This window comes from Palaemon carinicauda, chromosome 27, assembly GCF_036898095.1.
Source record: "Palaemon carinicauda isolate YSFRI2023 chromosome 27, ASM3689809v2, whole genome shotgun sequence".
NCBI classification, from domain to species: domain Eukaryota; kingdom Metazoa; phylum Arthropoda; class Malacostraca; order Decapoda; family Palaemonidae; genus Palaemon; species Palaemon carinicauda.
The window spans coordinates 46,167,965-46,312,143 of NC_090751.1; the positions used below are offsets into that span (position 1 = coordinate 46,167,965).

Genomic DNA, 144,179 nt, shown 5'->3' on the forward strand with positions numbered 1-144,179 from the left:
GCTTCCTCCTGTTGGGGCAAGACCCTGTTTCCACAGGAGGAAGTAGACAAAGTCTTACAGGATGCTGCAAGGGCCAACCAGAACTTAAGAGTGAGATGGGGTCTTTCGACCAAAAGGAGGGTAGATTCAGGGAAGCAGTCTTTCTTCAAAAAGAAACAACGCTTCACCCCATACAAGACCAGCCGTGGTCAGTTCCATCAAGGCCCTCACTCGTCAACTCCTTCTACCTCTAAGACGGCTTCTCCGCATACAGCTCCTCCACCGCAGGTGGTTTACCTTCCTGCTCCCTAAGGTACCCATCCTACCCCCATGGCTCCTTGGATGCCCTCCCCGGCCTTCAATCCAGCTTACGAAACCTCTAGTACCCTTCAAGGATACTCTAGAGGCGGCAACAGGGGTAGAGGTTAGTTTCGCCACTGCGGCGGGCCAAGAGCCAGGGGTCCTCGTGGAGGACAGGGATCTAAATTCACCCCCTCTCAATTAAGGGAATCAGGTAGGAGGGAGACTACTGTATACCACTTCCGGGACCAATGGACCTTCAGTCCTTGGGCCCACAGCATAGTATCAAAAGGCCTAGGTTGGAAATGGTCACAAGGATCTCCACCTCCAGCAGTGACCTTCTTCCAGAAACCGACTCCAATCTTAGAGGAATACACCAAAGAATTACTCAAGAAGGCGGCCATAAAGAGAGTACGGTCACTGAAATTTCAAGGGCTCCTGTTCACAGTCCCTAATAAGAATTCGTCGGCGCTGAGAGTAGTCCTGGACTTGTCAAAACTGAATTCTTACATTCTTTGCGACAAGTTCCGTATGCTGACTGTCTCGCAGGTGCAGACCTTACTTCCCCGTGGGGCCGTCACCTCTATCGATCTTACAGACGCCTATTATCACGTCCCAGTAGCACGAAACTTCTCCCCCTACCTCGGATTCCGCCTAGGCAAGAAGGCCTTCGCATTCAAGGTCATGCCCTTCGGCCTCAGCATAGCCCCCAGGATATTTACAAAACTGGGCGAGACAGTACTCGAACAACTCGGGAACCAAGGGATCAAAGTAGTTGCCTATCTGGACGATTGGCTAATCTGGGCACAGTCGATCCCTGAATGCAACAAAGCTACAGCCAAAGTGATTCAATTCCTCAGCAAGTTGGGTTTCAAGGTCAACTTACAAAACTCTCGCCTGCAACCGGCAAGCCACTTCGAATGGTTAGGCATCCAATGGGATCTCACAAGTCACAAGCTCTCTCTTCCTTCCAAGAAGGTCAGGAAGATAGCATCTAAGACAAAGAACTTTCTCAAACACAAACAGGTGTCCAGAAGAGCCTTAGAAAGAATCCTCGGCTTACTTCAATTTGCGTCAGTGACAGACCTCTTATTGAAAGCCCAACTCGACATCAACCGAGTTTGGAGAAAGAGAGCTACAATACATTTACGAGACAAGATTTTGTCGATCCCCTCAGTCCTGAAAAAGAGACTCCGGCCATGGTCCAAACCAGAGAACCTTTCCAAATCGGTTCCTCTGCAATTCCCTCCTCATCAAGTGACGATTCATACAGACGCGTCTCTGAGTGGTTGGGGGGGGATATTACAACCAACAGATGTTTCAGGGCTCCTGGTCCCCCGCCATGAGACACTTCCACATCAATGTACTAGAAGCCATGGCAGTATTCTTGACCCTGAAGCGGCTATCCCCTCCACGGTCCACTCATATCAGGATAGTCTCAGACAGCACAGCAGTGGTGCACTGCATAAACAGAAGCTGATCGAAATCTCCCAACCTCAGCCAAGTCCTGGTCACGATTTTTGCCTTGGCAGTAGAAAAGAACTGGTTCCTGTCGGCAACTCACCTGGCAGGTGTCCAGAACGTGATAGCGGACTCGCTATCCAGGACGAAACCACTGGAGTCAGAATGGTCTCTGGACATGAATTCTTTCCGGTGGATTTCCAGGCTGGTTCCCGGTCTCCAGGTGGTTCTATTTGCGACATAACTGAACCACAAACTTCCTTATGTGACCCCAAACCTGGACCCTCAGGCATATGCTATGGACGCTCTAACCCTGGATTGGAACCATTGGAAGAAGATTTACCTATTCCCTCCGGTGAATCTTCTGATGAAAGTCTTACACAAACTACGCTCCTTCCAAGGGGCAGTAGCTTTAGTAGCACCGCACTGGCCAAAGAGCAGTTGGTTTCCTCCTCCTCGAGTTGAAACTCCGCCCCTTCCGGATCCCATTCCCCAAGCTGACCCAATTAGTCCAAACTCACTGTGTCAGATTACTCAAGGATAGCCAAAACCCTAACTTTGTGGATTTCATGAAGTTTGCAGCCCGCAGAGATGCAAACATTGACCCGGAAAATGTCCTCTTCATAGAATTAGCAGATTTCCTAAAGAATTCAGAACATTCTCGCATGACCTCTAATTTGGCCATCTCATTCTTTAAGTCCCTATTTGACAAGGGCCTAGCAGCTAGCACTATAACCACGATTAAGTCGGCTCTGAAGATGATCTTCCTCGTGGGTTTCAATATTGACCTGGCAGATTCCTATTTTTCATCTATTCCGAAGGCATGCGCTAGGCTCAGACCTTCGGTGCGCCCACAAAAGGTCTCTTGGTCTCTGAACTATGTACTAAAGCTAGCTTCAGACACGGATAACGAATCCTGCTCCTACATCACTCTTCTTAGGAAGACCTTATTCCTAACGGCTTTGGCCTCAGGTGCTAGAATCTCAGAATTAGCAGCTCTCTCACGTAATCCTGAAAATATGGATTTCCTCCCGTCAGGCGAAGTTCTACTTTCTCCAGACAGAGCTTTCCTAGCTAAAAACGAGGACCCGCAAAGTGGTGGTCCCCTTGGAAGATTATCCCTCTTCTCCAAGATACTTCTCTGTGTCCAGTCACTACACTCAAGGCATTTTTTAGCTAGAACCGCCACCCGCTCGTCTGGCCCCTTGTTTCTCAGAGAACAAGGAGGCACTATTTCCATTCAAGGCATCAGGCAACAAATCCTTTACTTTATTAAGGAAGCTGACCCGGAATCATTTCCCCATGCTCATGATATCCGGTCGGTAGCAACCTCCATCAATTACTTTCAGAACATGGATTTTGATGACCTTAAGAAGTATACGGGTTGGAAATCTCCTATGGTTTTCTAACGCCACTATTTGAAGAACCTACAGGCCCTTAAATTCCCCACGGTTGCAGCTGGGAGTCTTATCTCCCCCAATAATCTCTTTGCTCTTCCTTTTCATCCATCTCTCTCCTTCTTCCTCCTACCTGCCACTCTCGCCATGTCGCCGCTCTCGTTGGTGGTTCGTTTAGCCCTAGAATTGTTACCATTACTTCATTACCCTGGTTATTACCTGTTAGTATGTTTAACCTTACCTTATGTTATTTCATGTTACCATTCTTTAGCCATGTAAGGATTGAGTTCGTGTTGTTTTGATTCTCGGGATGATTCCCTGCATTTCATCTTATTGTTACTCCATATTTTGGATTCCTGTTTGGCTAATGTGTAGTTTTTTATAGTTTGCCTACCTTAATATAGTATTTTGTTTTTGGTACATGGTGTTTGATTTTATCCTTATTATTTGATAGTGTTTATTGGGCTTGGAAGGCATTCTCTGGTACATTTTCACCGGGCGTGACAGGTCGACCCAGAAAAGGGATTTTGACAAAGGAAAAATCTATTTCTGGGGAGATACCTGTGACGCCCGGTGAAACCCTTCCCTTACGTTGCCCCACCCTTTCCTTTCCAAGCCATAGTTCTTGCAGAAGGATGTAGTACAGATGTCGTTAGCGTCGGGCGTCGGTAGAGTGGCTTAGGAAAAGTAGCTAGGGCCTCTGTTATGGCCCTTCCCTTTGATGAAGGAATTATCTTAATGGAAGACAGCCTGTGAATAGTGGTTTTCACACGCCCCTGCTTTATACACGACGCCCACTGGGTGCTCGCGCGAGGGTAGTAACCTCTGCATTCCATACTTTAACTTTCTCTGGTATATTTGGAAGTATTTATATCGGAAAAATGTAAGGAAGGACCCTTTTCCACCGGGCGTCACAGGTATCTCCCCAGAAATAGATTTTTCCTTTGTCAAAATCCCTTTAAGGAGGCACATGAGGAATGTTAGTGTCGCCACCATCTCGTTAATTTACATCGACAATCAATGGGGTACAGTGGTGCTCCATCTTTGTAAATTAACAAAACATGCACATCTGGGCAGCATTTCTCGTAGAGCTGTCAGCCGGTTATATCCCGTGTAAGTGGTTGCCGAGTTGCTTATAAGGCCCCATAGCCAGGCTATGTATCCCAGATTCATTAATAAAATTCTCCTGGGCAAGATACTAGCATATACTCAATCACGGGGGTAGGTTGTAGTATCAGAGCCCTTACATCTTTGTATAGTGGAAAGGCATCTTGCCATATGGTGTTCACCTGGAATATGTCTTTCATATACCAGAACGGATAACTCCGGGTCATGTTCCCCCACTTTCAGACACTTGGGCATTGTTTGAAAATGAATCTCCTGGATGCGTAATCCTTTCTTCCATTCAGCCTGTTTCACGGGCTGATAATTGATGGTGATCACGATGTCTCAGGATGACCTTGCTGGCTTCTAGGTAGCCACAAGCAAGTGTATCCCAATTTGTTAGCTTTGTCATGATCGAGAAAACTACTCCCATGAACCACAATTCTGTCAGCCACACCATAAGAAGTACCACCATTCTGTGTAGTAGTATGCACTTCACGGTTGGAAACTATCCTGCTTATCCTTAGAGCAAAAGTTTTTTTGTTATTTTCTTTTGCAAAGGACTGGACAGGAGATATCTGGGTACTACAGCTATGTACCAGGAAAATTGGATAATTTTGTGATTCATCGTAGAAGTGGTACTTCTTAATTTGTATTGTATATTGCTGAATGGCCTTTAATGCCCTAGTGCTTGGCTTGAGGACTAAATTTTGTAATCCTAATCCTAGTCCCATGGGAACATCTCTAGTACAGATTGATGACTTTGTAACCTAAGTTCTACTCAAAGAAGTGAATTATGGTCAGACTTTTGACTGAAGGGCATAGTCCTCTTCATTGGAGATGTCTTTGCTTGCAAAAAGGCTTTTAAGTAGTCTTACTCCCCCAGGACCTCAGGCCTCCAGAGTTGGATGTGATCTGTATTCTCGGGTATTAAGCATATAGTGCTTGTACGAGTCTTTGTGAAGGCTTCCCTTGTCTGGATTAGTGCATTGTGATGTTCTTATTCAGCATCTTCTCCGCCGCATGATGCCAACTGTCTTGGTCTTGGTGCTCCTGCAATTATGTAAACAGCTCAGTGATTTACTTGCTTTGCCTAATGAGCCTATCCCTCCCACAGACATTTGACAGAGGTCCTAGAGGGTCCAGTTGTGCTACATTGCAGGCTAAGTTCCTCCAAGTGTTTCAGCCCTCCTCAGGTTATTCTTTGCTTTGAGTTTTCTGATGACAGAGGTGTTGATATTAAGTGCTGGCCTCTGCCATCTGAAGGAGAAAGTTGAGTAACGCTTTAATTCTAGCACAGTCGGTATACACTGGGATCATCTGTCTGTTCTTTTGAGCTGAAGATGAGTTTCAGACCATCTTTTGTTACTGTACTTTAGGATGGTGTTCATAGAACCCTGGCTAGGTTGAGTGGGGAGTAGTATTTGTGGGTGGGCATGACCATTTTTGGAGATTTGTGGCTTTCACGGAAGTGTTGCCTAGCGCTCGCAAAATGCCTAAGTTTATTCTCCAACAACTTGAGACTACTGGGGAAAAAGCATTTTTAATGATGAAACCTGGAGAACCAGGTCTTTACTTTTCAAGTAGCTTAACACTGTTTCCTCCACTTCCCTGCCATTCCCTACCCTCACCTACTAAGCTGTATCACTTGGAAAACATTGAGGTAAATGTGTACTGTAATTCATTCCTTCAGTACCTATGTAGATATTGTACCAGTATTCCATGCAAGCACTGATCACACAACAGTGCCTATTGAATTGATAGAGAAGGATGTAATTATTATTAAGTGTAGGGAAGGAGACTTCATTTAAGGTCAGCATTGTATACATACCCTAAATTCTCAAACATAAGCAACTGTAGTCAACATAGAAATCTTGATTGAAATCAACTTGAAATTAAGCTGTAAACAGTGGCCTGTTCTCAATGATGTTTGTCTGAAATGTGGTTTTCAAGCGTATTTTCTTGTATTCTGTTTATATAAATGGATATTAAAATGCTTGAAAATAATCTGCAAAATCCTTATTTCACCACTATCATATCATGTAAGGATATTTTACAGTAAAAATTCATTGGTTTTAAGCTTTTAGAATGAACTCTCATGTGTGTATAGTTAGTCACAAAGGTTATGAAAACTGGTAGTTTGTTTCTTTTGGGCCAGGAACTTATTTTGCAGGCAATGCTCAGACACTGGTTAATTTTCCTAAGTCAATTCCCTGGTATTATTGCTGTTTGCTTCTCGAGCTTAAATAATTTGGAATTTTTTTTTATACATTCTGTGGCTTTTAAGAGTTAGCAGATTGTGTGGTCCAATACAAACTGTTGCCTCTGTGCTAAATTGTTTCAACTCCTATCCTAAAGAATCTGATATAGAATGTAGGATTCATTAATTCGCAACCCATTTCAGAAATGTTTTGAAAGTGTCTCACCAGATCCAGAATTAATTACTTTCCTTCTTCCGACTATAATGTATTTGCAAAGTATTGTATGAAAAAAGTTCTGTGTATTGGGAACTTGGAAATAAACTTTGGATTGCGATCACCTTAAATTTCTGTAACCTTACCTTTAAAATGAGTAGGTTTTTGTTTAATCCTAAATCCCTTTTTATTTAATATACTGTACTGTAAGTGCACCAATTGTTTAGGTTTCTGTATTTGAGTTTGTAGAAAACTTTAATCTTTATTGTGAATCATTGAAAATGCAGTGCTGGCATTTAAAGTTTTTTTTTTTTTTTTCCAAGTGACGTTCGAGTTCATCGTATTAGAATAATCCAAAGGCTCTATGCAGCGCTGATGATAAAGGATAAATGAAGTGATCGTTCTGATGTCTGAGGTTATCTTTATGTATTGTGTTCATACTTAGGACAGGCATTATATGCAGTTACTGTGCCTTTGGGATTAATTCCACCACCTGAGCTGTCTAAGGAGAAATATAGGTAAGGTTTGTATGGTAGATGTATTTCAATAAGTTTAAGATTGTGAATGCTAAAGAGTATAGTAGATGTTTTTGTATTAGCCTAAGTTGAATGAGTCCAGTAACATACAGTACAAGACTACAGAATGTCTTTTAGAAAATAAATGTAATGTATATTTGAAAGTCTTTGCAGTTGTCTGAGAACTGGCTTGTACCAGTACTGTATCTAAAATTTCGAGAAAAAAGCCTCAATTGGTGTAATGGTATTTTATTACAAAGGCCTACCTGTAACGGGCTGGCCATCGACAAGAGCTTCTGGCAGCCTTTTTGTTGAGGGTTGGTGTACATAATTTTCAGTGTTGAATCCTTGTGAGGGGTAAGAGTGCTTTTAGAAAGCGGTATTTGTTCCGTAACCGAAATACAAACCACGGTATTTACATATGGTCTTACTTTCGGTGTAGGTGAAAGGACGAGCCATTGGAATTTAACGAGGGTGTATTACCTCGCGCTAGTTAGCAGGGGGGGTAGGAGAGTGGTAGCTAGCTACCCCTCCCCCCTCACACACCGGTGAACTGCTTCACTTCACTTTTGGCTCGGACAATGAACAGACGTCTGTTCCGTCCTCGCATGGCAGCCATTAATGCTTTGTCTTACTAATTACTTACTTTTCTTATACTTAATATATATGTAAACATTCTTATGTTTATGTATATATTTGAGTAAAGAAATACGGAGTTTCCTTTTCATTGTTTGTGCTGTGTGTGTGTAGGAAGTCCACTCATTGTACGACTCTTCTCAGTGTGGTCTCAGGCCACTACGGTGACTTTTCATGGGTCGCGATCTCTCCCTTGGTCCTTCGGTCTCCCTTCGGCGGGCGCCGTGGGGAATCGTCATCGCTGGACTTTACTTACTAATATGTTTCTCCGCTGTTCCTCCTTCCCTAATGGGAAATTGGGAGTTTTGTTTGACTACGGTCTCTCTCTCTCTCCTTGAGTTCGTTAACCCTTTTATTACAACTACGTATTACGGTAGCTTCCATCCCGTTGCGGGTTGAATTGCTTCCGTTTATTTTGTCTCAATTGTTTTTATTTAAATCTAATTGTATTTGTTAACTTTTCAGCCTCTGTGTAGAACGCTTCCATTCGGGTTTCATTCGTTCTTACTATTAGTAACATTCTTGGTTGAATTACATATTTATAATTGTTATAATTCTGTTTTGTTACAGTTCTCCGCCTTCCCCCCCCCCTTCCCGTGAGTGTCAGTGGGGGAGGAGGGCGCATTCCTGTGTGTAATTCTTATATTATTTTCCCGCAGGGATTCCTCTTCAGAGTTCCCCCGGGGGAATTAATGTTAACTAATTGTTTTATTTTCACAGTTAACTATCTAGTTTTTCGTTTGCCTAATGTGCCTACGAAGCAGAGCTGTCCTGTTGGGGCCTGGGGAGTCTGTCGTTGCCGCCGCCTCTACGACTTAGTCATGGGCGTGTTCCTTCTCCTAGAAGTTCTCCCGTGACAACTGTCAGCTCCTTAGTTCATATAGAACTCTCAGGAGGTTCGCCTCCTTAGGTGGGTTCTTCCCTTCTGAGGGAGGTTCCCTTCCCAGGTATGAGTTTTTTCCCCTTCAGGGGGGTTTTTTCTCCTACCTTAATTTTTTTCTGGTCTTCGGGCGGTTATGCTCTTGGTGCTGAGCTACCGCTTTTGAAACCATGCTCAAGGGGCTGAGCGGTTGCAAGGCCGGACCATGGTGTTCGTGCGATTATGCTCTTGGTGCTGAGCAGTCGCACTTGCAGCTACGCTCAAGGGGCTGAGCAACTGCAGGAGCTCCTCTTCAGATGGTTGCTCTTTATGGTCAGCTTGCTGATCCAACAGCCCTAAGGGGTGCCTTCATCAGTTCTTCCTGTCTCTTCTACGCATCCCTCTCATTCGCGAGAGAGGACACTCAGAGAGACTCCTCTTCGGAGGACTCCCCTGCTGTTGTTGCTGAAGGCTCAGTTCCCCTCTCCGAACATCTTCGAGGGGGCAGCTGAGTCCAACGGTCTCTCCTGCGAGTGTCTCCCCCCCTCGGGGGAGTTCACTAACAGAGACTCCTCTTCGGAGGACTGATGATGGTGCTCCTGTCCGTGGTCGTCCTCATCTTCAGCCGCAGAGGATCCTCCTTGACGAGAACAGACAGTTGCTGCTGCTTCTCTAGACCTGTCAGCAGTTCATTCGCGATCTTCGACACCTGCCAGATCTTCTTGTCTTCCTTCTCCGTTCCTGGACACAGTAGCGCTGTGGGCGCCTCCACCCCGTTTTCCAAACGGGCACCGGTCCCTTCGGGGCTAAGGGCTTATCTCGCATGTGAGTAAGCCCTTTGGTGCCAGGTTTTTTTACCTGTGTAACGCGAGCGCGCAGTAGCTCACAAATGTCCCTGATATGCGTAATGCGCGCCAACGTTCGCCCTCGCGCCCACGATCTCCGGATCTGGGCGCAAGTCTCCTGCTGCATCAACTCCTGATCGCCAACTCTTCTGAGACCTTCTGTGCGGCTACGCGCCATGCGCCTCTACGAACTCCTGAACGCCCACGGTCGCCTGGTCGCCAGCGCACATCTGATTACCCTTTCCTGATGTGCGTAATGCGCGCCAACGTTCGCCCTCGCGCCCACGATCTCCAGATCTGGGCGCAAGCAGGGAGGTTGTTCTTCACTGAACTCCTTGTGCACCTGCTTGCCAGCGCGCATCTGCGCCCCCTTCCTGATATGCGCATACGCGCCATCGTTCGCCCTCGCGCCCATGATCTTTGGATCTGGGCGCAGGCAAGGAGTTATTCCTTCGCCTCCTCGCCGACGATCTCTCATACATCTGGCCGCGCATTTCTCCTGGCCACGCAACTACGCTCCTACGATCTCTTGGTTCCTGCCTCGTCACGCAGTTCAAGAAGTTCCTTCGCTAGTGCACAGGCGCTCACAGGTTCTTCTGTACTCGCAGCGCCTCCACTTCACCGCGCCGCCCAGGAGATACCTAAGTTAGCGCACAGGCGCTCACAGGCATCCCTGGGCTCTCCTCATGCGCCAGCAATCTCCTACGCGCCCGGGCGATTCGTCGCCTGCGCACAAGCATTTTCAACGCCAACGCTTCAATCGTCGTAGGTTTATTACGCGCCCACACATTAACTCACCAGATCTAGAATGAATTACTTTCCTTCTTCCTACTATAATGTATTTGCAAAGTATTGTTTGAAAAAACAGTTGTGTATTGGGAATTTAGAAATAAACTTTGGATTGCGATCACCTTAAATTTCTGTAACTTGACCTTTAAAACGAGTAGGTTTTTGCTTAATCCTAAATCACTTTTTATTTAATATCCTGTAAGTGCACCAATTGTTTAGTTTTCTGTATTTGAGTTTGTAGAAAACTTTAATCTTTGTGAATCTTTGAAAATGCAGTGCTGGCATTTAACTTTTTTTTTTTTCTTTTTTCCAGTGACGTAAGAGTTCATCATATTAAAATAATCCAAAGGCTCTATGCAGCTCTGATGATAAAGGATAAATGAAGGGATCATTCTGATGTCTGAGGTTAGCTATACGTATTGTCTTCATACTTAAGACAGGCATTATATGCAGTTACTGTCCCTTTGGGATTAATTCCACCACTTGAGCTGTCTAAGGAGAAGTATAGGTAAGGTTTGTATGGTAGATGTATTTCAATAAGTTTGATTGTGAATGCTAAAGAGTACAGTAGATGTTTTTGTATTGGCCTAATTTAAATTAATCTAGTACTATACAGTATAAGACTACAGAATATGTTTTAGAAAATAAATTTAATTTATATTATAAAATAAATTTGTGTATATTTGAAATTCTTTGCAGTTGTATGAGAACTGGCTTGTACCAGTACTGTATCTAAAATTTCGAGAAAAAAGCCTCAATTGGTGTAATGGTATTTTATTACAAAGGCCTACCTGTAACGGGCTGGCCATCGACAAGAGCTTCTGGCAGCCTTTTTGTTGAGGGTTGGTGTACATAATTTTCAGTGTTGAATCCTTGTGAGGGGTAAGAGTGCTTTTAGAAAGCGGTATTTGTTCCGTAACCGAAATACAAACCACGGTATTTACATATGGTCTTACTTTCGGTGTAGGTGAAAGGACGAGCCATTGGAATTTAACGAGGGTGTATTACCTCGCGCTAGTTAGCAGGGGGGGTAGGAGAGTGGTAGCTAGCTACCCCTCCCCCCTCACACACCGGTGAACTGCTTCACTTCACTTTTGGCTCGGACAATGAACAGACGTCTGTTCCGTCCTCGCATGGCAGCCATTAATGCTTTGTCTTACTAATTACTTACTTTTCTTATACTTAATATATATGTAAACATTCTTATGTTTATGTATATATTTGAGTATAGAAATACAGTAAGTTTCCTTTTCAGTGTTTGTGCTGTGTGTGTGTGTGTAGGAAGTCCACTCATTGTACGACTCTTCTCCGTGTGGTCTCAGGCCACTACGGTGACTTTTCATGGGTCGCGATCTCTCCCTTGGTCCTTCGGTCTCCCTTCGGCGGGCGCCGTGGGGAATCGTCATCGCTGGACTTTACTTGCTAATATGTTTCTCCGCTGTTCCTCCTTCCCTACGGGGAAATTGGGAGTTTTGTTTGACTACGGTTTCTCTCTCCTTAAGTTTGTTCACCATTTTATTACAACTACGTATTACGGTAGCTCCCTTCCCGTTGCGGGTTGAATTGCTAACATTTATATTGTCTCTATTATTTTTTTTATTTAAATCTAATTGTATTTCTTAACTTTTCAGCCTCTGTATAGAACACTTCCCTTCGGGGTTCATTCGTTCATACTATTAGTAACATTCTTTGTTGAATTACATATTTATAATTGTTATAATTCTGTTTTGTTATAGTTCTCTGCCCTCTCCCCCCTTCCCGTGAGTGTTAGTGGGGGAGGAGGGCGCATTTCTGTGTGTAATTCTTATATTATTTTCCCGTAGGGGTTCCTCTTTAGAGTTCCCCCGGGGAATTGATGTTAACTAATTGTTTTATTTTCACAGTTAACTATTTAGTTTTTTGTTTGCCTAATGTGCCTACGAAGCAGAGCTGTCATGTTGGGGCCTGGGGAGTCTGCCGTTGCCGTCGCCTCTACGACTTCGTCATGGGCGTGTCCCTTCTCCTAGAAGTTCTCCCGTGACAACTGTAAGCTCCTTAGTTCATATAGAACACTCAGGAGGTTCGCCTCCTTGGGTGGGTTCTTCCCTTCCGAGGGAGGTTCCCTTCCCAGGTATGAATTTTTCCCCTTCAGGGGGGTTTCTTCTCCTACCCTAATTTTTTTCTGGTCCTGGGGCGGTTATGCTCTTGGTGCTGAGCTACCGCTTTTGAAACCATGCTCAAGGGGCTGAGTGGTTGCAAGGCCGGACCATGGTGTTCGTGCGATTATGCTCTTGGTGCTGAGCGGTCGCACTTGCAGCTACGCTCAAGGGGCTGAGCAACTGCAGGAGCTCCTCTTCAGATGGTTGCTCTTTATGGTCAGCTTGCTGATCCAACAGCCCTAAGGGGTGCCTTCATCAGTTCTTCCTGTCTCTTCTACGCATCGCTCTCATTCGCGAGAGAGGACACTCAAAGAGACTCCTCTTCGGAGGACTCCCCTGCCGTTGTTGCTGAAGGCTCAGTTCCCCCCTCCGAACATCTTCGAGGGGGCAGCTGAGTCCAACGGTCTCTCCTGCAAGTGTGTCTCCCCCTCGGGGGAGTTCACTAACAGAGACTCCTCTTCGGAGGACTGATGATGGTGCTCTTGTCCGTGGTCGTCCTCATCTTCAGCCGCAGAGGATCCTCCTTGACGAGAACAGACAGTTGCTGCTGCTTCTCTAGACCTATCAGCAGTTCATTCGCGATCTTCGACAGATGCCAGATCTTCTTGTCTTCCTTCTCCGTTCTTGGACACAGTAGCGCTGTGGGCACCTCCACCCTGTTTTCCAAACGGGCACCGGTCCCTTAGGGGCTAAGGGCTTATCTCACATGTGAGTAAGCCCTTTGGTGCCAGGCTTTTTTTACCTGTGCAACCTCATTCTACTGCACGCTCGCGCGCTATAGCTCGCAAATGTTCCTGATGTGCGCAATGCGCGCCAACGTTCGCCCTTGCACCCACGATCTCCGAATCTGGGCGCAAGTGTCCTGCTGTGGACCAGACTTCTGAATCAACTCCTGATGGCCAAATCTTCTGAGACCTTCTGTACAGCTACGCGCCATGCGCGCCTACAAACTCCTGAACGCCCACGATCGCCTGCTCGCCAGCGCACATCTGATCACCCTTTCCTGATGTGCACATTGCGCGCCAACTTTCGCCCTCGCGCCCACGATCTCCGGATCTGGGTGCAAGCAGGGAAGTTGTTCTTCACTGAACTCCTCGTGCACCTGCGCCCCCTTCCTGATATGCGCATACGCGCCATCGTTCGCCCACGCGCCCATGATCTTCGGATCTGGGCGCAGGCAAGGAGTTATTCCTTTGCCGCCTCGCCGACGATCTCTCATACGTCTGGCCACGCTTTTTTCCTGGCCACGCAACTACGCTACTATGATCTCCTGGTTCCTGCCTCGTCACGCAGTTCAAGAAGTTCCTTCACTAGCGCACAGGCGCTCACAGGTTCCTCTGGACTCGCAGCGCCTCCACTTCACCGTGCTGCCCAGGAGATACCTAAGTTAGCACACAGGCGCCCACAGGCATCCCTGGGCTCTCCTTACGCGCCAGCGATCTCCTACGCGCCCGCGCTATTCGTCGCCTGCGCGCAAGCGTTTTAAACACCAACGCTTCAATCGTCGTAGGTTTCCTACGCGCCCACGCGTTAACTCACCAGATTTAGAATGAATTATTTTCATTCTTCCTACTATAATGTATTTGCAAAGTATTGTATGAAAAAAGTTCTTTGTATTGAGAATTTGAAATAAATTTTAGATTGCGATCACCTTAAATTTCTGTAACTGAACCTTTGAAATGAGTAGGTTTTTGCTTAATCCTAAATCATTTTTTATTTTATATCCTGTAAGTGCACCAATTGTTTAGTTTTCTGTATTTGAGTTTGTAGAAAACTTTAATCTTTATTGTGAATTATTGAAAATGCAGTGCTGCCATTTAAAGTTTTTTATTTTTTTCAGTGACGTACGAATTCATCGCATTAAAATAATCCAAAGGCTCTATGCAGCTTTGATGATAAAGGATAAATGAAGTGATCGTTCTGATTTCCGAGGTTATCTATATGTATTGTTTTCATACTTAGGACAGGCATTATATGCAGTTATTGTGCCTTTGGGATTAATTCCACCACCTGAGCTGTCTAAGGAGAAATATAGGTAAGGTTTGTATGGTAGATGTATTTCAATAAGTTTAAGATTGTGAATGCCAAAGAGTACAGTAGATGTTTTTGTATTGGCCTGATTTAAATTAATCAGTACTATACAGTACAAGACTACAGAATATCTTTTAGAAAATAAATTTAATGCATATTATAAAATAAATTTAATGTATATTTGAAAGTCTTTGCAGTTGTCTGAGCACTGGCTTGTGCCAGTACCGTATCTAAAATTTCGAGGAAAAGGCCTTACTTGGTGTAATGGTATTTTATTACAAAGGCCTACCTGTAACGGGCTGGCCATCGACAAGAGCTTCTGGCAGCCGTTTTGTTAAGGGTTGATCTACATAATTTTCAGTGTTGAAGCCTTGTGAGGGGTAAGAGTGCTTTCAGAAAGCGGTATTTGTTCCGTAACTAATACAAACCATGCTATTTAATAAGGGTATTACTTTCGGCGTAGCTGAAATGACGAGCCATTAATTTTTAACGAGGGTTTACCACCCACACCGCTAGTTAGCAAGAGTGGGGGAGGGTAGTTTGCTACTCCCCCCTCTCACACCTGTGCTTGAGCTCACTTTGCTCTCGGCTCGGATGGTGTCCGCTCTCATCCTCGCCATCATTTGGCAGCTATTTAATGCTTTTGTCTTTTTATTTTTCTAGTACTGTATGTGAAGTTGGCCTCTGCGATTATGCGCACCTGCCCTGGGTTTCCCGACCGCCCCTGTGGAACATTCATGTCGGTTGTCGAGACCGATCCTCACGCCCTCTGTCCTTCTTGTAGGGGCCAACGGCGTGATAGCAACAACAGGTGTAGGGAGTGGTCTACCTCCCAGTGGGAGAGGTTTTCACAACGACGGAAGTAGTCCAAACGGGATATTTCTCCTTTGAAGGTTTCTTTGAAAGGAGAAAAACCCAAGGCCTCTTCTTCCGTTGCCCAAACCTCCTCCGAAGCTCCCACTCGGTCGGTCTCTTTCGAGAGACCATTGAGTGGTAGCGTAGACCGATTTACGATTTACCAAACTGGGGGCTCGAGAGATGACGTTGCTTCCCCTAGCGAAGCAGCTCCACCTCTTCCCTCGGGGGGAGGATATGTCACTAACCCCCCTTTTTCAGGTTTGGTCCTCCTTGGGGCTTACTGGTTTGCCCTCCAAGGAGGTTTTGCTTAACTACATCTGATTGGGTGCCGCTGTCAAGCAATTGTCGTCACCGACAGAGATTGATCCTTTCTTTTGTTGACGTTGTGGTGTCAGAGGTATCCAATGCGGTATCACCCATCACCTCTGCCTCTTCAAACCCTACAGTAGCTGATGGCTTAATTTCTCCCGTCTCTGTTCAGCCTACAAGGGAGAAACTTAAGTCCAACGTCAGTCTTTTCTGCTAGTGTTTCTTCCCCTCGGGGGAGTTCACTTACAGAGACTCCTCTTCGGAGGACTGCAGAAGGTCTTCTCGCTGACCCTACGGCCCCCAGAGGGCGCATTCATCACAAGGCTCGCCTTCCTCTTCGCCAAAGAGGCCTTCCTTCACCTGCGTTGAGGAGGCGCCTCTTCGGTTCAACATCTTCGATGCAGTCCCCCGCAGAGGAGCCTCGACAACAATCACCAATCACTGTTCCTGCATTGGTCCTGGACCTTTCTGCAGATCGTTCGCGATCTCCTTCGGTGGAAGGTCGTCCTTTTAAAGGACACTTCGACCTTCCACCCTGCCGACCTGCCGTCACCCTTCCTGCATAAACCTAACAAGGTATCATCTGAGCACACTAAGGCGCGCCACCCAGATACGCGATATGCGCCAACAAAACCTCACGAACGTGCTCTAGTAGCTCGTCAGGCCCCATCAATAAACTCTTAGACAGGGCATCAAGGGCGTATGCGCCAACACGCACATACGTCCCAACAGGAGCACAGCTCCACTACGCGCTATGCACGCCCTCACGCACTTACGCGGCCACGCCCAGCTGCGCGCCAACTCTCACCTACTCACCAGCGGTCTCCCGCGCGCCAGCGTTCACACCCAGCAGTTAACTCTCCTGCACACCAACGATCTACTGATCTGGGCGCTACTGGGAAATCAGCTAAACTGACTTCTCCCACGCGCCAGCTAATACCATCGCGCCAGCCTTCTCATGATGTCAGGGGAGTAGTTACCTCCCTGGCCTTCAAGAAAAACTTCTCAGTGACGCAGGTTCTGCAACCAGGGGTGTGGAAGCGTCAAACAACCTTCACAGCCCACTACCAGCAAGACGTGACCCACAGGAGGCTCGACACGTTCTCTATCGGCCCTGTGGTGGCTGCACAACAGCTGGTTTAAACCTCAGGCTCCTTAATGGACAAGTAGCAGAAGGTTGAGGGCATTGTTACCCGGTTTTAGTCTGCATGAATGATAAGGTATGCCTGGCCCTTATTCGTTTCTTCATCCTCCCCTCTCTTTGGGAAAGCAGCATCCTGGGTTCTCTGCACTGCTGACCTCAAACCACTGCAGGTAAACCATGTCCCCTTGTGTTCTTAGTATTAAGTTAATACTGTCGCGTCCCCATACCCTGACGAGGTGGTATTGGTAGAGTCCTAGCCTTAAGTTTCCTTCTAAAGAACTTCAGGTCAACTTCTTAGGATGAGTCACACTTTTTTCCTTCACACACAACTTACGTAGGTCGCAGCCCTTGCATAGCAAGATGCGAGCGAGGTGCAAGGACACTTTATTGTTGAGTGCTGACACACTCAGATAACGAGTCCCCGGACAAAGCCAAAAGCCAGTATGGCTGGGACTTGTTCCACCCTTCCTAAGGGTTAAGTCGCCCACTTTAAATAGCGTGGTTTGTATTCCAGTTACGGAACAAATGACATTCGTAGATAATTTGTATTTTTCCCAACTATACAAACCTTAGCTATTTAATCAAACGGGCCTGCCAGCCCTGTCCCCCATGAAGTCCTACCAATAAGCAAAAGTGGAGCTACAACACATGTGTGTGAGGGGGGAGGGTAGCTAACTACGCTCCCTACCCCCTGCTAACTAGCGGTGGGGTAATAATCCCTCGTTAAATTTTTATGGCTCGTCCTTTCAGCTGCGCGAAAGTAATTACCCACTTTCAATAGCTAAGGTTTGTATAGTTAGGAAAAATACAAATTATCTACGAATTTGTAATTTTTTTCATCACTAAGTATTTTCATTATGAAACTATAGAAGGGCTATTTTACGATGTAATACCTAATGTATTGTCCATTTATAATTTGCCATATGAAAGTTAGGTGTGGTGTAGTCATTTTTTTTCTTGCTTATTGTATATGGAGCAAAGGAATAGCTATTAACATTTTCATAAGTACATTATACCAATATAAATTCTGCAGAGTCTGCGTTAATCTGGAGCGTTTGTCGTAGCTTTTTTAAATTTTTGTTAGGTTAAATTGATAAATCCTCATTAAATTTGATTTAAAGTACAGTGATGCCTCAGGATACGAAAGTAATCCGTTCAGGATACGGTTTCGTATCCTGAGTCGCGTTTTACATGTAAATAGCCTAATCCATTCCAAGCCTTACAAAAAGTCACCTTTTCTTTCATAAACACGCTAAACTGTTGTAATAAACATGCAATGCAGCCATTTCTATCATTCAATAATTAACCCAACCGTTAAAAACAGCCTAATCCATTCCAGAAACCACCATGAGATTATTCAATAATGTAGTTATAGCCTAGTTATCCCCTCCAAGCCCTAAGAAAATGGTCCATTTTCTTTACTACTGTATAAAAGTTATGGTACTGTATGTAAAGCATTTGGATCAGTGAAGGTGTATTGTTACCTGTATACCTAAATTAAGGGTTGATACCCTGAAAAAAAAAATACTGTACTCTCGGCGACGAGTTGGGATCTCGTAAGCTTTTCGTATCCTGAAAATATTTTCGTATACTGAGGCATAAAAATCTTCGTATCGCTTTTCGTATCCTGAATTTTTCGTAAGCAGAAACTTTCGTATCCAGAGGTATCACTGTACCTGAATATTTTATGACAGTTTTAACAAGCAGATATGAGAATTCTGTTGGTCTCTTGATTGTGCAATAACTGCCTAAGGGTAGTATTTGTTGCTACGCTTATATAAGCCTTTCGTCATTTAAAATAGGCAATGCCTTCATCGGAACTGGAATGGCAGTTGAATTACAGTAGTTGATAGATTCATCACGGATGTGAAAGTGTAAATACGAGGAAAGGTTGGATTGCTTTTCATTCTCTAGGGATCCCCCAAGCCATCCTGTTTTAGTGGGACAGGAGGTACGGGACTATCTTACTGGTCGCTGGATGAAAAAAGCCTTGCCTATTTCTGGACATGTAGCTATCCACTGATGCCTCGGAGGAGGTCCGCCATGGTGCACACTTTGGCAGTCTAGTTGTCAGGTGTATGGCTAGCAGAAAAGTATCTGCATATCAACATGCTGGAAATGCAAGCAACACATTTATTCTTTTAAGTATTCAAAGAATGTTTTAGGAGGCACATGAGGAATGTTAGTGTCGCCACCATCTCGTTAATTTACATCAATCAATGAGGTACAGTGTTGCTCCATCTTTGCAAAATAACAAAACATGCACATTTGGGCAGCATTTGTCGTAGAGCTGTCAGCCGGTTATATCCTGTGTAAGTGGTTGCAGAGATGCTTCTCAGGCCCCATAGCCAGGCTATGTATCCCAGATTCATTAATAAAATCCTCCTGGACAAGATACTAGCATATACTCAATCACAGGGGTAGGTTGTAGTATCAGAGCCCTTACATCTTTGTATAGTGGAAAGGCATCTTGCCATATGGTGTTCCCCTGGAATTTTTCGGTCATATATCAGAACGTTTAACTCCGGGTCATGTTCCCCCACTTTCAGACACTTGGGCATTGTTTGAATATGTATCTCCTGGATGCCTAATCCTTTCTTCCATTCAGCCTGTTTCACGGGCTGAAAATCGATGGTGATCTCGATATCTCAGGATGACCTTGCTGGCTCCTAGATAGCCACAAGCAAGGCTATCCCAATTTGTTAGCTTTGTCATGATTGAGAAAACTACTCCCATGAACCACAGTTCTGTCAGCTACACCATAAGAAGTACCACCATTCTGTGTAGTAGTATGCACTTCCCAGTTGGAAACTATCCTGCCTATCCTTAGAGCAAAAGTTTTTTTTTTCCCGCAAAGGATTGGACAGGAGATATCTGGGTACTGCAGCTGTGCACCAGGAAAAGTGGGTAATTTTGTGATTCATCGTAGAAATGGTACTTCTTAATTTGTATTGTATATTGCTGAATGGCCTTTAATACCCCAGTGCTTGGCTTGAGGACTAAATTATGTAATCCTAATCCTAGTCATATGGGAACATCTCTATTTCAGATTGATGACTTTTTAGCCTAAGTTCTGCTCAAAGAAGTGCAATATGGTCAGACTTTTGACTGAAGGGCATAGTCCTCTTCATTGGAGTTGTCTCTGCTTGCAAAAAAGCTTCATGTATTCTTACCTCCCCCAGGACCTCAGGCCTTCGAAGTTGGATATGATCTTTATTCTCAGGTATTAAGCATATAGTGCTTGTATGAGTCTTTGAGAAGGCTTCCCTTGTCTGGATTAGTGCGCTGTGATGTTCTTATTCAGCGTCTTCTCCGCCGTATGATGCCAACTGTCTTGGTCTTGGTGCTCCTGCAATTATGTAAACAGCTCAGTGATTTAGTTGCTTTGCTCAACGAGCCTATCCCTCCCACAGACATTTGACAGAGGTCCTAGAGGGTCCAGTTGTGCTACATTGCAGGCTAAGTTCCTCCAAGTGTTTCAGCCCTCCTTAGGTTATTCTTTGCTTTGAGTTTTCTGATGACAGAGGTGTTGATATTAAGTGCTGTCCTCTGCCATCTTAAGGAGAAAGTAGAGTAACACTTTAATTCTAGCACAGTCGGTATACACTGGGATCATCTGTCTGTGTTCTTTTGAGCTGAAGATGAGTTTCAGACCATTTTTGCCTTGGTACTGTACTTTAGGATGGTGTTCATAGATCCCTGGCTAGGTTGAGTGGGGAGTAGTCTTTCTGGGTGAGCATGACCATTTTTAGAGATTTGTGGCTTTCACGGAAGTGTTGCCTAGCCCTCGCAAAATGCCTAAGTTTATTCTCCAACAACTGGAGACTACTCTAAGAAAATGTCAGTGAGGAAAAAGCATTTTTTAATGATGAAACCTGGAGAACCAGGTCTTTACTTTTCAAGGAGCTTAACACAGTTCCCTCCCCTTCCCTGCCATTCCCTACCCTCACCTACTAAGCTGTATCACTTGGAAAACATTGAGGTAAATGTGTACTGTAATTCATACCTTCGGTACCTATGTAGATATTGTACCAGTATTCCGTGCAAGCACTGATCACGCAACAGTGCCTATTGAATTGATAGAGAAGGATGTAATTATTAAGTGTAAGGAAGGAGACATCATTTAAGGTTAGCATTGTATACATACCCTAAATTCTCAAACATATGCAACTGTAGTCAACATAGAAATCTGGATTGAAATCAACTTTCAATTAAGCTCTAAACAGTGTCCTGTTCTCAATGATGTTTTTCTGAAATGTGGTTTTTAAGTGTATTTTCTTGTATTCTGTTTATATAAATGGATATTAAAATGCTTGAAAATAATCTGCAAAATCCTCGTTTCACCATCATCATATCTATAGGGATATTTTACAGTAAAAAATTGATAGTTTTTTAAGCTTTTAGAATGAACTGTCATGTCTATATAGTTAGTTACAAAGGTCATGAAAACTGGTAAAGTTTTAGTTTCTTTGGGCCAGGAACTTATTTTGCAGGCAATACTCAGACACTGGTTAATTTTTTTAAGTCAATTCCCTGGTATTATTGCTGTTTGCTTCTCGAGCTTAAATGATTTTGAAATTTTTTATACATTCTGTGGCTTTTAAGAGTTAGCAGATGTGTGGTTCAATACAAACTGTTGCCTCTGTGCTAAATTGTTTCAACTCCTATCCTATAGAATCTGTTTTAGAATGTAGGTTTCATTGATGCATAACTGGTTCTACCTATTTCAGAAATTTTTGAAAGTCTCACCAGATCTTGAATGAATTACTTTCCTTCTTCCTACTATAATGTATTTGCTAAGTATTGTATGAAGAGACAGTTCTGTGTATTGGGAACTTAGAAACAAACTTTGGATTGCGATCACCATTAAATTTCTGTAACCTTACCTTTAAAATGGGTAGGTTTTTGCTTAATCCTAAATCACTTTTTATTTAATATCCTGTAAGTGCACCTATTGTTTAGTTTTCTGTATTTGAGTTTGTAGAAAACTTTAATCTTTATTGTGAATCATTGAAAATGCAGTGCTGGCATTTAAAGTTTTTTTTTTTTTCCAGTGACGTACGAATTCATCGTATTAAAATAATCCAAAGGCTCTATGCAGCTCTGATGATAAAGGATAAATGAAGTGATCGTTCTGATGTCCGAGGTTAGCTATATGTATTGTTTTCATACTTAGGACAGGCATTATATGCAGTTACTGTCCCTTTGGGATTAATTCCACCACCTGAGCTGTCTAAGGAGAAATATAGGTAAGGTTAGTATGGTAGATGTATTTCAATAAGTTTGATTGTGAATGCTAAAGAGTACAGTAGATGTTTTTGTATTGGCCTAATTTAAATTAATCTAGTACTATACAGTATAAGACTATAGAATATGTTTTAGAAAATAAATTTAATGTATATTATAAAATAAATTTGTGTGTATTTGAAATTCTTTCCAGTAGTATGAGAACTGGCTTGTGCCAGTACCGTATCTAAAATTTCGAGGAAAAAGCCTTAATTGGTGTAATGGTATTTTATTACAAAGGCCTACCTGTAACGGGCTGGCCATCAACAAGAGCTTCTGGCAGCCTTTTTGTTAAGGGTTGATTCACATAATTTTCAGTGTTGAATCCTTGTGAGGGGTAAGTGTGCTTTCAGAAAGCGGTATTTGTTCCGTAACCGAAATACAAACCATGCTATTTACATAGGGTTTACTTTCGGCGTAGCTGAAAGGACGAGCCATTGGAATTTAACGAGGGTGTAATACCCCCGCGCTAGTTAGCAGGGGGGTAGGGGAGTGGTAGCTAGCTACCCCTCCCCCCTCACACACCGGTGAACTGCTTCGCTTCACATTTGGGTCGCACAATGAACAGACACGTCTGTTCCGTCCTCGCATGGCAGCCATTAATGCGTTGTCTAACTAATTACTTACTTTTCTTACACTTAATATATAGTGTATGTAAACATTCTTATGTTTATGTATATATTCGAGTATAGAAATACAGTGTTTCCTTTTCAGTGTTTGTGCTGTGTGTGTGTAGGAAGTCCACTCATTCCCGACTTCTCCGTGTGGTCTCAGGCCACTACTGTGACTTTTCATGGGTCGCGATCTCTCCCATGGTCCTTCAGTCTCCCTTCGGCGGGCGCCGTGGGGAATCGTCATCGCTGGACTGTACTTAACTAATATGTTTCTCTGCTGTTCCTCCTTCCCTACGGGGAAATTGGGAGTTTTGTTTGACTACGGTCTCTCTCTCTCTCTCTCCTTGAGTTCGTTCACCCTTTTATTACAACTACGTATTACGGTAGCTTCCTTCCCGTTGCGGGTTGAATTGCTTCCGTTTATTTTGTCTCAATTATTTTTTTTATTTAAATCTAATTGTATTTGTTAAATTTTCCTCTGTGTAGAACGCTTCCTTTCAGGGTTCATTCGTTCTTACTATTAGTAAAATTCTTGGTTGAATTACATATTTATAATTGTTATATTCTGTTTTGTTACAGTTCTCCGCCTTCCCCCCCCCCCCCCCCTTCCCGTGAGTGTCAGTGGGGGAGGAGGGCGTCTTCTTGTGTGTAATTCTTGTATTATTCTCCCGCAGGGGTTCCTCTTCGGAGTTCCCCCAGTGGAATTAATGTTAACTAATTGTTTTATTTTCACAGTCAACTATCTAGTTTTTCATTTGCCTAATGTGCCTACGAATCAGAGCGGTCCTGTTGGGGCATGGGGAGTCTGCCGTTGCCGCCGCCTCTACGACTTCGTCATGGGCGCGTCCCTTCTCCTAGAAGTTCTCCCGTGACAACTGTCAGCTCCTTAGTTCATATAGAACCCTCAGGAGGTTTGCCTCCTTGGGTGGGTTCTTCCCTTCCGAGGGAGGTTCCCTTCCCAGGTATGAGTTTGTTCCCCTTCAGGGGGGTTTCTTCTCCTACCTTAATTTTTTTCTGGTCCTCGGGCAGTTATGCTCTTGGTGCTGAGCTACCACTTTTGAAACCATGCTCAAGGGGCTGAGCGGTTGCAAGGCCGGACCATGGTGTTCGTGCGATTATGCAATTGGTGCCGAGCGGTTGTACTTGCAGCTACGCTCAAGGGGCTGAGCAACTGCAGGAGCTCCTCTTCGGAGGGTTGCTCTTTATGGTCAGCTTGCTGATCCAACAGCCCTAAGGGGTGCCTTCATCAGTTCTTCCTGTCTCTTCTACGCATCCCTCTCATTCGTGAGAGAGGACACTCATAGAGACTCCTCTTCGGAGGACTCCCCTGCTGTTGTTGCTGAAGGCTCAGTTCCCCCCTCCGAACATCTTCGAGGGGGCAGCCGAGTCCAACGGTCTCTCCTGTGAGTGTCTCCCCCTCGGGGGAGTTCACTAACAGAGACTCCTCTTCGGAGGACTGATGATGGTGCTCCTGTCCGTGGTCGTCCTCATCTTCAGCCACAGAGGATCCTCCTCGACGAGAACGGACAGTTGCTGCTGCTTCTCTAGACCTGTTAGCAGTTCATTCGCGATCTTCGACACCTGCCAGATCTTCTTGTCTTCCTTCTCCGTTCTTGGACACAGTAGCGCTGTGGGCGCCTCCACCCCGTTTTCCAAACGGGCACCGGTCCCTTCGGGGCTAGGGGCTTATCTCACATGTGAGTAAGCCCTTTGGTGCCAGGTTTTTTTACCTGTGCAACCTCAATCTAGCGCGCAGTAGCTCGCAAATGTTACTGATGTGCGCAATGCGCGCCAACGTTCGCCCTCGCGCCCACGATCTCCGGATCTGGGTGCAAGTCTCCTGCTGTGGACCAGACTTCTGCTGAATCAACTCCTGATCGCTAACTCTTCTGAGACCTTCTGTGCGGCTACGCGCCATGTGCGCCTACGAACTCCTGAACGCCCACGATCGCCTGCTCGCCAGCGCACATCTGATCACCCTCTCCTGATGTGCGCATTGCGCGCCAACGTTCGCCCTCGCGCCCACGATCTCCGGATCTGGGCGCAATCAGGGAGGTTGTTCTTCACTGAACTCCTCGTGCACCTGCTCGCCAGCGCGCATCTGCGCCCCCTTCCTGATATGCGCATATGCGCCATCGTTTGCCCATGATCTTCGGATCTGGGCGCAGGCAAGGAGTTATTCCTTCGTCTCCTCACCGACGATCTCTCATACGTCTGGCCGCGCATTTCTCCTGGCCACGTAACTACGCTCCTACGATCTCCTGGTTCCTGCCTCGTTACGCAGTTCAAGAAGTTCCTTCGCTAGCGCACAGGCGCTCACAGGTTCTTGACTCGCAGCGCCTCCAATTGACCGCGCTGCCCAGGAGAAACCCAAGTTAGCGCACAGGCGCTCACAGGCATCCCTGGGCTCTCCTTACGCGCCAGCGATCTCCTACGCGCCCGCGCGATTCGTCGCCTGCGCGCAAGCGTTTTCAACGCCAACGCTTCAATCGTCGTAGGTTTCCTACGCGCCCACTCGTTAACTCACCAGATCTAGAATGAATTACTTTCCTTCTTCCTACTATAATGTATTTGCAAAGTATTGTATGAAAAAAGTTCTTTGTATTGGGAACTTGAAATAAATTTTGGATTGCGATCACCTTAAACTTCTGTAACTTAACCTTTAAAATGAGTAGGTTTTTCTTTAATCCTAAATACCTTTTTATTTAATATCCTGTAAGTGCACCAATTGTTTAGTTTTCTGTATTTGAGTTTGTAGAAAACTTTAATCTTTATTGTGAATCATTGAAAATGCAATGCTGGCATTTAAAGTTTTTCTTTTTCGAGTGACGTACGAATTCATTGCATTAAAATAATCCAAAAGCTCTATGCAGCGCTGATGATAAAGGATAAATGAAGTGATCGTTCTGATGTCCGAGGTTAGCTATACGTATTGTCTTCATACTTAGAACAGGCATTATATGCAGTTACTGTCCCTTTGGGATTAATTCTACCACCTGAGCTGTCTAAGGAGAAACATAGGTAAGATTAGTATGGTAGATGTATTTCAATAAGTTTGATTGTGAATGCTAAAGAGTACAGTAGATGTTTTTGTATTGGCCTAATTTAAATTAATCTAGTACTGTACTATACAGTATAAGACTACAGAATCTCTCTTAGAAAATAAATTTATTGTATATTAAAAAATAAATTTATTATAAAATTGAAAGTCTTTGCAGTTGTCTGAGCACTGGCTTATACCAGTACTGTATCTAAAATTTTGAGAAAAAAGCCTCAATTGGTGTAATAGTATTTTATTACAAAGGCCTACCTGTAACGGGCTGGCCATCGACGAGCTTCTGGCAGCCTTTTTGTTAAGGTTTGATCCACATAATTTTCAGTGTTGAAGCCTTGTGACGGGTAAGAGTGCTTTCAGAAAGCGGTATTTGTTCCGTAACAAAATACAAACCACGCTATTTACATAGGGTTTACTTTCGGCGTAGCTGAAAGGACGAGCCAATGGAATTTAACGAGGGTGTATTACCCCCGCGTTTGTTAGCAGGGGGGTAGGTGAGTGGTAGCTAGCTACCCCTCCCCCCTCACACACCGGTGAACTGCTTCACTTCACTTTTGGGTCGGACAATGAACAGACGTCTCTGTTCTGTCCTCGCATGGCAGCCATTAATGCTTTGTCTTACTAATTACTTATTTTCTTATACTTAATATATATGTAAACATTCTTATGATTATGTATATATTTGAGTATAGAAATACAGTAAGTTTCCTTTTCAGTGTTTGTGCTGTGTGTATGTAGGAAGTCCACTCATTGTACGCGTTACCTCACCAGATCTAGAATGAATTACTTTCATTCTTCCTACTATAATGTATTTGCAAAGTATTGTATGAAAAAAGTTCTTTGTATTGGGAACTTAAAAAAAAAATTTTGGATTGCGATCACCTTAAATTTCTGTAACAACCTTTAAAATGAGTAGGTTTTTGCTTAATCCTAAATCACTTTTTATTTAATATCCTGTAAGTGCACCAATTGTTTCGTTTTCTGTATTTGAGTGTAGAAAACTTTAATCTTTATTGTGAATCTTTGAAAATGCAGTGCTGGCATTTAATGTTTTTTTTTTCCAGTGACGTACGAATTCAACGCATTAACATAATCCAAAGGCTCTATGCGGTGGTGATGATAAAGGATAAATGAAGTGATCGTTCTGATGTCTGAGGTTAGCTATACGTATTGTTTTCATACTTAGGACAGGCATTATATGCAGTTACTGTTCCTTTGGGATTAATTCCACCCCCTGAGCTGTCTAAGGAGAAATATAGGTAAGGTTTGTATGGTCGATGTATTTCAATAAGTTGATTGTGAATGCTAAAGAGTACAGTAGATGTTTTTGTATTGGCCTAATTTAAATTAATCCAGTACTATACAGTACAAAGCTACAGAATATCTTCAAGAAAATAAAATTAATGTAATTATAAAATAAATTTAATGCATATTTGAAATTCTTTGCAGTTTTATGAGAACTGGCTTGTGCCAGTACTGTATCTAAAATTTCGAGAAAAAAGCTTAAATTGGTGTAATGGTATTTTATTACAAAGGCCTACCTGTAACGGGCTGGCCATTGACAAGAGCTTCTGGCAGCCATTTTGTTAAGGGTTGATCCACATAATTTTCAGTGTTGAAGCCTTGTGAGGGGTGAGAGTGCTTTCAGAAAGCGGTATTTGTTCCGTAACTGGAATACAAACCACGCTACTTAATAAGGGTATTATTTTCGGCGTAATTGAAATGACGAGCCATTAATTTTTAACTAGGGTTTACTACCCACACCGCTAGTTAGCAGGGGTGCGGGAGGGTAGCTTGCTACCCCCCCCCCCCTCTCTCTCTCTCTCACACCTGTGCTTGAGCTCGCTTTGCTCTCGGCTCGGATGGTAGTCGGACGTGTCCACTCTCATCCTCGCTGTCATTTGGCAGCTATTTAATGCTTTTGTCTTTTTCTTTTTCTAGTACTGTTTGTGAAGTTGGCCTCTGCGATTATGCGCACCTGCCCTGGGTTTCCCGACCGCCCCTGTGGAACATTCACGTCGGCGGTCCTTTGTCCTTCTTGTAGGGGCCAGCCGTGTGATAGCAACAACAGGTGTAGGGAGTGGTCTACCTCCCAGTGGGAGAGGTTTTTGCAACGACGAAAGAAAGTCCAAACGGGATATTTCTCCTTCGAAGGAGAAAAACCCAAGGCCTCTTTTTCCCTTGCCCAAACCTCCTCCGAAGCTCCCACTCTGTCGGTCTCTTTCGAGAGACCATCAAGTGGTAGCGTAGACCGATGTACTGTTTACCAAACTGGGGGCTCGAGAGATGACATTGCTTCCTCTAGCGAAGCAGCTCCACCTCTTCCCTCGGGGGAGGATATGTCACTAACCCCCCTTTTTCGGGTTTGATCCTCCTTGGGGCTTACGGGTTCGCCCTCCAAGGAGGTTTTGCTTAACTACATCTGATTGGGTGCTGCTGTCAAGCAATCATCGTCACCGACAGAGATTGATCCTTTGTCTTTTGTCGACGTTGTGGTGTCAGAGGTATCCAATGCGGTATCACCCGTCACCTCTGCCTCTTGAAACCCTACAGTAGCTGATGGCTTAGTTTCTCCCGTCTCTCCAGCCTACAAGGGAGGAACTAAGTCCAACGTCAGTCTCTCCTGCTAGTGTTTCTTCCCCTCAGGGGAGTTCACTTACAGAGACTCCTCTTCAGAGGACTGCAGGAGGTCGGCTCGCTGACCCTACGGCCCCCAGAGGGCGTATTCATCACAAGGCTCACCTTCCTCTTAACCAAAGAGGCCTGCCTTCATCTGCGGTGAGGAGGTGACTCTTCGGTTCAACATGTTCGATGCAGTCCCCCGCAGAGGAGCCTCGATAACAATCACCAATCACTGTTCCTGCATTGGTCCTGGACCTTTCTGCAGATCGTTCGCGATCTCCTTCGGTGGAAGGTCATCCTTTTAAAGGAGACGTCGACCTTCCACCCTGCCGACCTGCCGTCACCCTTCCTGCATAAACCTAACAAGGTTTCATCTGAGCACACTAAGGCGCGCCACCCAGATAAGTGATATGCGCCAACGAAACCTCACGAACGCGCTCTAGTAGCTCGTCAGGCCCCATCAATAAACCCTAACACAGGGCATCAAGGGCGTATGCGCCAACACGCACATACGTCCCAACAGGAGCACAGCTCCACTACGCGCTATGCATGCCCTCACGCACTTACGCGCCCACGCCCAGCTGCGCGCCAACTCTCGCCATCTCGCCAGCGCTCTCCCATGCGCCAGCGTTCACGCCCAGCAGTTAACTCTCCTGCACACCAACGATCTACTGATCTGGGCGCTACTGGAAGTCAGCTAAACTGACTTCTCCCACGCGCCAGCCTTCTCATGATGTCAGGGGAGTAGCTACCTCCCTGGCCTTCAACAAAAACTTCTCAGTGACGCAGGTTCTGCAAGCAGGGGTGTGGAAGCGTCAAACGACCTTCAAAGCCCACTACCTGCAAGACGTGACCCACAGGAGGCTCGACACGTTCTCTATCGGCCCTGTGGTGGCTGCACAACAGCTGGTTTAAACCTCAGGCTCCTTAATGGACAAGTAGCAGAAGGTTGAGGGCATTGTTACCCGGTTTTAGTCGGCATGAATGAAAAGGTATGCCTGGCCCTTATTCTTTTCTCCATCCTCCCCTCTCTTGGGGAAAGCAGCATCCTGGGTTCTCTGCACAGCTGACCTCAAACCACTGCAGGTAAACCATGTTCCCTTGTGTTCTTAGTATTAAGTTAATACTGTCACGTCCCCATACTCTGACAAGGTGGTATTGGTAGAGTCCTAGCCTTAAGTTTCCTTCTAAAGAACTTCAGGTCAACTTCCTAGGACGAGTCACACTTTTTTCCTTCACACACAACTTACGTAGATCGCAGCCCTTGCATAGGAAGGTGCGAGCGAGGTGCAGTTAAACTTTATTGTTGAGTGCTGACACACTCAGATAATGAGTCCCCGGGCAAAGCCAAAAGCCAGTATGGCTGGGACTTGTTCCACCCTTCCCTAAGGGTTAAGTCGTCCACTTTAAATAGCGTGGTTTTTATTCCAGTTACGGAACAAATGACAAAATCGTAGATAATTTGTATTTTTCCCAACTATACAAACCTTAGCTATTTAATCAAACTTGCCTGCCAGCCCTGTCCCCCATGAAGTCCTACCTCTAAGCAAAAGTGGAGCTACAACACAGGTGTGTGAGCGGGGAGGGTAGCTAACTAGCGCTGGGGTAATAATCCCTCGTTAAATTTTTATGGCTCGTCCTTTCAGCTACGCGAAAGTAATTACCCACTTTAAATAGCTAAGGTTTGTATAGTTAGGAAAAATACAAATTATCTATGAATTTCATTTTTTTTATCACTAGGTATTTTCCTTATGAAACTATAGAAGGGTTTTATTACGATGTAATACCTAATCTATTGTCCATTTATAATTTGCCATATGAAAGATAGGTGTGGTGTAGTCATTTTATTTTCTTGCTTATTGTATATGGAGCAAGGGAATAGCTACTAACTTTTTCATAAGTACATTATACCAATATAAATTCTGCAGAGTCTGTGTTAATCTGGAGTTGTTGTCATAGCTTTTTTAAATTTTTATGTTAAATGGATAAATCCTCATTAAATTTTAGTTAAAGTACCTGAATATTTTATGACAGTTTTAACAAGCAGATATGAGAATTCTGTTGGGTCTCTTGATTGTGCAATAACTGCCTAAGGGTAGTATTTGTTGCTACGCTTATATAAGCCTTTCTTCATTTGAAATAGGCAATGCCTTCATCGTAACTGGAATGGCAGTTGAATTACAGTAGTTGGTAGATTCATCACGGATGTGAAAGTGTAAATACGAGGAAAGGTTGAATCACTCTTCATTCTCTAGGGATCCTTCAAGCCATCCTTTTTTAGTGGGACAGGAGGTACGGGACTATCTTACTGGTCGCTGGATGAAAAAAGCCTTGCCTATTTCTGGACATGCAGCTATTCACTGATGTGTCAGAGGGGGTTCGCCATGGTGCACACTTTGGCAGCCTAGTTGTCAGGTGTATGGCTAGCAGAAAAGTGTCTGCATATCAACATGCTGGAAATGCAAGCAACCCATTTGTTCTTATAAGTATTCAAACACAATACTCTGGAGAGAACGCTACTAATTGGATCAGTCTATGGTACAAGAACGAGAGGAAGGCCTAAAACTTGATTGAGTGACAATATCAAGGAGATGTGCGGGCTAACGATGGTGGAGTTGGAAAGGAAGGCTCAAGACCGGAATGAATGGAGAAGTTTTGTGCAGAGGGCCACAGCCGTTCGACATCGAACACCCCGTACTTGATGATGATTCAAAGAATGTTTTAGGAGGCACATGAGGAATGTTGTGTCGCCACCATCTCGTTAATTTACGTCGACAATCAATGGGGTACAGTGTTGCTCCATCTTTGCAAATTAACAAAACATGCACATCTGGGCAGCATTTCTCGTAGAGCTGTCAGCCGGTTTATCCCATGTAAGTGGTTGCCGAGTTGCTTCTCAGGCCCCATAGCCAGGCTATGTATCCCAGATTCATTATTAAAATCCTCCTGGGCAAGATACTAGCATATACTCAATCACAGGGGTAGGTTGTAGTATCAGGGCCCTTACATCTTTGCATAGTGGAAAGGCATCTTGCCATATGGTGTTCACCTGGAATTTTTCGGTCATATATCAGAACGTTTAACTCCGGGTCATGTTCCCCCACTTTCAGACACTTGGGCATTGTTTGAAAATGTATCTCCTGGATGCCTAATCCTTTCTTCCATTCAGACTGTTTCACGGGCTGATAATCGATGGTGATCACGATGTCTCAAGATGATCTTGCTGGCTCCTAGATGGCCACAAGCAAGGGTATCCCAATTTGTTAGCTTTGTCCTGATTGAGAAAACTACTCCCATGAACCACAATTCTGTCAGCTACACCATAAGAAGTACCACCAATCTGTGTAGTAGTAGGCACTTCTCGGTTGGAAACTATCCTGCTTATCCTTAGAGCAAAAGTGTTTTTTTTTTTTTTTCGCAAAGGACTGGACAGGAGATATCTGGGTACTACAGTTGTGTACCAGGAAAAGTGGGTAATTTTGTGATTTATCGTAGAAGTGGTACTTCTTAATTTGTATTGTATATTGCTGAATGGCCTTTAATGCCCCAGTGCTTGGCTTGGACTAAATTTTGTAATCCTAATCCTAGTCTTATGGGAACATCTCTAGTACAGATTGATGACTTTATAGTCTAAGTTCTGCTCAAAGAAGTGCAATATGGTCAAACTTTTGACTGAAGGGCATAGTCCTCTTCATTGGAGTTGTCTCTGCTTGCAAAAAAGCTTCAAGAAGTATTACCTCCCCAGGACCTCAGGCCTTCGAAGTTGGATGTGATCTTTATTCTCAGGTATTAAGCATTTAGTGCTTGTATGAGTTTGAGAAGGCTTCCCTTGTCTGGATTAGTGCGCTGTGATGTTCTTATTCAGCGTCTTCTCCGCCGCATGATGCCAACTGTCTTGGTCTTGGTGCTCCTGCAATTATGTAAACAGCTCAGTGATTTAGTTGCTTTGCTCAACGAGCCTATCCCTCCCACAGACATTTGACAGAGGTCCTAGAGGGTCCAGTTGTGCTACATTGCAGGCTAAGTTCCTCCAAGTGTTTCTGCCTTCCTTAGGTTATTCTTTGCTTTGGGTTTTCTGATGACAGAGGTGTTGATATTAAGTGCTGGTGTCTGCCGTCTCAAGGAGAAAGTTAAGTAACACTTTAATTCTAGCACTGTCAGTATCCGCTGAGATCATCTGTCTGTTTTTTTGAGCTGAAGATGAGTTTCAGACCATCTTTGCCTTGGTACTGTACTTTAGGATGGTGTTCATAGATCCCTGGCTAGGTTGAGTGGGGAGTAGTCTTTCTGGGTGGGCATGACCATTTTTGGAGATTTGTGGCTTTCACGTAAGTGTTGCCTAGCCCTTGAAAATGCCTAAGTTTATTCTCCAACAACTTGAGACTACTGTAAGGCAATGTCAGTGAGGAAAAAGCATTTTTTAATGATGAAACCTGGAGAACCAGGTCTTTACTTTTCAAGTAGCTTAACACAGTTCCCTTCCCTTCCCTGCCATTCCCTACCCTCACCTACTAAGCTGTATCACTTGGAAAACATTGAGGTAAATGTGTACTGTAATTCATACCTTCAGTACCTATGTAGATATTGTACCAGTATTCCATGCAAGCACTGATCACACAACAGTGCCTATTGAATTGATAGAGAAGGATGTAATTATCAAGTGTAAGGAAGGAGACATCATTTAAGGTTAGCATTGTATACATACCCTAAATTCTCTTAACATAAGCAACTGTAGGCAACAAAGAAATCTGGATTGAAATCAACTTTCAATTAAGCTGTAAACAGTGTCCTGTTCTCTATGATGTTTGTCTGTAATATGGTTTTTAAGCGTATTTTCTTGTATTCTGTTTATATAAATGGATTTTGAAATGCTTGAGAATAATCTGCAAAATCCCCGTTTCACCATTATCATATCATGTAGAGATATTTTACAGTAAAAATTGATTGATTTTTAAGCTTTTAGAATGAACTCTCATGTCTGTATAGTTAGTCACAAAGGTTATGAAAACTGGTAAAGTTTTAGTTTCTTTTGGGCCAGGAACTTATTTTGCAGGCAATACTCACACACTGGTTAATTTTCCTAAGTCAATTCCCTGGTATTATTGCTGTTTGCTTCTCGAGCTTAAATGATTTAGAATTTTTTCATACATTCTGCGGCTTTTAAGAGTTAGCAGATGTGTGGTCCAATACAAACTGTTTGCTCTGTGCTAAATTGTTTCAACTCCTATCCTAAAGAATCTGATATAGAATGTAGGATTCATTAATTCGCAACCCATTTCAGACATTTTTTGAAAGTTTCTCACCAGATCCAGAATGAATTACTTTCCTTCTTCCTATTATAATGTATTTGCAAAGTATTGTATGAAAAAAAGAGTTCTGTGTATTGGGAACTTAGAAATAAACTTTGGATTGCGATCACCTTAAATTTCTGTAACATAACCTTTAAAATGAGTAGGTTTTTGCTTAATCCTAAATCCCTTTTTATTTAATATCCTGTAAGTGCACCAATTGTTTAGTTTTCTGTATTTGAGTGTAGAAAACTTTAATCTTTATTGTGAATCATTGAAAATGCAATGCTGGCATTTAAAGTTTTTCTTTTTCCAGTGACGTACGAATTCATCGCATTAAAATAATCCAAAGGCTCTATGCAGCGCTGATGATAAAGGATAAATGAAGTGATCGTTCTGATGTCTGAGGTTAGCTATCCGTATTGTTTTCATACTTAGGACAGGCATTATATGCAGTTACTGTGCCTTTGGGACTAATTCCACCACCTGAGCTGTCTAAGGAGAAGTATAGGTAAGGTTTGTATGGTAGATGTATTTCAATAAGTTTAAGATTGTGAATGCTAAAGAGTACAGTAGATGTTTTTATATTGGCCTAAGTTAAGTGAGTCCAGTACCATACAGTACAAGACTACAGAATATATTTTAGAAAATAAATGTAATGTATATTGAAAAATAAATTTAATGTATATTTGAAAGTCTTTGCAGTTGTCTGAGCACTGGCTTGTAACAGTACTGTATCTAAAATTTCGAGAAAAAAAGCCTCAATTGGTGTAATGGTATTTTATTACAAAGGCCTACCTGTAACGGGCTGCCCATCAACAAGAGCTTCTGGCAGCGTTTTTGTTAAGGGTTGGTCTACATAATTTTCAGTGTTGAAGCCTTGTGAGGGGTAATGGGCTTTCAGAAAGCGGTATTTGTTCCGTAACTGGAATACAAACCACGCTACTTAATAAGGGTATTACTTTCGGCGTAGCTGAAATGACGAGCCATTAAATTTTAACGAGGGTTTACTACCCACATCGCTAGTTAGCAGGGGTAGGGGAGGTTAGCTTGCTACCCCCCCCTCACACACCTGTGCTTGAGCTCACTTTGCTCTCGGCTCAGATGGTAGTCGGACGTGTCCGCTCACATCCTCGCCGTCATTTGGCAGCTATTTAATGCTTTTGTCTTTTTCTTTTTCTAGTACTGTTTGTGAAGTTGGCCTTTGCGATTATGCGCACCTGCCCTGGGTTTCCCGACCGCCCCTGTGGAACATTCATGTCGGCGGTCGAGACAGATCCTCACGCCCTTTGTCCTTCTTGTAGGGGCCAACAGTGTGATAGCAACAACAGGTGTAGGGAGTGGGCTACCTCCCAGTGGGAGAGGGTTTCGCAACGACGGAAGTAGTAGTCCAAACGGGATATTTCTCCTTCGAAGGTTTCTTTGAAAGGAGAAAAACCCAAGGCCTCTTCTTCCGTTGCCCAAACCTCCTCCGAAGCTCCCACTCGGTCGGTCTCTTTCGAGAGACCATTGAGTGGTAGCATAGACCGATGTACTGTTTACCAAACTGGGGCCTCGAGAGTTGACGTTGGTTCCCCCTAGCGAAGAGCTCCACCTCTCCCCTCGGGGGAGGATATGTCACTAACCCCCCTTTTTCAGGTTTGGTCCTCCTTGGGGCTTACGGGTTCGCCCTCCAAGGAGGTTTTGCTTAACTACATCTGATAGGGTGCCGCTGTCAAGCAATCGTCGTCACCGACAGAGATTGATCCTTTGTCTTTTGTCGACGTTGTGATGTCAGAGGTATCCAATGCGGTATCACCCATCACCTTTGCCTCTTCAAACCCTACAGTAGCTGATGGCTTAGTTTCTCCCGTCTCTGTTCAGCCTTCGAGGGAGAAACTAAGTCCAACGTCAGTCTCTCCTGCTAGTGTTTCTTCCCCTCAGGGGAGTTGATTTACAGAGACTCCTCTTCGGAGGACTGCAGCAGGTCAGCTCGCTGACCCTACGGCCCCCAGAGGGCGCATTCATCACAAGGCTCGCCTTCCTCTTCACCAAAGAGGCCTGCCTTCACCTGCGGTGAGGAGGCGACTTCGGTTCAACATCTTCGATTCAGTCCCCCGCAGATGAGCCTCGACAACAATCACTGTTCCTGCATTGGTCCTGGACCTTTCTGCAGATCGTTCGTGATCTCCTTCGGTGGAAGGTCTCCCTTTTAAAGGACATGTCGACCTTCCACCCTGCCGACCTGCCGTATCCCTTCCTGCATAAACCTAACAAGGTTTCATCCGAGCACACTAACGCGCGCCACCCAGATACGCGATATGCGCCAACAAAACCTCACGAACGCGCTCTAGTAGCTCGTCAGGCCTCATCAATAAACCCTAACACAGGGCATCAAGGGCGTATGCGCCAACACGCACATACGTCCCAACAGGAGCACAGCTCCACTACGGGCTATGCAAGCACTCACAGCTGCGCGCCAACTCTCACCTCCTCGCCAGCGCTTTCCCGCGCGCCAGTGTTCACGCCCAGCAGTTAACTCTCCTTCGCACCAATGATCTACTGATCTGGGCGCTACTGGGAAGTCAGCTAAACTGTCTTCTCCCACGCGCCAGCTAATACCATCGCGCCAGCCTTCTCATGATGTCAGGGGAGTAGCTACCTCCCTGGCCTTCAAGAAAAACTTCTCAGTGACGCAGGTTCTGCAAGCTGGTGTGTGGAAGCGTCAAACGACCTTCACAGCCCACTACCTGCAAGACGTGACCCACAGGAGGCTCGACACGTTCTCTATCGGCCCTGTGGTGGCTGCACAGCAGCTGGTTTAAACCTCAGGCTCCTTAATGGACAAGTAGCAGAAGGTTGAGGGCATTGTTACCCGGTTTTAGTCTGCATGAATGAAAAGGTATGCCTGGCCCTTATTCTTTTCTTCATCCTCCCCTCTCTTGGAGAAAGCAACATCCTGGGTTCTCTGCACAGCTGACCTCAAACCACTGCAGGTAAACCATGTTCCCTTGTGTTCTTGGTATTAAGTTAATACTGTTGCGTCCCCATACCCTGCCTGACGAGGTGGTATTGGTAGTGTCCTAGCCTTAAGTTTCGTTCTAAAGAACTTAAGGTCAACTTCCTAGGACGAGTCACACTTTTTTCCTTCACACACAACTTACGTAGGTCGCAGCCCTTGCATAGCAAGGTGCGAGGGAGGTGCAGGGACACTTTATTGTTGAGTGCTGACACACTCGGATAATGAGTCCCCGGGCAAAGCCAAAAGCCAGTATGGCTGGGACTTGTTCCACCCTTCCTAAGGGTTAAGTCGCCCACTTTAAATAGCGTGGTTTGTATTCCAGTTACGGAACAAATGACAAATTCGTAGATAATTTGTATTTTTCCCAACTAACAAACCTTAGCTATTTAATCAAACTTGCCCGCCAGCCCTGTCCCCCATGAAGTCCTACCTCTAAGCAAAAGTGGAGCTACAACACAGGTGTGTGAGGGGGGAGGGTAGCTAACTACCCTCCCTACCCCCCGCTAATTAGCGGTGGGGTAATAATCCCTCGTTAAATTTTTATGGCTCGTCCTTTCAGGTACGCGAAAGTAATTACCCACTTTAAATAGCTAAGGTTTGTATTGTTAGGAAAAATACATTTACATATTTGTCATTTTTTTTATCATAAGTATTTTCATCATGAAACTATAGAAGGGTTATGTTACGATGTAATACCTAATCTATTGTCCATTTATAATTTGCTATATGAAAGTTAGGTGTGGTGTAGTCATTTTTTTTTCTTGCTTATTGTATATGGAGCAAGGGAATAGCTATTAACATTTTCTTAAGTACATTATATCAATATAAATTCTGCTGAGTCTGCGTTAATCTGGAGTGTTTGTCATAGCTTTTTAAAATTTTTGTTAGGTTAAATTGATAAATCCTCATTAAATTTTAGTTAAAGTACCTGAATATTTTATGAGTTTTAACCAGCAGATATGAGAATTCTGTTGGTCTCTTGATTGTGAAATAACTGCCTAAGGGTAGTATTTGTTGCTACGCTTAAATAAGACTTACGTCATTTAGAATAGGCAATGCCTTCATCGTAACTGGAATGGCAGTTGAATTACAGTAGTTGATAGATTCATCACTGATGTGAAAGTGTAAATACGAGGAAAGGTTGAATCGGTCTTCATTCTCTAGGGATCCCCCAAGCCATCCTGTTTTAGTGGGACAGGAGGTACGGGACTATCTTACTGGTCGCTGGATGAAAAAAGCCTTGCGTATTTCTGGACAGGCAGCTATTCACTGATGTCTCGGAGGGGTCCGCCATGGGTGCACACTTTGGCAGTCTAGTTGTCAGGTGTATGGCTAGCAGAAAAGTATCTGCATATCAACATGCTGGAAATGCAAGCAACACATTTATTCTTATAAGTCTTTAAAGAATGTTTTAGGAGGCACATGAGGAATGTTAGTCGCCACCATCTCTTTAATTTACGTCGACAATCAATGGGGTACAGTGTTGCTCCATCTTTGCAAGTTAACAAAACATGCACATCTGGGCAGCATTTCTCGTAGAGCTGTCAGCCGGTTATATATTATTATTATTATTTGCTAAGCTGCAACCCTAGTTGGGAAAAGCAGGATGCTACAAGCCCAGGGGCTCCAACAGGGAAAACAGCCCAGTGAGAAAAGGAAACTAGGAAGTTTTTAATTGTTTTAAGAACAGCAACAATATTAAAATAAATATTTCCTATATAAACTATAACAACTTTAACAAAACAAGGAAGAGGAGAAGCAAGAGAGAACATTGTGCCAGAGTGTACCCTCAAGCAAGAGAACTCTAACCCAAGGCAGTAGAAGTCCATGGTACAGAGGTTATGGCACTACCCAAGATTAGAGAACACTGGTTTGATTTTGGAGTGTCCTTCTCCTATAAGAGCTGCTTACCATAGCTAAAGAGTCCCTTCTACCCTTACCAAGAGGAAAGTAGCCACTGACCGATTATAGTGCTGTAATTAACCCCTTGAGAGAAGAAAAATTGTTTGGTAATCTGTGTTGTCAGGTGTATGAGGACAGAGGAGAATATGTAAAGAATAGACCAGACTAGCAGGTGTATGTGTAGGCAAAGGGGAAAATGAACCGTAACCAGAGAGAAGAATCCAATGTAGTACTGTCTGGCCTGTCAAAGGACCCCATAACACACTAGTGGTAGTATCTAAATGGGTGGCGCCAGGCTATATATCCCAGATTCATTAATAAAATCCTCCTGGGCAAGATACTAGCATATACTCAATCACGGGGGTAGGTTGTAATATCAGAGGTCTTAGATCTTTGCATAGTGGAAAGGCATCTTGCCATTTGGTGTTCACTTGGAATTTGTCGGTCATATATCAGAACGGTTAACCCTGGGTTATGTTCCCCCACTTTCAGGCACTTGGGCATTGTTTGAATATGTATCTCCTGGATGCCTAATCCTTTCTTCCATTCAGCCTGTTTCACGGGCTGATAATCGATGGTGATCTCGATATCTCAGGATGACCTTGCTGGCTCCTAGATAGCCACAAGCAAGGGTATCCCAATTTGTTAGCTTTTAGTCATGATCGAGAAAACTACTCCCATGAACCACAATTCTGTCATCTACACCATATCTTAGAAGCACCACCAATCTGTGTAGTAGTATGCACTTCACGGTTGGAAACTATCCTGCTTATCCTTAGAGTAAAAGTTTTTTTCCTGCAAAGGATTGGATAGGAGATATCTGGGTACTACAGCTGTGTACCAGGAAAAGTGGGTAATTTTGTGATTCATCGTAGAAGTGGTACTTTTTAATTTGTATTGTATATTGCTGAATGGCCTTTAATGCCCCAGTGCTTGGCTTGGACTAAATTTTGTAATCCTAATCCTAGTCTTATGGGAACATCTCTAGTACAGATTGATGACTTTATAGCCTAAGTTCTGCTCAAAGAAGTGCATTATGGTCAGACTTTTGACTGAAGGGCATAGTCCTTTTCATTGGAGTTGTCTGCTTGCAAAAAAGCTTCAAGAAGTCTTACCTCCCCCAGTACCTCAGGCCTTCAGAGTTGGATGTGATCTGTATTCTCAGGTATTAAGCGTGTAGTGCTTGTACGAGTCTTTGAGAAGGTTTCCCTTGTCTGGATTAGTGTGCTGTGATGTTCTTATTCAGCGTCCTCTCCGCCGTATGATGCCAACTGTCTTGGTCTTGGTGCTCCTGCAATTATGTAAACAGCTCAGTGATTTAGTTGCTTTGCTCAACGAGCTTATCCCTCCCACAGACATTTGACAGAGGTCCTAGAGGGTCCAGTTGTGCTATAAGGCAGGCTAAGTTCCTCCAAGTGTTTCAGCCCTCCTTAGGTTACTCTTTGCTTTGGGTTTTCTGATGACAGAGGTGTTGATATTAAGTGCTGTCCTCTGCCATCTTAAGGAGAAAGTTGAGTAACGCTTTAATTCTAGCACTGTCAGTATCCGCTGGGATCATCTGTCTGTGTTCTTTTGAGCTGAAGATGAGTTTCAGACCATCTTTGCCTTAGTACAGTACTTTAGGATGGTGTTCATAGATCCCTGGCTAGGTTGAGTAGGGAGTAGTCTTTCTGGGTGGGCATGACCATTTTAAGAGATTTGTGGCTTTCACGTAAGTGTTGCCTAGCCCTCGCAAAATGCTTAAGTTTATTCTCCAACAACTTGAGACTACTCTTAAGGCAATGTCAGTGAGGAAAAAGCATTTTTTAATGATGAAACCTGGAGAACCAGGTCTTTACTTTTCAAGGAGCTTAACACTGTTCCCTCCCCTTCCCTGCCATTCCCTACCCTCACCGACTAAGCTGTATCACTTGGAAAACATTGAGGTAAATATGTACTGTAATTCATTCCTTCAGTACCTATGTAGATATTGTACCGGTATTCCATGCAAGCACTGATCACTCACAACAGTGCCTATTGAATTGATAGAGAAGGATGTATTTTAAGTGTAAGGAAGGAGACATCATTTAAGGTTAGCATTGTATACATACCCTAAATTCTCTAACATAAGCAACTGTAGTCAACATAGAAATCTGGATTGAAATCAACTTTCAATTAAGCTGTAAAGAGTGTCCTGTTCTCAATGATATTTGTCTGTAATATGGTTTTTAAGTGTGTTTTCTTGTATTCTGTTTGTATAAATGGATTTTAAAATGCTTGAGAATAATCTGCAACATCCTTATTTTATCATTATCATATCAGTAAAAATTGATAGGTTTTTAAGCTTTAAGAATGAACTCTCATGTCTGTATAGTTAGTCACAAAGGTTATGAAAACTGGTAGTTTGTTTCTTTTGGGCCAGGAACTTATTTTGCAGGCAATACTCAGACACTGGTTAATTTTCTTAAGTCAATTCCCTGGTATTATTGCTGTTTGCTTCTCGAGCTTAAATGATTTTGAAATTTTTTATACATTCTGTGGCTTTTAAGAGTTAGCAGATTGTGTGGTCCAATACAAACTGTTTGCTCTGTGCTAAATTGTTTCAACTCCTATCCTAAAGAATCTGATATAGTATGTAGGATTCATTAATTCGCAACCCATTTCAGAAATGTTTTGAAAGCGTCTCACCAGATCCAGAATGAATTACTTTCCTTCTTCCTATTATAATGTATTTGCAAAGTATTGTATGAAAAAAGAGTTCTGTGTATTGGGAACTTAGAAATAAACTTTGGATTGCGATCACCTTAAATTTCTGTAACATAACCTTTAAAATGAGTAGGTTTTTGTTTAATCCTAAATCACTTTTTATTTAATATACTGTAAGTGCACCAATTGTTCAGTTTTCTGTATTTGAGTTTGTAGAAAACTTTAATCTTTATTGTGAATCATTGAAAATACAGTGCTAGCATTTAATTTTTTTTTTCCAGTGACGTACGAATTCATCGCGTTAAAATAATCCAAAGGCTCTATGCAGCTCTGATGATAAAGGATAAATGAAGTGATCGTTCTGATGTCTGAGGTTATCTTTGTATTGTCTTCATACTTAGGACAGGCATTATATGCAGTTACTGTGCCTTTGGGATTAATTCCACCACCTGAGCTGTCTAAGGAGAAATATAGGTAAGGTTAGTATGGTAGATGTATTTCAAAAAGTTTGATTGTGAATGCTAAAGAGTACAGTAGATGTTTTTGTATAGGACTAATTAAAATTAATCTAGTACTATACAGTATAAGACTACAGAATATGTTTTAGAAAATAATTTTAATGTATAATATAAAATAAATTTGTGTATTTGAAATTCTTTGCAGTTGTATGAGAACTGGCTTGTACCAGTACTGTATCTAAAATTTCGAGAAAAAAGCCTCAATTGGTGTAATGGTATTTATTACAAAGGCCTACCTGTAACGGGCTGGCCATCGACAAGAGCTTCTGGCAGCCTTTCTGTTAAGGGTTGATCCACATAATTTTCAGTGTTGAAGCCTTGTGAGGGGTAAGTGTGCTTTCAGAAATCGGTATTTGTTCCGTAACTGGAATACAAACCACGCTACTTAATAAGGGTATTACTTTCGGCGTACCTGAAATGACGAGTCATTAATTTTTGACGAGGGTTTACTACCCACACCGCTAGTTAGCAGAGGTGGGGGAGGGTAGCTTGCTAAACCCCCCCCCCCCCCCTCACACACCTGTGCTTGAGCTCACTTTGCTCTCGGCTCGGATGGTAGTCCGACGTGTTCGCTCTCAGCCTCGCTGTCATTTGGCAGCTATTTAATGCTTTTGTCTTTTTCTTTTTCTAGTACTGTTTGTGAAGTTGGCCTCTGCGATTATGCGCACCTGCCCTGGGTTTCCCGACCGCCCCTGTAGAACGTTCATGTCGGCGGTCGAGACCGATCCTCACGCCCTTTGTCGTACTTGTAAGGGCCAATGGTGTGATAGCAACAACAGGTGTAGGGAGTGGTCTATCTCCCAGTGGGAGAGGTTTTCGCAACGACGGAAGTAGTAGTCCAAACGGGATATTTCTCCTTCGAAGGTTTCTTTGAAAGGAGAAAAACCCAAGGCCTCTTCTTCCGTTGCCCAAACCTCCTCCGAAGCTCCCACTCGGTCGGTCTCTTTCGAGAGACCATTTGAGTGGTAGCGTAGACCGATGTACTATTTACCAAACTGGGGGCTCGAGAGATGACGTTGCTTGCCCTAGCGAAGCAGCTCCACCTCTTCCCTCGGGGGAGGATATGTCACTAACCCCCCTTTTTCAGGTTTGGTCCTCCTTGGGGCTTACGGGTTTGCCCTCCAAGGAGGTTTTGCTTAACTACATCTGATTGGGTGCAGCTGTCAAGCAATCGTCGTCACCGACAGAGATTGATCCTTTGTCTTTTGTCAACGTTGTGGTGTCAGAGGTATCCAATGCGGTATCACCCATCACCTCTGCCTCTTCAAACCCTACAGTAGCTGATGGCTTAGTTTCTCCCGGCTCTGTTCAGCCTACGAGGGAGAAACTAAGTCCGTCCGTCTCTCCTGCTAGTGTTTCTTCCCCTCAGGGGAGTTCACTTACAGAGACTCCTCTTCGGAGGACTGGAGGAGGTCAGCTCGCTGACCCTACGGCCCCCAGAGGGCGCATTCATCACAAGGCTTGCCTTCCTCTTCGCCAAAGAGGCTTGCCTTCACCTGCGGTGAGGCGGCGACTCTTCGGTTCAACATCTTCGATGCAGTCCCCCGCAGAGGAGCCTCGACAACAATCACCAATCACTGTTCCTGCATTGGTCCTGGACCTTTCTGCAGATCGTTCGCGATCTCCTTCGGTGGAAGGTCATCCTTTTAAAGGACACGTCGACCTTCCACCCTGCCGACCTGCCGTCACCCTTCCTGCATAAACCTAGCAAGGTTTCGTCTGAGCACACTAAGGCGCGCCACCCAGATACGCGATATGCGCCAACGAAACCTCACGAACGCGCTCTAGTAGCTCGTCAGGCCCCATCAATAAACCCTAACACAGGGCATCAAGGGCGTATGCGCCAACACGCACATACGTCCCAACAGGAGCAGAGCTCCATTACGCGCTATGCACGCCCTCACGCACTTACACGCCCACGCCCAGCTGCGCGCCAACTCTTACCTACTCGCCAGCGTTCACGCCCAGCAGTTAACTCCTGCACACCAACGATCTACTGATCTGGGCGCTACTGGGAAGTCAGCTAAACTGACTTCTTCCACGCGCCAGCTAATACCATCGCGCCAGCCTTCTCACGATGTCAGGGGAGTAGCTACCTCCCTGGCCTTCAAGAAAAACTTTCTCCATCCTCCCCTCTCTTGGGGAAAGCAGCATCCTGGGTTCTCTGCACAGCTGACCTCAAACCACTGCAGGTAAACCATGTTCCCTTGTGTTCTTAGTATTAAGTTAATACTGTCGCGTCCCCATACCCTGACGAGGTGGTATTGGTAGAGTCCTAGCCTTAAGTTTCCTTCTAAAGAACTTGAGGTCAACTTCCTAGGACAAGTCACACTTTTTTCCTTCACACACAACTTTCGTAGGTCGCAGCCCTTGCATAGCAAGGTGCGAGCGAGGTGCAGGGACACTTTATTGTTTAGTGCTGACACACTCGGATAATGAGTCCCCGGGCAAAGCCAAAAGCCAGTATGGCCGGGACTTGTTCCACCCTTCCTAAGGGTTAAGTCGCCCACTTCAAATAGCGTGGTTTGTATTACAGTTACGGAACAAATGACAAATTCGTAGATAATTTGTATTTTTCCCAACTATACAAACTTTAGATATTTAATCAAACTTGCCCGCCAGCCCTGTCCCCCATGAAGTCCTACCTCTAAGCAAAAGTGGAGCTACAACACAGGTGTGAGAGGGGGGAGGGTAGCTAACTACCCTCCCTAACCCCCCCCTCGCTAACTATCGGTGGGGTAATAATCCCTTGTTAAATTTTTATGGCTCGTCCTTTCAGCTACGCGAAAGTAATTACCCTCTTTAAATAGCGAAGGTTTGTATAGTTAGGAAAAATACAAATTATCTACGAATTTGTCATTTCTTTATCACTAAGTATTTTCATTATGAAACTATAGAAGGGTTATATTACGATGTAATACCTAATCTATTGTCCATTTATAATTTGCCATATGAAAGTTAGGTGTGGTGTATTCATTTTTTTTTCTTGCTTATTGTATATGGAGCAAGGGAATAGCTATTAACATTTTCATAAGTACATTATACCAATATAAATGCTGCAGTGTTTGCGTTAATCTGGAGTGTTTGTCGTAGCTTTTAATTTTTGTTAGGTTAAATTGATAAATCCTCATTGAATTTTATTTAAAGTATCTGAATATTTTATGACAGTTTTAACAAGCAGATATGAGAATTCTGTTGGTCTTGATTGTGCAATAACTGCCTAAGGGTAGTATTTGTTGCTACGCTTATATAAGCCTTTCGTCATTTAAAATAGGCAATGCCTTCATCGTAACTGGAATGGCAGTTGAATTACAGTAATTGATAGATTCATCACGGATGTGAAAGTGTAAATATGAGGAAAGGTTAGATCACTCTTCATTCTCTAGGGATCCCCCAAGCCATCCTGTTTTAGTGGGACAGGAGGTACGGGACTATCTTACTGGTCGCTGGATGAAAAAAGCCTTCCCTATTTCTGGACATGCAGCTATTCACTGATGTCTCGGAGGGGGTCCGCCATGGTGCACACTTTGGCAGTCTAGTTGTCAGGTGTATGGCTAGCAGAAAAATATCTGCATATCAACATGCTGGAAATGCAAGCAAGACATTTATTCTTATAAGTATTCAAAGAATGTTTTAGGAGGCACATGAGGAATGTTAGTGTCGCCACCATCTCGTTAATTTACGTCGACAATATCAATGGGGTACAGTTTTGCTCCATCTTTGCAAATTAACAAAACATACACATCTGGGCAGCATTTCTCGTAGAGCTGTCAGCGGGTTATATCCCATGTAAGTGGTTGCCGAGTTGCTTCTCAGGCCCCATAGCCAGGCTATGTATCCCAGATTCATTAATAAAATCCTCCTGGGAGAGATACTAGCATATACTCAATCACAGGGGTAGGTTGTAGTATCAGAGCCCTTACATCTTTGTATAGTGGAAAGGCATCTTGCCATATGGTGTTCACCTGGAATATGTCGGTCATATACCAGAACGGATAACTTTTGGTCATGTTCCCCCACTTTCAGACACTTAGGCATTGTTTGAAAATGTATCTCCTGGATGCCTAATCCTTTCTTCCATTCAGCCTGTTTCACTGGCTGATAATCGATGGTGATCACGATGTCTCAGGATGACCTTGGTGGCTTCTAGATAGCCACAAGCAAGGATATCCCAATTTGTAACTTTCAGTCATGATTGAGAAAACTACTCCCATGAACCACAATTCAGTCAGCTACATCATAAGAAGTACCACCAATCTGTGTAGTAGTATGCACTTCACGGTTGGGAACTATCCTGCTTATCCTTAGAACAAAATTTTTTTTTTTTTTTCCCTCCCCGAAAAGGATTGGACAGGAGATATCTGGGTACTACAGCTGTGTACCAGGAAAAGTGGGTAATTTTGTGATTCATCGTAGAAGTGGTATTTTTTAATTTGTATTGCATATTGCTGAATGGCCTTTAATGTCCCAGTGCTTGGCTTGAGGACTAAATTTTCTAATCCTAATCCTAGTCGTATGGGAATATCTCTAGTACAGATTGATGACTGTAGCCTAAGTTCTGCTCTAAGAAGTGCATTATGGTCAGACTTTTGACTGAAGGGCATAGTCCTCTTCATTGGAGTTCTCTCTGCTTGCATAAAAGCTTCAAGTAGTCTTACCTCCCCCAGGACCTCAGGCCTTCAGAGTTGGATGTGATCTGTATTCTCGGGTATTAAGCATAAAGTGCTTGTATGAGTGTCTGAGAAGGCTTCCCATATCTGGATTAGTGCTCTGTGATGATCTTATTCAGTGTCTTCTCCACCGCATGATGCCAACTGTCTTGGTCTTGGTGCTCTTACAATTATGTAAACAGCTCAGTGATTTAGTTGCTTTGCTCAACGAGCCTATCCCTCCCACAGACATTTGACAGAGGTCCTAGAGGGTCCAGTTGTGCTACATTGCAGGCTTAGTTCTTCCAAGTGTTTCAGCCCTCCTTAGGTTACTCTTTGCTTTGAGTTTTCTGATGACAGAGGTGTTGATATTAAGTGCTGGCCTCTGCCATCTTAAGGAGAAAGTTGAGTAACGCTTTAATTCTAGCACAGTCGGTATACACTGGGATCATCTGTCTGTGTTCTTTTGAGCCAAAGATGAGTTTCAGACCATCTTTGCCTTAGTACTGTACTTTAGGATGGTGTTCATAGATCCCTGGCTAAGTTGAGTGGGGAGTAGTCTTTCTGGGTGGGCATGACCACTTTTAGAGATTTGTGGCTTTCACGTTAGTGTTGCCTAGCCCTCGCCTTCTCCAACAACTTGAGACTACTCTAAGGCAATGTCATTGAGGAAAACGCATTTCTTAATGATGAAACCTGGAGAACCAGGTCTTTACTTTTCAAGGAGCTTAACACTGTTCCCTCCCCTTCCCTGCCATTCCCTACCCTCACCTAGTAAGCTGTATCACTTGGAAAACCTTGAGGTAAATATGTACTGTAATTCATACCTTCAGTACCTATGTAGATATTACCAGTATTCCACTGAGTACTCACGACAGTAAGAGGAGGATGTAATTATTAAGTGTAAGGAAGGAGACATTATGTAAGGTTAGCATTGTATACATACCCAAAATTCCCTTACAATTCTCTTTGTATAAATGGATATTAAAACGCTTGAAAATAACCTGCAAAATCCTTATTTCACCAGTATCATGTCATGCAGTGATATTGTACAGTAAAAATGAATAGATTTTGAAGCTTTTAGAATGAACTGTCATGTGTGTATACTAAAAGTTTCATAGTTCATGAAAACTGGTAAAGTGTTAGTTTTTTTGGCCTAGAACTGTTTTGCAAACAATGGTCAGATACTGGTTAATTTTCTTAAATCTGTTCCCTGGTGTTATTGCTGTTCGCTTTTTGAGCATCAATGATTTTGAAATTTTTTTTATACAAAATGTGGCTTTTAAGAGTTAGCAGATTGTGTGGTCCAATGCAAACTGTTGCCTCTGTGCTAAATTATTTAAACTCCTATCCTATAGAATCTGTTTTAGAATGTAGGTTTCATTGATGCACAGCTGGTTCTACCTATTTCAGAAATATTTTAAAGTGTCTCATCAGATCCAGAATGAAATACTTTCCTTCTTCCTACTATAATGTATTTGGAAAGTATTGTATGAAAAGACAGTTCTGTGTATTGAGAACTTAGAAATAAACTCTGGATTGCTATTACCTTAAATTTCTGTAACATAACCTTTAAAATGAGTAGGTTTTTGTTTAATCGTAAATCCCTTCTTATTTAATATCCTGTAAGTGCACCAATTGTTTAGTTTTCTGTATTTGAGTTTGTAGAAAACTCTAATCTTTATTGTGAATCATTGAAAATGCAGTGCTGGCATTTAAAGTTTTTTTTTTCCAGTGACGTACGAATTCATCGCATTAAAATAATCCAAAGGCTCTATGCAGCTCTGATGATAAAGGATAAATGAAGTGATCGTTCTGATGTCTGAGGTTAGCTATACGTATTGTTTTCATACTTAAGACAGGCATTATATGCAGTTACTGTCCCTTTGGGATTAATTCCACCACCTGAGCTGTCTAAGGAGAAATATAGGTAAGGTTTGTATGGTAGATGTATTTCAATAAGTTTAAGATTGTGAATGCTAAAGAGTACAGTATATGTTTTTGTATTGGCCTAATTTAAATTAATCTAGTACTATACAGTATAAGACCACAGAATATCTTTTAGAAAATAAATTTAATGTATATTATAAAATAAATTTGTGTATATTTGAAATTCTTTGCAGTTGTATGAGAACTGGCTTGTACCAGTACTGTATCTAAAATTTCGAGGAAAAAGCTTTAATTGGTGTAATGGTATTTTATTACAAAGGCCTACCTGTAACGGGCTGGCCATCGACAAGAGCTTCTGGCAGCCTTTTTGTTAAGGGTTGATCCACATAATTTTCAGTGTTGAATCCTTGTGAGGGGTAAGTGTGCTTTCAGAAAGCGGTATTTGTTCCGTAACCTAAATACAAACCACGCTATTTACATAGGGTTTACTTTCGGCGTAGCTGAAAGGACGAGCCATTGGAATTTAACGAGGGTGTAATACCTCCGCGCTAGTTAGCAGGGGGGTAGGGGAGTGGTAGCTAGCTACCCCTCCCCCCTCACACACCGGTGAACTGCTTCACTTCACGTTTGGGTCGGACAATGAACAGACACGTCTGTTCCGTCCTCGCATGGCAGCCATTAATGCGTTGTCTAACTAATTACTTACTTTTCTTATACTTAATATATAGTGTATGTAAACATTCTTATGTTTATGTATATATTTGAGTATAGAAATACAGTGTTTCCTTTTCAGTGTTTGTGCTGTGTGTGTAGGAAGTCCACTCATTGTACGACTCTTCTCCGTGTGGTCTCAGGCCACTACGGTGACTTTTCATGGGTCGCGATCTCTCCCTTGGTCCTTCGGTCTCCCTTCGGCTGCCGCCGTGGGGAATCATCATCGCTGGACTTTACTTAACTAATATGTTTCTCCGCTGTTCCTCCTTCCCTACGGGGAAATTGGGAGTTTTGTTTGACTACGGTCTCTCTCTCTCTCTCTCCTTGAGTTCGTTCACCCTTTTATTACAACTACGTATTACGGTAGCTTCCTTCCCGTTGCGGGTTGAATTGCTTCCGTTTATTTTGTCTCGATAATTTTTTTTTATTTAAATCTAATTGTTTTTTTTTAACTTTTCAGCCTCTGTGTAGAACGCTTCCTTTCGGGGTTCATTCGTTCTCACTATTAGTAACATTCTTGGTTGAATTACATATTTATAATTTTTATAATTCTGTTTTGTTACAGTTCTCCGCATTACCCCCCCCCCCTTCCCGTGAGTGTCAGTGGGGGAGGAGGGCGCATTCTTGTGTGTAATTCTTATATTATTTTCCCGCAGGGGTTCCTCTTCGGATTCCCCCAGGGGAATTAATGTTAACTAATTGTTTTATTTTCACAGTCAAATATCTAGTATTTTTCAATATTAAACTTAGCCGGTGATTATATAAGCTGCAGCTCTGCTGCCCGACAGAAAAACCTACGGTCAAAATACGCCAGCGATCGCTATGCAGGAGGGGGTGTACATCAACAGCGCCATCTGTCGAGCAGGTACTTAGTACTCCATGTAAACAAAGAACCAATTTTCTCTCTGTCGTGCCACCGGCAAGACCTACTAAATTCGCTGTTGCTTACTGGATTGGTTTTCACAGATTTTGGTGAAGTACACATTTCTAGTTATTAGCTTTCGCTTTGCAGAGGTTATCTTCAATACATCCTTGCATTCTTTTATTGATTTTTGGATTATTTGTTGACGACTTGGATAGATTTTGAATTCCCCTTTGACTAATTCAAGATGGCTGACCCTTCTCAAGTCCCTAAATACAGAAAGTGTAGTGCTAGGGACTGTTCAAGGCGTCTTCCGAAGGCCTCTATCGATCCGCACACCGTTTGTTCCAATTGTCGGGATAAAACCTGTCAATTGGAAGATCGATGTGAGGAATGCGTTGGGCTTTCGGAATTCGATTTTCTCTAATTCCTGAAATATTCACGTAGGCTAGAGAGAGATAGAGTCAGGAGAAGTTCATCTCGCTCCGTTGATATTTCCTCTCCTCATGCCCCACAACCTATTCCTTCCCCTGTAGTGGTTGCTCCTGATCCCCCTTCTAGCACTCAACAACCTTCGATGGCAGATATGATGCGTGCCATCCAGGCTCTGGGTGAGAGAGTCGAGTCATTGGCGAGTGACCGTAACCAACTCATGGCAGACGTCAAGGAGTTGAAGGGTAAGAGTGCAGTGGGTAGTGACAAAGTGAGTGGTAGTGTTGTGGAAAGTGTTAGTGTTGCGCTTGAGGGTGCGTCTGTTCGTGCCTGTCGTCCTCCCAGTCCGGGACCTCTTGCAAGCTCCCAAGCCCAGGGGAGAAGCAATGTCGTACGACCAAAGGGTTCGACAGGCTTTAATCAGCGGACAGACGTTCCCTCCGTGGTTTCGGACGTATCTTACCAAGATCGCCCCACCCACAAGAAGACGAGAGAGCCCATTTATTCCTCGTCTGCGGAAGATGTTTCTCGGAAGAAACAATGGACCAAGGTCTCACGGCCTCTTAAACGCAAGTCGGTCCCTTCCGCGCAAGTCCAACGGCCCAGTTGTAGCCACTGGGTCAGTTCGGACTCGCTGCAGTCTTCCGATGACTGCACACCTCCTAAGAGAGGCAAAGCGGTACCGCAACAGGCAGTAACACCGTCTGTTGCCGCACCTGCTACTGTAGACCCTAAGTGGTCTTTGCTGCAGACCATGCAGACGCAGTTAACGTCATTAATGCAGGACTTTCGTGCGGAGAAGGTTGACGCTGCACCAACCGTTAGCCTACAACCAACTACGGTTGTGCGTCCAGTGGACGCTGAGGCTACCTTCTCCCGCACTCCAGCTGTGAGAGTCCCGCCACCCATGCGCAGTGTACCCTGCCAGCCGCATGTTGACGTTCAGCGACGCACGGAACCCTCCGTTGACGTTCACGAGTTACAACAACAACCTAAGTTGTTTTGTTTTGACGCGGTGCGTCAACCTCCGCAACCCAGTGTGGTTACCACTACTCGCCCACAGCAGACTAGACAGTCAGGAGTAGACGCTTTGCGCTCCCGCGCTGCTATGGTTGTTGCCAGCTCACAGACTGGCCAACAGTTCCATGACGTTGCGTCCAGTGCAGTCACGCATGCACCCGTGCTGCCGGACTCAGCTGACCAGCCAATTCCTACTCCTTTGCCGCTTCCTCCTCAGTATTCAGACGATGGACTCTGATGATGACGACGCTGCACACTTTGACGACCCGCATACGGACATCGACGAACCCAAGACCACGCCTCCCTCCTTGGACTTTAGGAAAGTTCTTGCACTGTTCAAGGAGATGTATCCTGATCAGTTTGTTTCTGCAGCCCCACGCTCTCCTCCATCTGAGTTCGCTTTAGGCACGCAGTCATCCGCGCCTGCCTTTACGAAGCTCGTCCTCGCCCGCTCGTCTAAGAGAGCTTTAAGAGTGTTGGGAGATTGGATGCAGTCCAAAAAGCACCTTGGGAAGACAGCATTCTTGTTTCCCCCTGCGAAACTCGCTTCCAGATCGAGCGTCTGGTATGCCACGGGAGAAGTTCTCGGCTTGGGAGTTCCTGCCTCTGCCCAGGGCGACTTCTCAAGTCTAGTAGACTCTCCCCGCAGGCTAGCCATGAGACGCTCCAAGATTTGTTGGACTCCTTCAGACTTAGACCATCTGATGAAAGGAGTGTTCAGAGCCTTCGAGGTTTTTAACTTTTTGGATTGGTGTTTGGGAGCGTTGAGCAGGAAGACCTCCCCTTCTGACAAGGAAACTTCCATGCTCATTATGTCCTGCATGGACAAGGCCATACGGGACGGTTCCAGTGAACTTGCGGCTTCGTTCGTTTCCGGGGTCCTCAAGAAACGGGAAAACCTTTGCTCCTTCTTGTCAGCTGGAGTAACACAATGTCAGAGATCGGAACTTATGTTTGCTCCTCTCTCAAAGTGCCTTTTCCCAGAGGAGTTGATCAAGGAGATTGCTGCCTCCTTGATTCAAAAAGACACGCATGACCTGGTTGCGTCATCTGCCCGCAAAGCCACCCCTTTGCCTACCGTGTCTAGACCCAGGATGGATACTCCAGCGTCCAGATTTATTCCGCCCTTTCGTGGCAGAGCCTCCAGCAGAGGAGGTGCTCGTGCCGAAGGGAGACGTTGGATTAAGAAGAAAGGTACCAAGTCCTTTAAAGGCAGAGTCTGACTGCCACCTTCTTCAGACAGCAGTGGGAGCCAGACTCAAGAACTACTGGCAGTCCTGGGAGAACAGGGGCGCAGATGCACAATCTGTGAAGTTGCTCAGAGAAGGGTACAAGATCCCGTTCTTGCGCAAGCCCCCTCTAGCAACATCTCCCATCGACCTCTCTCCCAGGTACAGAGAGGAGGACAAGAGACTAGCTTTGAAGCAAGAGGTGTCTCTCTTACTAGAAAAGGGAGCGGTAGTCAAAGTCCGGGACCATCAATCCCCGGGCTTCTACAACCGTCTCTTCTTAGTGGTAAAGAAGACAGGAGGGTGGAGACCGGTGCTAGACGTCAGTGCTCTGAATGTCTTTGTCACAAAGCAGACGTTCTCCATGGAGACGACAAAGTCTGTGCTAGCAGCGGTCAGGAAGGAAGACTGGATGGTCTCTTTAGACCTAAAGGACGCTTACTTTCACGTCCCCATCCACCCAGATTCCCAACCTTTTCTAAGGTTCGTTTACGGGAAGGTTGTCTACCAATTTCAAGCCCTGTGCTTTGGCCTAAGCACGGCGCCTCTTGTCTTTACGAAACTGATGAGGAATATTGCCAAATTCCTGCATTTAGCGGACATCAGAGCCTCCCTCTATTTGGACGACTGGCTTCTAAGAGCCTCTTCCAGTCGTCGCTGTCTGGAGAATCTAAAGTGGACTCTAGATCTGACCAAGGAATTGGGTCTCCTGGTCAATATGGAAAAGTCCCAACTGGTCCCATCCCAAACTATAGTGTACTTAGGGATGGAGATTCACAGTCAAGCTTTTCGGGCTTTTCCGTCGGCCCCCAGAACAAGTCAAGCCCTAGGATGCATCCAGAACATGCTAAAGAAGGACCGATGTTCAGTCAGACAGTGGATGAGTCTGATAGGGACGCTTTCATCCCTGGACCAGTTCATTGCGTTAGGGAGACTACACCTCCGACCCCTTAAATTTCACCTAGCTGTTCACTGGAGAAAGGACAAGACGCTAGAAGCGGTCTCGATCCCCATTTCCGAGAAGATGAAGTCATCACTGACTTGGTGGAAGGACAACATCTACCTCAGAGAGGGTCTGCCCCTGGCTGTTCAGACCCCCAACCACGTTCTCTTCTCGGACGCATCGGACACGGGCTGGGGTGCGACATTAGACGGTCGGGAATGCTCGGGAACTTGGAACTCGAATCAAAGAGCGTTACACATCAACTGCAAGGAGCTACTGGCAGTTCATCTGGCCTTGAAAAGCTTCAAGTCCCTCCTTCTAGGCAAGGTGGTGGAGGTGAACTCAGACAACACCACGGCCTTGGCGTACATCTCCAAGCAAGGAGGGACCCATTCTATGACGTTGTACGAGATCGCAAGGGACCTCCTCACCTGGTCAAGAGATCTAAACCTATCTCTAGTAACAAGGTTCATTCAAGGCAACATGAATGTCAGGGCGGACTGCCTCAGTCGGAAGGGTCAAATCATCTCAACAGAATGGACCCTACACAAGAATGTGTGCAAGAGACTATGGGCCACATGGGGCCAACCTACCATAGATCTCTTTGCAACCTCGATGACCAAGAGGCTCCCAAATTATTGCTCGCCAATCCCGGATCCAGCAGCAGTTCATATAGATGCTTTTCTACTGGATTGGTCCCATCTAGACCTTTATGCATTCCCCCCGTTCAAGATTGTCAACAAGGTACTGCAGAAGTTCGCCTCTCACGAAGGGACAAGGTTGACGTTAGTTGCTCCCCTCTGGCCCGCGAGAGAATGGTTCACCGAGGTACTTCAATGGCTGGTGGACGTTCCCAGAACTCTTCCTCTAAGAGTGGACCTTCTACGTCAGCCACACGTAAAGAAGGTACACCCAAGCCTCCACGCTCTTCGTCTGACTGCCTTCAGACTATCGAAAGACTCTCGAGAGCTAGAGGCTTTTCGAAGGAGGCAGCCAGGGCGATTGCTAGAGCAAGGAGGACATCCACTCCTAGAGTCTACCAGTCGAAGTGGGAAGTCTTCCGAAGCTGGTGCAAGTCAGTATCAGTATCCTCAACCAGTACCTCTGTAACCCAAATAGCTGACTTCCTATTATACCTGAGGAAGGAAAGATCTCTTTCAGCTCCCACGATCAAAGGTTACAGAAGCATGTTGGCAGCAGTCTTCCGTCACAGAGGCTTAGATCTTTCTAACAACAAAGATCTACAGGACCTCCTTAAGTCTTTTGAGACCTCGAAGGAGCGTCGTTTGGCCACACCAGGTTGGAATTTAGACGTGGTACTAAGATTCCTTATGTCAGAAAGGTTCGAGCCACTACAATCAGCCTCCTTTAAAGATCTCACTTTAAAAACTCTTTTCCTCGTCTGCTTAGCAACAGCTAAAAGAGTCAGTGAGATACACGCCTTCAGCAGGAACATCGGATTTTCATCTGAAACGGCTACATGTTCTTTACAGCTTGGTTTTCTAGCCAAAAACGAACTACCTTCTCGTCCTTGGCCGAAATCGTTTGATATTCCAAGCCTTTCTAATTTGGTTGGAAATGAACTAGAAAGAGTCTTATGCCCTGTTAGAGCTCTTAAGTTCTATTTAAGACTAACTAAACCTTTACAAGGACAGTCAGAAGCTTTATGGTGTGCTATTAAGAAACCTTCTTTACTTATGTCAAAGAATGCAGTTTCCTATTATATCAGACTGTTGATACGAGAAGCTCATTCCCATCTGAATGAGGAAGACCATGCTTTGCTGAAGGTAAGGGCACATGAAGTTAGAGCTGTCGCAACTTCAGTGGCCTTTAAACAAAATAGATCTCTGCAGAGTATAATGGACGCAACCTATTGGAGAAGCAAGTCAGTGTTCGCGTCTTTTTATCTTAAAGATGTCCAGTCTCTTTACGAGAACTGCTACACCCTGGGACCATTCGTAGCAGCGAGTGCAGTAGTGGGTGAGGGCTCAACCACTACATTCCCCTAATTCCATAATCTTTTTAATCTTTCTCTTGAAATGTTTTTTATTGTTTTTTGGGTTGTCCGGAAGGCTAAGAAGCCTTTCGCATCCTGGTTGATTTGGCGGGTGGTCAAATTCTTTTCTTGAGAAGCGCCTAGATTAGAGGTTTTGATGAGGTCCTTTAGTATGGGTTGCAACCCTTGATACTTCAGCTCCTAGGAGTCGCTCAGCATCCTAAGAGGATCGCGAGGCTCAGTAAGGAAGACGTACTTAAAAAGGCAGAGTAATTGTTCAAGTCGACTTCCTTACCAGGTACTTATTTATTTTGTTTGTTATTTTGAATAACTGCTAAAATGAAATACAAAATACTTAGCTCATAATAATGTAAACATGTAATGCTGGTCTCTACCCACCCCCCTGGGTGTGAATCAGCTTATATAATCACCGGCTAAGTTTAATATTGAAAAATGTTATTTTTATTAATAAAATAAATTTTTGAATATACTTACCCGGTGATTATATATTAAAGGACCCTCCCTTCCTCCCCAATAGAGACCCAGTGGACCGAGGAGAAAATTGGTTCTTTGTTTACATGGAGTACTAAGTACCTGCTCGACAGATGGCGCTGTTGATGTAGACCCCCTCCTGCATAGCGATCGCTGGCGTATTTTGACCGTAGGTTTTTCTGTCGGGCAGCAGAGCTGCAGCTTATATAATCACCGGGTAAGTATATTCAAAAATTTATTTTATTAATAAAAATAACATTTTGTTTGCCTAAAGTGCCTACGAAGCATAGCTGTCCTGTTGGGGCCTGGGGAGTCTGCCGTTGCCGCCGCCTCTACGACTTCGTCATGGGCGTGTCCCTTCTCCTAGAAGTTCTCCCGTGACAACTGTCAGCTCCTTAGTTCATATAGAACCCTCAGGAGGTTCGCCTCCTTGGGTGGGTTCTTCCCTTTCGAGGGAGGTTCCCTTCCCAGGTATGAGTTTGTTCCCCTTCAGGGGGGTTTCTTCTCCTACCTTTTTTTTTCTGGTCCTCGGGCATTTGTGCTCTTGGTGCTGAGCTACCGCTTTTGAAACCATGCTCAAGGGGTTGAGCGGTTGCAAGGCCGGACCATGGTGTTCGTGCGATTATGCTCTTGGTGCTGAGCAGTCGTACTTGCAGCTACGCTCAAGGGGCTGAGCAACTGCCGGAGCTCCTCTTCGGAGGGTTGCTCTTTATGGTCAGCTTGCTGATCCAACAGCCCTAAGGGGTGCCTTCATCAGTTCTTCCTGTCTCTTCTACGCATCCCTCTCATTCGCGAGAGAGGACACTCATAGAGACTCCTCTTCGGAGGACTCCCCTGCTGTTGTTGCTGAAGGCTCAGTTCCCCCCTCCGAACATCTTCGAGGGGGCAGCCGAGTCCAACGGTCTCTGCTGCGAGTGTCTCCCCCCCTCGGGGGAGTTCACTAACAGAGACTCCTCTTCGGAGGACTGATGATGGTGCTCCTGTCCGTGGTCGTCCTCATCTTCAGCCGCAGAGGATCCTCCTCGACGAGAACAGACAGTTGCTGCTGCTTCTCTAGACCTGTCAGCAGTTCATTCGCGATCTTCGACACCTGCCAGATCTTCTTGTCTTCCTTCTCCGTTCCTGGACACAGTAGCGCTGTGGGCGCCTCCACCCCATTTTCCAAACGGGCACCGGTCCCTTCGGGGCTAAGGGCTTATCTCACATGTGAGTAAGCCCTTTGGTGCCAAGTTTTTTTTACCTGTGCAACCTCATTCTACTGCGCGCGAGCGCGCAGTAGCTCGCAAATGTTCCTGATGTGCGCAATGCGCGCCAATGTTCGCCCTCGCGCCCACGATCTCCGGATCTGGGTGCAAGTCTCCTGCTGTGGACCAGACTTCTGCTGAATCAACTCCTGATCACCAACTCTTCTGAGACCTTCTGAGCGGCTATGCGCCATGTGCGCCTACGAACTCCTGAATGCCCACGATCGCCTGCTCGCCAGCGCACATCTGATCACCCTTTCCTGATGTGCGCATTGCGCGCTAACGTCCGCCCTCGCGCCCACGATCTCCGGATCTGGGCGCAAGCAGAGAGGTTGTTCTTCACTGAACTCCTCGTGCACCTGCTCGCCAGCGCGCATCTGCGCCCCCTTCCTGATATGCGCATACGCGCCATCGCTCGCCCACGCGCCCATGATCTTCGGATCTGGGCGCAGGCAAGGAGTTATTCCTTCGTCTCCTCGCCGACGATCTCTCATACGTCTGGCCGCGCATTTCTCCTGGCCACGCAACTACGCTCCTACGATCTCCTGGTTCCTGCCTCGTCACGAAGTTCAAGAAGTTCCTTCGCTAGCGCACAGCGCTAGCAGGTTCTTCTTGACTTGCAGCGCCTCCAATTGACCGCGCTGCCCAGGAGATACCTAAGTTAGCGCACAGGCGCTCACAGGCATCCAGGGGCTCTCCTTACGCGCAAGCGATCTCCTACGCGCCCGCGCGATTCGTTGCCTGCGCGCAAGCGTTTTCAACGCCAACGCTTCAATCGTCGTAGGTTTCCTACGCGCCCATGCGTTAACTCACCAGATCTAGAATTAATTACTTTCCTTCTTCCTACTATAATGTATTTGCAAAGAATTGTATGAAAAAAAAGTTCTTTGTATTGGGAACTTTAAATAAATTTTGGATTGCGATCAACTTAAATTTCTGTAACTTAACCTTTAAAATGAGTAAGTTTTTGCTTAATCCTAAATCCCTTTTTATTTAATATCCTGTAAGTGCACCAGTTGTTTAGTTTTCTGTATTTGAGTTTGTAGAAAACTTTATCTTTATTGTGAATCATTGAAAATGCAGTGCTGCTATTTAAAGTTTTTTTTTTTTTTCCCAGTGACGTTCGAGTTCATCGTATTAAAATAATCCAAAGGCTCTACGCAGCTCTGATGATAAAGGATAAGCGAAGTGATCGTTCTGATGTCAGAGGTTATCTTTTTGTATTGTTTTCATACTTAGGACAGGCATTATATGCAGTTGCTGTCCCTTTGGGATTAATTCCACCACCTGAGCTGTCTAAGAAGAAATTTAGTTAATGTTTGTATGGTAGATGTATTTCAACAAGTTTAAGATTGTGAATGCTAAAGAGTACAGTAGATGTTTTTGTATTGGCCTAATTCAAGTTATTCCAGTACTATACAGTACAAGACTACAGAATATCTTTCAGAAAATAAATTCAATGCATATTATAAAATAAATTTGTATTTTAAATTCTTTGCAGTTGTATGAGAACTGGCTTGTGCCAATACTGTATCTAAAATATGAGGAAAAAGCCTCAATTGGTGTAATGGTATTTTATTACAAAGGCGTACCCCTAACGGGCTGCCCATCAACAAGAGCTTCTGGCAGCCTTTTTGTTAAGGGTTGATCTACATAATTTTCAGTGTTGAAGCCTTGTGAGGGGTAATGGGCTTTCAGAAAGCGGTATATGACTCGGAATGTCTCAAATACTCTTAAAATTATTTCAATCTCTGTACAAAAACATTCTCACACCTGTCTGTCCAACCTCTTTTCTTTTTAGTGTCTGTATTGAGAAGGAATTGCACTTGCTGTGATTGGAGTTTTCAAGACTAATTGTGAGTGCTTTGGTAGTTTTGCTAACTACTCGATAATGTTTGATTCTTAGAGATACTGGTAGATATTCTTAAAATTTATATGGCGGACATTCACTCGCACTCAAGAAATTAGCCCATGGATTCCAGTGGTGGGCTGGTTTCTAAAGAAAGGCATGTCGGCAGTTTGGTATGATTAGAGGGGTGATGATTATATTCTTGCTATATACAAAGTCCCTCATATTATTGAGGTAAAGTACCATCACTTCGGGGTAGGGTAGTGTGTGGATGTTCAGGAGGTAGCTCACTGGTGTCATTGGTGGAAAAATCCCATAAAAGCTAATTGGGCCTTTAATAAGGTCAGTCAAAATATTTCTATGTTTACTAATTTTAATTTTTGTTAATTCTTATTATCATTCTCCCTCTTAAAGTAAGATTTGAAAGATAGTTTCCCCTTCCCCTAGATGCCCTGGCAAGTCGCCACTCTTTGAAGAATCTCTACTTCTGTCGGTAAGGAAAATTTTTACTTTTCTTTGGCTGTATCTTCCCTTACTGTTGTTGACTTGAAGCACCTGCACCTCAAGTGTCCATCCAATGAAACCTTTCATTCCATCTTCCTTGGGATGCTAGAGGATGAGAAATTCTGGCAGTATAAATGACAACTTGGTTTACTATTTTGAGACCTGTCAGGGAGATTGAAAGAATAAAATTTAACTTGTTTAACTCGTAAGGACTAAGATAGAGGTTATATTACTTATGGTAACCCTTCCAAGGGAATATCAGGGTAAAAGCACACCTGTAGGGCCCAGAAAGTCTCAGGGAGGAATGGTACATGAAGAAACACATTAGGTATTTTTAATAATGGACTGTGAAAGGAGAAACTGATGTTGAAGTGTTGCTGGTACTAGCCTCATTTGTAGAAGTGGAGGCTAGATAGTGTTGAATGTTTGTGCTTACTAGCAAATTGTGATATGAATATGAATTTAATGAATGAACCTATATTAACCATTTTATCTTATTTCAGGGTGCTGGTATGTATGAATTGAAGGAAACATAATACTGATGTCGTCACAAAGCCAAATATTTAAAGTTTTAACTGCAGTTACTATGCAGCTGCTGGGTTGACTAAATTTAACATGCTGAGATTTTGAAAAATTGGACAGAAGTGATTGGAAAATATTGCTGCTGGATAAAGGTGATGCATATTTTGATTTTTTTCATATACCTAAAATTATATGGAAGTTGATTGTGTTGCTCATTGAATTATATTCAAAGTTTAGATAATTATATATAGGTAACCAAACTTATGAGTTAGCTTTTGAAGGGTTGATTTTACAGCAAGTTGAAGGATATCAAAATGGTTGAGTCCTATATAATGTTGTAAATATATCCAGGAAATGTCAAATGTAATTAATATAATCAGTGTGATAAATATTTGTTATTGACTTTTCTGGTAGCATATTTTCAAGTAAATTTGCATTAGTTAGTGCATATAATCAAAAGAACAGATTAAAGATTTGTTGCTACATTGATCATGTTGACTCGCAAGTCACAACCCTTGTTTTTAAAACAGCATATTAAAAAAGATACATTTTTCAATGATTAAACTTATGAAACCTTGGATGGAAGATTATAATTTTACCACCAAGCCTGTCCACTCACTCTGGTTTCAGTGACAATAATTATAAGCTGCAACTTCCAACTTCTGTCCAACCCCTTCTACTTTTAGTTTATTGTGCATCTGTTGGGCTTTACTCAAGTTGTATCAATTTAACGTCATATCTATTTCTACTGTCAGGCCTTAAGTGCTAAGTTCATGAACTATAGATAAAAACTATGGGCTTACATTTTTGTATATACAAGTATAGGTACTGTATAGATATGATTATAGGATTCATTACTTTTCTCAAGGTTCAGATTGAAGATTGCTTGGTAACATTCTGCTAAGTTATGGTCACCATTTAAAAAATTTAACTGGCAAAGGTTTAGAGTGCAAATCTTTAGTTCTCTTATCATTTTAGCACTGAAAAACACTAATACAGTTTGTAATATATTAAAAAATGGCTTTTGGCAAAGGAAAAACCTACATTTGCTGAGGTGTAGTGTGGTCCCCAAGAAGATTGGTGATAGGATTGCCTGTTAAAGCCTTTACCAGAAGAGTCCTTGGGGATTACACAGTACATTTGCTCCCAAAAATACACCAGGTTTATTGATTAATTCTTTGTTTTAATTAATATGCATATTTTGACTCAATCTTGTGGTTGCCGATTGGAAACTTCCTTGGCTGCAATCTGCCAGACGCAAGTAGGAGTCCCGCTCAAACTTGATAGCTTCTCACATCTGCAACCTCACCATTCTTGTGAGCTAAAATAGAGTGGAGCCTATAGGTCTACCTGATGACTCAAAGCATTGTCCTGCTAGTGAGGACACTGTCACTGTTCCTAGCCTCTGCCAGTCATGTGTGGCCTTTAAGCATCAATTTATACTGTTACCTCAAGGTTTGCCCTTTAGGCTAATATTATTTGAAGGTCTTTGCAGTGATGTTTTAGCCCTTAATTGCACTGACTTTTTAGTTTTCAATTATACTTCTCTTCATGATTTGTTTCTTCCATCTTGCTGTCCAACCTCAAAATGTTTGCTTAATATTGCAACTTTGGAATTTGTACCTAATGCGCATGTGCACAATGTCCTCCCAGGACCTAGTGTTTGAACTAAAAGGCAAAAATTCTTGGATCTAATCCTAGTTTGAATGATTTGGAGAAATTGAGGTTTGTATTCCTTCAATTTTTTAATGACCATTCCATTACATTGATTTTTACTCAATGGGTAAGATGCCATTACAGCAGATTTGTCTGGAGACTCCTTCAGCTTGCTTGTTAGGATCTTGTTTGGATCTTGTTTCTTTGGTCACATTTAAAAGAAGTTGTCTCTAGTTAGTTTAGGTGTTTCAGTGTGCTGTTGTTTCTGCCAAATCACTACTCTTTTGGCTACTAAAATCTTTCTACACAAGATTTTTCTGAATGGCCAATAGCAGCACCCCTTTTTTTCTCATCTATTTTGCCTCCATTCTCACTTCAGTTTTTCCATCTAGCCTGCCAACTACTTCAACTTTACAATAGGGAAACCGCTAAAGTGCACCCTTATAGTTGAACCTCGATGCTGAACAGTTTCTCTGCCCTTTTTTTCTGGGCCTTCTAAGCATCCACACTGTTAAGACTTTGTTGTGTATTGTGGGGTTCTTTGAAAGATTTTCATTTTACCCCTTACTCTTCCTTTGATTTTTATCAAGCCTAAAAAAGAATGGTACTCTCTTCCTATTTTTTTTTATTTTACTAAGTAATGGTTTCTGATGACCACCTGATCTTGATACCTGGCCTGTTGCTTGAAATTTAGATAATCCATAATAAATATCTTATGTACTAAGGTAGTGTTTTGGGAGGCAGGTATATAAAGTATATATGCCAGTGATAGTTATTTACACAATCCTCTTAAGTCCTGGAGGAAGTGACAGTTGTTAAGCCACAATATTGTCAACTTGCAACTTTTATGCCCATCAATAGGGCATGGGCACGATCTCAAATAATATAGTTCACATTCAAATCACTTGAGATATAAAATGTAGATGGGGCATCAAATAAAGTTACTTCCTACCATATATTATTAAGTTGATCTTGTCTCCATTTGTTATTTGAAACCTTGTTCACCCATCGATTTAATTAGCCTGGCTTAATATTCTTTCCCCAATATAACTGGAATAGTATAAAAGATACAAAAATTGGAGAATTTTCAACCTAATAGTTCAAATACTGTAGGTTTAAGGGTTTTTGTAATGAAATAATGCATTTTTGTTTGAGTAAAAATGTATTGCCACTTTTAATAAAATTTTTTTTAGTAAACAGGCACAATCTACTCAAACAGCCACATGTAAACATCTTCCACAAAGCCGTAGGTTCACTACGACTTCACGCCTGGAGACTATCCAGCATCTCCTCTCTGAGAGAGGATTTTTGCAACAAGTTGCTGTCAGGATGTCTGGACACCTGCGAAACTCTTTTGCAGCAGTCTACCAGGCAAAGTGGAAAGTTTTCTGTGGTTGGTGTCGTGGAAGGGGGTATCTCTCCAGTTGATGCCACTATTCCAATAATAGCGGAGTTCCTCGTGTATTTGCGTGAAGAAATGCGCCTTTCAGTCTCGGCAGTGAAAGGCTATTGCTCAGCCTTAAGTCTAGCCTTCAGGCTGAAATGAGTGGACATTTTTTCATCGCTAGAACTTTCTCTACTCATATGTAGTTATGAACTTACAGCCCTCAGACAGAAGTGTGACCTCCCCAAGGAACAGGGTACGAGTTCTCAAGTCTCTTAAGAGACCTCCCTATGAACCATTACGCCAGGCATCAGATCGCCACCTAACCTGGAAGACTGTATTCCTGCTAGCTTTGGTCTCGGCCAAGCGAGTCAGCAAACTTCATGGTCTCGCGTATGACATCGCCCATTCAAGGGGATGGGGAGACGTAATGTTCAGCTTCATCCCTGAGTTTATTGCCAAGACTCAGAATCCTGGAGTGGCGGATCCTCAATTCGACTCCTTCACGATTTCTAGTCTCTGAACTGTAACAGATGACCCAGACCATCTCTTACTATGCCCAGTAAGGAGCTTGAGGCTGTACCTCAAAAGAACAGCTGCAGCCCGTCCTCATGTGCCAGCACTATTCGTCGGCACAGGAAGGACTAAGAGGAGGGTCACCAAGAACACCATCTCTGCATGGATTCGTAGGGTCGTTGACCTGGCCTTGAATCCAGACCCTCCTCTATCACGTCGCCCTAGAGCACATGATGTCGGGCATAACTATGTCCCTGGCCTTCAAAAAAAATATTTCAGTGACGCAGGTTCTTCAAGCTGGGGTGTGGAAACGTCAAACAACATTCACATCCCTCTACCTGCAAGACGTGACCCACAGGAGACTCGATACGTTTGCTATCGGCCCTGTGGTGGCTGCACAACAACTGGTTTAAAACCTCAAGCTCCTTAGTGGACAAGTAGCAGAAGGTTGAGGGCATTGTTACCCAGTTTTAGTGTGCATGAATGAAAAAGTTTGACTGGCCCTTATTATTTTCTTCATCATCCCCTCTCTTGGGGAAAGCAGCATCTTGGGTTCTCTTGCATAGCTGACCTCAAACCACTGCAGGTAAACCATGCTCCCTTGTGTTCCTAGTATTAAGATTAATACTGTTACGTCCCCATACCCTGATGAGGTGGTATTGGGAAAGGCCTAGTAGTCTACAAGTTTCCATCTAAGGAACTTCAGAACAACTTCTTAGGACGAGTCACACTTCTTCATACCTTCACTCACAGCTTGCGTAGCAAGGTTCTAGCGAGGTGCAGGGACTCCTTATTTCTTGGGTGCTTACACACTCAAATAACGAGCCCCCGGGCAAAGCCAAAAGCCAGACTGGCTGGGACGTCCACCCTTCCTCATGGGCGAGTCACCCCTATTAAATAGCGTGGTTTGTATTCCAGTTACGGAACAAATAGCAAATTCGTAGAAAATTTGTATTTTTCCTAACTGTTCAAACCTTAGCTATTTAACCAAACTTGCCCGCCAGCCCTATCCCCCTTGAAGTCCTACCTCCAAGCAAAGTGAGCTCAAGCACAGGTGTGTGAGAGGGGGGGTGGGGTAGCAAGCTACCCTCCCCTACCCCCACTAACTAGCAGTGTGGGTAGTAAACCCTCTTTAAAAATTAATGGCTTGTCATTTCAGTTACACTAAAAGTAATACCCCTATTGAATAGCAAAGGTTTGCATAGTTAGAAAAAATAAAAATTATCTACGAATGTCATATTTTTGACTCGGGATGTCTCAAATACTCTTAAATACTCTTAAAATTATTTCATTCTCCATACAAAAACATTCTCACACCTGTCTGTCCAACCTCTCTTCTCTATTTAGCGTCTGTATTGAGAGGGAATTGCACTTGCTGTGATTGGAGTTTTCAAGACTAATTGTGGGTGCTTTGGTAGTTTTGCTAACTACTCGATAATGTTTCATTCCTAGAGATACTGGTAGATATTCTTAAAATTGATATGGAGGACATTCACTCGCACAAAAGAAATTAGCCCATGGATTCCAGTGGTGGGCTGGTTTCTAAAGAAAGGCATGTCGGCAGTTTGGTATGATTAGAGGGGTGATGATTATTATATTGCTATATACAAAGTCCCTCGTATTATTGAGGTCAAGTACCATCACTTGGGGGTAGGGTAGTGTGTGGATGTAAAGGAGTTAGCTCACTGGTGTCATTGGTGGAAAAAATCCCATAAAAGCTAATTTGGTCTTTAATAAGGTCAGTCAAATAATTTTCTATGTTAACTAATTTTAATTTTTGTTAATTCTTATAATCATTCTCCCTCTTAAAGCAAGATTTGAAAGATAGTTTCCCCTTCCCCTAGATGCCCTGGCAAGTCGCCACTTTGAAGAATCTATACTTCTGTTGGTAAGGAAAATCTTTACTTTTCTTTGGCTGTATCTTCCCTTACTGTTGTTGACTTGAAGCACCTGCACCTCAAGTGTCCATCCAATGAAACCTTTCATTCCATCTTCCTTGGGATGCTAGAGGATGAGAAATTCTGGCAGTATAAATGACAACTTGGTTTACTATTTTGAGACCTGTCAGGGAGATTGAAAGAATAAAATTCAACTTGTTTAACTTGGAAGGACTAAGATAGAGGTTATATTACTTATGGTAACCCTTCCAAGGAAATATCAGGGTAAAAGCACACCTGTTGGGCCCAGAAAGTCATAGGGAGCAATGGTACATGAAGAAACACATTAGGTATGTTTAATAATGGACTGTAAAAGGAGAAACTGATTTAGAAGTGTTGCTGGTACTAGCCTCATTTGTAGAATTGGAGACTAGATAGTGATGAATGGTTGTGCTTAAAGCAAATTGGGATATGAATATGAATTTAATGAATGTACCTATATTAACCATTTTATCTTATTTCAGGGTGCTGGCATGTATGAATTGAAGGAAACACAATACTGATGTCGTCACAAAGCCAAGTTTTTAAAGGATAACTGTCAGTTACTTTGCAGCTGCTGAGGTGACTAAATTTGACATACTGAGATTTTGAAAAATTGGACAGAAGTGATTGGAAAACATTGCTGCTGGATAAAGGTGATGCATATTTTGATTTTTTTCATATACCTAAAATTATATGGAAGTTGATTTCGTTGCTCATTGAATTATATTCAAACAAAAGTTAGATAATTATATATAGGTAACCAAACTTATGAGTAAGCTTTTAAAGGGTTGATTTTCCAGGGATTTGAAGTTTATCATTATTTCCAGGTCCTATATAATGTTGAAAATAGAATCTTAATGTTTTTATCCAGGAAATGTCTAAAATTTAATTATAAACAATGTTATAAATATTTATTGACTTTCCTGGTAGCATATTTTCAAGTTAATTTGCATTAGTTAGCGCATATAATCAAAAGAACAGATGAAAGATTTGTAGCTACATTGATCATCTTGACTCGCAAGTCACAACCCTTGTTTTTAAAACAGCATATTAAAAGAGATACATTTTTCAATTATTAAACTTATGAAACCTTGGATGGAAGATTATCATTTTTCCACCAACCCTATCCACTCACTCCGGTTTCAGTGACAATAATTACAAGCTGCAACTCCCTATTTCCTGTCCAATCTCTGTACTTTTAGTTCATTGTGTATCTGTGGGCCTTTACTCAAGTTGTATCAATTTAATGACATTTCCTTAAGTGCAAAGTTCATGAACTATAGATAAAAACCTTTGGCTTACATTTTTGTATATACAAAAAAAGGGTGGGGGGCTCACGTGCTGCACCACACGACCTCAGGCCTCTGGTCATAGTCAGAAAAGTACCTCCACATAAATCTCCTAAAGATGAAGGCCGTCTTTCTGGCCCTTCAACAGTTTCAACAGTACCTGGCAAGTCACTCTGGTGGTGATGAGCGACAACACCACAGTAGTTGCCTACATCAACAAGCAAGGAGGTACTCTTTTGCAGCAACTATCCCATCTAGCAGTAGAGATACTGAGATGGGCCGAAATCCACTCGATACCACTATCGGCACGCTTCATTCCGGGCAAAAGGAATGTGCTCGGCGACAACCTGAGCAGAGCATCTCAGATAGTGAGTACCGTGTAGTCTGTGGATCATCTAGTAGCCAACAAAGTCCTGACGTTGTGGGGTTCTCCGACTGTGGACCTCTTCGCAACGGCCGTGAACTTGAGGCTCCCGCTGTACTGTTCCGCAGTCCAAGACACCAAGGCTCTCTGGCAAGATGCTTTCCAACAACGGTGGGACAACATCGACGCTTACGCCTTTCCCCCGTTCTGTCCGATGAGGAGGGTACTCAAGACCAGAACATCGGTCAATATTTCAATGACCCTCATAGCTCCGCTATGGCATCACGCGTAATGGTTCCCGGACCTTCTGCAACTCCTAACGGAGCCACCTAGAGAACTCCCTCCACGACACAATCTACTCAAACAACCACATGCCAACATCTTCCACAAAGCCGTAGGTTCACTACGGCTTCACGCCTGGAGTCTATCCAGCATCTCCTCTCTGAGAGGATTTACGTGAAGAAATGTGCCTTTCAGTCTCGGCAGTGAAAGGCTATCGCTCAGCCTTAAGTCTAGCCTTCAGGCTGAAAGGAATGCGCATTTCCTCATCGCTAGAGCTTTCTCTACTCATACGTAGTTATGAACTTGCCCTCTGTCGGAAGTGAGACCTCCCCCATGGAACGTGGTTCGAGTTCTCAGGTCTCTTGAGAGACCTCCCTATGAACCATTACGCCAGGCATCAGATCGCCACCTAACCTGGAAGACTGTATTCCTGCTAGGTTTGGCCTCGGCCAAGCGAGTTTGCGAACTTCATGGTCTCTCGTATGACATCGCCCATTCAAGGTGATGGGGGGAGGTAACGTTTAGGTTTGTCCCTGAGTTTATTGCTAAGACTCAGAATCCAGGAGTAGCGGATCTTCGATTCGACTCCTTCCGGATTTCTAGTCTCCGTTCTGTAACAGATGACCCAGACCATCTCTTACTATGCTCAGTAAGGAGCTTGAGGCTTTATCTGAAAAGAACTGCTGCAGCCCCTCCTCGTGTGCCAGCACTATTCGTCAGCACAGGAAGGACTAAGAGGAGGGTCACCAAGAACACCATCTCTACATGGATTCGTAGGGTCATTGACCTGGCCCTGAATCCAGACCCTGCTCTTGTCACGTCGCCCCAGAGCACATGATGTCAGGGTCATAGCTACGTCCCTGGCCTTCAAAAGAAATTTTTCAGTGACGCAAGTTCTACAAGCTGGGGTGTGGAAACGTCAAACACATTCACATCCCACTAGACTCGATACGTTCACTTTTGGTCATGTGGTGGCTGCACAACAGCTGGGTTAAAACCTCGAGCTCCTTATTGGACAAGTAGCAAATGGTTGAGGGCATTGTTACCCGGTTTTAGTCTGCATGAATGAAAAGGTTTGACTGGCCCTTATTCTTTTCTTCATCATTCCCTCTCTTGGGGAAAGCAGCATCCTGGGTTCTCTGCATAGCTGACCTCAAACCACTGCAGGTAAACCATGCTCCCTTGTGTTCCTAGTATTAATATTAATACTGTTACGTCCCCATACCCTGACGAGGTGGTATTGGGAAAGTCCTAGTCTACAAGTTTCCATCTAAAGAACTTCAGAACAACTTTCTAGGACGAGTCGCACTTCTCCATACCTTCACACAGCTTGCGTAGGCCGCAGTCCTTGCGTAGCAAGGTTCTAGCGAGGTGCAGGGACTCCTTATTTCTTGGGTGCTTACACACACAAATAACGAGCCCCCGGGCAAAGCGAAAAGCCAGACTGGCTGGGACATCCACCCTTACTAATGGGTGAGTCACCCCTATTAAATAGCGTGGTTTGTATTCCAGTTACGGAACAAATGGCAAATTCGTAGATAATTTGTATTTTTCCTAACTATTCAAACCTTAGCTATTTAACCAAACTTGGCCGCCAGCCCTGTCTCCCTTGAAGTCCTACCTCCAAGCAAAGTGAGCTCAAGCACAGGTGTGTGAGAGGGGGGGTAGCAAGCTACCCTCCCTTACCCCCGCTAACTAGCGGTGTGGGTAGTAAACCCTCGTTAAAAATTAATGGCTCGTCATTTCAGCTACGCCGAAAGTAATACCCCTATTAAATAGCTAAGGTTTGTATAGTTAGGTAAAATATAAATTATCTATGAATTTGTCATATTTTATACTCAATGTCTCAAATTATTTTTCTGGGCTCCTCCTGTGCCACCGAGTGAAATGCTCCTTTAGCACCATTTCTTAAGTATATACAGTAACTGCTATATATTACCAGAGAAAAAATTGCATAGGAATGCCAGGTTGAACCCAGCTCGCTCACCTATATAAGGTGTCGGTATAATATACTGGGGCGTGATATTTCAATCTCCATACAAAAACATTCTCACCTGTCTGTCCAACCTCTCTTCTCTTTTTAGTGTCTGTATTGAGAGGGAATTGCACTTGCTGTGATTGGAGTTTTCAAAACTAATTGTGGGTGCTTTGGTAGTTTTGCTAACTACTCGATAATGTTTGGTTTTTAGAGATACTGGTAGATATTCTTAAAATTGATACGGAGGACATTCACTCGCACTCAAGAAATTAGCCCCTGGATTTCAGTGGTGGGCTGGTTTCTAAAGAAAGGCATGTCGGCAGTTTGGTATGATTAGAGGAGTGATGATTATTATATTACTATATACAAAGTCCCTCTTATTATTGAGGTAAAGTACCATCACTTCGGGGTAGGGTAGTGTGTGGATGTTCAGGAGTTAGCTCACTGGTGTCATTGGTGGAAAAATCCCATAAAAGCTAATTGGGTCTTTAATAAGGTCAGTCAAAAAATTTTCTATGTTAACTAATTTTGATTTTTGTTAATTCTTATAATCATTCTCCCTCTTAAAGTAAGATTTGAAAGATAGTTTCCCCTACCCCTAGATGGCCTGGGAAGTCAGACTCTTTGAACAACCTCTACTTCTGTCAGTAAGGAAAATTTTTACGTTTCTTTAGCTGTATCTTCCCTTACTGTTGTTGACTTGAACCACCTGCTCAAGTGTCCATCAAAAGAAACCTTTCATTCCATCTTCCTTGGGATGTTAGGGGGTATGATAAATTCTGCCGGTATAAATGACAACTTTGTTTACTATTTTGAGACCTGTCAGGGAGATTGAAAGAATAAAATTTAACTTGTTTAACTCGAAAGAACAAAGATAGAGGTTATATTACTAATAGTAACCCTTCCAAGGGAATATCAGGTTAACAGCACACCTGTAGGGCCCAGAAAGTCATAGGGAGCAATGGTACATGAAGAAACACATTAGGTATGTTTAATAATGGACTGTAAAAGGAGAAAATGATGTAGAAGTGTTGTTGGTACTAGCCTCATTTGTAGAATTGGAGGCTAGATAGTGTTGAATGGTTGTGCCTGAAGAAAATTGTGATATGAATTTAATGAAATTACCTATATTAACCATTTTTTCTTATTTCAGGGTGCTGGCATGTATGAATTGAAGGAAACACAATACTGATGTCATCACAAAGCCAAATATTTAAAGTTCAAGTGTCAGTTACGATGCAACTGCTGAGGTGACTAAATTTAACATGCTTAGATTTTGAAAAATTGGACAGAAGTGATTGGAAAATATTGCTGCTGGATAAAGGTGATGCATATTTTGATTTTTTTCATATACCAAAAATTATATGGAAGTTGATTTTGTTGCTCATTGAATTATATTCAAACAAAAGATAGATAATTATATTTAGGTAACCAAACTTATGAGTAAGCTTTTGAAGGGTTGATTTTCCAGGGAGTTGAAGTTTATCATTATTTCCAGGTCCTATATAATGTTGAAAATAGAATCTCAATGTTTTTATCCAGGAAATGTCTAAAATTTATTTATAATCAGTGTGATAAATATTTATTGACTTTCCTGGCAGCATATTTTCAAGTTAATTTGCATTATTTAGTGCATATAATAAAAAAAACAAATGAAAGATTTGTAGCTACATTGATCATTTGGACTCGCAAGTCACAACCCTTGTTTTTAAAACAGCATATTAAAAAAGATACATTTTTCAATGATTAAACTTCTGAAGCCTTGGATGGAAGATTATAATTTTTCCACCAACCCTATCCACTCACTCTGGTTTCAGTGACAATAATTACAAGCTGCAACTCCCAATTTCCTGTGCAATCTCTGTACTTTTAGTTCATTGTGTATCTGTGGGCCTTTACTCAAGTTGTATCAATTTAATGACATTTCCTTAAGTGCAAAGTTCATGCATTTTTGTATATACAAAAAAAGGGTGGGTGGCTCACGTGCTGCATCACACGACCTCAGGCCTCTGGTCAGAGTCAGAAAAGTACCTCCACATAAATCTCCTAAAGATGAAGGCCGTCTTTCTGGCCCTTCAACAGTTCCAACAGTACCTGGCAAGTCACTCTGTGGTGGTGATGAGCAACACACCACAGTAGTGGCCTACATCAACAAGCAAGGAGGTACTCTTTTGCAGCAACTATAGATTTGATAATAGGATTTGTTACTTTTCTCTAGGTTCAGATTGAAGATTGCTTGGTTACATTCTGCTAAGTTATGGTCACCATTTAAAAAATGTAACTGTCAAAGGTTTAGAGTGCAATTCTTTAGTTCTCTAATCATTTTAGCACTGAAAAACACTAATACAGTTTGTAATATATTAATAAATGGCTTTTGGCAAAGGAAAAACCTACATTTGCTGAGTTGTAGTGTGGTCCCCAAGAAGATTGGTGATAGGATTGCCTGTTCAAGCCTTTACCAGAAGAGTCCTTGGGGACTACACAGTACATTTGCCCCCAAAAATACACCAGGTTTATTGCATAATTCTTCAAGTTTTAATCAATCTGCATATTTTGACTAAGATTTAATCTTGTGGTTGCCTATTGGAAACTTCCTAGGCTGCAATCTGCCAGACGGAAGTTGGAGTCCCGCTCAAACTTGATAGCTTCTCTACATCTGCAACCTCACCATTCTTGTGAGCTAAGATAGAGTGGAGCCTCTAGGTCTACCTAATGACTTATCAGTATTGTCCTGCTAACGAGGACACTGTCACTGTTCCTTGGCTCTGCCATTCACGTGTGGCCTTTAAGCATCAATTTATACAGTTACCTCAAGGTTTGCCATGTAGGGTAATATTACTTGAAGGACTTTGCAGTGACCTTATAGCCCTCAATTGCACAGACTTTTTAGCTTTCTATTATACTTCTCTTCATGATTTGTTTCTTCCATCTTGCTGTCTAACCTCAAAATGTTTGCTTGATATTGCAAATTTGTAATTTTTTTCCTAGTGTGCATGTGCACAATGTCCTCCAAGACCTAGTGTTTGAACTTAAAAGGCAAAAATTCTTTAATCTAATCCTAGTTTGAATGATTTGGAGAAAATTGAGGCTTGTATTCCTTCAATTTTTTAATGTCTATTCCATTACATTGATTTTTACTCAATGGGTAAGATACCATTACAGCAGATTTGTCTGGAGACTCCTTCAGCTTGCTTGTTAGGATCTTGTTTGGATCTTGTTTCTTTGGTCACATTTAAAAGAAATTGTCTCCAGTCAGTTTAGGTGTTTCAGTGTTGTTATTTCTGCCATATCACTACTCAAGTCTTTCTACACTAGGAGATTTTTCTGAATGGCCAATGGCAGCACCCCTTTTTTTTCTCTTCTCTATATTGCCCCCATTCTCACTTCAGTTTTAACATCTAGCCTCTCAACTACTTCAACTTTACAATAGGGAAACTGCCAAGTGCACCCTTATAGTTGAGCCTCGATGCTGAACAGCTTTTCTGCGCATTTTTTCTGGGCCTAAGCATTCACACTGTCAAGACTTTGATGTGTATTGTGGGGTTCTTTGAAGATTTTCATTATACCCCTCTTACTCTTCCTTTGATTTTTAAGCCTAAAAAAGGAAGGTACTCTTCCTATTTTTTTTTTTTTATTTTACTAAGTAATGGTTTCTGATGACCTCTGATCTTGATACCTGGCCTGTTGCTTGAAACTTGAGTAATCCATTATAAATATCCTATCTACTAAGGTAGTGTTTTAGGAGGCAGGTATATAAAGTATATATGCCATGATAGTATTACTACTACTAAATACACATTCCTCTCCAGGTGCTGGAGGAAGTGCGAGTTGTTAAGCCACAATATTGTCAACTTGCAACTTTTATGCCCATCAATAGGGCATGGGCACCATCTCAGACAATATATTTCACATTCAAATCACTTCAGATAAAAAGTGTAGATGGGGCATCAAATCAGGTTACTTCCTACCATATATTATTAAGTTGATCTTGTCTCCATTTGTTATTTGAAATCTTGTTCACCCATCGATTTAATTAGTCTGGCTTTATGTTCTTTCCCCAATATAACTGGAATAGTATAAAAGATACAAAAATTGGAGAAAATTTTCAACCTAATAGTTCAAATACTGTAGGCTTAAGGGTTTTTGTAATGAAATAATGCATTTTTGTTTGAGTAAAAATGTATTGCCACTTTTAGTACAAATTTTTTAGTAAACAGGCACAATCTACTCAAACAACCACATGCCAACATCTTCCACAAAGCCGGAGGTTCACTACCACTTCACGCCTGGAGACTATCCAGCATCTCCTCTCTGAGAGAGGATTTTTGCAACTAGTTGCTGTCAGGATGTCTGGACACCTGCGAAAGTCTTTTGCAGCAGTCTACCAGGCAAAGTGGAAAGTTTTCTGTGGTTGGTGTCGTGGAAGGGGGTATCTCTCCACTCGATGCCACTATTCCAATAATAGCGGAGTTCCTCGTGTATTTACGTGAAGAAATGCGCCTTTCAGTCTCGGCAGTGAAAGGCTATTGCTCAGCCTTAAAGTCTAGCCTTCAGGCTGAAAGGAGTGGACATTTTTTCATCGCTAGAACTTTCTCTACTCATATGTAGTTATGAACTTACAGCCCTCAGACAGAAGTGTGACCTCCCCATGGAACAGGGTACGAGTTCTCAGGTCTCTTAAGAGACCTCCCTATGAACCATTACGCCATGCATCAGATCGCCACCTAACCTGGAAGACGGTATTCCTGCTAGCTTTGGTCTCGGCCAAGCGAGTCAGCAAACTTCATGGTCTCTCGTATGACATCGCCCATTCAAGGGGATGGGGGGACGTAACGTTCAGCTTCGTCCCTGAGTTTATTGCCAAGACTCAGAATCCTGGAGTGGCGGATCATCAATTCGACTCCTTCCCAATTTCTAGTCTCCGTACTGTAACAGATGACCCAGACCATCTCTTACTATGCCCAGTAAGGAGCTTGAGGCTGTACCTCAAAAGAATAGCTGCAGCCCGTCCTCATGTGCCAGCACTATTCATCAGCACAGGAAGGACTAAGAGGAGGGTCACCAAGAACACCATCTCTGCATGGATTCGTAGGGTCGTTGACCTGGCCTTGAATCCAGACCCTCCTCCGTCACGTCGCCCTAGAGCACATGTCAGGGGCATAGCTACGTCCCTGGCCTTCAAAAGAAATTTTTCAGTGACGCAGGTTCTTCAAGCTGGGGTTTGGAAACGTCAAAGAACATTCACATCCCACTACCTGCAAGACGTGACCCACAGGAGACTCGATACGTTCACTATCGGCCCTGTGGTGGCTGCACAACAGCTGGTTTAAAACCTCAAGCTCCTTAGTGGATAGTAGAAGGAGGTTGAGGGCATTGTTACCCCGTTTTAGTCTGCATGAATGAAAAGGTTTGACTGGCCCTTCTTTTCCTCATCATCCCCTCTCTTGGGGAAAGCAGCATCCTGGGTTCTCTGCATAGCCGACCTCAAACCACTTCAGGTAATACTGTTACATCCCCATACCCTGACGAGGTGGTATTGGGAAAGGCCTAGTAGTCTACAAGTTTCCATCTAAAGAACTTCAGAACAACTTCCTAGGACGAGTCACACTTTCATACCTTCACACATAGTTTGCTTAGGCCACAGTCCTTGCGTAGCAAGGTTCTAGCGAGGTGCAGGGACTCCTTATTTCTTGGGTGCTTACACTCTCAAATAATGAGCCCCCGGGCAAAGCCATAAGCCAGACTGGCTGGGACGTCCACCCTTCCTAATGGGTGAGTCACCCCTATTAAATAGCGTGGTTTGTATTCCAGTTAAGGAAAAAATGGCAAATTCGTAGCTAATTTTTATTTTTCTTAACTATACAAACCTTAGCTATTTAACCAAACTTGTCCGCCAGCCCTATCCCCCTTGAAGTCCTACCTCCAAGCAAAGTGAGCTCAAGCACAAGTGTGTGAAAGGGGGGGGGGGGGGTAGCAAGCTACCCTCCCCTACCTCCGCTAACTAGCGGTGTGGATAGTAAACCCTCGTTAAAAATTAATGGCTCATCATTTCAGCTACGCCGAAAGTAATACCCCTATTAAATAGCTAAGAATTGTATAGTTAGGAAAATTACAAATTATCTACAAATTTGTCATTTTGGTTTATTATTTTGAGACCTGTTAGGGAGATTGAAAGAATAAAATTTAACATGTTTAACTCGGGAGACCTAAGAGGTTATATTACTTATGGTAACCCTTCCAAGGGAATATCAGGTTAACAGCACACATGTAGGGCCCAGAAAGTCATAGGGAGCAATGGTACATGAAGAAACACGCAAGGTATGTTTAATATTGGACTATAAAAGGAGAAACTCTAATGGAAGAGTTGCTGATACTAGCCTGATTTGTAGAATTGGAGGCTAAGCGTTTTGAATGGTTGCCATTAAAGCAAATTGTGATAAAAACATATGAATTAATGAATGTACCTATATTAACCATTTTATCTTATTTCAGGGTGCTGGTATGTATGAATTGAAGGAAATTCAATACTGATGTCGTCACAAAGCCAAATTTTTAAAGGATAACTGTCAGTTACTATGCAGCTGCTGAGGTGACTAAATTTAACATGCTTAGATTTTGAAAAATTGGACAGAAGTGATTGGAAAATATTGCTGCTGGATAAAGGTGATGCATATTTTGATTTTTTTCATATACCTAAAATTATATGGAAGTTGATTTTGTTGCTCATTGAATTATATTTAAACAAAAGTTAGATAATTATATATAGGTAACCAAACGTATGAGTAAGCTTTTGAAGAGTTGATTTTCCAGGGAGTTGAAGTTTATCATTATTGCCAAGTCCTATATAATGTTGAAAATAGAATCTTAATGTTTTTATCCAGGAAATGTCTTAAAATTTAATTATAATCAGTGTGATAAATATTTATTGACTTTCCTGGTAGCATATTTTCAAGTTAATTTGCATTAGTTAGCGCATATAATCAAAAGAACAGATGAAAGATTTGTAGCTACACTGATCATCTTGACTCGCAAGTCACAACCCTTGTTTTTAAAACAGCATATTAAAAAAGATACATTTTTCAATGATAAAACTTCTGAAGCCTTGGATGGAAGATTATAATTTTTCCACCAACCCTATCCACTCACTCTGGTTTCAGTGACAATAATTACAAGCTGCAATTCCCTATTTCCTGTCCAATCTCTCTACTTTTAGTTCATTGTGTATCTGTGGGGCTTTACTCAAGTTGTATCAATTTAATGACATTTCCTTAAGTGCAAAGTTCATGAACTATAGATAAAAACCATTGGCTTACATTTTGGTATATACAAAAAAAGGGTGGGGGGCTCACGTGCTGCACCACACGACCTCAGGCCTCTGGTCAGAGTCAGAAAAGTACCTCCACATAAATCTCCTAAAGATGAAGGCCGTCTTTCTGGCCCTTCAACAGTTCCAACAGTACCTGGCAAGTCACTCTGTGGTGGTGATGAGCGACAACACCACAGTAGTGGCCTACATCAACAAGCAAGGAGGTACTCTTTTGCAGCAACTATCCCATCTAGCAGTAGAGATACTGAGATGGGCCGAAATCCACTCGATACCACTATCGGCACGCTTCATTCTGGGCAAAAGGAATGTGCTCGCCGATAACCTGAGCAGAGCATCTCGGATAGTGAGTACCGAGTGGTCTGTGGATCATCTAGTAGCCAACAAAGTCCTGACGTTGTGGGGTTCTCCAACTCTGGACCTCTTGGCAACGGCCCTGAACTTCAGGCTCCCGCTGTACTGTTGCCCAGTCCAAGACCCCAAGGCTCTCTGGCAAGATGCTCTCCAACAACGGTGGGACAACATCGACGTTTACGCCTTTCCCCCGTCCTGTCTGATGAGGAGGGTACTCAAGACCAGAACATCGGTCAATCTTTCAATGACCCTCACAGCTCCGCTATGGCATCACGCGGAATGGTTCCCGGACCTTCTGCAACTCCTAACGGAGCCACCTAGAGAACTCCCTCCACGACACAATCTACTCAAACAACCACATGCCAACATCTTCCACAAAGCCGTAGGTTCACTACGGCTTCACGCCTGGAGTCTATCCAGCATCTCCTCTCTGAGAGAGGATTTTCGTAACGAGTTGCAATCAGGATGTCTGGACACCTGCGAAAAGTCTTCGGCAGCAGTCTACCAGGGAAAGTGGAAAGTATTCTGTAGTTGGTGTCGTGGAAGGGGTCTCTCTCCACTCGATGCCACTATTCCAACAATAGCGGAGTTCGTGTATTTACGTGAAGAAATGTGCCTTTCAGTCTCGGCAGTGAAAGGCTATCGCTCAGCCTTAAGTCTAGCCTTCAGGCTGAAAGGAATGGGCATTTCCTCATCGCTAGAGCTTTCTCTACTCATACGTAGCTATGAACTTGCCCTCAGTCGGAAGTGAGACCTCCCCCATGGAACGTGGTTCGAGTTCTCAGGTCTCTTAAGAGACCTCCCTATGAACCATTACGCCAGGCATCAGATCACCACCTAACCTGGAAGATGGTATTCCTGCTAGGTTTGGCCTCGGCTAAGCGAGTCAGCGAACTTCATGGTCTTTCGTATGACATCGCCCGTTCAAGGGGATGGGGGGACGTAACGTTCAGCTTCGTCCCTGAGTTTATTGCCAAGACTCAGAATCCAGGAGTAGCGGACCCTCGATTCGACTCCTTCCGGATTTCTAGTCTCCGTTCTGTAACAGATGACCCAGACCATCTCTTACTATGCCCAGTAAGGAGCTTGAGGCTTTATCTCAAAAGAACTGCTGCAGCCCCTCCCCGTGTGCCAGCACTATTCGTCAGCACAGGAAGGAATAAGAGGAGGGTCACCAAGAACACCATCTCTGCATGGATTCGCAGGGTCATTGACCAGGCCCTGAATCCAGACCCTGCTCCGTCACGTCACCCCAGAGCACATGTCAGGGGCATAGCTACGTCCCTGGCCTTCAAAAGAAATTTTTCAGTGACGCAAGTTCTACAAGCTGGGGTGTGGAAACGTCAAACATTAACATCCCACTACCTGCAAGACGTGACCCACAGGAGACTCTATATGTTCACTATTGGTCATGTGGTGGCTGCACAACAGCTGGTTTAAAACTTCAAGCTCCTTATTGGACAAGTAGCAGAAGGTTGAGGGCATTGTTACCCAGTTTTAGACTGCATGAATGAAAAGGTTTGACTGGCCCTTATTCTTTTCTTCATCATCCCCTCTCTTGGGGAATGCAGCATCCTGGGTTCTATGCATAGCTGACCTCAAACCACTGCAGGTAAACCATGCTCCCTTGTGTTCCTATTATTAATATTAATTGTTACGTCCCCATACCCTGACGAGGTGGTATTGGGAAAGTCCTAGTGTACAAGTTTCCATCTAAAGAACTTCAGAACAACCTTCTAGGATGAGTCACACTTCTTCATACCTTCACACACAGCTTGCGTAGGCCATAGTCCTTGCATAGCAAGGTTCTAGCGATGTGCAGGGACTCCTTATTTCTTGGGTGCTTAAACACACAAATAACGAGCCCCCGGGCAAATCCAAAAGCCAGACTGGCTGGAACGTCCACCCTTCCTAATGGGTGAGTCACCCCTATTAAATAGCGTGGTTTGTATTCCAGTTACGGAACAAATGCCAAATTCGTAGATAATTTGTATTTTTCCTAACTATTCAAACCTTAGCTATTTAACCAAACTTGCCTGCCAGCCCTATCCCCCTTGAAGTCCTACCTTCAAGCAAAGTAGCTCAAGCACAGATGTGTTAGAGGGGGGGGATGGGTAGCAAGCTACCCTCCCCTACCCCGCTAACTAGCGGTGTGGGTAGTAAACCCTCGTTAAAAATTAATGGCTCGTCATTTCAGCTACGCTGAAAGTAATACCCCTATTGAATAGCTAAGGTTTGCATAGTTAGGAAAAATACAAATTATCTACGAATGTCATATTTTTGACTGAATATCTCAAATACTCTAAAAATTATTTCAATCTCCGTACAAAAACATTCTCACACCTGTCTATCCAACCTCTCTTCTCAATTTAGCGTCTGTATTGTGAGGGAATTGCACTTGCTGTGATTGGAGTTTTCAAGACTAATTGTGGGTGTTTTGGTAGTTTTGCTAACTATTCGATAATGTTTGATTCTTAGATACTGGTAGATATTCTTAAAATTGATATGGAGGACATTCACTCACACAAAAGAAATTAGCCCATGGATTCCAGTGGTGGACTGGTTTCTAAAGAAAGGCATGTCGGCAGTTTGGTATGATTAGAGGGGTGATGATTATATTCTTGCTATATACAAAGTCCCTCGTATTGTTGAGGTAAAGTACCATCACTTCGGGGTAGGGTAGTGTGTGGATGTTCAGGAGTTAGCTCACTGGTGTCATTTTTGGAAAAATCCCATAAAAGCTAATTGAGTCTTTAATAAGGTCAGTCATAAAATTTACTATGTTACTAATTTTAATTTTTGTTCATTCTTACAATCATTCTCCCTCTTAAAATAAGATTTGAAAGATAGTTTCCCCTTCCCCTAGATGCCCTGGCAAGTCGCCACTCTTTGAAGAATCTCTACTTCTGTCGGTAAGGAAAATTTTTACTTTTCTTTGGCTGTATCTTCCCTTACTGTTGTTGACTTGAAGCACCTGCACCTCAAGTGTCCATCAAATGAAACCTTTCATTCCATCTTCCCTGGGATGCTAGGGGGATGAGAAATTCTGGCAGTATAAATGACAACTTGGTTTACTATTTTGAGACCTGTCAGGGAGATTGAAAGAATAAAATTTAACTTGTTTAACTCGGAAGGACTAAGATAGAGGTTATATTACTTATGGTAACCCTTCCAAGGAAATATCAGGGTAAAAGCACACCTGTAGGGCCCAGAAAGTCATAGGGAGGAATGGTACATGAAGAAACACATAAGTATGTTTAATAATGGACTGTAAAAGGAGAAACTGATGTAGAAGTGTTGCTGGTACTAGCCTCATTTGTAGAATTGGAGGCTAGATAGTGTTGAATGGTTGTGCTTAAAGCAAATTATAATATGAATATGAATTCAATGAATGAACCTATATTAACCATTTTATCTTATTTCAGGGTGCTGGCATGTATGAATTGAAGGAAACTCAATACTGATGTCATCACAATGCCAAATATTTAAAGTTTAACTGTCAGTTACTATGCAACTGCTGAGGTGACTAAATTTAACATGCTTAGATTTTGAAAAATTGGACAGAAGTGATAGGAAAATATTGCTGCTGGATAAAGGTGATGCATATTTTGATTTTTTTCATATACCTAAAATTATATGGAAATTGATTTTGTTGCTCATTGAATTAGATTCAAACAAAAGTTAGATAATTATATATAGGTAATGAGTAAGCTTTTAAAGGGTTGATTTTCCAGGGAGTTAAAGTTTATCATTATTTCCAGGTCCTATATAATGTTGAAAATAGAATCTTAATGTTTTTATCCAGGAAATGTCTAAAATTTAATTATAATCAGTGTGATAAATATTTATTGACTTTCCTGGTAGCATATTTTCAAGTTAATTTGCATTAGTTAGCGCATATAATCAAAAGAACAGATGAAAGATTTGTAGCTACATTGATCATCTTGACTCGCAAGTCACAACCCTTGTTTTTAAAACAGCATATTAAAAAAGATACATTTTTCAATGATTAAACTTATGAAACCTTGGATGGAAGATTATAATTTTTCCACCAAGCCTATCCACTCACCCTGGTTTCAGTGACAATAATTAAAAGCGGCAACTCCTTATTTCCTGTCCAATCTCTCTCCTTTTAGTTCATTGTTTATCTGTGGGGCTTTACTCAAGTTGTATCAATTTAATGACATTTCCTTAAGTGCAAAGTTCATGAACTATAATAGATAAAAACCCTTGGCTTACATTTTTGTATATACAAAAAATGGGTGGGGGGCCTCACGTGCTGCACCACACGACCTCAGGCCTCTGGTCAGAGTCAGAAAAGTACCTCCACATAAATCTCCTGAAGATGAAGGCCGTCTTTCTGGCCCTTCAACAGTTCCAACAGTACCTGGCAAGTCACTCTGTGGTGGTGATGAGCGACAACACCACAGTAGTGGCCTACATCAGGTTCAGATTGAAGATTGCTTGGTAACATTCTGCCAAGTTATGGTCACCATTTAAAAAATGTAACTGGCAAAGGTTTAGAGTGCAAGTCTTTAGTTCTCTCATAATTTTAGCACTGAAAAACACTAATACAGTTTGTAATGTATTAAAAAATGGCTTTTGGCAAAGGAAAAACCTACTGTCCAATTGCTGAGGTGTAGTGTGGTCCCCAAGTAGATTGGTGATAGGATTGTCTGTTCAAGCCTTTACCAGAAGAGTCCTTGGGGACTACACAGTACATTTGCTCCCAAAAATACACCAGGTTTATTGCATAATTCTTTGTTTTAATTAATCTGCATATTTTGACTTTTAAGATTTAATCTTGTGGTTGCCTATTGGAAACTTCCTTGGCTGCAATCTGCCAGACGGAAGTTGGAGTCCCGCTCAAACTTGATAGCTTCTCTACATCTGCAACCTCACCATTCTTGTGAGCTAAGATAGTCGAACCTATAGGTCTACCTGATGACTCAAAAGCATTGTCCTGCTAGTGAGGACACTGTCACTGTTCCTAGGCTCTGCCAGTCATGTGTGGCCTTTAAGCATCAATTTATACTGTTACCTCAAGGTTTGCCCTTTAGGCTAATATTATTTGAAGGTCTTTGCAGTGATGTTTTAGCCCTTAATTGCACTGACTTTCTAGCTTTCAATTATACTTCTCTTCATGATTTGTTTCTTCCATCTTGCTGTCCAACCTCAAAATGTTTGCTTAATATTGCAAATTTGGAATTTTTACCTAGTGTGCATGTGCACAATGTCCTCCCAAGACCTAGTGTTTGAACTAAAAGGCAAAAATTCTTTGATCTAATCCTAGTTTGAATGATTTGGAGAAATTGAGGTTTGTATTCCTTCAATTTTTTAATATCTATTCCATTACATTGATTTTTACTCGATGAGTAAGATACCATTACTGCAGATTTGTCTGGAGACTCCTCCTGCTTGCTTGTTAGGATCTTGCTTCTTTGGTCACATTTAAGAAAAATGTTAGTCTCAAGTCAGTTTAGGTGTTTGTTTGCTGTTATTTCTGCCACATTACTACTCTTTTGGCTACTAAAGTCTTTTTACACAAGATTTTTCTGAATGGCCAATAGCAGCACCCCTTTTTTTCTCTTCTATATTGCCTCCATTCTCACTTCAGTTTTTCCATCTAGCCTCTCAACTACTTTACAATGGGGAAAATGCTAAAGTGCACCCTTATAGTTGAACCTCGATGCTGAACAGCTTCTCTGCCCATTTTTTCTAAGCCTAAAAAGTATTTACACTGTCAAGACTTTGTGTATTGTGGGGTTCTTTGAAGATTTCATTATACCCCTCTTACTCTTCCTTTGATTTTTAAGCCTAAAAAAGAAAGGTACTCTTCTATTTTTTTTATTTTACCATGTAATGGTTGCTGATGACCTGGCTGATCTTGATACCTGGCCTGTTTCTTGAAACTTAAGTAATCCATTATAAATATCCTATGTACTAAGGTAGTGTTTTAGGAGGCAGGTATATAAAGTATATATGCCATGATAGTTATTACTTCTACTAAATACACATTCCTCTCCAGGTCCTGGAGGAAGTGCGAGTTGTTAAGCCACAATATTGTCAACTTGCAACTTTTATGCCCATCAATAGGGCATTGGCACGATCTCAAATAATATAGTTCACATTCAAATCACTTCAGATATAAAGTGTAGATGGGGCATCAAATCAAGTTAATTCCTACCATATATTAAGTTGATCTTGTCTCCATTTGTTTTTTGAAATCTTGTTCACCCATCGATTTAATTAGTCTGTCTTTATATTCTTTCCCCAATATAACTGGAATAGTATAAAAGATACAAAAGTTGGAGAAAAATTTCCATCTAATTGTTCAAATACTGAAGGTTTTAAGGGTTTTTGTAATGAAATAATGCATTTTTGTTTGAGTAAAAATGTATTGCCACTTTTAGTACAAATTCTTTAGTAAACAGGCACAATGTACTCAAACAACCACATGCCAACATCTTCCACAAAGCCGGAGGTCACTTCGACTTCACGCCACGAGACTATCCAGCATCTCTCTGAGAGAGGATTTTTGCAACAAGTTGCTGTCAGGATGTCTGGACACCTGCGAAAGTCTTTTGCAGCAGTCTACCAGGCAAAGTGGAAAGTTTTCTGTGGTTGGTATCGTGGAAGGGGGTATCTCTCCACTCGATGCCACTATTCCAATAATAGCGGAGTTCCTCGTGTATTTACGTGAAGAAATGCGCCTTTCAGTCTCGGCAGTGAAAGGCTATTGCTCTGCCTCAAGTCTAGCCTTCAGGCTGAAAGGAGTGGACATTTTTTCATTGCTAGAACTTTCTCTACTCATATGTAGTTAGGAACTTACAGCCCTCAGACAGAAGTGTGACCTCCCCATGGAACAGGGTGCGAGTACTCAGGTCTCTTAAGAGACCTCCCTATGAACCATTACGCCAGGCATCAGATCGCCACCTAACCTGGAAGACTGTATTCCTGCTAGCTTTGGTCTCGGCCAAGCGAGTCAGCGAACTTCATGGTTTCTCGTATGACATCGCCCATTCAAGGGGATGGGGGGACGTAACGTTCAGCATCGTCCCTGAGTTTATTGCCAAGACTCAGAATCCTGGAGCGGCGGATCCTCAATTAGACTCCTTCCCGATTTTTAGTCTCCGTACTGTAACAGATGACCCTGACCATATCTTACTATGCCCAGTAAGGAGCTTGAGGCTGTACCTCAAAAGAACAGCTGCAGCCCGTCCTCATGTGCCAGCACTATTCGTCAGCACAGGAAGGACTAAGAGGAGGGTCACCAAGAACACCTCTGCATGGATTCGTAGGGTCGTTGACCTGGCCTTGAATCCAGACCCTCGTCCGTCACGTCGCCCTAGAGCACATGTCAGGGGCATAGTTACGTCCCTGGCCTTCAAAAGAAATTTTTCAGTGACGCAGTTTCTTCAAGCTGGGGTGTGGAAACTTCAAACAACATTCACATCCCACTACCTGCAAGACGTGACCCACAGGAGACTCGATACGTTCGCTATCGGCCCTGTGGTGGCTGCACAACAGCTGGTTTAAAATCTCAAGCTCCTTAGTGGACAAGTAGCAGAAGGTTGAGGGCATTGTTACCTGGTTTTAGTCTGCATAAATGAAAAGGTTTGACTGGCCCTTATTCTTTTCTTCATCATCCCCTCTCTTGGGGAAATCAGCATCCTGGGTTCTCTGCATAGCTGACCTCAAACCACTGCAGGTAAACCATGCTCCCTTGTGTTCCTAGTATTAAGATTAATACTGTTATGTCCCCATACCCTGACGAGGTGGTATTGGGAAAGGCCTAGTAGTCTACAAGTGTCCATCTAAAGAACTTCAGAACAACTTCCTAGGACGAGTCACACTTCTTCATACCTTCACACACAGCTTGCGTAGGCCGCAGTCCTTGCGTAGCAAGGTTCTAGCGAGGTGCACGGACTCCTTATTTCTTGGGTGCGTACACTCTCAAATAACGAGCCCCCGGGCAAAACCAAAAGCCAGACTGACTAGGACGTCCACCCTTTCTAATGGGTGAGTCATCCCTATTAAATAGCGTGGTTTGTATTCCAGTCACGGAACAAATGGCAATTTCGTAGCTAATTTTTATTTTTCCTAACTATACAAACCTTAGCTATTTGACCAAACTTGCCCGCCAGCCCTATCCCCCTTGAAGTCCTACCTTCAAGCAAAGTGAGCGCTCAAGCACAGGTGTGTGAGAGAGGGGGGAGTAACAAGCTACCCTCCCTTACCCCCGCTAACTAGCTGTGTGGGTAGTAAACCCTTGTTAAAAATTAATGGCTCGTCATTTCAGCTACGCCGAAAGTAATACCCCTATTAAATAGCTAAGGTTTGCATTGTTAGGAAAAATGCAAATTATCTACGAATTTGTCATATTTTTGACTCAATGTCTCAAATACACTTAAAATTATTTCAATCTCCATACAAAAACATTCTCACACCTGTCTGTCCAACCTCTCTTCTCTTTTTAGTGTCTGTATTGAGAGGGAATTGCACTTGCTGTGATTGGAGTTTTCAAGACTAATTGCGGGTGCTTTGGTAGTTTAGCTAACTACTCGATAATGTTTGGTTCTTAAGAGATACTGGTAGATATTCTTAGAATTGATATGGAGGACATTCACTCGCACTCAAGAAATTAGCCCATGGATTCCAGTGGTTGGCTGGTTTCTAAAGAAAGGCATGTCGGCAGTTTGGTATGATTAGAGGGGTGATGACTATATTCTTGCTATATACGAAGTCCCTCGTATTATTGAGGTAAAGTACCGTCACTTCGGGGTAGGGTAGTGTGTGGATGTTCAGGAGTTAGCTCACTTGTGTCATTGGTGGAAAAATCCCATGAAAGCTAATTGGGTCTTTAATAAGGTCAGTCAAAAAATTTTCTATGTTAACTAATTTTGATTTTTGTTAATTCTTATAATCATTCTCCCTCTTAAAATAAGATTTGAAAGATAGTTTCCCCTTCCCCTAGATGCCCTGGCAAGTCGCCACTCTTTGAAGAATCTCTACTTCTGTCGGTAAGGAAAATGTTTACTTTTCTTTGGCTGTATCTTCCCTTACTGTTGTTGACTTGAAGCACCTGCAACTCAAGTATCCATCATGTGAAACCTTTCATTCCATCTTCCTTGGGATGCTAGGGGGATGAGAAATTCTGGCAGTATATATGACAACATGGTTTACTATTTTGAGACCTGTCAGGGAGATTGAAAGAATAAAATTTAACTTGTTTAACTCGTAAGGAGTAAGATAGGTTATATTACTTATGGTAACCCTACCAAGGGAATATCAGGGTAAAAGCACACCTTTAGGGCCCAGAAAGTCATAGGGAGCAATGGTACATGAAGAAACACATTAGGTATGTTTAATTATGGACTGTAAAAGGAGAAACTGATGTAGAAGTGTTGGTGGTACTAGCCTCATTTGTAGAATTGGAGGCTAGATAAATGTTGAATGGTTGTGCTTAAAGCAATTTGTAATGTGAATATGAATTTAATGAATGAACCTATATTAACCATTTTATCTTATTTCATGGTGCTGGCATATATGAATTGAAGGAAAAACACTACTGATGTCGTCACAAAGCCAAATTTTTAAAGGATAACGGTCAGTTACCATGCAGCTGCTGAGGTGATTAAATTTTATATGCTGAGATTTTGAAAAATTGGACAGTGATTGGAGAACATTGCTGCTGAATTAAGGTTATGCATATTTTGATTTTTTTTTTCATATACCAAAAATTATATGGAAGTTGATTTTGTTGCTCATTGAATTATATTCAAACAAAAGTTAGATAATTATATATAGGTAACCAAACTTAGGAGTAAGCTTTTGAAGGGTTGATTTTCCAGGGATTTGAAGTTTATCATTATTTCCAGGTCCTATATAATGTTGAAAATAGAATCTTAATGTTTTTATCCAGGAAATGTCTAAAATTTAATTATAATCAGTGTGATAAATATTTATTGACTTTCCTGGTAGCATATTTTCAAGTTAATTTGTATTAGTTAGCGCTTATAATCAAAAGAACAGATGAAAGATTTGTAGCTACATTGATCATCTTGACTCGCAAGTCACAACCCTTGTTTTTAAAACAGCATATTAAAAAAGATACATTTTTCAATGATTAAACTTATGAAACCTTTGATGGAAGATTATAATTTTTCCACCAACCCTATCCACTCACTCTGGTTTCAGTGACAATAATTACAAGCTGCAACTCCCTATTTCCTGTCCAATCTCTCTACTTTTAGTTCATTGTGCATCTGTGGGGCTTTACTCAAGTTGTATAAATTTAATGACATTTCCTTAAGTGCAAAGTTCATGAACTATAGATAAAAACCATTGGCTTACATTTTTTTATATACAATTATAGGTACTGTATAGATATGATAATAGGATTCATTACTTTTCGCTAGGTTCAGATTGAATATTGCTTGGTAACATTCTGCTAAGTTATGGTCACCATTTAAAAAATTTAACTGGCAAAGGTTTAGAGTGCAATTCTTTGGTTCTCTAATAATTTTAGCACTGAAAAACACAAATACAGTTTTTGATATATTATAAAATGGCTTTTGGCAAAGGAAAAACCTACATTTGCTGAGGTGTAGTGTTGTCCCCAAGAAGATTGGTGATAGGATTGCCTGTTCAAGCCTTTACCAGAAGAGTCCTTGGGGACTACACAGTACATTTGCCCCCAAAAATACACAAGGTTTATTGCATAATTCTTTAAGTTTTAATCAATTTGTAAATTTTGACTTTTTAAGATTTAAACTTGTGGTTGCCTATTGGAAACGTCCTTGGCTGCAATCTGCCAGACGGAAGTTGGAGTCCTGCTCAAACTTGATAGCTTCTCTACATCTGCAACCTCACCATTCTTGTGAGCTAAGATAGAGTGGAGCCTATAGGTCTACCTAATGACTCATCAGCAGTGTCCTGCTAGTGAGGACACTGTCACTGTTCCTTGGCTCTGCCTTCCACATGTGGCCTTTAAGCATCAATTTTTACTGTTACCTCAAGGTTTGCTCTTTAGGCTAATATTATTTGAAGGTCTTTGCAGTGATGTTTTAGCCCTTAATTGCACTGACTTTCTAGCTTTCAATTATACCTCTTTTCATGATTCTTCTTCCGTCTTGCTGTCCAACCTCAAAATGTTTGCTTACTATTGCAACTTTGGAATTTTTACCTAGTGTGCATGTGCACAATATCCTCCCAGGACCTAGTGTTTGAACTAAAAGGCAAAAATTCTTGGATCTAATCCTAGTTTGAATGATTTGGAGAAATTGAGGGTTGTATTCCTTCAATTTTTTAATGTCTATTCCATTACATTGATTTTTACTCAATGGGTAAGATGCCATTACAGCAGATTTGTCTGGAGATTCCTTCAGCTTGCTTATTAGGAACTTGTTTCTTTGGTTACATTTAAAAAAAAATTTAGTCAAGTCAGTTTAGGTGTTTCAGTGTGCTGTTATTTCTGCCACATGTCTACTCTTTTGGCCACTTAAGTCTTTCTACACTAGATGATTTTTCTGAATGGCCAATAGCAGCACCCATTTTTTTGTCTTCTCCATATTGCCTCCATTCTCATTAAAGTTTTTCCATCTAGCCTGACTACTACAACTTTACAATAGGGAAACTGCCAAAGTGCACCCTTATAGTTGAACCTCGATGCTGAACAGCTTCTCTGCCCATTTTTTCTGGGCCTTCTAAGTATCCACACTGTCAAGACTTTGATGTGTATTGTGGGGTTCTTTGAAGATTTCATTATACCCCTCTTACTCTTACTTTGATTTTTATTAAGCCTAAAAAGAATGGTACTCTCTTCCTATTTTTTTATTTTTTTATTTTACTAAGTAATGGTTTCTGATGACCTCTGATCTTGATACCTGGCCTATTGCTTGAAATTTAGATAATCCATTATAAATATCCTATGTACTAAGGTAGTGTTTTAGGAGGCAGGTATATAAAGTATATATGCCATGATAGTATTACTACTACTAAATACACATTCCTCTCCAGATCCTGGAGGAAGTGCCAGTTGTTAAGCCACAATACAGTATTGTCAACTTGCAACTTTTATGCCCATCAATAGGGCATGGGCACCATCTCAAATAATATAGTTCACATTCAAATCACTTCAGATATAAAGTGTAGATGGGGCATCAAATCAAGTTAATTCCTACCATATATTATTAAGTTGATCTTGTCTCCATTTGTTATTTGAAATTTTGTTCCCCCATCGATTTAATTAGTCTGGCTTTATATTCTTTCCCCAATATAACTGGAATAGTATAAAAGATACAAAAATTGGAGAAAATTTTCAACCTAATAGTTCAAATACTGTAGGTTTAAGGGTTATTGTAATGAAATAATGCATTTTTGTTTGAGTAAAAATGTATTGCCACTTTTAGTACAAATTTTTTAGTAAACAGGCACAATCTACTCAAACAACCACATGCCAACATCTTCCACAAAGCCGTAGGTTCACTACGACTTCACGCCGGGAGACTATCCAGCATCTCCTCTCTAAGAGAGGATTTTTGCAACAAGTTGCTGTCAGGATGTCTGGACACCTGCGAAAGTCTTTAGCAGCAGTCTACTGGGCAAAGTGGAAAGTTTTCTGTGGTTGGTGTCATGGAAGGGGGTATCTCTCCACTCGATGCCACTATTCCAATAATAGCGGAGTTCCTCGTGTATTTGCGTGAAGAAATGCGCCTTTCAGTCTCGGCAGTGAAAGGCTATTGCTCAGCCTTAAGTCTAGCCTTCAGGCTGAAAGGAGTGGACATTTTTTCATCGCTAGAACTTTCTCTACTCCTTTAGTTATGAACTTAGAGCCGTCAGACAGAAGTGTGACCTCCCCATGGAACAGGGTACGAGTTCTCAGGTCTCTTAAGAGACCTCCCTATGAACCATTACGCCAGGCATCAGATCGCCACCTAACCTGGAAGACTGTATTCCTGCTAGCTTTGGTCTCGGCCAAGCGAGTCAGCGAACTTCATGGTCTCTCGTATGACATCGCCCATTCAAGGAGATGGGGGGAGGTAACGTTCAGCTTCGTCCCTGAGTTTATTGCCAAGACTCAGAATCCTGGAGTGGCGGATCCTCAATTCAACTCCTTCCGGATTTCTAGTCTCCGTTTTGTAACAGATGACCCAGACCATCTCTTACTATGCCCTGTAAGGAGCTTGAGGCTGTACCTCAAAAGAACAGCTGCAGCCCGTCCTCATGTGCCAGCACTATTCGTCAGCACAGGAAGGACTAAGAGGAGGGTCACCAAGAACACCATCTCTGCATGGATTCGTAGGGTCATTGACCTGGCCTTGAATCCAGACCCTCCTCCGTCACGTCGCCCTAGAGCACATGATGTCGGGCATAGCTACGCCCCTGGCCTTCAAAATAAATTTTTCAGTGACGCAGGTTCTTCAAGCTGGGGTGTGGAAACGTAAAAAAGCATTCACATCCCACTACCTGCAAGACGTGACCCACAGGCGACTCGATACGTTTGCTATCGGCCCTGTGGTGGCTGCACAACAGCTGGTTTAAAACCTCAAGCTCCTTAGTGGACAAGTAGCAGAAGGTTGAGGGCATTGTTACCCAGTTTTAGTCTGCATGAATGAAAAGGTTTGACTGACCCTTATTCTTTTCTTCATCATCCCCTCTCTTGGGGAAAGCAGCAACCTGGGTTCTCTGCATAGCTGACCTCAAACCACTGCAGGTAAACCATGCTCCCTTGTGTTCCTAGTATTAAGATTAATACTGTTACGTCCCCATACCCTGACGAGGTGGTATTGGGAAAGGCCTAGTAGTCTACAAGTTTCCATCTAAGGAACTTCAGAACAACTTCCTAGGACGAGTCACACTTCTTCATACCTTCACACACAGCTTGCATAGGCCGCAGTCCTTGCATAGCAAGGTTCTAGCGAGGTGCAGGGACTCCTTATTTCTTGGGTGCTTAGACACTCAAATAACGAGCCCCGGGCAAAGCCAAAAGCCAGACTGGCTGGGACGTCCACCCTTCCTAATGGGTGAGTCACCCCTATTAAATAGCGTGGTTTGTATTCCAGTTACGGAACAAATGGCAAATTCGTAGATAATTTGTATTTTTCCTAACTATTCAAACCTTAGCTATTTAACCAAACTTGCCCGCCAGCCCTATCCCCCTTGAAGTCCTACCTTTAAGCAAAGTGAGCTCAAGCACAGGTGTGTGTGGGGGGGGGGGGGTTAAGCAAGCTACCCTCCCCTACACCCGCTAACTGGCGGTGTGGGTAGCAAACCCTCGTTAAAAATTAATGGCTTGTCATTTCAGGTACGCCGAAAGTAATGCCCCTATTGAATAGCTAAGGTTTGCATAGTTAGGAAAAATACAAATTATCTACGAATGTCATATTTTTGACTCGGAATGTCTCAAATACTCTTAAAATTATTTCAATCTCCAATAAAAAACATTCTCACACCTGTCTGTCCAACCTCTCTTCTCTTTTTAGTGTCTGTATTGAGAGGGAATTGCACTTGCTGTGATTGGAGTTTTCAAGACTAATTGTGGGTGCTTTGATAGTTTTGCTAGATACTCGATAATGTTTGATTCCTAGAGATACTGGTAGATATTCTTAAAATTGTTATGGAGGACATTCACTCGCACAAAAGAAATTAGCCCATGGATTTCAGTGGTGGGCTGGTTTCTAAAAGGCATGTCGGCAGTTTGGTATGATTAGAGGGGTGATAATTATTATATTGCTATATACAAAGTCCCTCGTATTATTGAGGTAAAGTACCATCCCTTCGGGGGAGGGTAGTGTTGATGTTTCGGAGTAAATTCGCTGGTGTCATTTTTGAAAAAATCCCATAAAAGCTAATTTGGTCTTTAATAAGGTCAGTCAAAAAATTTTCTATGTTAACTAATTTGAATTTTTGTTAATTCTTTTAATCATTCTCCCTCTTAAAATAAGATTTGAAAGATAGTTTCCCCTTCCCCTAGATGGCCTGGCAAGTGGCCACTCTTTGAAGAATCTCTACTTCTGTCGGTAAGGAAAATTTTTACTTTTCTTTGGCTGTATCTTCCCTGACTGTTGTTGACTTGAAGCACCTGCACCTCAAGTGTCCATCAAATGAAACTTTTCATTCCATCTTCCTTGGGATGCTAGGGGGATGAGAAATTCTGGCAGTATAAATGACAACTTGGTTTACTATTTTGAGACCTGTCAGGGAGATTGAAAGAATAAAATTTAAATTGTTTAACTCGGGAGAACTGAGAGGTTATATTACTTATGGTAACCCTTCCAAGGGAATATCAGGTTAACAGCACACCTTTAGGGCCCAGAAAGTCATAGGGAGCAATGGTACATGAAGAAACACACAAGGTATGTTTAATATTGGACTGTAAAAGGAGAAACTGATGTTGAAGTGTTGCTGGTACTAGCCTCATTTGTAGAATTGGAGGCTAGATAGTGTTGAATGGTTGTGGTTGAATCAAATTGTAATATGAATATGAATTTAATGAATGAACCTATATTAACCATTTTATCTTATTTCAGGGTGCTGGTATGTATGAATTGGAGGAATCACAATACTGATGTCGTCACAAAGCCAAATATTTAAAGTTTAACTGCAGTTACTATGCAACTGATGTTGTGACTAAATTTAACATGCTGAGATTTTAAAAAATTGGACAGAAGTGATAGGAAAATATTGCTGCTGGATAAAGGTGATGCATATTTTGATTTTTTTTCATATACCAAAAATTATATGGAAGTAGATTTTGTTGCTCATTGAATTATATTCAAACAAAAGTTAGATAATTATATATAGGTAACCAAACTTGAGTAACCTTTTAAAGGGTTGATTTTCCAGGGAGTTAAAGTTTATCATTATTTCCAGGTCCTATATAATGTTGAAAATAGAATCTTAATGTTTTTATCCAGGAATTGTCTAGAATTTAATTATAATCAGTGTGATAAATATTTATTGACTTTCCTGGTAGCATATTTTCAAGTTAATTTGCATTAGTTAGCGCATATAATCAAAAGAACAGATGAAAGATTTGTAGCTACATTGATCATCTTGACTCGCAAGTCACAACCCTTGTTTTTAAAACAGCATATTAAAAAAAGATACATTTTTCAATGATTAAACTTATGACACCTGGGATGGAAGATTATAATTTTTCCACCAACCCTATCCACTCACTCTGGTTTCAGTGACAATTATTACAAGCTGCAACTCCCAATTTCCTGTCCAATCCCTCTACTTCAAGTTCATTGTGCATCTGTGGGGCTTTACTCAAGTTGTATCAATTTAATGACATTTCCTTTAGTGCAAAGTTCGTGAACTATAGATAAAAACCCTTGGCTTACATTTTTGTATATACAAAAAAAGGGTGGGGGGCTCACGTGCTGCACCAGACGACCTCAGGCCTCTGGTCAGAGTCAGAAAAGTACCTCCACATAAATCTCCTAAAGATGAAGGCCGTCTTTCTGGCCCTTCAACAGTTCCAACAGTACCTGGCAAGTCACTCTGTGGTGGTGATGAGCGACAACACCACAGTAGTGGCCTACATCAACAAGCAAGGAGGTACTCTTTTGCAGCAACTATAGATTTGATAATAGGATTTGGTACTTTTCTCTAGGTTCAGTTTGAAGATTGCTTGGTAACATTCTAAGTTATGGTCACCATTTAAAAAATGTAACTGGCAAAGGTTTAGAGTGCAATTCTTTACTTCTCTAATTATTTTAGCACTGAAAAACACCAATACAGTTTTTGATATATTACAAAATGGCTTTTGGCAAAGGAAAAACCTACGGTACATTTGCTGAGGTGTAGTGTGGTCCCCAAGAAGATTAGTGATAGGATTGCCTGTTCAATCCTTTACCATAAGTGTCCTGGGGGACTACTCAGTACATTTGCCTCCAAAAATACACCAGGTTTATAGCATAATTCTTGAAGTTTTAATCAATCTGCATAATTTGACTTAAGGATTTAATCTTGTGGTTGCCTATTGGAAACGTCCTTGGCTGCAATCTGCCAGACGGAAGTTGGAGTTCCGCTCAAACTTGATAGCTTCTCTACATCTGCAACCTCACCATTCTTGTGAGCCATGATAGAGTGGAGCCTATAGGTCTACCTAATGACTCGTCAGCATTGTCCTGCTAGTGAGGACACTGTCACTGTTCCTAGGCTCTGCCATTCACACGTGGCCTTTAAGCATCAGTTTATACTGTTAGCTCGAGGTTTGCCGTGTAGGGTAATGCCTGTATTACTAAGTCTTTGCAGTGATGTTTTAGCCCTTAATTGCACTGACTTTCTAGCTTTCAATTATACTTCTCCTCATGATTTGTTTCTTCCATCTTGATTTCCAACATCAAAATGTTTGCTTAATATTGCAACTTTGGATTTTTTACCTAGTGTGCATGTGCACAATGTCCTCCCAAGACCTAGTGTTTGAACTTAAAAGGCAAAAATTCTTTGATCTAATCCTAGTTTGAAAGATTTGGAGAAATTGAGGTTTGTATTCCTTCAATTTTTTAATGTCTATTCCATTACATTGATTTTTACTCAATGGGCAAGATACCATTACAGCAGATTTGTCTGGAGACTCCTTCAGCTTGCTTGTTAGGATCTTGTTTCTTTGGTCACATTTAAAATAAATTGTCTCCAGTCAGTGTAGGTGTTTCAGTGTGCTGTTATTTCTGCCACATCTCTACTATTTTGGCCACTAAAGTCTTTCTACACTAGCAGCTTTTTCTGAATGGCCAATGGCAGCACCCCTTTTTTTCTCTTCTCTATATTGCCTCCATTCTCACTTCAGTTTTAACATCTAGCTTCTCAACTACTTCAACTTTACATTAGGGAAACTGCCAAGTGTACCCTTATAGTTGAACCTCGATGCTGAACAGCTTCTCTGCCCATATTTTCTTGGCCTAAGCATCCACACTGTCAAGACTTTGTGTATTGTGGGGTTCTTTGAAGATTTCATTATACCCCTCTTACTCTTCCTTTGATTTTTATTAAGCCTAAAAAAGAAAGGTACTCCTCTATTTTTTTTCTTTTACTAAGTAATGGTTGCTGATGACCTGGCTGATCTTGATACCTGGCCTGTTGCTTGAAACTTAAGTAATCCATTATAAATATCCTATGTACTAAGGTAGTGTTTTAGGAGGCAGGTATATTAAGTATATATGCCTTGATAGTTACTACTACTAAATACACATTCCTCTCCAGGTCCTGGAGGAAGTGGGAGTTGTTAAGCCACAATATTGCCAACTTGCAACTTTTATGCCCATCAATAGGGCATGGGTACCATCTCAAATAATATAGTTCACATTCAAATCATTTCAGATATAAAGTGTAGATAGGGCATCAAATCAAGTTACTTCCTACCATATATTATTAAGTTGATCTTGTCTCCATTTATTTAAAATCTTGTTCACCCATCGATTTAATTAGTCTCGCTTTATATTCTTTCCCGAATATAACTGGAATAGTATAAAAGATAAAAAAATTGGAGAAAATGTTCAACCTAATAGTTCAAATACTGTAAGTTTAAGGGTTTTTGTAATGAAATGATGCATTTTTGTTTGAGTAAAAATGTATTGCCACTTTTAGTACAAATTTTTTTAGTAAACAGGCACAATCTACTCAAACAACCACATGCCAACATCTTCCACAAAGCTGCAGGTTCACTACGACTTCACGCCTGGAGACTATCCAGCATCTCCTCTCTGAGAGAGGATTTTTGCAACAAGTTGCTGTCAGGATGTCTGGATACCTGCGAAAGTCTTTTGCAGCAGTCTACCAGGCAAAGTGGAAAGTTTTCTGTGGTTGGTGTTGTGGAAGCGGGTATCTATCCACTCGATGCCACTATTCCAATAATAGCGGAGTTCCTCGTGTATTTGCGTGAAGAAATGCGCCTTTCAGTCTCGGCAGTGAAAGGCTATTGCTCTGCCTTAAGTCTAGCCTTCAGGCTGAAAGGAGTGGACATTTTTTCATTGCTAGAACTTTCTCTACTCATATGAAGTTATGAACTTACAGCCCTCAGTCAGAAGTGTGACCTCCCCATGGAACAGGGTACGAGTTCTCAGGTTTCTTAAGAGACCTCCTTATGAACCATTACGCCAGGCATCAGATCGCCACCTAACCTGGAAGACGGTATTCTTGCTAGCTTTGGTCTCGACCAAGCGAGGCAGCGAACTTCATGGTCTCTCGTATGACATCGCCCATTCAAGGGGATTGGGGGACGTAACGTTCAGCTTCGTCCCTGAGTTTATTGCCAAGACTCAAAATCCTGGAGTGGTGGATCCTCAATTCGACTCCTTCCCGATTTCTAGTCTCCGTACTGTAACAGATGACCCAGACCATCTCTTACTATGCCCAGTAAGGAGCTTAAGGCTTTATCTGAAAAGAACTGCTGCAGCCCCTCCTCGTGTGCCAGCACTATTCGTCAGCACAGGAAGGACTAAGAGGAGGGTCACCAAGAACACCATCTCTGCATGGATTCGTAGGGTCATTGACCTGGCCCTGAATCCAGACCCTGCTCTGTCACGTCGCCCCAGAGCACATGATGTCAGGGGCATAGTTACGTCCCTGGCCTTCAAAAGAAATTTTTCAGTGACGCAAGTTCTACAAGCTGGGGTGTGGAAACGTCAAACAACATTCACATCCCACTACCTGCAAGACGTGACCCACAGGAGACTCGATACGTTCACTATTGGTCATGTGGTGGCTGCACAACAGCTGGTTTAAAACCTCAAGCTCCTTATTGGACAAGTAGCTGAAGGTTGAGGGCATTGTTACCCGGTTTTAGTCTGCATGAATGAAAAGGTTTGACTGGCCCTTATTCTTTTCTTCATCATCCCCTCTCTTAGGGAAAGCAGCATCCTGGGTTCTCTGCATAGCTGACCTCAAACCACTGCAGGTAAACCATGCTCCCTTGTTTTCCTATTATTAATATTAATAGTGTTACGTCCCCATACCCTGACGAGGTGGTATTGGGAAAGTCCTAGTCTACAAGTTTCCATCTAAAGAACTTCAGAACAACTTTCTAGGACGAGTCACACTTCTTCCTACCTTCACACACAGCTTGCGTAGGCCGCAGACCTTGCGTAACAAGGTTCTAGCGAGGTGAAGGGACTCTTTATTCCTTGGGTGCTTACACACTCAAATAACGAGCCCCCGGGCTAAGCCAAAAGCCAGACTGGCTGGGACGTCCTCCCTTCCTAATGGGTGAGTCACCCCTATTAAATAGCGTGGTTTTTATTCCAGTTACGGAACAAATGACATTTGTAGATAATTTTTATTTTTCCTAACTATACAAACCTTAGCTATTTAACCAATCTTGGCCACCAGCCCTATCCCCCTTGAAGTCCTACCTCCAAGCAAAGTGAGCTCAAGCACAGGTGTGTGAGAGGGGGGGTAGCAAGCTACCCTCCCCTACCCCCGCTAAGTAGCGGTGTGGGTAGTAAACCCTCTTAAAAATTAATGGCTCGTCATTTCAGCTACGCCGAAAGTAATACCCCTATTGAATAGCTAAGGTTTGTATAGTTAGGAAAAATACAAATTATCTACGAATTTGTCATCTTGGTTTATTATTTAGAGATCTGTCAGGGAGATTGAAAGAATAAAATTTAACTTGTTTAACTCGGGAGAACTAAGAGGTTATATTACTTATGGTAACCCTTCCAAGGGAATATCAGGTTAACAGCACACATGTAGGGCCCAGAAAGTCATAGGGAGCAATGATACATGAAGAAACCCACAAGGTATATTTAATATTGGACTATAAAAGGAGAAACTCTAATTGAAGTGTTGCTGATTCTAGCCTGATTAGTAGAATTGGAGGCTAAGCGTGTTGAATGGTTGCCATTAAAGCAAATTGGGATATAAATATATGAATTAATGAATGTACCTATATTAACCATTTCATCTTATTTCAGGGTGCTGGCATGTATGAATTGAAGGAAACTCAATACTGATGTCATCACAAAGCCAAATATTTAAAGTTCAACTGTCAGTTACTATGCAGCTGCTGAGGTGACTAAATTTAACATGCTTAGATTTTGAAAAATTGGACAGAAGTGATTGGAAAATATTACTGCTGGATAAAGGTGATGCATATTTTGATTTTTTTCTTATACCTAAAATTATATGGAAGTTGATTTTGTTGCTCATTGAATTATATTCAAACAAAAGTTAGATAATTATATATAGGTAACCAAACTTATGAGTAAGCTTTTAAAAGGTTGATTTTCCAGGGAGTTAAAGTTTATCATTATTTCCAGGTCCTATATAATGTTGAAAATAGAATCTTAATGTTTTTATCCAGGAAATGTCTAAAATTTAATTATAATCAGTGTGATAAATATTTATTGACTTTCCTGGTAGCATATTTTCAAGTTAATTTGCATTAGTTAACGCATATAATCAAAAGAACAGATGAAAGATTTGTAGCTACACTGATCATCTGGACTTGCAAGGCACAACCCTTGTTTTTAAAACAGCATATTAAAAAAAAAAATATTTTTCAATGATTAAACTTATGAAACCTTGGATGGAAGATTATAATTTTTCCACCAACCCTATCCACTCACTCTGGTTTCAGTGACAATAATTACAAGCTGCAACTCCCTATTTCCTGTCCAATCTCTCTACTTTTAGTTCATTGTGCATCTGGGGGGCTATACTCAAGTTGTATAAATCTAATGACATTTCCTTGGTTGCAAAGTTCATGAACTATAGATAAAAACCCTCGTCTTACATTTTTGTATATACAAGTAAAGGTACTGTATAGATATGATAATAGGACTCGTTACTTTTCTCTAGGTTCAGATTGAAGATTGCTTGGTAACATTCTGCTGAGTTATGGTCACCATTTAAAAAATTTAACTGGCAAAGGTTTAGAGTGCAAGTCTTTTGTTCTCTCATAATTTTAGCACTGAAAAACACTAATACAGTTTTTGATATATTACAAAATGGGTTTTGGCAAAGGAAAAACCTACGGTACATTTGCTGAGGTGTAGTGTGGTCCCCAAGAAGATTGGTGATAGGATTGCCTGTTCAAGCCTTTACCAGAAGTGTCTTTGGGGACTACACAGTACATTTGCCCCCCAAAATACACCAGGTTTATTGCATAATTATTTAAGTTTCAATCAATTTGCATATTTTGACTTTTTAAGATTTAATCTTGTGATTGCCTATTGGAAATGTCCTTGGCTGCAATCTGCCAGACGGAAGTTGGAGTCCTTCTCAAACTTGATAGCTTCTCTACATCTGCAACCTCACCATTCTTGTGAGCTAAGATAGTCCAACCTATAGGTCTACTTGACTCAAAAGCATTGTCCTGCTAGCGAGGACACTGTCACTGTTCCTTGGCTCTGCCATTCACATGTGGCCTTTAAGCATCAATTTTTACTGTTACCTCAAGGTTTGCCCTTTAGGCTAATATTATTTGAAGGTCTTTGCAGTGATGTTTTAGCCCTTAATTGCACTGACTTTCTAGCTTTCAATTATACTTCTCTTCATGATTTGTTTCTCCCATCTTGCTGTCCAACCTCAAAATATTTGCTTAATATTGCAACTTTGGAATTTTTACCTAGTGTGCATGTGCACAATGTCCTCCCAGGACCTAGTGTTTGAACTAAAAGGCAAAAATTCTTGGATCTAATCTAGTTTTGAATGATTTGGAGAAATTGAGGTTTGTATTCCTTCAATTTTTTAATGTCTATTCCATTACATTGATTTTTACTCAATGGGTAAGATGCCATTACAGCAGATTTCTGGAGACTCCTTCAGCTTGCTTGTTAGGATCTTATTTGGATCCTGTTTCTTTGGTCACATTTAAAAAAAAAATTGTCTCCAGTCAGTTCAGGTGTTTCAGTGTTCTGTTATTTCTGCCACATCACTACTCAAGTCTTTCTACACTAGAAGATTTTTCTGAATGGCCAATAGCAGCACCCCGTTTTTTGTCTTCTCTATATTGCCTTCATTCTCACTTCAGGTTTTCCATCTAGCCTGCCAACTACTACAACTTTACAATAGGGAAACTGCTAAAGTGCAACCTTGTAGTTGCACCTCGATGCTGAACAGCTTCTGTCCATTTTTTCTGGGCCCAAAAAGTATCTACACTGTCAAGACTTTGATGTGTATTGTGGGGTTCTTTGAAGATTTCATTATTACCCCTCTTGCTCTTCCTTTGATTTTTATTAAACCTAAAAAAGAAAGTTACTCTCTTCCTATTTTTTTTTATTTTACCAAGTAATGGTTGCTGATGACTTGGCTGATCTTGATACCGGGCTTGTTGCTTGAAATTTAAATAATCCATTATAAATATCCTATGTAATAAGGTAGTTTTGGGAGGCAGGTATATAAAATATATAAGCCATGATAGTTATTACCACACATCCCTCTCAAGTCTTGGAGGAAGTGCCAGTTGTTAAGCCACAATATTGGCAACTTAAAACTTTATGCCCATCAATATGGCATGGGGACCATCTCAAACAATAGTTCACATTCAAATCACTTATGATATAAAGTGTAGATGGGGCATCAAATCAAGTTACTTCCTACCATATATTATTAAATCGATATTGTGAGTCTCCATTTATTTGAAATCTTGTTTGACCCATCAATTTAATTAATCTGGCTTTATAGTCTTACCCAAATATTACTGTAGTACAAAAGATACAAAAATTGGAGAAAAACTTCAACCTAATAGTTCAAATATTGTAGGTTTAAATCTTTCCTTGTAATACTGCAATTATGTTTGAGTAAATATATTGCCACTTGTAGTAAAAAATTTTATCTTAATACTTTATTGAAAGTGTTTAGCAGTATAAAATCTATTAAATATTGGAACCTGAGTTATCTTAAATACTTTTGAACAGTTATTTACAGATTTTTATCATTCCAGATTCTGTTACTTCAACCTGATGACAATAATACTTGGAGCAAATAAATAGACTTAAATACAATGGAGAGTATTACTCACATGAATACACAATGATTTTATTGCACCCACATCCCAGCAGAGGGAGGAGATAATCACTCAAGCGTACACATTAGAAGATGGAGGCCACCCCACATTTGCTTTGTGGAGGGAGAAATCTGCTGTGCCTGAAGTATCACTCAGAAGGGGGATTGAAGCTGCAACTTGCAACCCAACACCACTGGAGGTCTATTGATCACTCTGCCCTTGATGAGAAGGGGGATTGAACCTGCAACTTGCATCCCAACACCACCACCACTGGAGGTCTATTGATCACTCAGCCCCTGATGAGAAGGGGGCTTGAAGCTGCAACTTGCATCCCAACACCACTGGAGGTCTATTGATCACTCAACCCTTGATGAGAAGGGGGATTGAAGCTGCAACTTGCATCCCAACACCACCACCAGTGGAGGTCTATTGATCACTCAGGCCTTGATGAGAAGGGGGATTGAAGCTGCAACTTACATCCCAACACCACCACCACTGGAGATCTATTAATCACTCTGCCCTTGATGAGAAGGGGGATTGAAGCTGCAACTTGCATCCCAACACCACCAGAGGTTTATTGATCACTCAGAGACACTGATGGGGAAGGTTATTATTGGCACAGACTCCTACCCTTAAGAAGATGGAGACTGCTGTACAGTCCAAATGTGGATGATTAATTCTGAAACCTACTGTTAGTACAACACTTCATATCCGAGGAAAATTGCCAATACCCTTGTGGAGGGGAAGTGGAATGCTAAACTGCAGTGTAAAAGGAAAGGGTATATAATACATATCAAGGGTATACAAATTACACATTTATCCTTATTTTATTTTGCTATAGTGTGAATAATAAATAAAAAACAGCGGAATTTGGTATTTTTATTTTAATACTTTCCTTATTTGTTTGAATATTGTGTTACTAGATCAGTCCATTACAACTATGCAAGTGTGTTTACTGTCATGTCTTATGCACAGTACAGTAGAAATGTGTAATATCAGTACAGATCTAGGATAAGGGACTGAACTAGCAAGTAAGATATAATATAGATTGTCATCTATTACAGCATAAGGTATCTGTCATCTATAAGAGCATAAGGTATCCTACATGATAAACTGGTTATGCTTTAAAATGTTTTGAGTTATATTTTAATGGTAAATCATAACGAGTTTTTAAAACTGGTTATACTTTACCATTAAAACTAACTCAAAACTTAAAGCATAACCAGTTTATCATGTAAGATACCTTATGCTCTTATGGATGACATTCTACATTATCTCACTTGCTAGTTCAGTCCCTTATCCTGGATCTGTACTGATAACACATTTCTACTGTACTGTGCATAAGACATGACAGTAAACCAATTTTGATGGGGTTACATGGCAACAGTTTAGTAATTGGTAAAGTTGTACTTAATCACAAATAATTTAAAGCAAGGATATTAATTTTGTCACCATTTCAATCATATGAAGAGAGACCTATTTGAATCTGTCTAGCCATTTAATTTTTCTTGGCACTTATTCTATCCTCACACTGATTTTATCAGCTAACTCCAGAAAAGAACAAAGTTGCCCCAACTAACAGAACCTATAATTCAGTTACCTGTAGGCCTACTCATATCAAGATCAGGGACCTGTAAAAAATCAACCTACTCACAGCACCAGGTCAGTGCTTGTATGAAAAACGTAGTATATAAGACAGACACTGCACCGATTCTATTAGTAGAAACTGTAGCACTAAATTTTCAATATAAACAAAAGCTATTCTAACCATGGGTAACTCAAAAAACAGTTCACCTAATCACATAGGTATCTAAAAACTAAAAAGTAACTGTTCACCTTAGGCTACTGAATCTATTGAGAAACTCTAGCTCTGGTAACTAATAGAAATTGGCAAGTTCACCTAAGGGGGTAACTAATAAAATCCAGCAGTTCACCTAATGGGTAGCTAAGAAAAACTTTCCCATTTAAGAGCTTAAAACTTATTTCACTACAGGGGCAACAAATAAAAACAGTTCTCCTAATCACAAGTACCTAAATATATAACCTGTTACCTATTCTTGGATATTAATAGGTATCTAATAAAACTAAAGTGACTGTTCACCTTATGCTACTGAATCTATTAGAGAAACTGTAGCACTAAAAAAATTATGTTCATCTAAGCTCTGGTGAAATTGGCATGTTCACTTAAGGGGTAACTAATAAAAACCAGTTCACCTAATGGGTACCTAAGAAAAACTGTTCCCCTGTTCCGCTTTTAAGAGCCAAAAATATCAATTCACTATCAAGGGCAACTTAGAAAGTTTTCCTAATCACAGGTACCTAAATACAAACTGTTCCCTTAGTCTTGGATATCAAACTTTAGTTCAATGAGCCATAGATAATAAAGACTAACAAATCTAGTATTTTGGCTTAAAAAAAATTTACCTAATACGTAGATCATTTTTCCCAATTTTCAAAAAATTACTTTAATCCAAAAGTTATGCTGCTGGACCATAGACCCTATTCTTCATGCTAGAATTTGTAGAATATTTTCATTTCATGTTACACTACTTCCAAATAGTACTTAAATATTCAAGCTTCAAAAATTATTTAAATTCTAATAGAAATTTTCCATTTCCTGTAAATTTTGGAACTTTTTAACTTTCAAAATAGCTTATCTAAAAAATTCAAAGCAATCAACTTTAATTTTATAGATTCAAATAATTTCAACTTTGATTAAAAAATGGTACATCAAGGGAATATATATTCTAACATTAAACTTTAGATTTAGTTATAAAACTAAAAATTTACCCATACAATTTTTTGGCTTTGACCTATGGCAAATATTTTAAAGCTGGCATTTACCAGCTTTTACAAGCTTTAAAATTCAAATTAAGTTCATAATAAAACTTGAGGTAGCGCAAAGTAATTAAACTGATGTGCTAAGTATCAAATAATCTTGAACAATTTTCTGTGATTGTGAAATTTACTTTGCTATAAATTATTTATGTGGGCTATATCGATTATAGGTTTCAATAATGTCAAGAAATTAAAGTGGTTTTTCTTCAAATGCTGTTAGTACACAATTAGTACTTATATTGAGGATCCAAATATTTTGATAAAAGGAATCATGTAATCAAGTAGGAAATTTTTTATATTTATTCAATTTGACTTACAGGTATCTACAGTTACCATTTACAATATAATTATGTTACACATTCAGTTCAAATTAAAACATCAAGGTAATGTTCTCAAACCCTGCTCTATGTAGACAATTTTATGTATATGGTATAATAAACAAAGATACTTTCAGCTAAAGGACAGACTAAAATTTTTTCAGTTAAAGTATTCAACTAAATCTAATTAATAGAGCCATGAAATATGCTTCCAGCTTCACAATCTTTCGATCAACATTGTCCATATATAATGCACAAGTACTTAAACTTAAACCATACAATAGTTTTCATGAAATCAAATTAAAAACCTTCCTACATGATTTCTAAAAAAAAATTTAATCTTTTTCCAACACTAGGAATGACTTTGTATCTTTCTAGCTTAGCAAAGTTAAGGCATCCATGGAAAATATAAACCATGCCTTTCAAAAACTAGGATTTCTTCAATACCCTAAAATTTGTTACTGGTGGAATCAAGTACCAAAATACAGATTCAGATTAGAGAACAATACAAACTTTACCCAAGTCTTAAATCCTAAAATGAAAGTTTATCAAATGTGATATGCTTAAATTTTTAACTATAAACCCTACAATATCTTAAATTTGAAAAAGTCTGATGCAAAGGCAATAGCTTTTTTATGGGGGGGAGGGTGTTTAAATTCTAAAACTGAACCTAGCCACTTATCTTCAACTACCTCTTTCCAAACCTTTTTAAAATTCATAAGACTAATATTACCTGACTATACAAGGGAACATTAACTGAACAAACTTTGTTAAAAACATTCAGTCTGATGTAAGGTTTGCTACAACTGACAACCTTTTCACCATAATTAAACTACATCACTAAAATCTGAACCCTGAAACCAATATTTAAACTTGTATATCAATTAAGTATGCAACACCAATTACTTTTGAAGATATTACCTAACACCTACTTCTGGTCCCCCACACGTTAAACTCATTAGGTACTGTAATATATGACCCTGTTATACTATGTGATTGCATACTAAAAACAGTTGCAAAACTCATCTGACTAACATGCAATGATTATAAACTATATCTACTTTAAGGACTTATTAACTGTGGCACAAAATCCATTTAATTTCCAGTGCACAAACTGAGAATAAGGTTGTAGCACCTTTGAGAACATGTATTGAAGTGTAACAAATTATATTGTAATGAAACTTAAGTATTTATGAAAAATAAAGATTTAAAGCAAATATTTACTTACGTCATAATGATACCAATTCACTCAAATTATGCAATTTATTACTCAAATATACTGAATCCTTTTATCTTTTTGGCAAGATTATTTATAACTAATTATTGTATTAAACACTTATAACCACTAAACTGAATCTAGTCACCATGCAAATTAAACCCAAATTATTTAAAATAGTACTATTTGGAAGTAAATGTCCTATTTAGCATAGCTTTACCTAGTTCCTCTAAAATTGTTAACGATATATAAATATTTCACCTAGCAAGATTAAATAGCTATAATTATGCAATGTAACTGCCTTTTACAGTCCTCTTTACCAGTTAAACAATCTAAATTAAATTAATGCCCCCCCAAAAAAAAAACAAGCACAAAATTATAGCTATGTTGCCATGTACCCAAATAACACTAAAGCTTCAATTACAAACTTTAAAACCATTAGAAACCAACTTCCTGTATATGCTTCAGTAGATCAATGCTTTAAAGAGCACAAGGTAGTCGAGGGCCCAACTTTCATCTTCATTACTGTGGGGGCCAGACTGCATCAGCTTTTTGCTTCTCTTGAAAAATTTTGCACATACCTGGCCACTTAAGATGCCTAGATGAATTTCAGACCTGAAAAAAAAATTATGAATTAGTCTAATTTCATAGAAGTAATAAAGTTCCCTAGCATTTACAAGATTTTAGCTCGTCACACATTCAGTACTTCATAATTCTTAGTCCTGATCTTTGAAGTAAGAAAATTTCACTTGCCTTAAACATAATTCATGAAAAAGGCCTAATCTACTTCAATTCTCAAATAGAAAATTTTAAATAGAAAATTTTAAATATTTAACTTAGCCGGTGAATATATAATAGCTGCAACTCTGTTGCTCGACAGACAAAAAACAGTAAAAACTCGCCAGCGATCGCTATACAGGTTGCGGGTGTGCCCACCAGCGCCAACTGTCGGCCAGATACCATACTCGATGTAAACAAAGACTCAATTTCTTCTCTGTCGACGTGTCGACAAGACGTACTTTACTCGCTGTTGAAACCTGGAGTTTTTCCCATCATATTTGGTGAAGTACTTTAATTTGGTTTGAGCTTTCGCAGTACATGTGTTTTTCTTCAAATAAATCCTTGAACTCTTTTTTTGTATCGGATTAATTGTTGATGACTTAGATCGTTTTTTGGAATTTTCCCTTGACCAATTCAAAATGGCTGACCTTTCACAAGTTCCCAAGTTCAGAAAATGCAATGCTAGGGACTGTCATAGGCGTCTTCCAAAGGCTTCTCTCGACCCTCACACTGTTTGTTCCAATTGTCGGGGTAAAACCTGTCAATTGGAAGATCGGTGTGAGGAATGCGTGGGCCTTTCGGAATTCGATTTTATCGAATTTGAGAAGTATACACGCAGACTAGAGAGATAGGGTAAGGAGAAGTTCTTCTAGGTCGGTAGATTTTTCCTCTCCTCATGCCCCTCAACCTAATCCTTCCCCTGTAGTGGTTGTTCCTAACCCCCCTCCTAGCACTCAGGAACCATCGATGGCTGACATGATGCGTGCTATCCATGCCTTGGGGGAGAGAGTTGAGTCCCTTGCAAGTGACCGCAATCAACTCATGGCGGACGTAAAGGAACTAAAGTGCCAAAGTGCCGCGGGAAGTGTTAAAGTGCCTAGTGTTTCTCAAAGTGTTGTGAAAAGTGTTGCGCTTGAGGGTTCGTCTGTTCGTGCCTGTCGTCCTCCTAGTCCGGGACCTCTTGCAAGCTCCCAAGCCCAGGGGAGAAGCAATGTCGTACGACTCATGGGTTCGAGAGACCTTGATCAGCGAACAGACGTTCCCTCTATGGTATCAGGCGTATCTCCCCAAGATCGCCCCTACCAACGTAAGACGAGAGAGCCCGTTTTTACCTCGTCGTCCGAAGGAGTTTCTCGTAAGAAACCTTGGACCAAGGTCTCACGACCTTTGAAGCGTAAGTCGGTCCCTTCAGGACAAGTCCAACGTCCCGGTTCGGACTCGTTGCCGTCATCTGATGACTGCTCACCGCCTAAGAGAGGCAAAGCGGTGCCGCCTCAGTCGCTCACCCCGTCTGTTGCCGCACCCTAAATGGGTGTTGCTGCAGGACATGCAGTCCAAGCTTGCGTCCTTGATGGAGGACTTCAATGCGGAGAAGGTTGCTGCTGAACCTTCTGGCCAACAACCATCCAAGCGGTCTGTTGTGCGTCCTGTTGACACTGAGGTAACTTTCTCGCGTCTACCAGTTGGGGTTATACCTCCACCGATGCGACCCAGTGTGGGTTGCCAGCCGCACGTTGACGTTAGGCGACGCACGGAGGTGGTTGTTGACGTTCAGGACGTTCAGCAACCATCAGAGGTGACTTGTTTTGACGCGGTGCGTCAACCTCCGCAACCCGGTATGGTGTTGACTGCACAACCCAGACGGTCTAAACAGTCTCGGGTAGACGCTGTGCGTCCTCGCGCACCCATGGTTGTTGACAGTTCACAGACTGTGCAGCTGTTCCATGACGCTGCGTCCGGCTCCGTCACGCATGCACCAGTGCGACCGGACTCAGCGAGCCAAACGTTGCCCACTCCTTTGCCGTTTCCTCATCAGTTTTCGGATGAGGAACTATCAGATGAGGACGTTGCTGAACCACAAGAGGATCAACCTTCAGAACTTGACGAGCCTAAGGCAACTCAACCATCATTGGACTTTAGAAAAGTCATGGCTGTATTTAAGGAGTTGTTCCCTGACCACTTTGTATCTGTGGCTCCTCGTTCGCCGCCGTCAGAGTTTGTATTAGGTGTGCCTGCTACCGCACCTGCCTTTACTAAACTCGTTCTCTCTCGCTCATCCAAGAGAGCTTTGCGGCTGTTGGGAGATTGGTTAGAGACTAAGAAGAGTTTAGGAAAGACAGCATTTGCCTTTCCCCCATCTAAACTCTCGTCTAGATCGAGCGTCTGGTATGCCACGGGAGAAGTTCTCGGCTTGGGAGTTCCTGTCTCTGCCCAGGGCGACTTCTCAAGTCTTGTAGACTCTCCCCGCCGCCTTGCCATGAGACGCTCGAAGATTTGTTGGTCACCATCGGACCTGGACCACCTTCTTGAAGGGATCTTTAGGGCTTTCGAAGTCTTTAACTTCCTAGACTGGTGCTTAGGAGCCCTGAGCAGGAAAATCTCTTCTGCAGATAAGGATGTTTCCTTGCTCATTATGTCCTGCATGGACAAGGCCGTCCGTGATGGGTCCAACGAGCTAGCCGCCTCATTCACGTCCGGAGTCCTGAAGAAGCGAGTCTCTCTCTGTTCTTTCCTGTCTGCTGGAGTGACGCCATGCCAAAGATCTGAGCTACTCTTTGCTCCCCTTTCCAAGTGCCTGTTTCCTTAAGTCTTGGTAAAGGAAATTGCCTTATCTTTAGTTCAGAAGGACACCCACGATCTAGTTGCGTCCTCGGCTCGCAAAGCTCCCCCTTTGCCTACATTGTCTGCTAGACCGAGGATAGACACTCCAGCGTCTCGCTTTATTCCGCCCTTTCGTGGCAGAGCCTCCAGCAGAGGAGGTGCTCGTGCCGAAGGGAAGCGAGGGAAGAGGAAAGGATCCAAGTCCTCTAAGGGCAGAGTCTGACTGCCCGCAACTTCAGACAGCAGTAGGAGCCAGACTCAAGAACTTCTGGCAAGCCTGGGAGAAGAGAGGCGCAGATCAACAATCTGTGAAGTTACTCAGAGAGGGGTACAAAATCCCTTTTGTACGCAAACCCCCTCTAGCGACGTCCCCCATCGATCTCTCTCCCAGGTACAGAGAGGAAGAAAAGAGACAAGCCCTGAAACTGGAAGTGTCTCTTTTGCTAGAGAAGGGAGCGGTGGTCAAAGTCTCGGACCTTCAATCACCGGGGTTTTACAACCGTCTCTTCCTAGTATCAAAGAAGACAGGAGGTTGGAGACCGGTGCTAGACGTCAGTGCTCTGAATGTCTTTGTCACAAAGACGAAGTTTTCCATGGAGACCACAAAGTCAGTCTTAGCAGCGGTCAGAAAGGAAGACTGGATGGTCTCTCTAGACCTAAGGGACGCCTACTTCCACATCCCCATTCACTCAGACTCCCAACCTTTTCTGAGATTCGTCTTCGAAGATGTGGTTTACCAGTTTCGGGCCCTGTGCTTTGGCCTAAGCACAGCTCCTCTCGTATTTACGAGGCTGATGAGGAATGTGGCCAAATTCCTCCACTTATCGGACATCCGAGCCTCCCTTTATTTGGACGACTGGCTTCTCAGAGCCTCTTCCAGTCGTTGCTGTCTGAAGGATCTCAAGTGGACTAGATCTGACCAAGGAATTGGGACTCCTAGTCAATTTGGAAAAGTCGCAGCTAGTCCCATCCCAAACTATTCTGTATTTAGGGATGGAGATTCACAGTCAAGCTTTTCGGGCTTTTCCGTCGGCCCCCAGAATAGATCAAGCCCTGCTATCCATCCAGAAGATGCTGAAGAAAGAACGCTGCTCAGTCAGGCTGTGGATGAGTCTGGTAGGGACGCTGTCATCCCTGGAGCAATTTGTATCACTAGGAAGACTACACCTCCGTCCTCTTCAATTCCATCTGGCTTTTCACTGGAAAAAGGACAAGACGCTAGAGGCGGTCTCGATCCCGATTTCCGGAAAGATAAAGTCTTGTCTGACTTGGTGGAAGGACAATATCAACCTAAGAGAGGGTCTTCCCCTGGCTGTTCAGATACCCAACCACGTTCTCTTCTCGGACGCATCGGACACAGGCTGGGGCGCGACGCTGGACGGTCGGGAATGCTCAGGTCTGTGGAACTCGAGTCAGAGGAGCATGCATATCAACTGCAAGGAGCTGTTGGCAGTTCATCTGGCCTTGAAAAGCTTAGAGTATCTCCTTCGAGGCAAAGTGGTGGAAGTAAACTCGGACTACACCACGGCCTTGGCGTACATCTCCAAACAAGGAGGTACCCACTCACTGACGTTGTACGAGATCGCAAGGGACCTGCTCATCTGGTCAAAAGGTCGAGACTCTCCCTAGTGACGAGGTTCATCCAGGGCGACTTGAACGTCATGGCAGATTGTCTCAGTCAGAAAGGGCAAGTAATTCCAACCGAATGGACCCTCCACAAGGATGTGTGCAAGAGACTTTGGGCCACTTGGGGTCAACCAACCATAGATCTCTTTGCAACCTCGCTGACCAAGAGGCTTCCAATCTATTGCTCTCCAGTCCCGGACCCAGCAGCAATACATATAGATGCCTTTCTCCTAGATTGGTCACATCTGGATCTCTACGCATTCCCACCGTTCAAGATTGTCAACAAGGTACTGCAGAAGTTCGCCTCTCACGAAGGGACAAGGTTGACGTTAGTTGCTCCCCTCTGGCCCGCGAGAGAATGGTTCACCGAGGTACTTCGATGGTTAGTAGACGTTCCCAGAAGTCTTCCTCTAAGAGTAGACCTTCTACGTCAGCCACACGTAAAGAAGGTACACCAAAGCCTCCACGCTCTTCGTCCGACTGCCTTCAGACTATCGAAAGACTCGAGAGCTAGAGGCTTTTCGAAGGAGGCAGCCAGTGCGATTGCTAGAGCAAGGAGAGCGTCTACCATTAGAGTCTACCAATCGAAGTGGGAAGTCTTCCGAGACTGGTGCAAGTCAGTTTCTGTATCCTCGACCAGTACCTCTGTAGCCCAAATAGCTGATTTTCTCTTATACCCGAGAAAAGGACGATCCTTTTCAGCTCCCACTATCAAGGGCTACAGAAGCATGTTGGCATCGGTCTCCCGGCATAGAGGCTTAGATCTTTCCAACAATAAAGATCTGCGAGACCTCCTTAAGTCTTTTGAGACCACTAAGGAGCGTCGTTTGGCTACTCCTGGGTGGAATTTAGACGTGGTACTAAGATTCCTCATGTCAGACAGGTTTGAGCCTTTACAGTCAGCCTCCCTGAAAGATCTCTCTTAAGACTCTTTTCCTGGTATGCTTAGCCTCGGCTAAAAGAGTCAGTGAGATTCATGCCTTCAGCAAAAACATCGGATTTTCGTCGGAAAAAGCTACTTGTTCGCTGCAACTTGGTTTTCTAGCCAAAAATGAGCTACCTTCTCGGCCTTGGCCTAAATCTTTCGATATTCCCAGCTTATCGGAGATCGTAGGCAACGAACTAGAAAGAGTCTTATGCCCTGTTAGAGCTCTTAAGTTCTATTTAGATCGTACTAAACCTTTACGAGGCCAATCTGAAGCTTTATGGTGTTCAGTTAAGAAACCATCCTTGCCTATGTCAAAGAATGCTTTGTCATACTTTATCAGATTGTTAATACGAGAAGCTCATTCACATCTGAGTGAGGAAGACCGATCTTTGCTTAAGGTTAAGACGCACGAAGTTAGAGCTGTAGCAACTTCCGTGGCCTTTAAGCAAAATAGATCTCTGCAAAGTATAATGGACGCAACCTATTGGAGAAGCAAGTCAGTGTTCGCGTCATTTTACTTGAAAGATGTCCAGTCTCTTTACGAGAACTGCTACACACTGGGACCATTCGTAGCAGCGAGTGCAGTAGTGGGCGAGGGCTCAACCACTACAATTCCCTAATTCCATATCCTTTTAATCTGTCTCTTGAAATGTTTTTAATGATGTTTTTAATGATGTTTTTTATGGGTTGTCCGGAAGGCTAAGAAGCCTTTCGCATCCTGGTTGATTTGGCGGGTGGTCAAAGTCATTTCTTGAGAGCGCCCAGATTAGGGGTTTCATGAGGTCCTGTTGTATGGGTTGCAGCCCTTGATACTTCAGCTCCTAGGGGTCTGTCAGCATCCTAAGAGGATCGCGAGGCTCCGTAAGGAAGACGTACTTACAAGGCAGAGTAATCGTCTAAGTCGACTTCCTTACCAGGTACCTATTTATTTTGTTTTTGTTATTTTGATAACTTCCAAAATGAAATAAAAACTCTTAGCTTGTACGATGTAAACATATTTAACTGGTCTCTACCCACCTCCCTGGGTGTGAATCAGCTATTATATATTCACCGGCTAAGTTAAATATTTAAAAATGATATTTTAATTATAAAATAAATTTTTGAATATACTTACCCGGTGAATATATAAATTAAACGACCCTCCCTTCCTCCCCAATAGAGACGCAGTGGGATGAGAAGAAATTGAGTCTTTGTTTACATCGAGTATGGTATCTGGCCGACAGTTAGCGCTGGCGGGCACACCCGCAACCTGTATAGCGATCGCTGGCGAGTTTTTACTGTTTTTTGTCTGTCGAGCAACAGAGTTGCAGCTATTATATATTCACCGGGTAAGTATATTCAAAAATTTATTTTATAATTAAAATATCATTTTTAAATACAAAGTTTCATAAAAATAATTCACCAAATTAATTAAACGCAATGCATAACCTTCTGTAATTCCTAGAGCTTATTAAAGTTTCATACAAATTGTACACTAAAAATTAAACTAAACACCTACCCTGCTGTAATTCTTAATCATACAAATTATACACCCAATTAAAAAAACTCATTTAAAATGTTTAATATAAATTATACACCAAATTACTGAAACTAAATGCCTTTATACATCAAGGTCCTAAGCAGCTCATTTAAAATAGTAATACAAATTATACACCGAATTACTGAAACTAAACCTTTATAAATCCAATTCCTAAGCGGCTAATTTTCAATAGTAATACAAATACAGCAAGCAAAATTAATGAAACTTAAAACCTCACCTACTGTAATTCATAAACGGTTCACAAAGCAGTACGCAGTCCGACAACCCTTGTAATAAAGGGACAACTTGTCCTGTAGTGTCCTGGGAACTGCGTATACGAGGCAAGCCTTTCTTGTGGGAACACGCTAGCGACTGGTAATGAAGTCAAGGCTGCTTCAGTACAAGGGGAAATGGCAGGCTCAAATAAGGTTCTGCCATCAGTGTAACTTTCAATGCTTGGATATCTAAAAATATAAACAAATGCTTAAAAAGAATGAGCAAATTGTGATTTTTATTAATGTTGAAAACTTCATTGCCAATGAAAATTAGTTTTAATGTACACCACATACTGCCCCAAATAGTTTATTTTTTCCTTCTTAAATTCTTTGTTTCCTGAAACTAACCCTCAAACTAACATCTTAATTTTCTCAAAACTTGTCAGCAAAGCCATTGCTCCATTGAGATTATATAATTAAGATGATTGCTTACAAAGGATAACTTTCACCATTTGAGAATTTTAATGCACCACTTAATTCATAAGTAGTTCAACCAGGTAAAAAATCTAGACCAGCTCTGATCTAAGAATTTAAATGCAATTGTGTGATCTAAATAAAGGAGAATCTTATAATTAACTATAAACTTTAATTTTTTAATAAAACTACAGGAACCTACCCTAAACATTCTATACAAGTTCATTAACTTCATCAACTGCTATTTACTTTCAGAAAAAAATTTTAAGCTGAGAATCTTTTCCTTAACCACACTTAGTGAAAATATATTAGGTTCAACACTAATAACTAATTAGGGAACCTTTTTTAAAACTTTGTGAAACAGTTGTAGTGGCATTTTGAATTACCAGTACAAAATGCTTCTCTCAAAATTCCACCTGACTTTTAAAGAATTTACTTATTTTTACAAAATGATTAGGTTTAGGAAGTAGATACTGTATTCAAAAGTAATTAAATGAACACAGCAATATTGAACTATCTAGACTGAATTCATTCAAAGGGCCCTCAGAAATGGGAAGAGCAAATCTGGTTAAAGCAAGCTACTTCCTAGCACTGTGGGGTGCAGTATCCTGGACTAGAACCTAAATGATTCCAACAGCCAAGCCAAGAATAATTCATAGAACATTATACTGTATTTCATAAACATTTTAAAATTACTTAAAAATATTCTCTGGGGTACAACATTACCTGTAGAGCACTTAATAGGCAAGCTTTCCTAGCTTTCTCAATTTTCAACCGGGCATCTACGATGCAAAGAACTTATGTTTTTAAGTACCATCCTGTTGAATTTTAGTTTGGCAGTATTATCTCCACAAAATGCTGTCACTAGAACAAATTTCTGAAAAAAATTATTCCATACAGTATACCAGACCAAATAAAATAGGTAACAACTAACCTGAAGTCGTGAAGCAAGTATTTAAAAGAACTTTCATATTTCAAATAATTTTTAGTAAATATCAAATAATCAGCCTCTATTATTCAGTGGTTTAAGGCTTAATACTTTTACAATTAGGCTTTAAAGATTAATTCCCACTGATTTGTGTGATCAGTCATTTGTAAGTGTATATACTAGAAAATATTGTGCCAGCCAATAGCAGCAGCACTAGACAATTCTGTAAATATAATCTCAAAACTCGCCCATAGTTTTGTCCATTTAGACTCAATTTATAGCAGATTCTTCCAACTAACAATTTCATGCACTGCAAGCATTCTCAAACTATCCTGGAGGGGAGAAAACATTACGCTACAATGAAAATCTAGAACTTTCATTGGATACGCAGTAACTATGGAAAAAAAAAATACATCAAATATTCATGTCTAACTAAGATGCCTTCAACTTGCTAGTAGATTATTCTTGAGGTATGTGTTTATTTTTGTAAAAAGCAGCAATCTTTTCAAAATACAAAATATTCTTCCCAAAATTCTAGCCTATGTTTTAAACTTCACATCAGCCACTACAGAGCACTAGCTTAAAAACTAGCTACAGTTACTTAACATCTGCCACAATAACTTCATTGGTAACAAAACTAATCCACCTACCAACAAATGTATCAGTACCAAAAATACCTCCAATTACCTGCAATAATGTTTTTACTAGCTACCAGACCTCTCCCCACGCCTGTAATACACTCACTGGCTATGAAACCTCACTACCTGCCTCTTAAAAGTCAATGAGCTTAAAAAACTCATTCCCACCACAATTTGCATCCAGACAAAACTACTGTCTGCCACAATGCATCTATAAGCAAAGATCCCTCGCTTAAACAAGCACTTTATATTTTCCAATTAAACTTCCCACTACTAAAAGCATTCACTAGCTATTAAACTTCATAACCACCTACCACTGTAGCCATCAACTTTTTTTAAAACCTCATTCCTATGACCAAATCAATCCACTAACCATGAAACCTCACATTACCAGCTACCAAATAGTATACAAGCAATTAAACTTCACTACAGCTGCCTCTGAATACCGACTAGCTACCTAGCCTCACTCCATGTGTTGCTACATGGACCCGGGGCCCACTGGCTAAGAAACCTCACCACATACCATGGTATATCCAGTATCTACAAATCTTTACTTCATTCTGTACTGAATGCATTCACTGCAAACAACCAAACCTCTCGTCACTAAAAGAGTACATCAGATACTAAACTTTACACCCCGCAACTGAAAGGGTCCACTATCTTTATTCCACTTACTGCAAGTCCACCAGCTAAAACTCCTCCCACCACCAACTATCTACAGAACTTCACTACACTGGCCACCAGAGGAGTCCAACTAAAAAATCTCATTCGATCCTCCACTGACTAAATCATTTACATGCGTAAATTCCCATCGAATGCATCCCTTATCTGCAAACCCTCGGCCCACAGGCAATCAAATGCATCCCTTACTATGAAATCCTATTACTGAATGCAACCACTAGCTACAACGTATGAAGGCACAATTCAAATATCACTGAACATGTCCATAGCTACGAATCTTTAATACACCCGATAATGAAAACATCCACTATCAACTAAACCTCCCACCACCGAATCCTTTCATTACCAATGCATCCACTAGTTACAAATCTTCCACCACCAGTCTCTCCAACTACATAAGTTCAACTATCCACCAAACTTCAAGTACAATAAAAATGCCAACTGCCCACAACAACCTATCTAATAGCTACGAAATCCCTCTTCCAGAAGCTGAACGAGTCCACAGCTAACAAAATCATTTGGCCATCAAATTAATCCTAACTACAAAACCTCCCAACAGTAGCCAATGTTTCTAGTTAAAATACCCACTGAAAGGGTCCACTAACATACTACACCTAACTCCAGCTGCAGCACCTCACTCAAATCAGCTGAAGGAGTCTTCTAGCTATAAACAAAACCACCAATGAACATGTCCACCACGAGATAAAGCTTCACTCCACTGGCTGCTGAATGCACCTACTACTTATGAAACTTCACCCCAACAGCCACCCAAGGCATTCACTAACTACAAACCCTGACCACCAAATTTGTCCAAAGGTACAAAACCTTGACCCACTAGCCACTCGACGCATCCACTTTGTACCAAACTATTTTATTAGCCCCTGAAAGTGTCCACTAGCTTGTAAACCTTATTTCCTCCACTAATGCATCCACAAGCTATGAAAATTTAACTCAAAACTACTGAATGCATCCAAATAAAATGACTATTCAATTCTTCCATTGTCATCAAAATCTTTAGACACCAGCCACAGGAAAATTCCACTACCTATACAACCTTGCTCCACCCACCACAGAATGCATCCAACAATTGGAAAACCCCACTACACCTGCCAATGAAGATCTCCACAAGTTATGTAATTTCTCCATCCACCATAGAACAATTGCACTATGAAACTTCATTCCAACTGCCACAGTGGATCCACTTTCTACACCAGCTCCCTTAGCCACTGAATGCATCCATTACCAACAAAACTGCTGACCACATTGCAATAACTGCTTACAAAACTATTCCACTAGCCACTAAAAATCATAATTGTACCAAACCCCACTTCAATAGCCACTGAAAGGGCTAACAAAGTATAACGGGACAATTTGCTTCAGGCCAAATGCCGCTACTTCAGATTAAAATGTGCTTACTTTCACCAATGTCCCTAAATTGATTATTTTCAGTCCGTTTGATCTAAAAGTACAAGTTGACCTCATTGGGCAAAATTGTTTTAGTTGAAAATAGTGTTTTGAATTAAAATATTCAAATCAAAATTTATCATTAAGCTTTAAGGCTTCCTGACACTAGCTTCCAGTTTTACAATTTAATATCGACAAATCTCGCCTACACTTGTACAAAAACAAAGGCATGGTTGTTTTGTTTTCATGTTAAACATTGCCATCAAAATGAGTTTCAAGGTACTGTATACCAAATATTGCACCACCTAAAGAGCTTTAAGCAAAAATTTTATTACAGTATCAACTTTCTGCTTTAAATTCCTTCTTGTAGGTTTCCTGAACCCAGGATACCCTTTAACAAACATTAACTTTCTCAAATCATTTGTCAGCAAAATTATCAGTTATCCATTCATGCACGTCGCTAATTAGAAAAGACTTTTGGCTATTTTTTTTCACCTAGCCCTAACATGAAGCTCTCACCCTAACACTAACCTAATACCAGCTGGTTTCCTCTCTACCTCCTCTCATAGGTTAGGTTAAGCTCCTTACCTACACAAGTTTTGGATGTACCTAACTTTAGTAGGTTTTACATAAGGATCTGAGGATAAAAAGATGTTAGCTAACCTAAGCCTTAAAACTAGTCTTAAAATTAACAGACTCAGCGAGCACTCTTAATCTCTCGCTGCATGCGAGACAGGCAACCATCTCCACTCAACAACGATTAATTCCTATGTCCCCGGAGGAACTTCAGTTGGGCTATCATCGTGAACGACAACCCTAGGTGACGTCAGCACTGCCCGACATACCAATGTAGTTTGCATACATCAACCCTCCAAGAATTTTAACAGTCACGATGTGCAGATCATTCATGTGCATTTTCAGCTTTTGGCATAAGCTTATGGTCCCTAGGAACAGTACACTTCGCCAGTTTCCAGTGATAGTCCTAATTGAGAGTACTGTCCCCATAGGATCTTCCACAGCTTTCTTGATGCAGGCATTATATTTATACACCTATGCAGCATCAAAGAAATCAAGGGACCTAACATTTGCGTCTGCATTAACTTTGCAATTAATGACCATTGTCTCATTCCAAAGAACAAGATCTGGTTTCCAGAGCCCTTATCTAGTTGAGATGTGGGGTTCACTCTACGTCTGGTACTCTGCCTGTCTCTTCTCGACGAGGCTTTAGGTGTTATGCCTTATAATCCTCCAAGGCTATCATTACAGCCAAGATCACATCGGCTACTCTGCTGTCTGCCTCTTGCGCTACAGGCCGGAGTTGTTGATAAACAGAAAGCTTGACAGCATTGCTGTTAGTTGCCCCTTTCATCAGGTGCATACCACAGTTAAACCAACTGGACCCAAGTCCGAAGGGAGCCTCACTCAAACCCCACCCATTAACTGTAGCATACAGACGTATCTCCAGTCGATGGTAACGGGCCCAATGTTGTTGGGCCAAGTCTGCTATCTCGACCACCACCAAAGGATCTGTAGATCTTGTCAATCATCTCTAGCATGTGCACAGGTCATTTAGAATGCTCTCAAAGATCACTGAAGTGACGGCCCCCCCCCACACTCCTCCTTTCACATACCGAGAGAATGTAGGTATGGTGGGGGTGTCTATTCATAAAAGTTGCTCAAATATCAAAATGTTGAAAAGAATTAGTGTAACAAGATTTGAATATATAGAAATAAAATTTATGCCAAAAAAACAGAAGAATATCCTTAGTAAACACGTGATCTGAAATTATAAATACTCAGAACGAACAAGGTAAAACGACAGTGGAGGTCCTGTAGAGAGTGGGGTTCTCCTGCTGTATGGGACCGGAAAAGCAGCCATCACAGTAAAGTAAGTAAAGTTGTAGATTACGAGGCCTCTCGCTGCTGTCTGCATAGAATGCAGCTAATGGTGTGTCGCCAAGTGTAAACACTTCCTGACAAACTTCCGTATCTGCTTGTCCACTGCACTGAGGTGGAACTTCTTTAAATCGCCACGAATGGCTATATGCTTAAGCTGTGGTATCAGCACTATACTTCAAAGACCAGAACTTCTGCCAAGGCTTTAAGGCGCTACTCCCCAGCTCCGTCCAGGCCTTCCCAATCAACTAAGCTCCGTTTGAGTTTGTTACAAGTCAGACTTCAATCTCCAGATACTTGTAAAAACCCTCTGAACTCGTGACCGGGATGTTTCTATACGTGACGGGACTTGTCTACATACCAGGTTTTTCTACTGCGGTCACAGACTATCACTGCTGAGGTACACATCGGTAAACCAGGCTCAAGGCCCAACTTCCTTGAATCATCTAGTATGTCTTCATTACCAATGTTAAACCAACTTGTTGATGCCACAACAACAATGTCATTAGCAAACACTAGGAACCTGATCATCTCCCCTCTCACAGTTGCCCCTACAACCTCGGGGAGTTTACAGAGCGCTTGATCAAGAGCCAAGTTAAAAATTAAGAGGGACAGACAGTCTCGTTGAATCACACCCCTCGTAACATTAACTGCGACATCCCCTACCTCTGAGTTGATACTTTGATAGAAGTTGGAGGTAATGGGTCATCTCTTCATCAAGGACAGCCGCTCTTGCGGTGTCCAAGAGCACTGGGTGGCTAATCTAGTCTAAGGCCGTCAAAATCAATGAAGACAATGTAAAGGTCCCTCGACTCCAATTTAACCTCTATGATCAGTTCCTTAATAATAATGAGGTTACTACCGACACCCTCCTCAGCTTAGAAGCCCATCTGTCTGACCAAAGAAGGGATACGCGCCGCCAATCTCAGTTACTTCTGCCGTTTACCTGCTCTTGGTTCAATCTCTTCACTGACATTACAAGGACAGCATAAATCACATTGCACTGAAAATTGAAATGCTGTGAAAGTATCATGAAGCTGGTAAGTTGCAGAAGCTTCACTTACACCATATTGGATTCTAATGTACCACTAGCAACTCATGCTTTATAGTTTTAATGATAAAGAAAATTTAAACCAAATTATCTAAAAGAGAATTTAACAGCATTTGTGTAAAGTTGGTAATTGAGAATAAGGATTAACTAAAAGAGGCAATTTTGAACAAAAAATTTTTAAAGCCAAACCTAAATACTCTAAAATTCATGTTCCTCTCATGCCTTTCATTAGACTAGTGGTGATCAGCTATGTATCGGTAAATGCTAATACTAAACTGCTTTTAAGCCAAGAATCAACTACACTTTCTAGATGAAAGTTCTTCCACACCACCTGTTCCAGTGACAAACCTAACAGTTAGAGCTTTATAAAGCCCAACTTAAGGGTGCTGTAAGGAGTGATGGGCAAGCGTGGGTAGTGTTAGTAGTACTGTTCTGCGAGGCAGGGGAGGTTGAACTGCACCTCACTATTGAGGGATTTCGAACACCACCTGTTCCAGTGACAAACCTAACTGTTAGAGCTTTATAAAGCAGTTCTAGAGGAATTTTGATATATAAATGTTATGCACAAATACATCACAATTTTTGAACAGCTATTTCAACAAACAGTATCTCTAATACATTTTCTGTAATTGACTGATGAGGGGCTACCAAAAATGGTTAAGGCAAACTAGGTAAAAGCAAGCTCGCTTTTCACAACAGTGGGGTGCAACATCCTGCACAGCACTTAGCAACTAAATTATTCTGAAGATAAGTAAAGTACAGGAAGTTTGAAACAAAGTACAGTAGTTTACAGGGCACCATTATATAGTATTATTCCTACCTTATTATGAGGGGTACAACCTTACTGTATAGTTGGCTTTGTAGGTGAGGTTCCAGAACCAAGACTTTACTGGGCATCTTTGACAAAGAATCAAGTAAATTTTGGCAAATACAGTCCTATTGTATTTTTGTTCAGCAGTGCATCTCCAAATTGTGCTGTCACCAGAACAAACCCCTGAAAAAAATATTCCATATATATACCAAAAAATAAAATTGTTAGCAACCAACCTTAAGTCCTGAAGCAAGCATTCAACTATTACAAATCAAATAACTACGACCCAAAATGTCTGATATAATTAACCAGATCCTCAAAACTTTTGGAACCATGTCCGTAATTATTAGCTAAACAATTCTCTTCATATTTGATATATAGAAAACTACAAGCCAAGAAAATGGCCTTTTAGCAACTAGGCAATCTAATCATGACAATGTTAATCACTTCTATCCATATTTCAAAGTTCTTCAGTAGCCATGTCTTAATTATAATCTTCACTATACAAATCTAGGACAGCGAGGGCTAGCAATAGTGAAGATCAATGTGTACACTAATTTCTTAACTCCCAGTACACTTCAGTTGACATTTACATTCAGTGGTTTAAAGCTTGAGGCTTAATACTTCTACTAATTGGGCTTACAGATCTAAAATTTTAATGTACAGATTAATTCCCATTGATTTGTGCATTCAATATATTTAGTCTCATTTGTCAGTGTAAACTAGAAAACACTTGTGCAGCCAATAAATTGCAGCACTAAATTCCTAAAATATACTGTTAATATCAGAACTCACCTATAGTTGTGTCCATTTTTGCCGAGTTAATTTAAAGAGCACATCCTTCCTAGTAACAATTTCATACATTGCAAGCATTCTCAAACAATCCTGGAAGAGAAGAAAAAATTAAGCTTAATTGAAAATTCAGCACTCATTGGATTTAGTCATATACATGGAAGAAAATGCAAGCAAAATGCTCAATTCTAAAATTCCTTCAAATATTGGTAGATTGATTAGACTAAGATAACATACTTTTTGTATATGGAAATTTCTAAATTTGAATTCCTCCCTCCTTACTAAAATATAGCATTTCTTGTTCAAAACTTCACAGCACAGCACATCGCACAGCACACCACTTGCTTCAACCTCAACTCCCACCATTCAATAATTAAAGTTCCACAAGCTACAATACCTATCTGCCACACACGCATTACCTAAGAAACCTTACTACACCTGGCTTTGAAAGTATCCACTACCGACCATCTCCCACCGTTTTTAAATAAATGTGTACTAGCTATTAGACCTCAATCTGCACTGCCAAAATATTATCCACTGGCTGTGAAACTCCACCACCTGCCACTGAAAACTTCAAGCTTCAAGTTTGAAACTTTCTCCCACCACCGACTGCATCCAGAAACTACGAAACCACTCCATCTGCCAGAATACATCTACACTCTACTGTATGTCGGCCCTTCTTATTCGCAGAGGTTGGGTAACAGATGCAAAAAGAGATTCCTTGAATATTTGCTTGCCTCTAGTTAATTCCAAACAAACTCACTACCCACTGCTTACGCACAGTCGACTAACATTAAGTACTGCAATATGTTTTTACTTAGTTCTTATCAGTAAGTACTGTATTGTGTAAATGAATAAACAGTACAGAACATGAAAATACATTTACTGTATGTACCAAGTACCAAGTTCTACGTAGTAAGTCAAACAAGATGCAACTGCCGTTTACTGTTTGGCATGTGGGGTAGAGTAATGTACGTATCGCATTTTATTCTAAAATCACTAAGACGACTAGATATGTACGTTATTTTCTTGCATCGATGCGATGCTGCACAGGAAAAAAAAGCGGGACGCCCAGGAGAAGAGATTGTATGTAAGATGCCCAGGAGAAGACACTGCATGTAAGATGCCCAGGAGAAGACACTGCATGTAAGATGCCCAGGAGAAGAGACTGCATGTAAGACTGAGCACGAGTGAGCAAGAGTGAGCGAGAGATGGGATTTTTGTGCAGCCACGAGAGGAACACCACGATGCATGCTGGGTGCAAAAGAGCACGGTTGGTTTAAAATAGTTGGGTCACAAGAGTACTTATGGCATAACTCCCAATACATGATTTTTCATTTAAGTTATATGGTTCTATGTACAGTGAATGACCGAACGCACGAATATAGAACCCAAGAAACGACAGCAGACTGTATTAGCAAAGAAACTTGCCTTCATGCAACTGCTTAATGCATCTACTAACTAAACCTACTACTGAAAGCAATGACCACAGAGCCTACCACTGTAGCCATCCACTACTTACTAAACCTCACTCTTACAGCCACCAAAAATTGACCAGCCACACCACCTTTCACTCTAGTAGCCACCAAACGAGTGCCTCCAAATGTAGTGACTAGCTACCAAGCCTCACTCCATGTTCCATTGAAGGTGTCCACTGACAAATTTCACCATTTGCTACACTGTATCAATCAGCTACACATGTTCATTTCCCCAAAGAATGTGTCCCCTGTATCAAACTTACCACAGCTGTTATACTTCCCACAGCCAGCCATAAAGCTTCCATTAGCTACTAAACCTTAATTGCACCTGCTGGAATGTGTCCACCAGCTAAAATACATTCCACACTGAGCTTCAAGTTAGTAGCTGCAGAACCTCACTTTGCTACTAAATCTCATTCCATTTTGCACTTAGTGCACTGACTAGCTACTAAACTTTCCACTACAGGACAATGCATCCCCTAGCTCCGAAACATCACCATCCAGCCATGAAGCCTTTCTAAGCAGGCTATTAAATGCAGCCATTGTCTAGAAAACACTATCTACCAATGAATGAATCAATTAGCTATTGAACCATCACTCCACCTAATACTAACCATTCAATTTGCTACAAAATATGAATCCATCACTGAAACCATCCACTACCGACTAAAACCCCACCAATGAATGCTATAAATATCTAAACTTCACTCTAGAAGCTACCTTCCAAACCCCCATTATGTGGCTCCACTACCTAATTAACCTCTCTCAACTCAACTGACAAGTCTAGCTACTAACTCTCTACACCCAACATTAAATTTGTACACTAAAAAGCGTCTATACAGCCACCAAAAGCATCCACTTGCCACAAAACATACCTGGTAGCTACAAAATTCCACTGAACCCATCACTTGATGGATACATAGCATCTAATAGCTATAAAACCTAACTCCATCTGCCAACAAATGAGTTTTCTGGCTTCACTCTTCCAGCCACCTAACATTTGTTAAAACTATGAAAACTCACTCCAGCCACTGTGTGTCCAATTGCTAGGAAACCTCACCCAACTGACCACAATCCATTCTTCCTTCCACTTGCTTCAAGATCTCTCCATCAGCCACTGAACACTTGCAGACGTTTAAGATCCAGTTCCACTAACGTGAAACTTCATTCCACCTGTCACAGATTATCTACCAGCTATGAAACTTCGTACTTGCCATATAGTGGAGTCACTCTGTACCTCCCCTTGGCACCCACTCAATGAATAACAAAACACCACCACCATATGTGGTGGTCAGGTACAATTCTTAAATCTACCTACTTTAGACTAAGGCTGTGTAAAGTAAATTAGAATTTATCTATATTCAGGGTTAGCTTTACCCAAGTTACGCTATGACTTTCCAATCTCACCCCTTCCCGATATTTTCTTGAAAAGGATTAATTTAATGGATCTGACATCAGCAAATTGTAAAAACCACTGAAACTATCTATTTTACAAATCAGTACAAACTAGTTTTCAACCTTTTGCTAAACCCCAGGAAAATCATTCCATAAGAGCTAGCCCTTTTGTTAATCTTGGTATAAATGCCAATGGAGCTTATAAAATATTCATGGAAGGGGTGCTAAGTACACGTTTGTCATTACAGTTTTATAACCAACATTTCCAAGTAATTTTTAAAACTATGTTCAAGCTGCATTCACTAAATTTCTGCTTAAGCACTTGGGAACTAAATTTTGAAAAAATATGTATGCTTCAATATAGACAATTTACAAACTACAGTATACAAAAGCCCTTGATTGTTAGACCCGTACTTTAGCACTTTATTGGTAATGTAGAACTTAAATTACTGTCGCTGCTAACATTAAATCAGTTAGGCGTTTCCTATAAACCACTTGACAAAATGCTAATCAACTTCCCCAGGGGAAAAAAACTTACCTTATAATTTAAAATTAACTGTCATTATAGAATAACCGCAAGTAACTGTTGCAGGTATTTTGGGCATGAAAAAAAAGTGAAACAAATAGGAACCACATGTCAAAGTAAAATAACTACGAGAATTGAAGCCTTAGATAAGAAATTAAAGTTTTATATGTGCAGAGAACACCTGAAATATAAAAAAATTCGTTAAAAGTACTTAATGAACGCATACTTGAACCCATACATTAAAGTTGATGTGAAATTTACATTTAACCTGGCTGGTTGTCAAATATTTAACTTTACAAGCATCTACACTACACCCCTGCTGTTAACAGAAGCATTTTTACAGTCATTAATATTTCCATACTGTCAGTTTCCAGTTTCTGCAATTTAAACTTTAAGCATTGGCCATCTTTCAATTTACTTAAGCATGACCCGTCAACCCTTCCCACCACACCACCGACCCCTTTCCTAACTATAACCCGCTGGTTCGGTAATTTGTGGAACATGGTTTCCAAGTATGTACCATCTCATCTCAACAGGGCATGAACACCCTCTCCCCTGCCGCTCAGCATGACAGGAAAATATTATATCTATATAGCCAGACACTTATATAGGTGGTGGTGGTTAGAATACCAGAGCAACTTTTAATACTGATGCCTATCAAAGATTTTACTTTGTCAAGATCCTTATGTATTCTAGGTTACACAAAGATTTTAACCCTCTGATAAAATAGACAAAGTCATGTTTTCCCATGGTCGCCTATTGGTAACGTTCATGCCTGCTGATGGCCAGACTGGGGTTCAAGCCCCGCCAAACTTTTAATTCCTTTAGCCTCTGCAACCTCTATCCCAATGAGCTAAGGATGGGGGATTTGGGAGAGCCTATAGGTATCAGTCATCAGCAGCCTTTGCCTGGCACTCCATGGTCCTAGCTTGAATGGAGAGGAGGGGGACCTTCTGCCTCTAGGGCATTGTCCTGTTTGCTAGGGCAACGTCACTCCCTTACCAGCACCACTTAAGAATAGTCTAAGCCTTTTTTGAAAATCAGGTTTCAATCTACTATCAAATAGGTTAGGGGTAAAATTATAGAACACTGAGCAACTTTTTTAATAGAAAACTTTCCCTACAGTTAATTTTGTTTTAACAAATACACATCCACCAGCAATTGAACCATTCTCCCATTAACCCTCCACTTCCTGATGGACACAGATGGGAACCTGGGACTTAAGTGGGCGAAAACAGGGAAAAACTATTATCTACCACATTTAAGATCAGTACAAAGCCACAAAATCTAAAACCCACCTAACCTAACCAAATAGTTCACAGGTCACAGACCTGACATACACCTGGCCCACCATAACCCCCTTTCCCAGGTCACAAACCTATCCAGCACAGACCTAGCCAGTTGGTAAGAACCCCACAAACCCCTACCGAGGTCACAAGGTACGAACATGAGCAGTTACATGCGGTAGTTTGCAAAATGTATAAGTGGAATAAATATTTTAGGGGATGCCAATATTTTAACCCAAAAACCCTGGTCCCCACCGAGTGGTCCCATTAACACAAGATATATTAGGGTCTAACCTATCAGCTATTTACTTGACAAACTAATTTTCAAAAATATAAAACCACATTAATTCAAAATATTAATAAAGCTTTTCCATTTTTTTCTATAATACCAAGTCGAGTCTTTAAAATTGTCTAACAACCACTAGTATGCGAATCTAAATGTAGCTTTCCGAATGAAGTTGTCAGTCTCGCCAAGAAATTTAGGATTTATACAGTTTAAAAGAAACTATAAGCTTAAGTATCACCAGCTATTTGATTAGCCTGAGATTAAATAGTATTCTATAACAAGGGCAACTTTTCAACTTGCATTAACATGCTGTTCCAACTGAACACTAACCTTCCATGCGACAATTAAGGCATTAAATTTCTGCAATCACTTCCATCTAACATTAAAGTTTTTGATACTTAAATTCAAAACCATGTAAAGGTAAACTAAACTGGATATGCAAGGAATGTTACTCCTACATGTTTGACAATTACTTTACAAATTTGTATGGAAACAGCCTAGAATATCTTTTACTAGTATTGGCAGTTCTAGAATTGTACGGCCATTAAAGTTTCCCCGACAGCGCAAAAAAAACTATTTAGCACAAATTCCACAGTTCAAGGTAGTTTGAAAAAAAAACTAATTATGATTATTAAAATTATTAAACTTTCAACATATTGTACTGTACACAACATAATCGATAGCTGCGAGTCTTCAGCTAGGGTGTTTCTTGTTTAACTAAACCTAAAGACTTTTGGAGTCCAACTAAAATTTTGATTATGATCACAAACCAAATTGATGGCTACGTGAAAATAAAAAGGTTTGGCAACAAAATCAAAACTTCGCAATGGGGATCTACTAGTATCCAAATCTTGAAGATTGCCAACATTCTAAATGCTACATATGATTTTACATATAAATACATGAAAACATACCGTTGGTATATTGAAATAAATCCTATGTCAACCGTCACTCACCCCGATAAGAGTACTATACATGAAAGAAACAAGACTGCACAATGTTAGCCTAATTTGTAAGAAAATAGCTAAATAACAGGTGCTATAAACATACTTTAGTATGAGGTACTTCAATGTTGGTAGGTAGGTAACGACGCCCAATTGGAATAGATTTAAAGAATTAACAAGTCATCAGAAAAAATCCGGCGGTATAATAACAAAAGTTATCCACCTTGATTCATTAACCCCAATAAGTTTTAACAGTTTTCAAACAAATTTCGTAAGCCGTAATTTCTGCCATGAAATTATATACAAACTTCCTTACCTACTATTATTATTAAGTAATCGACTAAGATTGTCGCTGAAACTAAATTTAGCCGGAGTTACCCAATTGACAAATTTATCTAAAGGTAAATGTGCCAAAATGCAGAGTGAACGGTTTCATTGTAGTGTATTACAGGGCAATGTAACCTAGGAAAACAACTACTTTTCCTTATAGAAAAAAAATTGCGCTCTCTTCGAAAATGACACTCGTTCCCGTCGCAAATGAATAGTTTCAGAAATATATATACATCTATATCCTCCGATAATGGGAGACCCCCAGTGGAAACTCGGGGTTTTGGGGGTGGGAAAACATACTGGGGAATCGATATATAAACGTAAAACAGGCCTTTCCTTCTCTATACATTACCTCCTTGAAATTATAATAATCGGAGGAAAATACAAAAGTATATCTGGATAAACTTTGGAGGCGCCGTTGCAAAGATTGTGACATGAAAAAATACAGTAACCAGTGCTGCCAACGTCCGATGTAGATTAAATGTTAACATTCCATGCTAACATTAGCATCCGTACGTTCGTTCGTGCATACCAGATTCGCCCTGCGCAGAAACCCCTCCCCCTACACTGAAGATTTTCCCATTTTATTAGTCGTTTTATTATCCAATTCTTTTTAAAATCATCTCATTTTATATTCCCATTCAATATTATTTATCATTCATTCCATTTTAACTTCCTAAATTGGGTTTATTTCTTTTGTTATTTCCTTTTCACTACCCGGTTTCACAAATTCTGAATATTATTTATCATTCATTCCATTTTGACTTCCTAAATTGGGTTTATTTCTTTTGTTATTTCCTTTTCACTACCCGGTTTCACAAATTCTCAATATTATTTATCATTCATTCCATTTTGACTTCCTAAATTGGGTTTATTTCTTTTGTTATTTCCTTTTCACTACCCGGTTTCACAAATTCTCAATATTATTTCCAGCCGCCCGTTGAAATACTACCGCCAGAGAGTTATGGGGTCCTTTGACTAGACAGACAGTACTACGTTGGATCCTTCTCTTTGGTTACGGTTCTTTCTCTTTGCCTACATATACGCCGAATAGTCTGGCCTATTCTTAACAGATTCTCCTCTGTCCTCACACACCTGACAACACTGAGGTTACTAAACAATTCTTCTTCGCTCAAGGGGTTAACTACTGCACTGTATTTGTTCTGTGGCTACTTTCCTCTTAGTAAGGGTAGAAGAGACTCTTTAGCTATGGTAAGCAGCTCTTCTAGGAGAAGGACACTCCAAAATCAAACCATTGTTCTCTAGTCTTGGGTAGTGCCATAGCCTCTGTACCATGGTCTTCCACTGTCTTGGGTTAGAGTTCTCTTGCTTGAGGGTACAATCAGGCACACTATTCTATTTAATTTCTCTCCCTCTTGTTTTGTTAAAGTTTTCATAGTTTATATAGGAAATATTTATTTTAATGTTACTCTTCTTAAAATATTTTATTTTTCCTTCTCTCCTTTCCTTACTGGGCTATTTTCCCTGTTGGGGCCCCTGGGCTTATAGCATTTTGCTTTTCCAGCTAGGGTTGTAGCTTAGCAAATAATAATAATAATATCATTCATTCCATTTTGACTTCCTAATTTGGGTTTATTTCTTTTGTTATTTCCTTTTCACTACCCGGTTTCACAAATTCTCAATATTATTTATCATTCATTCCATTTTGACTTCCTAAATTGGGTTTATTTCTTTTGTTATTTCCTTTTCACTACCCGGTTTCACAAATTCTCAATATTATTTATCATTCATTCCATTTTGACTTCCTAAATTGGGTTTATTTCTTTTGTTATTTCCTTTTCACTACCCGGTTTCACAAATTCTTCCTCTGGACTAGTTTCCCTATCCAGTTCATTCATGGTAAAACCATCTCGTTTTATATTTCCTTTTAATATTATTCATCATGCTTTCCATTTTACCTTCCTATATTGTTTTTATTTCCTTTTCACTCCACAGCTTCACATAATTACTTTTCCTGGACTAGTTTCCCTACCCAGTTCATTTATGTTTACCCTCTAGACTCCCTTATTTTTCTGTTAACCAATCAGGAACCAATACGTATTCAAAGTTAACGGGGGTTGACAACTGATATTTCCCTACCCCCTTCCTTTGTCTCTAAGTGGTCTGTTCATTCGTCTTCCATGAAGCCCTTTTCCTTTGTAACCTTTGAACTAGTCAGGTGTCCGTCATTTCGAGTGAGATTTATTTTTTTGTATTTTACGATGGAGGAAATTATAGATACTTATTCCGTAGCTAAAAGCATTTGCTAAATTCCATGGTGATTTTTATGTTTCTTCTGCCAATGTTGATATTTTCCTGAAATCACACTATGTCATTCCTCAACGCTTGCAGTGCCCCAAGTGTCGTTCCCCCGTCTTACAGGAAAGACATTTACGTGTTTTATTGCAATACCGAATCCACCATACCTAAAACCAAAAAGAAACTTTGTGGTTATACCGTTACTTCCTATAAAGGTATATTTTTGGGAAAAAGTAGTCTACCCCCATGGAAGACTCCCGTGAGGGCGTGACCCGCAAGTTTTGACGTCTTCTTCGTAAAGGTAAGTCAAGGTTAGGTGGGTTTGTTAGGTTCTGTGCTCCCCCCCCCCCCCTTTTTTTTTATTGTAGTGTATTACAGGGCAATATAACCTAGGAAAAAAATATTTTCTTATAGAAAAAATTACGCTCTCTTGGTAACTGTATCATTCGTAACATGGAGAATTTTACCGTTTTCAGTAAATACCTGAGGTTTGTGACCTGTCATACTACTAGGCTAGGTTAGGTGGGTTTGTTAGGTTCTGTGCCCTTTTTGTACTTTTTATATATTGAGTAAAACTTATATGGAGAAATTATTTAAAATACGTATGGAAATATCTATCCTTGCTATCGTTAGTAATGTCATCGTGCCATTGGTAACTGTACCATACATCAACGTTGGTAACACTATTATTGGTAACGTTGCTAATGTTATAGTTCGCAGTACACTCGTAAGAGAAGTGACACCGTTGAACAAGTGCTTATATTTAAATATTTTAACACATATGACATCAGTGATTATACTTAACCATTTTAACAGAAAATAAATGTTTTCCTGTAGGAAATAACATGATTTAACCGGTTTTCACCTTCATTTCATCCGTAATAACAGCAACCATTTCGTCTATTTAAAGTTAGCCGTATTGGTTGGTCTGTTTGTTTCCGATTGAAATGAACATCAAATTCGGTTAAATCAAGTTATTTACTATAGGAAAATATATTTTCTGTTCGAAATCTCACCCTGTAATACAATACAAAACTACCGAGTGAACTAATTTCTAAACTACCTTAAATGTGTAGTTCAAAAGGAAATAAATACACAAACTTAATTTCACAAATCTGAGTTAAAACCTACAGCTACATTTCCATGTAACTTCATACTATGATACGCAGTTCATATAAAACCCAACTACTGAACCATAATTTGAAAATTGATATACAAATTTCACACCAGCACACCTTCGCCAAAATCGACGGCAACCTAATTAACATTTTAACAAATTATCGCGAAATTAAAACGCTGTCAAATTAGTTACGGTGGAATAAAATGGTTATCGAAGAAAACTCCAAAACTAAACCTTTTAACTTTTCACGAAAATTAAAACCTTTGTCAAATTAGCTCCGTTGGCAAGAACAATGGCTGAGACGGGAGTTTTCCTATATTATAGTTAAATGAAAAGTTGTCCTTACTAGACCTAAAAAAATAGTTCTTTCCTAAAATCTGCATTAGTATCAACGACCAGAGATTTGAGACTAAGTTCGCATAATTGACAAAATACACTAGCAAAGGCAACAGCCCTCCATTAAAGCTATGACGTCTCACTTGTCACTTCAATCAGACAGTAATTAATTCGACTTTACCACATTCCTAAGCAAATCTAATCTTGCGATATTACAAGTCAAATAATTTTAAGAAAACGCCAATTGCGATTTGGTCCAGAAACAATATTCATAGTGGACTCCATTTTCACTGAATCAAGGAACCGGTACAAGTTAACACGATGGAAAATACAGATAAAGTACAATAACAAAACCAAAGAAATGGCGTGTCTAATTCTAAGAAAAAGCGATTATTACATATAAATTACGTTTAAATAAAACAAAAACCCTCTCACCATTGCTTCAATTTACAGCACAATCGCCGGAGACTTGGGGGAAGTCGAGTTGTTACCTGTACGACGAACACAGACGAAATGAATTGCAAAGGAAAATGACTTAAGGATGTCGACAGTGTTGCCAGCTATAGGAATTTATCTCTAGATTTGGGGATTTTGGTTGTCTGATGGGGGATATTCAGTACAAATTTCCATGAGACAGAGGGATGATTAAACCTTTATATTGTTGCAATTAGTTTGCTTGTCTTACATGCAGTAAAGTGAGCCATTTCTATGCTGATTTAGTATAGCCTACAGGATCAGAAGAAAATATATTTGTGGACATGGGGAATTTTGGGTTGTTTTGGGGATTTTAAATCACGAGTTTTGGGGAATTTTAGATGCCCAACTGGCAACACTGGTTATCGAGTATGTCAACAAACTCTTTCTAGCCAATAGAAAACTTCTTTTGTGAAAAAATAAGTAAATATTTTGTATTCGTTTCTTCTATTGGTGGACCGCGTTGTAAAGCTGTCTCTCATTGGCTGAAAGCAACACGTTGTGTTTCCAAGGATATATTTTTGGGATGTGAAAGTTTTAGAAACATTTTCAGGACATGGAAGTCAGAAATATTTGGGACATGAAAGATTATTTTTTAAGATCCCATAAATAAGTTATGAAATCAAACAGGAAAAACGTTTATGAATAAATGAACACTAGTAAAATATGTGTTGATCTAACTAATGATGAGTCATGAAGTGAAAAGCAATTAAATCAGTTAACAGAAGAAAAAATATCAGTTCATGAAATTGCAGTCATTCCATCTAATTGTACGTACATGGGCCGTGTTTATTTGATAAACGGAGATAAATTATCGTATAAAAATCGAAAAATGTCCTACACATAAATAATATAATTCAATAATACAAATTCAGGATTCTCATTTTAGAAATTAACGAAATGCCGAATCAGCAGTAAAGGGGCAACGTTTTTATTTATTTTTTTTTTTGTCTCGAGGTCAATAAAGGTTGAAATAATGACGTTTGTCATCTAGAGCAAAATTCATGCAATGCAGACTCGTCTGTGTAAAACTTAGTGATACAGAATGGGCTACCCATCGTAATATGTCATCTATTCGGTGCAAAGTTGGGTAACAATATGACAAAATATAGTATACAGTACTGTACATTTCCACATGTCACACTGCATATGCATAGTCATAATGTATTTCTGTATTTCACAAAACTACATATAACACCTACATCATTTTGTGTGTGTGTGTGTGTGTGTGTGTGGCATTACACATTCACTATACATATACTGTTTATATATGTATCAATCAGTAAGACATCTATGTAAGTACTAAATCAATAATTATGTGTAGCCTACTTATATACATTCTCACATATGCAGACTATTTTTCATTATGAATTAACATTACGAAAGTGCCTGCTCGGAACAAAATAAAACCAGACTCCTAATCGAGAGAGGGACATTAGTATCAAAGCAGGTAAAGACAAAAGAAAGATAACAATTAGAAAGTAAAGAATCGTAGCCACATATAATCAGCAGCCTGCTTTTAGGGTTATTTTATTGAATGAGCAAAATATTAACTGGAAAGAAATTATTTTCACACACCAAGGCCCGCCTGAACAGACTTTTAGTGTCTGCTGGAGGGCGAGAAATAAACCCGTAAAGAATGGTCTAAAGTTGTACTGGAGCGTATAACAGAATAGACAAAATAATATTTAAGGCGGAAATTTATAATATCTATTTTTTTCTGCCTTTTGCTAATCACGTGTAATACAAATATACACACATATACTGCATACAAATTATTTACGTTATGACAATATGTAAACAGCAAATTTTATTTCTAAAAAAAAAAAAATAATAGTACATGATTGAGTATTAAAGTATAAATTACGTGAAAATATTATTATACCGAAATATCAATATGACAACCACGCGTTTTCTGTAATACTATTTAGATATTTATAGAAAATGTGTCTGTTTTTAATAACTATTCTTTTGGTGGCTTAGGCTTGGTAGTAATATTTAATATCAAAGCCTGAATATTTACGTAGCTCAAGCAAATACTGAAGGATTTCTTATACTTTAATTATAAATATAGTAATTACATTGGATTTTCATGTATATTTTTTTTTCTAATTATAAGAAATTTTAAATTCAAAATTAAATATTCAATACTTTCGGACAAAGCGTCTTTGAAACCAATTCAAACTGTTCGGTCTTTGGTTTTGACCTTAAACTAATTATAGTAAAAATAGTACAGTAGTGCCTTTTATTTTCCTTCACTTATATTATCATTATATCTCTATTTACCTAATTATAAATTAATATTATTCATTATTTCAATAATCATAAGATAATTGTGAATAAAAATATTCGACAGTGTAAAATAAGACCGGACAGAAATAGCGACCCTTTACCAATACAAAATGTACTTTGAGTAATGTTTTTCCGTATACAGGCGATAAAAACACAAGTGTACACCCTGACATAATTTCGAGATCGTAAGAATTTGGATGCGAATTTTTAATAAATTATGCCGAAATTATTTTTCAGTTGGTCTTGATACTTTTATTCCCTAATCACACACTTAAACTCAAGTGTCTGACAATTATCATTTTCATTGGACAAGCAAAACCCTAGCCAGTGCGGAAATGAAATCGAGAAACGACGAATAAACTATGCACGAGTAGCCTAATATAAAGTAAAAGAACATAAAATATCTAAAATTTAGTAACAACATTATAACGGTATATCATACATAAACTAAGAAAGGTTCATGTTCACGTGTTCAATGGAAAATCATTTGCAACAAATACCGAAGTTCCACCAATTTAACTGCTTGATTAAGATCATTCCACAACCTAGTCACAGGTGAAATAAAACTCCTAGAATGCTATGAAGTATTGAGCCTTGTGGTAGAGAAGATATGACAGTTTGAATTAACTGGAAACCTAGTACTACGTACAGGATGGTTGTCTAGATATTTGAAGACAAAAGATGTTCAGAATTACGAGAAATCTTATGCAATATATACAAAGAAGTAACTGGGCGATGTTACCGAGATTAATATCTAGATTAGCTTAAGGAATTTTATAGACTCTCGGATTGGTGATGGTGGGAGATTTTTGTCTGATCGCCCACTGCAAATCAATCTACTATAGCTGGCCCTAACTAGTACAGCTTTGCTGATCATGGCGATGCGCAAAATCTATCACCACGTTATAGTATCACCAATCGGAAAGGGAACCATTGTTGTAACTTCATGTCATATCACAATTGCTAAGCAAGCATGTCTTTTGCTTTTGCTTCTAGCGCCTTTTGAGTTCGTTTGAATAATAAGCTTTATGTTTACTTGTTTTTTTTTCCTGTATTGGATTTAAATCAAACCCTCCACTGAAGTCGAGTGAACTTTGCTTAAAAGCTAGAAAATATACTCAATGATATTAAGATGTTTGTATGACAGTCTATAAAAAATATCTATAGTTTACTTACTACAAGTGAGGTTTTCTTTCTAGATGTTACCTATAGATTTCGTGGTCTGTCATGTTAAGTAGCAGCAGAAACAACATGTAGGCTTACTTAAGTGAATAAGTATTAACACTATTAGGTGACTTCGTATTAAATTGAGCAATAATAGAAAAAAAGTAAAATTTTCATTTTCTTAAGAATACAATTAGGCCTAATTCGAATCCGGGAAAGGAGGAAATTAAAGAAAAGTATCATTCGAGTTTCGTTGTGCTATCACCCCTCACACCAAGCTACCAAGGTCCGTTGCAAGTTTATAAGATTTAATATATGGATGTTCACATAAGCCTAAGTCATGATCATATAAATTTAGGGGCTACGCACGATTAGTATTTTGTTGCAGTTACTCGTCTAAGCACTGAAGAACTCGATAATGGCGTTAAATTAATAATACAAAAGATAAAATTTAAACAATACTGGTATTGGTGTAAAATCAAATATAAAACACAATCCTTATTTATATTATGTTCGTGCATCTACAAATAAGCTAAACTGATAATTATTCCTTAATTTATCTATTTTCTCTATTTCTAATGCATTATATTCCAATGACACAATATTTGATATACTATAGGCTACCAATTAATCTTCACTTAATCAAACTTTAAAATACTTTTAATTTCTATTTTACCTGTACAATATTTCTATTTTTTTTTTTACAACATAAGATAGAAATTATATGATATTCCTAAGACACCTTCTCCCACCAAAATACAAACGGGTCCTAATAAAACATGTACCTCAATAACCGTACTAACAAAAGCTGTATCAATTTTTTAGTAGGAAAAATCACATTTACGCAATTTAAACTGTCAAGAAAATCTGTATTTTCATCACACAATGTCTTACTGTATTTATGCATTAATATATTGGGCTCTCATATCAAGTAATGTTTTTGAGTTTAAAATTTGAAGTCATGAAAGGCTACAGAAGACAAATTTTTGACCGTTTAGAATTTGAAGAGACGAAAGGCTACAAAAGACATGTAATACAGTACTGAAAATTATTGGAATATTTGGAGGATATAAGCTCGCATTTTTATACAATTATACTAATTGTCAACGTAACAGCAGGTAACAGAAATTCAAATGGATAATCCTACCTTTAATGAGGATCAGCTGTTCCCTCGCGGTATTAAACTCCTGCGTAAAATTATAACGAACACCGTGAATTATATAGACACATATTTAAGATCACAGCGGTTTTTTTTTTTTTTAGATAATTCGGTGCTTGAAGACGTCAACTAGCCAACCTTATTGGCTAGTGTCTTTGGCAGTACTGATTTTACAGACAGTCGAAAAATTGTTATTACCAAAGTAAAGGTTACTACGTGCAATGTAAACAAACATTTTAAGATGACCTGAAGCTATGTTGTGCATATGGTGGTGGTTGCCATTAGCGTCCTTTTATATTTTTTTAATTAGTTTTCCTTTATGTATCTGAATGTCAGTTCATTCTGATTGTGGTGGTTTTGTGATAGACATTATAGATTTTTTGGAATTATACTTATGGTTTCATGATTATAATGAATATTCATGGTGTAAATAGTGTTCTTGACTACAAGATAGTTGCCTAGGGGTAAATTCTGTTAGGTCAGCTTTGAGAACGTGAAAGGGTCATATTTTTAATTTTACATATGCTAGGATTATCTTTCACCCAATCTTGATATTTTAGGGCAACAGGGCTTTGTGGATATATTTAGGCCACTAATAGCCCTATTATTGATTGTAATTCAGGTGTGCTGTGATTGGCATTAGCAGTGTTTTTGTGATATAATTTCTGTGTTGGCAAATATTTTTTACAAATTTCCTGTCTATAGAAATTAGTTAGCCTAATTTCATTAAGATTACTGTAGAATTATACCTAAACTGGATAAAGATAATTAGGCTACCATCATATTTTAACTTACGTTTTGTGCGTACTATCACTATCCTAAATTAACCCAAATAACCTGAATGCTAACTTTATAGAACCAAAGCAACTTACTGTAAGATTACCTTGCCTTATACAAGACACGAGCTCTTGCGTTGGCAGCCCGTAAGCCAAACCAAGACAGTTAGGATATATAATCAATTCTACTGAAGTACTACTAGTTGGATTGTGATGCATCAGATGTACAATGTTACAATGCAAGTTCAATATTTTCAAACCGACATTTTCTTTTGAAAAATTTGTTTGCAGTTTTTATATGTAATATTATCCTTATCCAGTTTGTGGCTAAGGGTTATTAACCTCAAGTTGAGCTATCAAGAATACAAATATTTGTAGTATCTTTAGCATACTTCCAATTTTTCTATTTTTTTATTAAATGCCAATTTATTCCTTTAATTTTTCTAGTTTTGGAATTCTCTTCATGTCTCTATTATCACTCTTCCCTATAGTATTTGCAGATATAAGTAGATGACCATTTACTCCAAAGATCTGCAGCTATTAGTTCATTTACCTAGACAATATCATCAAGTTTGTGATATGTACCCTTTGTTTCCCCTGATTTATTATCCCAGAACTAAATGGGATAAATACAGTACATCAGCTCACCGGTGTGTACAATATTATTGCTGAATATAGACTTTGGTAATCATGTCATTATACTCAATGTTAAGGTTACAATATATAAGTGATGGTAGTTGAGTCCACTTTCAATTGTGAAAGTATTTTTATGTAGCTATGAGAATTGTACTATACTGTTCCTTAAAAAGCGTAAAACTTAAAACTTAGTGTATGCTGACAAACGCATCCTGTAACTTTCATTAACAATTTGAGCATATTAATGTGCTGCCTTTGAAACATTCATATGAAGATACAGTAGTAAAAATAAAGACTAAGCAACCTTTGTGAAACTGCAGCTTGCGCAGAATATCAAAATTATGAAATATTGTAGTTTAATGAGACCAGAGTCACATTTCTGAAATCATGTTAAATAAAGTTAAAATTTCAAAAAGACTTAGATGAAGAATTTTTACACCTAAGTAAGAAACAACCTAGGTACCATACAATGGACTTGGGGCAGAAGGGGTACTACCAAGAACCTTTAGTGATATCTTCAGGACCCTCAAAAGCGCACATATAAGTGGTAAGCTCGGTGGTAAAACAGCAATGAAAAGTCAGCATCAGTTGGAAGTGTGTACACATATAGTCGTCTCACTGGACAGAGGGTACCCTTCTCGTCCTCTCCTTCCACCACTTCCAGAACAAAAACTATGAAAGGCAAAGCCTGCCGATGATGCTTCTTTAATATGAACAACTTCAGCCTAGACCTTGTGGATTTTATTCATAGGTCTCGATGGTGCAATATTTCACCTGGACAACTCTATAACCTGTGTGAAATATAACTGCTATAATTGCTCATGTGACTCCCCATGTTCAAGTTACACAAAACCAAAAAAATCTGAGTTTTGAAGGTAATGACTGCTGGGTCAGGTAAGCAAAGGCTGTTGCTTGAACGTTTAAAATCTTTCACATATTTAGATCAAAATGAATAGATCTGTAAAATTAAAACTAATGGTAACATGTGTGTCAATATTTCTTAATTTCAACAAAATTCATTCAACTTCAGACATACTAATATCTATTCCCTGTGTAGTGGAATAAATGGAAAACCACTTATCTCATAAGATTTCTACTAAAATGTAAACACTGCCATAGACGGGAGCTTTTATAGTGTGACAAACCGCATAGCACATTTTGAATGGTGCAGATTCACTATGGTTCACCAGTAGACTATATGAAAATCTTGTATTTAGCAGCTACATAAAGTTTATCAAGAATTACTGGATAATTTTCAAGGTTACAAGTCAATAAAAGTCATAGATGACTTTTATCTCGACATAATTTAAATATCTCCTATTCCAAGGAGGGTAGGCCTGCTCTGCAAGAAAATGAGTGCACGACTATTGCAACATTGACTTCAACAACTTGCCTACTACCTCTGCATCTTAGGTGAACCAATTATTCACTTCCAAAGCTGTATTTCCTGTTCTTTTCTCTCTACAGTTTGGTGCCAAGGCAGAGATATTGATGTCTTACTCAAGCATGACTTTCATGGCCCTAGTCACTGCTGGAGAACTCCCAAGGAATGTGACTTTTCTTCAAGCCAGGTGGAGGTCTTCTAAATAGCTCAGAACCAACACCTCGAGCACCACAAAATTATCATGTTCCTGCTATATAACTACTGTATATAGACTACAGTCTGGGGTTCATATTTAAATTTTGCATGACAAAAACCATGGCGCTCTTAAATGTGTCCTTTCTTGTAACAAGTTCTTTAAATTTAATAAAATCTTCAGCTGATAACTGAACCTTATACAGTAATAAAATCAATCTTTGCTGGGATAAGAGGATTAATTTCTGGTGTACGTTATAGCCTAGGACAATCACTTACATTTTACAAGGTTTTGCTTCTTGAAAAACATATTTATTGTGAGCTGGGAAATGCCTTATCCTTATATTTGACTTGTGACAAAAAATTATACTAATGCAAGAATACAAACATTCACACACACTGTTGCAACATATCACTTTGAAGTGAAACCATACACAAACTTTGAAGTGAGACCATACACAAACACTGAAGTGAAACCATACACAAACTCAGATGTCACTAAAACCATGCTTACTCTTTGGATACTTTTACTTTTGAAATAGTTTTGTTTTATAAATCTTCTTCCACTTGAATTTCAAGAACAGTATCTATTATCTTTTTCTTTAACCTTTTTTTAACATTTGGATTTTTTATACTTTTCAGCTCCTTAATTAGGTAATTTACAAAAGCTACATCAACATCATCAGAGTCAAGGTGAAGCATTCGATAGTTCTCGTAGAATTGCGGGGCAGTATTTACGTGTTTTTCGTCAATGTCATTATTCAGGTGATTAAAAGGTCGGGGCACTTTATGCAGCAAGGTTGTGTTATCGCCTGAGGACATTTCTTCTTCCATAATCGTGATCCCCGTCTCTTTTCTGTATGGGTTAGGTCCGCTATCAATGTGATGAGTTATAACCTCTTCTTCATCATCATCCCTCTCTGAATTTTCATGTTTGGAGATCACCTTCACAATTGCCTGTAAATGAATTAAAATTAGTATGAGTATATGTAAAAACTTGCAGCAGTTAAACAGGTGTAAAAAAAGATTTCTTATCAGAAAGCACAATCAAACTCAGTTTCTTCCGGCACTATATACAAACCTTACGCTTTTTACATAGTATTATTTCAGCGCTAGCTGAAAACCAGCCGTTAAACCTTTTGAGAGGTGTAACTCGGCGTAACGGGGGTAACCCACCAACCCGCTCCCACCGGCACTACTAAACAACCGTCACTTTTTATTCGGCTGGGTGGCGTATAGACGTCTTACTCCCCCGCTAAAGCCCAAAATAAAGACTTCCAAGCAAGAAGAGCCATAGATCGGTAATATTTGCACAACAGTTGGTATTAAAAAAATTTATTTGCAGTCCTCCTTCAATTACAGGTTAATTTTTTTCTTTTGTTTTTATTTACTTCAACAAATTACATTTCTTTAACTTTTCCTTGCTCCAATAGCCATTTCTCATGCACAAATAATTTAGATGTTTCTCATTAGTCGATACGTTTCAATAATTTCATTTAACTACTTTAACTTCTTTGCTCAAGGGGTTAACTATTGCAATGTAATTGTTCAGTGGCTACTTTTCTCTTGGTAAGGGTAGAAGAGACTCTTTGGCTAGGGTAAGCAGCTCTTCTAGGAGGACACTCCAAAATTAAACCATTGTTCTCTAGTCTTGGGTAGTGCCATAGCTTCTGCACCATGACCTTCCACTGTCTTGGGGTAGAGTTCTCTTGCTTGATGGTACACCGTGGCTCACTATTCTATCTTACTTCTCTTCTTTTTTAGGTTTATAGTTTATATATGACACTATCCTAATTTCTTTTCCTCTTGTTTTTTTAGTTTTTTATAGTTTATATATAAAAAATTTATTTTAATGTTGTTATTGTTCTTAAAATATTTTATTTTGATTGTTAATTACTTCTCTTTTAATTTATTTATTTCCTTTCTTCACTGTGCTATTTTTCCCTGTTGGAGCCCTTGGGCTTAAAGCATCCTGCTTTTCCAACTTAGGCTGGAGCTTGATTACCATACATCACTCTTCTTTTCAGTGCTCTATCATGGTCATCTATTCCCATTTTCCAGGACATCCTCAGATTTCCTGCTGCTTCCATTTCCATAACATTTCTCACTGGCCAATCCCAATCTACACGTCAGATATCCAAATCAGTAATGATAATAACTAACATCTGTAACCAACCACAGATAGAAAAGTTCCCTTCCTCTAAACTATGAATCAGAGGTTAAGCCCAAAAATTTATTTTTTGTTTAATATCCTGACTCTTCTTCCATCAAGCAACTTTTAAAAAATATGATTGTTTTTTTAACTACATAAAATAGAATATTTTATCTTATATTCAAACTAAAAGATATGATTGCTTTTGTTATCTATATAAAAAGTTATTACAATGGCCATGTTAAGAGTACAGTATGCTTATCATGTCACATTTGAGACAGTAAAATACAGCATAAAAAGCTATAGAGATATAAAATATCACAAGAAGACATCAAGGATAACAATAAGGTTAGCTACCACCTGGTTAGAATAGCAACTGTGAACAGCAAAATAAAATAAAACAACTGGAAAACAACTAAGAATACTACGGTACACCATGCGATTACTATCCAAGATGGAGTTTGCTCAAAAAGGTACAAGGGCTTCAAAAACAGTAACCATTCCTTACCATTACATCATCTTTGCTATTATGAAACTGTTTGGTGGAAATGATTGTAGTTGGCCTCAGCTGCGCACACCACGGACAGGTTCTAGTAAATTCTTGTAAGAAGCCTCTTGTGATGCCGTAGTAGTATCTCTGAACCTTGAATGAAAAAAAAGGGACATATTAGAACAGAAGTTCCTCAACAATCATTCAGAGATACAAACACAAATCCAACTGAAAATATCAAAGATGAGATAAAGAACCACTGTAAAAAAACAATATATCATTTAACCCTTTTACCCACAGGCTACCTGGAACTTTCCAACCCTTAACCCCCAGGGGTTATTTTTTTTCAAGCACATTTTGCACTATATCTTTTTTAAATTGCTCTAACAGCCTTAATTCTCGTCATAGAGAGGTCAGGTTGGTCTCATTCTCTTGGAAAATGCCTGAAGTTTCTCAAAAAATTATCAAAAATATGCAAAAAAAAAAAAAAAATGTAAATAGCAGTTTTTTGCAAGGACGTACCGGTACGTCCATGGGGGTAAAGGGATGAGTTTTGTGAAACGTACCAGTATGTCCTTTGGGGATAAAAGGGTTAATAAAGTAAGCAAATCGACATTTTTGATAACCTGATAAATATTTCATGTGAAACATGAATATTTGCTGGCTTTTCAAGTTGGAAATCATAGGCATGGGATTCAGGTTAGGCCTACCTTAGGACAAAACTGAACAAAATTTGACTTACAAACAGCTTTTCGGAACCAATCATATTTGTAAGTTGAGGACCTGCTGTATAAGATCAATGAAAATTACCATGACACCTTTAGTAAATATTTAAATTCCTCTGTAAACAGATTTTGAGCGAAAAGAAAAATCTATTTTTGAGCCATGTCGTCCTGATAGAAGTTCCTTTAAAGTAGCTTCCTAGGTTATATTTAACTACAGTGATATATCCCAGAGAATTTTACCTTAAGGTATCCAGAATTCTAACACCTGGCGTGAATATCACTAGCTTTCCTATAAAGATTTACTGTCTTAATGTGTTGCTATCATTAAGATCTTTTAGAAATTATACCTAAAGGGGTATAGTGTATATATCTTGTTCAAATACACTGTTGAAGTCTCATTCAATATTTAACTAACTGGTTTAAGTCATGGAAATTGTACATTCTATTTCTTCATTCACCCAAATGAAACAATATATTTAGTACTTCAGGTTACTATTATTATTATTATTATTACTATTATTATTATCATTAATTACTAAGCTACAACCCTAGTTGGAAAAGCAGAATGCTATAAGCTCAGGGGCTCCAACAGGGAAAATAGATCAGTGAGGAAAGGAAATAAGGAAAAATTAAATATTTTAAGAACAGTAACATTAAAATAAATATCTCTTCTATAAACTATAAAAACTTTAACAAAACAATGGGAAGAGAAATTAGATAGAATAGAGTGCCCGAGTGTACCCTCAGGCAAGAGAAATCTAATCCAAGACAGTGGAAGACCATGGTACAGAGGCTATAGCACTACCAACGACTAGAGAACAATGGTTTGATTTCGACTAGAGAACAATGGTTTGATTTTGGAGTGTCCTTCTCCTAGAGGAGCTACTTACCATAGATAAAGAGTCCCTTCTACCCTTACCAAGAGGAAAGTGGCCA

At 40.9% G+C, this 144,179-nt stretch overlaps 1 protein-coding gene and 3 long non-coding RNA genes across 10 annotated transcripts in view; 2 read left to right on the plus strand and 2 right to left on the minus strand.

Annotated features, from left to right (window-relative positions):
• Window positions 1-6,984: 6,984 nt before the first annotated feature.
• On the plus strand, window positions 6,985-34,154 carry LOC137621183 (uncharacterized). 2 transcript variants are annotated; one of them, XR_011040163.1, is made up of 7 exons: window positions 6,985-7,173; window positions 10,613-10,807; window positions 14,278-14,477; window positions 21,834-22,028; window positions 25,506-25,700; window positions 26,799-26,993; window positions 33,961-34,154. It is a non-coding gene; the product is annotated as an uncharacterized lncRNA (long non-coding RNA). The 2 variants fall into 2 exon arrangements; XR_011040162.1 differs by having other exon boundaries at window positions 14,278-14,472.
• A 7,352-nt stretch (window positions 34,155-41,506) lies between these two features.
• Window positions 41,507-98,563, plus strand: LOC137621184 (uncharacterized). Of its 3 annotated transcripts, XR_011040165.1 has the most exons (8): window positions 41,555-41,706; window positions 48,135-48,329; window positions 60,078-60,248; window positions 66,054-66,224; window positions 70,638-70,808; window positions 75,977-76,147; window positions 80,588-80,758; window positions 98,090-98,563. It is a non-coding gene; the product is annotated as an uncharacterized lncRNA (long non-coding RNA). The 3 variants fall into 3 exon arrangements; XR_011040166.1 differs by lacking the exon at window positions 60,078-60,248 and having other exon boundaries at window positions 41,507-41,605; XR_011040164.1 differs by lacking the exon at window positions 60,078-60,248.
• Window positions 98,564-121,060: 22,497 nt separating this feature from the next.
• Window positions 121,061-132,708, minus strand: LOC137621185 (uncharacterized). The gene is made up of 3 exons (XR_011040167.1): window positions 132,235-132,708; window positions 121,843-121,932; window positions 121,061-121,230 (listed from the first exon to the last, which is right to left on the minus strand). It is a non-coding gene; the product is annotated as an uncharacterized lncRNA (long non-coding RNA).
• A 7,678-nt stretch (window positions 132,709-140,386) lies between these two features.
• The window catches only part of LOC137621186 (uncharacterized), a 67,299-nt gene continuing 63,506 nt past the window's right edge, over window positions 140,387-144,179 (minus strand). For all 4 annotated transcript variants that reach the window (XM_068351597.1, XM_068351600.1, XM_068351599.1 and 1 more), the window contains exons 5-6: window positions 142,537-142,671; window positions 140,387-140,833 (exon numbers count right to left, since the gene is read on the minus strand). In XM_068351597.1, coding sequence (XP_068207698.1) covers window positions 140,426-140,833; window positions 142,537-142,671 — 543 coding nt within the window. In that variant the 3' untranslated portion in view covers window positions 140,387-140,425. The remainder of the gene's footprint in view (window positions 140,834-142,536; window positions 142,672-144,179) is intronic.